At 46.4% G+C, this 126,568-nt stretch overlaps 2 protein-coding genes across 4 annotated transcripts in view; both read right to left on the reverse strand.

Moving 5' to 3' along the window:
* LOC119972828 (cytosolic non-specific dipeptidase-like) overlaps window positions 1–20,109 on the reverse strand; it is a 23,504-nt gene extending 3,395 nt beyond the window's left edge. The window contains exons 1-10 of the mRNA XM_038810309.1: window positions 19,878–20,109; window positions 18,021–18,128; window positions 15,894–16,037; window positions 12,961–13,123; window positions 11,789–11,877; window positions 10,161–10,358; window positions 8,677–8,761; window positions 5,579–5,739; window positions 3,859–4,023; window positions 1,541–1,682 (exon numbers count right to left, since the gene is read on the reverse strand). Of these exons, the coding sequence (XP_038666237.1) occupies window positions 1,541–1,682; window positions 3,859–4,023; window positions 5,579–5,739; window positions 8,677–8,761; window positions 10,161–10,358; window positions 11,789–11,877; window positions 12,961–13,123; window positions 15,894–16,037; window positions 18,021–18,128; window positions 19,878–19,880 (1,258 nt within the window). The 5' untranslated portion in view covers window positions 19,881–20,109. The remainder of the gene's footprint in view (window positions 1–1,540; window positions 1,683–3,858; window positions 4,024–5,578; window positions 5,740–8,676; window positions 8,762–10,160; window positions 10,359–11,788; window positions 11,878–12,960; window positions 13,124–15,893; window positions 16,038–18,020; window positions 18,129–19,877) is intronic.
* A 7,793-nt stretch (window positions 20,110–27,902) lies between these two features.
* On the reverse strand, window positions 27,903–97,614 carry fam91a1 (family with sequence similarity 91 member A1). 3 transcript variants are annotated; one of them, XM_038810306.1, is made up of 25 exons: window positions 97,391–97,614; window positions 77,777–77,861; window positions 76,273–76,424; window positions 73,446–73,503; window positions 70,359–70,426; window positions 69,902–70,015; window positions 66,775–66,865; window positions 64,463–64,525; window positions 62,044–62,150; window positions 60,289–60,327; window positions 58,846–58,958; window positions 51,389–51,397; window positions 50,507–50,622; window positions 49,326–49,438; window positions 48,088–48,174; window positions 46,199–46,322; window positions 43,329–43,477; window positions 40,148–40,282; window positions 39,915–40,028; window positions 39,022–39,094; window positions 38,718–38,870; window positions 36,316–36,423; window positions 34,038–34,161; window positions 30,158–30,227; window positions 27,903–28,476 (listed from the first exon to the last, which is right to left on the reverse strand). In XM_038810306.1, exons 1-25 carry the CDS (start codon window positions 97,460–97,462, stop codon window positions 28,297–28,299), a joined length of 2,517 nt encoding a protein of 838 aa, XP_038666234.1. In that variant the 5' UTR covers window positions 97,463–97,614; the 3' UTR covers window positions 27,903–28,296. The 3 variants fall into 3 exon arrangements, with proteins under 3 accessions (XP_038666234.1, XP_038666235.1, XP_038666236.1); XM_038810307.1 differs by lacking the exon at window positions 51,389–51,397; XM_038810308.1 differs by lacking the exon at window positions 36,316–36,423.
* Window positions 97,615–126,568: the final 28,954 nt, after the last annotated feature.

Below are 126,568 nucleotides of genomic sequence, written 5' to 3' on the forward strand. Positions count from 1 at the left end.
ACTATTTCAAAGAAGAGCAGAGAAACTTCTGAGGCCAATATTTATCCCTCAAGCAACCTCCGCTCATTATCACATTGCAGTGATTGTGCCCAAATCATTTGCTGTATTCCCTACATTACAACAGCAACTACATTTCATGGGCAATATTGAGTTTAAGATGGCACACCTACCTTCGCCAGTCAATATATCCGTTGGGATTGGCATAGCTCCATGCGCTATGAGATTGGCCGTATCAGCAATCTTGTAAATAGGGTCCTTGCCATTTGCTCACCTTGCAACTTTTTTTTAAATTGAGAGTACCCAATTCATTTTTTCCAATTAAGGGGCAATTTAGCGTGGCCAATCCACCTACCCTGCACATCTTTGGGTTGTGGGGGCGAAACCCACGCAAACACGGGGAGAATGTGCAAACTCCACACAGCAGTGACTTAGAGCCGGGATCGAACCTGGGACCTCAGCGCCGCAAGGCGGCAGTGCTAACCACTGCGCCACCGTGCTGCCCCTCACTTTGCAACTTGACACAGGAACAGAGCCCATCGAAGTTACCCTGCAGGGCAACGATCATAACATTGTCCGCTATGTCTCGCACAAACTCCCATGTGGGCCAAAGGCCACCACTTTCGGACCTGCAAAGTTCCCGGCGTACCTCAAATTACCCCGGAAAGGTAGAATATCTCTAACAATTGAACACCAGGTTGAGGAAGCTGCTGGTGGTGCTGCTATGCAGTGACGACGTGAGTGGTATTTTCCATTAGATGCTGCCGTCAGTCCAAAGAGACCACGTTATTGAGCAAAGCTGTGTATAAATGTCAGTGTCGGTGTTCTTAGCTCTCACATCCCAATGACTGGCTGATCGAATCAAAGAGCATGTTCCTTCTGTTGTTCACATTAGGCAGCGTACAGACTGTACTCAACCAGCCTGCACTTGCAAAACACAAAATACCCACTGTTGGGTGTGATTCCACAATTGGACAGCACTTGCTGAACAAGTCTGAGTGTGTTAATAGCTACACTGACAACCAATTTAAGATATTCAGTTGAGCTTGTAACATGGTTCATTTATGCTTACTGGAAATGACATACATCGATACACAGGAACCTATTTTCTGCAAGCAAAAGGAATATGATCAAGCCTTGCTTTTTTTTCTGAATTATCCGAGAGCTTGAGGAGCCTATAATTCCATGACAATACCTCAACGAATCAGAGTCAATGTGTCGACCAATCAGCAATTGTTTCTCCTGTTGGATAAATTGCTGTGATCGTGAGAAATTTGGTATTCCTGCGTCTGTCCCGACCGGTGCAAGATGGAAAATTTCAGCATCATGTCCCTCTTTTCAGCTGTATTCAAGTTCAGTAATACCAAATGAATGTTTCCCTGATCTTCCTTGAAATAGTGGGCGTGGGATCTTTTACTTCCACTGGCGAGAGGGGGAGGGAGGCTCAGTCTATCTGCTCTCAGGTGCTGCTCGAGGAAGCAGCAACAAATCCGTGTAAGTTCTAGCCTCTTGCGACCCGCAGTGAACCATTGCATTCACTAACCCTTGCTGATGGCTCTTCGCCCAGCATCGTATTGCTTGTCAGTGGCATGAGCAACCCAGGCTTTCGATCCAGATTCCAAGGCCACTTGCATTTGGTTAGGACTTCCCCGTGCTGCAAACACTTCATTGAGATATGTCATCACCTATAAGGAACACCTGAATAAATTAGCATAATAAAGACAATAATCTATCCCAATACATTATCTCATTTACAATCGGGGTAGCCAGTTTCACAGATCAATAAAGTTAGTGACACAGGTAAGTAAGGACACAGAGATAATAATGCAAACCAAGCACCAGGGGATTCATTATCGGGGGAACGGAATTGAAACGTGGAGAAATTATGTTAAACTTGCATCAAACTTTAGTTCGACCACACTTGGGGTTTTTTTTTCTCTTGGGGAAAAAGGTCAAGAAGGATCTAATGGAAGATTTAAGATTATCAAGAAGTTAGGGTAGAGAAGATATTTCCACTAATGGGGGAGCCCAATGCTCGGGGGTTGCAGGGCATAATTACAATGCAGTCATTAATAAATGCAATAGGGAATTCAGGAAAAACCCCTATCGTCAGAGGGGGTTAAGATGTGGAACTCGGTACCGTGAGGCAAGATGCATTTAAAGGGGAGCTCGGTAAATATCTCAGGGAGAAAGGAATAGAAGGATGTTTTGATGGGGTGGGAGGAAAGTCATGTGGAGCATGGGCCAGTTGCGCAAGTGGCGTATTTTTCCTACTTTCATGCTGCACATTTTCTGTAATTGCATGATATCTGAGCTCAAAGGTTACAAGGACCTCTACAATCCAGCTAGATTTCTTGCTGTTGCTTTTCGCTGTCCCAAATCACAGGTCTGGCAAGGGGTGGTGGGGGGGGGGGGGGGGGGGGTCATTAGAATATTCCAAGCAACCAGCCATTCCTCTTGAGGTGTTGGAGGAAAGAGCTGCAACCTGTCGCCCCAGAACGGAGGAAGGATTCCCAAAACCTGAACTACGCTCAATAAAATTGGGCATTCACATTTCCAATACAGCCCCAGTCTCAACGAACAAACCGGCAACTTTGCTGAGCTGGTCAATCCAGCTGGGGTCAACTATCTGGGGATGAGGGCAGAATTGGCAAGGTATGCTGAGGGAAGGGAATAGGCCCACACTCAATATTCTTCTCAAATGTACTGAGGGAATCACTGTGACCAATGCTGTGAGGTCTTCTTGTTAGGGCCGATATACATGCAGGAGAATTGTGGGTTGAAAATATTTAATGCTTTGATTTGTGCCTTTGGTGCAGTGTTCAACTGTTTGGTCTTTGATTATGAGGCTGTTTACTATTGATGTTCACTGTGCTTGATTGGTTAAACCTGGGCGAGGACTCAGAAAAAAGTAAATAAAGCTGTCGAAAGAGCTCGAAACTCAAGTTGAAGCATAGAGTAGACATTTTAAAGCAGGGGTGGGCAAACTTTTCCGTGCAAGGGCCACATTCAGAAATTCACAATTCACAAAGGGCCGCATAGTATATTAAGTAAAATAATTACTTCACCCGGTTATGATTCTGGGCGCCTCATATAGAACATAGAACAGTACAGCACAAAACAGGCCCTTCGGCCCTCGACGTTGTGCCGAGTAATGATCACCCTACTCAAGTCAACGTATCCACCCTATACCAGTAAGTAACCCAACAGCCCCCCCCCCATTAACCTTAAAAAAAAATTTAAAAAAAAAAAAAAAATTTAAAAAAAAAATTTTTTTTTTTTTTTTTTTTTTAATGACTTGGTGGGCCGCAGAAATACCTTTGGCGGGCCGCATGCGGCCCGCGGGCCGTAGTTTGCCCACCCCTGTTTTAAAGCAAGGTGCAAAACCCCAGAGAAACTAGTGTCAAAACTAGAAGTAGCTAGAAACTACTAGTGTAGAAACTAGAGAAACTAGGGTGGACAGTGAGAGCCTTTTTACTCGGATGGTGATGTCTAGCATGAGGGGACATAGCTTTAAATTGAGGGGAGATAGATATAGGACAGATGTCAGAGGTAGGTTCTTTACTCAGAGAGTAGTAAGTGCGTGGAATGCCCTGCCTGCAACAGTAGTGGACTCGCCAACACTAAGGGCATTCAAATGGTCATTGGATAGACACATGGATGATAAGGGAATAGTGTAGATGGGCTTTAGAGGGGTTTCACAGGTCGGCAACATCGAGGGCTGAAGGGCCTGTACTGCGCTGCAATATTCTATGTTCTATCTCTGCATTGATCCACGCTATAAACTTTTTCCACCAATCCAGCGTATCTCAGCTCAGTCTCCCTCTTAAAACAGCGTTCCCCTGCTACTGAGATGCTTACCTGATTGCTCAGCTTATCAGGATCCATGTTGGGAACTAAACGTATGGAGAATTTCCCCTTCACTTTGGCTGGAATGACAGTTTTAGCTCCAGGTCCTGAGAAGGCTCCTTCGATTCCATGAATAGACAGTGATGGAAATCTCCACCGGTGAAGGAAAACATCCTCCTACATAACGACACGGAGACACAGTCATTCAAAACATTAGCGTTGAAATCTAAGGAAGCACGTTCTTTGGATCCAATGGCACAGTTTACTCATGTAACAACTGCAGTCGTTTTTATAGTGCCTTTAGCACAGTGACACATTCCAAGGCGCTTCACAGGAGCAATTATCAGGTAGAATTTGACTCCGAGCCAGGTAGGAACATGTTAAGAGAGGAGAAGGTAGCATTTTGAGAAAGAGAGGGGGGTCAGAGAGAAGGACAAGTTTAGGGAAGCAATTCCAGAGCTTAGGACCCAAGAAGATGAAGGCACAGCTGCCAATGGTGGAGCGATTAAAATTGGGAATGCTCAAGATGCAGAAATCGGTGAGCGCAGAAATCTCAAGGATTTAAAAAAATTAATTTATGAGATGTGGGTGTCGCTGGTTAGGCCAGCATTTATTGCCCATCCCTTTTTTAAAAAAATTTAGATTACCCAATTATTTTTTCCAATTAAGGGGCAATTTAGCGTGGCCAATCCACCTACTCTGCACATTTTTGGGTTGTGGGGGCGAAACCCACGCAGACACGGGGAGAATGTGCAAACTCCACACAGACAGTGACCCAGAGCCGGGATCGAACCTGGGACCTCAGCGCTGTGAGGCGGTTGTGCTAACCACTAGGCCACCGTGCTGCCCTTATTGCCCATCCCTAGTTGCCCTTCAGAAGGTGGTGGTGAGCCGCCTTCTTGAACCGCTGCAGACTCTGTGGTAGGTACACTCAGAGTGATGTTAGGGAGGGTGTTTCAGGATCTTGACCCAGTGACAGTGAAGGAGCGGCGATCTATTTCCAAGTCAGGATGGTGGGTGACTTGCAGGGGAACTTGCGGGTAGTGGGGTTCCCATGTATCTGCTGCCCTTGTCGTTGTAGATGGTAGTGATCACGGGTTTGGAAGGTGCTGTCTAAGGAACCTTGGCGAGTTCCTACAGTGTCTCCTGTAGACGGTACACACGGCTACCACTGTGCGTCGATGGTGGTGGGATTGAATGTTTGTGGAAGGGGCAAGTGTAGCAATCAAGTGGGGCTGCTTTGTCCTGGATGGTGCTGAGTTTCTTGAGCAGACTCCCACAAACAACAATGCGCTCATAGCCGGATAATGTGTTCCAGTGTCTTGGTTCAGGATTAGCATTGGCCAGGACAATGGAAAGAACTCCCCTGATCATCTTCGAAATAGCGCCATGGGATCCTTTACATCTGCCTCAGACAGCGGACAGACCCTTTGTTTAACACCTCATCAAAAAGACACTTCCAGCAGTACAACGCTCCCTCAGTACTGACACCTGGAGTGTTAGCCTAGGTTATTTTGATTTAAGTGCCAGGAGTGGAGACACTTTGACCCAGCAGCGAATGACTGCTATCCATTGAAACATAGGTGGCCAAATTGGAAAAAGTGACACAGTTACCCAAAAGTAACTTCCCATGGAATGATGAGCATTGGAACCCAGTAAATAGTCATGTAATTCAAATCTCTTGTCAAAGCTTTATTGAAGTTAACAGTTGCCATTTTTAACATTACTATACCTTGGTTTTATGAAGGAGTTCTGTCGTACCAATGGTATGTTTGAAGGCTTCAAGATTAAATTCAATTGCTTCGTACAAAACGCGTTCCTCGTTTGTTAGAGGCACGACATCCGAATCAATGCCAGGAATCAGGATATGACCAGTTGAATTCACGAGACTGTCTGAAATTGGATTATTGAATTAGAATTATAATAGTTAACAGTGCGGAAAGACTCTGTTCAGCTCATCAAGACTGTGAAGAATCTTATTTTCCGCTATCTAAAAATAACCCCACTGCCCTGCTCTCTACCCACAAGCTCAGTGTCCTACAAATAGTGTGGGGATTGAAGGATAAGGGGATAAATGGAAAGTACAGTTGATGTTGAAGATCAGCCATGATCTTATTGGATGGCGCAGAAGATACAGGGGGCTGTATGGTTTCCTATTTCTCAAATATATCTTCTGCAAATATTTATACAATTTTCCTTTAAAAGACACAAATTCTTTCGTGACCGATCTCTGAGAATGAATTGACAACTTGTCGGCAACTCGTTGATCAGAAGAAATATTCAAGTACTTTATCGTTTAAAATATCGTTGTGGAAATAGGTCCAATGTCTCAGGTCTCTCCCGTCGGTGCTTTTCTATCTCTTGTGTCTCCCAGGTGAATTGAGGTTAAGCCACTCTCCGTGGTAAGGAGATCTTGTGGCGCAGTGTGTAGCGTTCCTGGATCTGAGCCAGAATCTCTGAGTTTGAGTCCCGCCCCAGGACTTGATGGCCTAGGAAGGTGCGTCCATGACGCGGCCAAACGGGTTGGGTGTCAACCAGCAAAATCCTTCCAAACACGGGAATGGCCGGCAGGCGGGAAGAATGGGAGAGGCTCCTGGTCAGCCATGTTTGATGCGATGTGGCACCCATCAAGCCTCCCATGACAGGCTAGCCATTGGTTCCATACCGCTATGGGAACAGGTGAAAGTCTGTCTCAAGCACCGCTCGGTATGGGAAGAGAAACAACAGCAACTTCCAATGGTTTCCACGTGCTTCCTGCTTTACAGCTTCCAAAGCTACAGCGAGAACTCCAACAGTGAGCAGAACAATATCTTGGAGTCATTCATTATTATCTCTTGTAGGTTTACATCTCTATTTTTAAACCCTAAAATGTAATTTTTTTAAATGTCCACCTGTACACCGACGTTCAGGGAATTACACATCTGATACTTTCACTCCCCTGCACCTCCAAACGCTGGCGTGGTGTAAATCCCAATTTCCCAAATTGTATCTCTCTCCTGACTAAATTGCATCTCCCACCTGCTTTCCCACCTTCCTAATCCGTCCATGATGTATTTTATTCACTTCTTACCCTGAAACTCAACACATCAACATTTTGCCAGATATTTGTTATTTTTATTATTCATTCATGGATGTGGGCGTCGCTGGCTGGGTCAGCATTTATTACCCATCCCTAATTGTCCTTGAGAAGGTGGTGGTGAGCCGCCTTCTTGACCCACTGCAGTGTAGGAACACCCACAGTTACTTAGCATGCGGGATTCACGAAGATACAGCGAAGAGGTGCAATTTTCCTTCTATCAACATGCAAGAACACACATCAAAATTAAGAGTGTAAAATTAATAAACTAACAACGTTGCCAGTTCTAGCAATGTGGAACCAGAGAATGGCAAAGCAAAGATGGAGGCCATCCAGCCCATTGTGCCTATCTTTGGTAGACCTAACCAAATCATCCCATTCCCCCCCCCCCCCCCCCCCCCGGCCCAACTCTGACATGGACAGCTAACAGGTCAGCAGGAGCCAGAGGCCATTATTTTCCACCTTCTTCGCCAGAGCACAATGGGGTAGGTCTGGTGGCAGAGTGGCCGGCAACCCTATCTCTGAGCCTAAAGCTCCAGGTTCAAGTCTCACTTCAGGACTTGATGCTCACAGAGGGTGTGTTCATAAACGTGGTCAAATGGGTTAATCATCAGCCTGTAAATCCTTTCAATACGACTGATGGTAGGTGGTGAGAGTGAGAGAGTTTCCTGGTTATACTACAGGAGGCAATGGTAAACCACTGCAGTACTTTGCTGAGGATAATCATGGACCAATCCAATGGAGGACCATGGATAGATCCACGGAAGTATCAAAGTTTCAGAGGACACCATTCATTCAGTCCTGACCAGAGACCCAGAGTAATGCTCTGGGGACCCAGGTTCAAATCCCGCCACTGCCGGTGGTAAAATTTGAATTGATTAAAAATCTGGAATTAAAATTCTGATGAAACCATTGTTGTAAAAATCCATCTGGTTCACTAATGTCCTTTAGGGAAGGAAATCTCCCATCCTTACCTGGTCTGGCCTACATGTGACTCCAGACCCACAGCAATGTGATTGACTCTTAACTGCCCCCTCAAGGGCAATTAGGGATGGGTAATAATTGCTGGCACAGCCTACAGCGCCCATGTCCCATGAACGAATAAAAAATTGTTTCTCCCTTCCACTCTATGAATTATTTTAATGATTTGTATCGTTCTTTGTTCTTTAGGTTTTTGGCCACGGTTGTTATCAGGCTTGGAGGGCCGAAGGGCCTGTTCCTGTGCTGTATTGTTCTTTGACTGTAAACACTTCAGTTACATTACCCAATTAGGGGATACAATGGTACAGTGGTAATGTGACTGGACTAGGAATCCAGAGGCCCAGGTTAACGCTCTCAAGCCAAGCCTGTGCAACCTGCTCTCACAATCTAACTCTTTCAGGCAAGTGTTGTTCTGATTAATTTGCGCTGGGCTCCGTCAAAGGTCGATATAAATGTCCTGAGGCGCAGCGCTCAGGACTGTTCCGTATAACCTTTCCAGACCGTTAGCAAATCTTGAATACACCTTTGCATTTCAGTGGCTCTGAGTTAAAGGGCAATAGATTGCTGTGCTTTCAACTCTTCTGTCCGGTAAAAGGGGCTGGGTGGGATTTTTCGGCCGTGCCTGCCGCAGGAATTGTCACGGACGAGACCAGGGCCATTTAATGGTCCATTGACCTTGGGCAGGAGTTTCTGGTCTCAGGGCTTAACAATCCCACCTTCTGTCTCGGAAAGTAATGCACCTCCACTTTCATCATGTGTTAATTGATTCCTACCTAGGAGAGCTATCAGGTCAGTCATTGCCTCGTGTACTGTTCCCCCATATAGACCGGAGTGTAAATCCTGATTTGCACATTGTACCTGGGGGAGGAAAATGCACAGATTACGAATCCACAACAGAAACAGCATCTATCGCCAAGGGAACATAGAATTATGCAGGGTCTTTAGCACAGAAACAGGCCATTCAGCCCAACCAGATCATGCTAGCATTTATGCTGCACTCAAACCTTCTGCCATCTTTCTTTATCTCACGCCATCAGCATAACCCACAATTCCCTTCTCCCTCGTGTGCTTAACCAGCCTCTCCTAAATGCATCTATACTATTTTCCTCAACCTCTCCCTGCGGTAGCGAGTTCCACCTTCTCGCCTTTCTTTAGATAAGGAAGTTTCTTCTGAATTCCCTATTGGATTTCTTGGTGACTGTCCTGTATTGTTGGTCTCTGGTTTTGTCGTTCTCCACAAGTGGGAACATTGTGTCTACCCTATCAAAACCTTTCACAACTTAAAGACTTCTACGAGATCTCAGCCTTCTCTCTTCAAAAGAAGAGGGGCAGGCTGTCTACCCTCTCCTGATGGCTATAACCTCAACATACAACAATAACTTGGAGAGATGAAGGCCGAGAGAGAGAGGACAATTTAGCGAAACGATGACAGGTGCACAGTGGAGCAGATGGAGTAGAGATGAGGAGCATGCTGGTGGTGGGAAGGTTAAGGGAGGGATATGTGGTGTACTTTGCGTGGTTTAATACTCAGGATGGACTTTTAGTGTATACAAAGACCACAAAAAGCTAAGTCAAATAAACAAATCTAATATTTATTACACTATTTATTATACAATTTGTTCACTATTCCTAAAGCAAGCAATATTATAACTAAACCTACAATCTACACTATACTAACACTTGTCTCATGCCCATTATCTTAAATTGTTTTCTGCTCTGCTCCTCATCACTCTGACCTTCTCTACACTCTCCCAGAAGCTTGAGAGCCATTCCTATTTATACATCTGCTCCCCAGCACAATCTGGTGATCGATTATGATATTACATTAACCCTTTATGTGCTAGACATTCTACATAATCTCACAGGATAGAGGACAGGGAGGAGACGATGGAGATGGGGAAGGGTGAGGTTGGCAAGGGATTTGAAGGCAAGGAAGAGAATCGAGAAGTTGATTCACTGGGACAGCACGTTAGTGCAGTTTGGCATGGACAGCAGGGATAGAGATGTGGGTTCTAGTGTGTGTGAGGTCATTTGATGCATCATTCTGGATGTCTTGTAGGTTGTGGATAATGGATGCAGAGTACCTCTATACATCAAATGAGAATGTTTTCTTTTATTTTCGCAAACCTAGTTCCCCTGATTTCAGTAACTGCTTAAAAACCCTTTAGTTAACCTCAATCTCTTGTTGTTCAATTTGTTATTTGCCATCAAAAACATCGTCTTCCAGTTGGTTGAGATAATTCATTTCTCTTCATACCTCCACAATGAAATAGCACAGTCCCCGTGTTCCGTAGGTCAGAACTGGCTTCTTGTGCAGCCAGGCACTGTCTGATATTACAATGTAGTCAATGGTGGAAAGAAAAGTCTCATTTTTCGCTTTTAAGAGTTCATCCAGTCCCTTAGATCCAGATTCCTCCATACCTTCAAAAATAAACTTTAAATTCACTGGCAGCTCCTGAAATGAAAGCAGGATGGAATGACTGAATCGTGAGAACTCCACGGCATCCCAGCAATTTTATGCCAATGGCTCAAGTTCGGTTCCAACAACTTTCAAGAAGACTGATATTGGCCAGGACAAAGTAGCCCTCTGGATTGCCGCCCCGTCTACCACCCTAAACATTCACTCTCTCCACCATGGACACACAGCGGCGGCCGTGTGTACCATCTACACGATGCACTGCAGAGACCCGCCAAGGCTCCTTCAACAGCCCCTTCCAAACCTGCGAGCTCTACCACCTCGAAGGAAAAACTTAGCAAATGCATGGGAACGCCATCACCTGCAAGTTCTCCTCCAAGCCACCCACCTTCCTGATTTGGAAATATATCGCTATTGCTTCACTACGCCGGGTCAAAATCCTGGAATCCCCTCCCTATTGGTACTGTGGGTGTACCTACACCACATGGACTGCAGCGGTTCAAGAAGGCAGCTCCCCACCACCTCTCGAGGGCAATTAGAAAGGGGCAATAAATGCTGGCCTGACCAGCGAGACATTCACATCCTGCAAAAGAATAAAAAAATGCCCTTTGCATCATCCCCTTCCAGTCAGGTGCAGCACCTTGGACAGTTCTCCTGGAGTTTTGCTGGCTGTGATATTGGGAAAAGGTCGATATCGACCTTTCACACTTGGCGATTTGGCCAAAAAACGATGAACGCCCCCCTCCAAGGTGTGCATGCAGATGTCACTTTTGTCAATCTGACAATCTTTTTTTAATAAATTTAGAGTACCCAATTATTTACCCAATTTAGCGTGGCCAATCCACCTTCCCTGCACATCTTTGGGTTGTGGGGGCGAAACCCACACAGACACGGGGAGAATGTGCAAACTCCACACGGACAGTGACCCAGGGCCGGGATCGAACCCGGGTCCTCGGCACCGTGAGGCAGCAGGGCTAACCCACTGCGCCGCCGTGCCGCCCCTTGTCAATCTGACAATGTAAACTCGGTTTAAACTCATTTCAGACGAGCAGTCAAGAGTCAACCACTTTGCTGTGGGTCTGGAGTCACATGTAGGCCAGACCGGGTAAGGACGGCAGATTTCCTTCCCTAAAGGACATTAGTGAACCAGATGGGTTTTTGCGACAATCGCGATAGTTGTCATGGTTACCGTTCCTGAGACTTATTAACTGAATTTAAATTCCACCAGCTGCTATGTTGGGATTAGAACCTCTGTTCTCCCAGAGCATTTGCCTGGACCTCTGGATTACTAGTCCAGTGACAATGCCACTACAAGATTCTTTTTGAAACTTCCATCTCTGACCAAGCTTATGACTATCTATTCTAGTAGCCCCCTTGCAATTCTAGGTATAAAATATTTTCCGCTGGTGCTCCTTACGTCATTAAAAGGTGCTATATAAATGCAATATGTTGTTGTAAGTGGTACCCACTTGTTTCAGTGCTTGAAATGCTTCAATGGCGTGGAGCCAGGCTAAGACAGGTCCTTTGTCGTCTGAGGATCCACGTCCGTAAAGATTACCTTCAAGAGATTCGGAGAGGAGTGCCGTTACTAAAGGCAGGAAAATTACTTCCACGTGGTGACACAATAGCTGCCCCACCAGCAGAACATAATCAAAATAAACCAGCAACGTACATTTGTAAAGCACCTTTCACACAGCAAACGGTCACTAGCTCCTTCACAGGACTGTTATCAAACAAAGTCTGACACCGAACCTCACAACGTGACAGAACGAATCACTGAAGCACAGCGGGAGAGCCATTCGGCCCATCCTGTCTCTCCTGGCTCAGTGGTAAAGCTATCCGCTTAAGCCCAAATGGTTGAAGGAGATATTAGGACGGGTGACCAAAAGCTTGGTCAAAGAGGTAGGTTTTAAGAAGTGCCTGAAAGGAAAAAAGAGAGGGAGTGAGGTGGGAGAGGTTTAGGAAGGGAGGGAGGGAGGGAGGGGTCAGTTAGCTCAGTTGGCTGGACGGCTGGTTCGTGATGCGGAGCGATGCAAACAGCGCAGGTTCAATTCCCGTCCCGGCTGAGGTTATTCATGAAGACCCCGCCTTCTCAACCTTGTTCTTCGCCCGAGGTGTGGTGACCCTCAGGTTAAACCACCAGTCAGCTCGGAAACAGGAGAGCAGCCTATGGTCCTCGGGACTTTCATTCATTTAGAGAGGGAGTTCAAGAGTTTCAGAAAGAGACAGCTGAAGACGTGGTCGCCAATGATGGAGCAAAGAGGACAGAATTTAGCAGAGCGTAGAGATCTAAGGGGGATGCAGATTTGGAGGAGATTACAGATAAGGAGAGGCAAGGCTATGGAGTGAATTGTAAACAAGGTTGAGAATGAGACCTGAAGTTAAAGATAGCATTACCGAAGGGAGATTCTTGTATTTAAGGGACACAAAGTGTGTATAAGGTGGTTTTACACCATGTGTTTGAGTTATTGTTACAGGAATAAAGGGTCTCAATATAGTGGTAATGCAGTCTAGAACAGCAAGAAGATAATGAAATAGACATTGAAAATTCCTCTTGAAGAAAATGAAAATAATCACGGTGGCCCAACAGCCAATGGGAGTTGAGGTAATATAAAAGTTATTACCCAGTCACAATACTGACCATCCTTTTCTGTTAGCAGGTATGGGTCTGTAGACCATCCATCCTCGAATCTTGCAGGTTGAACATCAACATGTCCATAAATGCCGACCGTTGTTTTATTTGGATCTTTTCCCAATTTGCCCAACACCACTGGAGGTAATGGAATTATTTGTCCGCTGGGGAGCTACAGAGAGCAGGGGCAGATCACATAAGGCAAAGCAGTAAACATACATTAGGGTGCAGAAGGAGGCCATTCAGTCCATTAAATCCACACCCGGCCCTCTGCAGAAGAATCCAATCAGTTCCATTCCCCCACTCTATCCCCTTAGTCCTGCAAGTTTAAATCCCCAAGGTCCCATCCAAATTCCTTTTGAAATCATTGATCATCCTTGTTTCCATGATGTGGAGATGCCGGTGTTGGACTGGGGGTGAGCACAGTAAGAAGTCTTACAACACCAGGTTGAAGTCCAACAGGTTTGTTTCAAACAATAGCTTTCGGAGCGCCGCTCCTTCCTCAGGACAACTGCTCCTTCTTCACCTGAGGAAGGAGCAGCGCTCCGAAAGCTAGTGTTTGAAACAACATGTTGGACTTTAACCTGGTGTTGTAAGACTTCTTACTATCCTTGTTTCCAGCACCCTTCTAGGCACCTAATACCAGGTCATTCCCACTCACTGAGTAATAAAGTTCTTCTTCACCCCCCCCCCCCACCCCCCCCACCCCCCCTACCCCCCCCCCACCCCCCACCCCCCCCCCCCCCCTACCCCCCCCCACCCCCCAACACCGTCCATCTCGTGCCCCAAACCTCAAATCTGTGACCCCAGTCCTTGTGCCCATTAGCTAATGGGAACTGATTTTCCTTATCTGATCAAAACCTGTTATAATTTTGAATATCTCTATTAAATTATCTAACCAAATATTAATCGGTAACTCTATTGAAGGAGCAGAGGCTTGTCAAAGTCAAGTTTAAAATGCTGAACAAAATAATGTTTTGCCTTTCAGTGACCATCCGAGGACTGAAATATTATACCTTACGTACCAAACCGCAATAAAGATTCAATTATTAATTACTTTCCAAATCTACTCTCAAAGGGCTAAGGCTTGATGTTCTGTCAGCAAATTATGCAGAATCTACAGAATAAGTACAGGCCATTCAGCCCAACTGGTCCATGCTGGTGTTAATGCTCCACTTCCTCCCCCTTTATCTCACTCCATCAGCAGAATCTTCACTGCTTTCTCCTGCAGGCTCATTTTGAGCTTCTACGTCAGTGCGTCTAATTACATAGATTACATAGAATTTACAGTGCAGAAGGAGGCCATTCGGCCCATCGAGCCTGCACCGGCTCCTGGAAAGAGCACCCTACCCAAGGTTAACACGTCAACCCTATCCCCATAACCCAGTAACCCCACCCAACCCTAAGGGCAATTTTGGACACTAAGGGCAATTTATCATGGCCAATCCACCTAACCTGCACATCTTTGGACTGTGGGAGGAAACCGGAGCACCCGGAGGAAACCCACGCAGACAAGGGGAGAACGTGCAAACTCCGCACAGTGACCCAAGCCGGAATCGAACCTGGGACCCTGGAGCTGTGAAGCGATTGTGCTATCCACAATGCTACCGTGCTGCCCTTTTCCTTCCACCACCCCCTGTGGCACATTAGCATGTTACGCTGGGCAATCAGGATGATTCCTGGTCATGAGTTGCTGATCTCAGTACTAGGAGGAAATGCCAACAAAAAAGCCAACACAAGGAGAGGGTGAACCACGTGAGGGACATCCCTGGTCAGTCACCCACATCCCTTAGTAATACTTTTGGGAACCAGTAGCACGGTAGCATTGTGGATAGCACAACTGCTTCACAGCTCCAGGGTCCCAGGTTCGATTCCAGCTTGGGTCACTGTCTGTGCGGAGTCTGCACATCCTCCCCGTGTGTGCGTGGGTTTCCTCCGGGTGCTCCGGTTTCCTCCCACAGTCCAAAGATGTGCAGGTTAGGCGGATTGGCCATGATAAATTGCCCTTAGTGTCCAAAATTGCCCTTAGTGTTGGGTGGGGTTACTGGGTTATGGGGATGGGGTGGAGGTGTTGACCTTGGGTAGGGTGCTCTTTCCAAGAGCCAGTGCAGACTCGATGGGCCGAATGGCCCCCTTCTGCACTGTAAATTCTATGAGTAGCGGGGACCTTGAAGGAGATTACGAGTTTGAAAGGTAGAATTTTCAGTGAAGAATTTTTGATCTATTTCCACGATGTAGGCACTGACGGTAAGGCCAGTGGTTATTGTCCATCCTTAAGTACCCCGATGTAACAATTTGATATGACTGAAAGCCTTGTCCAGAGTGTATTGCTCAACCCTAATTGCCCTTGAACTGAGTGGCTTGCTAGACTATTTCAGAGGGACTGTTAAGTCAACCATGTTGCTGTGGGTCTGGAGTCACATGTAGGGCAGACCGGGTAAGGACGGCAGATTTCCTTCCCTAAAGGGCATTCGTGAACCAGATGGGTTTTTAAGGCAATGATTTCATGGTTCCTGTTACTGAGACTAATTACAGGTTTATTCATTGACTTTAAATTCTACTTTCCAATGTGGGATTTGAACCCATGTCCCCAGAGCATTAGCTGTCCAATGACACTGCCACTACACCACCATCTCTCCACCTCACAGTTGAGTGTCAACCACCTTATGACAAACTTGATCATTTTTCCAGCTTTACAATTTCTAAATTCTCAAATTCCAGTGTGGGGTTTGAACTCACTAGGATTATTACTCCAGGTCTCTGTATGAGTCCAGCAACATATCGACTACACCACCATAACCATGACTGGGACCAGGGAGATTCAAGTCAAAGTGATGGTTGCACATGGCTACAACTTTGGGGTGTATCTAAACTGATGGGAAATCATTTTCTTGCATTGTGTATAATGCGCAAAGGATCCATCAGGTTGGGTTATGCTGTACCTCCTCAACGCCCATAGCTGCTAGTTCGACGGTTCCTCCGAGGCGTTTGATTGTCTCGCCCACAACTTGCATCATTTGAATCACGTCACCTCTCTTAGTCGGATTAGCGGATTCACTCTGGATTGCTATCCATTCTTTCAGATGCTGTGAATTGAAATTGGTGCACAATTATGTTCTTAGCACAACCAGATCTCTACAAATGTATCCCCGACGAGAGGCGGAATGAGCAGTTAATCACCACACCCTTGAACATAGATATTCCCTGGATTGTGCTACGTTCCCAGCTAAGGGTCTTGTGGACATAGAATGTTAACTTGGCTTGGGGTGAGCGGAGGGGGAATATTCCCAACAACATAGTACAAAGAATTAACAGGGAACAGGCGGCTTTTTTGGCTTGACACAGATTCATAAAATGCTTGGCCCGTATAGCAAAGAGGGAGGCCATTCAGCCTATCACCCCTGTGCCAAGCCTTTCCCTGTAAACCTGCAATTATTTTTCCATCACTGGTATAAATAAATAGGCACAACTGTGGGTATTCAGTTCCACAAGCCTTCTCTGCCATTAATTAAATCATATTTTAAAAATTTAGTGTACCCAATTAATTTTTTTCCAATTAAGGGACAATTTAATGTGGCCAATCCATCTAGCCTGCACATCTTTGGGTTGTGGGGGCGAAACCCACGCAGACACGGGGAGAATGTGCAAACTCCACACGGACAGTGACCCAGAGCTGGGATCGAACCTGGGACCTAAGCGCCGTGAGGCTGCAGGGCTAACCCACTGCGCCACCGTGCTGCCCCCATTAATTAAATCATGACTGACCATTACCTCAGCACCCACTTTACCTGCCTTAACTTCATATCCCTTGATGCCCCTTTTCAATACGAAATGACCAATTTCAGTCTTTAAAGATGAAGCTCCCCCCGTCATTCTTGATTTCCCCCATCGGAGAGAAACAGTATTTCTGTATCTATCCTTTAATATTTTAAACACCTCAATCAGAGCACTCCAGTCTTCTCTGCTCGAGGGAATACAGCCTGGTCTATGCAAGCTTCCCTCATAATATTGCTCTTTTAGCCCAGCGATTTGTGAAGAATCTGTGCTGCATGCACTCTGAAGTCTGAGATGCTGTGCCCAGGACTGAAGGCAGTCACTCCACATGGAATCTTAGCAAGGCTGCACTCCAGAAACCTGAGGACTGCTGACCAGGGAGTGCTGCACTGACTATCTGATGAGACGTTAAGCCTTAGGTAGAAGTTAAAGGTCCCGTGGCACTGTTTTGAAGAGGGGTTCTACCCGGTGTCCTGGCCAATATTTATCCCTCAACCAAAATCACTGGAACACATTATCTGGCCATTAACACGTTGCTGTAGGCGGGCGCTTGCTGTGCGTAATCTGGCTGCCACAGTTCCTGAGTTATGACACTGACTCCACTTCAGAAAAGTACTTAATTTGGCTGGAAAACAACCCGGATTTCCTGAGGTCATGAAATGAACTATGTAAATGCACCGTTTGGAATTGAACCAAAATTCTAACCCAGGCACCAGAGAATTGGTACCTATTTTGCAGAATTTCTCCCATTCGAACTGTTCCAGCCAAGCGCCCCTTGTTCCTGTCCCTGACTCCAACAGGAATTCTCCCAGCCAGAAGACAGTTCAGTCCATTGCATATTTCCAAGTGTGGGCAGAGTTCACCATGCACCTAGTGAATGTTTAACATTGAAGTCACTCTGCAGTAATTGCAATATGCTCGGACCCTTGGAGAGGAGGTTATCCAAATAACACTTTATATCGCTGGGCTAAATTCAACCTAGAGTAATCCCAGCCCCCAGCTAACTCATTTCCCCCCAAAAAATAAATAAATAAGGACTCCCACAAACCTTCTGAAATGCCTATGCCCTCTAAGAACTGAGCTAAGGAGAATGTGTGAAACCTTTTTAATCAACGTGGCCATCAATTTTACTCATTGTGAGCCTCCTGCGAAAATTCCCCAGTGATAATTTGCTGGGGGAGGGGGGGGGGGGGGGGGGGGGGGGGGGGACCTTGCCAAGTACCAAGCAGTGAAAGAGCAGTAACATAACCTCTACTATGTTAACTCTGACAGCTGTTTGTGCGGGTGAACCTTACCTGGACATAGTCATCCTGATGTTCATCAATATACTGGAACACCTGGTCCAGGGGAGATGAGGCTTGCATCGCAAAATGCAAAAGCAAACTGAAAATGGCGAATGTAAGCTGTAAAGAAGGTTGCACTGAAGAATTAGGATGCTTGGGTGAGAATGCAATGACTACTGAACACAGCACTTTCCTTGCCTTCATTGCCAGGATTACTAGCAACTTCAAAGCGATGAACAAAATAAAGGAGAAGGGTGAAATATCCTCAGAGATAAGTGTTTAACAACACAAAGCTTTAAGGAAGATAGGTTCTTGGTTAAGAAGGGGATCAGGGATTATGGGGAGAAGGCAGGGGAAAGGGGATGAGAAAAATATCAGCCATGATTGAATGGCGATGGGCAGCATAGTGGCACAGTTGGTTAGCACTGCTGCCTCACGGTGCCGAAGTCCCAGGTTCGATCCCGACCCTGGGTCACTGTCCGTGTGGAGTTTGCACATTCTCCCCGTGTTTGCGTGGGTTTCGCCCCCACAACCGAAAGAAGTGCAGGGAGGTAGACTGGTAATCCAAATTTTTAAAATACGATTGAATGGCGGAGAAGACTCGATGGGCCGAGTGATCTAATTCTGCTCCTATGTCTTATGGTATTCAGTAACATGAGTGACAGCATTTAATAAGGCGAAACTAGATAAATAGGTAAGGGAGAAAGGAATAGAAGGGTGATCAGGTGAAATGAAGCAAGTGGAGGGAGGCTCATGGGGAGCATAAATATCACAAGAAACAGAAAGTGCTGGATTAACACAGCAGGTCGGACAGCATCTGAGACACAGAGTTAATGTTTCGAGTTGGGGTGACTCTTCTTCAGAATCTGGAGAGCAGCCACAGGGACTCGAAACGTTGGGTGGGATTTCCTGGCCCGCCAAAGCTTTTTTAAAAATAAATTTAGAGTGTCCAATTCTTTTCTTCCAATTAAGGGGCAATTTAGCGTGGTCAATCCACCTACCCTGCACATCTTTGGGTTGTGGGGGTGAAACCCACGCAAACACTGGGAGACTGTGCAAACTCCACACGGACAGTGACCCGGGGCTGGGATCGAACCTGGGTCCTCGGCGCCGTGAGGCAGCAGTGCTAACTATTGCGCCGCCGTGCCCCGTTGGTCAGTGCAGACACAATGGCCTGAATGGCCTCCTTCTGCACTGTAAATTCTATGATTCTATGAATGTTTCATTTTCATTGCTTTTCTAATCATCTTAAAACTCCTTGCCCAGAGTGGAGCTACTTGGAAAGCAAAGGTTTACACTGCCAAAACAACCCAAGCCAACAATTGTCCATTTTCTTTGGCTTATTTTTCACTGTCAACAGAACTTAATCGAAGAGAAAATCTTAACTAACAGCTGGAAGAGATTATGAAATGCCTCATTGAATTCTGTCACTCGTGTTACTAAAGCTCTGCGTTGTGAAACACTTATTTGGGTGGATATTTGTTCGTCTAATAATTATGCTTCCGTTGACACTCCCGTGGAGAAAACCCCCCACAATTGCATCAAAATAAAAACATCTCTTTATTCCTATTTTTAATGCAATGCAAAACTTGATGCAACCGGACAGTGAAGACAAATTTTCTTGCATTCGAAATGCAACCGGTTAAAAGTTATCCCGGTGATCGTGTTTCCAAAAATCTGCCGGAAAGATGTAAAACATTGGTCAGAACAATTGACACAGTTATTCCGGCCACTTTGCAGACTTCCCAGACATTAACAGCCAAGAACGTATCATGGAAACTGAATGCAACTGAAAAGTGAGTTAGTTCTGCTAATGTTGGCTGATATTAAAAAATAAGGTGCTAAGTGGAACACTGGCAACAGACTTACCATGATCAGAGGCTAAATTATTAGCAGAGTCAAATCGAACTTAAATATCACTCTCCGCCTTTAACAAAATCTGCCTCATTTGGAATCCTCTGTTGTTCTATTCCTTCCAACACTTGGAGCCAGTGAGCACGGTCCTTACTGTGTAATAAGCGTTCAACCCTTTGCTGCAAATTGGTTTCAACTTCCTTTTCCTTGAGGAAAGCTTATGCTAAACAGTTAGGACATTGTCAAGTTAAATAAACAGAAGGGGGCTTTGTGTAAAAAAAATGCATTTCAAGTGGCCAAGACTAAAACAGCGTTTTGATTGCAAAGCGAGAAAGAGGGCAGTCATTCATGTTGTCTTCATTTTTATTGAGCACGAGTGCTGGAGTTTTTTTTTATTGCTTTCATGACATTTACTGCATCCCATGCTGGTCAAGCGGTTTGCCAAATTAATTTTGTTCATGAACTCTCCTGCTCCTTTATCGAGCCAGAATAATTTCACTGTTTCACAAAGCGGGATGTTACATGTCATTTCCAGTTGGTGTCACCAGAGCCACGTAGAAAAATAGTTTTCAAGGCGCACAACAGGTCTTGGGAAAACGCATTTCAAGTGGCTAAGAGGAGAGTTTTGCAGAACACAGCGTTTTAATTGCAGAGAGAAAGAGGAAAGATTTAAAACACAGTGGTGTGACTGCAAATCGTCGAACTGCCTTTGCACTGGCAATTTGACACCAAAATTATATAATAATTATCTTTATTGTCACAAGTAGGCTTACATTAACACTGCAAAGATGTTACTGTGAAAAGCCCCGAGACGCCACATTCCGGCGCCTGTTCGGGTACACTGAGGGAGAATTCAGGATGTCCAATTCACCTAACAGCACGGGGGCGATTCTCTGCACTCACGACGGTGCGGAGAATAGCGGGGATCGTAAATTTTTATGGCCACGCTGGTCTGACGCCCTCCCGCAAATTTTTTTTTTAAAATTAAAATTTTTTTAAAAAAATTAAGGTTAATGGGGGGGGGGGGGGCTGTTGGGTTACTGGTATAGGGTGGATACGTTGACTTGAGTAGGATGATCATTGCTCGGCACAACGTGTTTCATGTGAAGTTTCTACTTTAAAATATTAATTAATAAAAATTAATTGCTTTTTTTTCTTTAAACTGAGTTACTTTGTTTTTCAAATAAATGTGTTTCATGTAAAGTTTCTACTTTAAAATATTAATTAATAAAAATGAATTGCTTTTTTTTAAAAAACCTTTTATTTTGGCTATTTTAAATATTAATTATTTTACTTAATATACTATGCGGCCCTTTAAAATTGTGAATTTCTGAATGTGGCCCTTGCACAGAAAAGTTTGCCCACCCCTGGACTATACACTCTGTCTATGCCCCTCATAATTTTGTAGACCTCTATCAGGTCGCCCCTTAACCTCCTTTGTTCCAGTGAGAACAAACTGAGTTTATTCAACCTCTGCTCATAGCAACCTCTCGACACAGACAGTGACCCAAGCCGGGAATTGAACCTGGCACCCTGGAGCTGTGAAGCAACAGTGCGAACCACTGTGCTAACGTGCCCACTATTCAACAATATGTTCGAATGTTATTTCCCTGTGCTTGCTGACCTACATCACCCTAGATTTTAAAATCTTCATCCTTGCTTTCAAATCCCTCCTATCTAAGTAATCGTCTCCATCCCAACAGCCCTCCGAGAACTCTGCACTCCTCCAACACTCTTGTACATGCCTGATTTTAATTGTTTAAGACATCCCTCCCTCGGGTTCCCCACCTCTCTCGCGTGCTTTAAGAAAGCTCAAGATCTACATTCTTGACCAATCATTTCCCCATCTACCCTAATATCAGTTTAGGTAAATCGGTGTCTGCTTTGTCTTTGTTATGCTCCTGTGACGAACTTTGGGACTTTTTTAATGTTAAAGGCCCCGCCTAAATACAAGTGCGGTTGTTCTCAATTTGCTTTTCCCAACTCTGCATGGGATCCGGTGTTACTGGAGCGTTTGTCGCACTGTGGAACGATTTGCCCATTCTGTTTTAATCAGGCCACTCTTCCCCCTTCTCAGGGTACTTTGCCTGGGATACTCCCCACTACATAGGGGTGCACAAACAGCCACTTCCAGCAAGTTAGGTACTCGTGTAAGGAATCTGGGAGACCTATCTTACATTCAGCTCTCCTGGGCTCTCTTTCCTTTCAAACTGCAACACTTCGCTGTGCAGCTGATCATGGAGACAATTATTTAATTCTTTTTGCTACTCCATTTCCTATTTCACGGTTTTCCTTACAATATATTAAATCTTTAATAGCTCCTGACAGGAAGGGGAGTAGGATTGCAAAAAGTACGTCCAAGTTTTGCTGAAAACATGTCTAAGTGTCGCATCTTTTCTGAATGAAATAAAGCATGGGGGAAAATAATTTCCCGGTCAAGAATGTAGATCTTGAGCTTTCTTAAAGCACGCGAGAGAGGTGGGGAACCCAAGGGAGGGATGTCTTAAACAATTAAAATCAGGCATGTACAAGAGTGTTGGAGGAGTGCAGAGTTCTCAGAGGGCTGTTGGGATGGAGACGATTACTTAGATAGGGTGAGGCCAAGAAGGGATTTGAAAGCAAGGATGAAGGTTAGGTGGATTGGCCATGATAAATTGCCCTTAGTGTCCAAAATTGCCCTTATTTGGGTGGGGTTACTGGGTTATGGGATAGGGTGGAGGTGTTGACCTTGGGTAGGGTGCTCTTTCCAAGAGCCGGTGCAGACTCGATGGGCTGAATGGCCTCCTTCTGCACTGTAAATTCTGTGAATGAAAGATAGTTGATGGACCCTTCAAATACACTCTGGTTATTTCTAGAAGCTGTAGTAATGTGACTGCCTGTTTTACATGGGCATTATTGCCAATAAGTGGTAACTTCCTCTGAGGTCTTTGTATAACCCCCTAACCCTGTTCTGCCCTCTTGTGCATCCCCAATTCTCATGGCTCCACTAATTCAGCTATACCCTCAGCTGTTTAGATCCCAAGCTCTGAAATTCTCAGCCTAAACCTATCCAACCAACATTTTGGCCACCTGTCTAATCTCTCCTTTTGTGACTTGTTGGCGAATGCTCCTGCAAAGCACGATTGGATGTTAAAAGGTGCGACAGCAAATCACGTTTTTGTTGTCAGCAACAAGGCATACAAGGACATCTTCAGACCATTACAATGCATGTGGGCCACAGTAGGGTCAGCACTTCCAACTGTCTGCCAGAAAGTAGCTGAGTTTTGAAATAGACAAAGATCTGGTGAAATGGATTCCTGCCCCAGTTCCCATTCCACGAAACCCAAATAACAACCGTTTCAACTCAACACAAAAGTTATCATCGTTGTTCATTTCTGGATTGATGGATTTCAAACCAGCAGGATTTCAAATGGATTTCTCCGAACGCAGCTTTCCTCATTCCTGACTTAATCTTGTAAAGTGGTCAACACAGGTGATTATTGTAAACACTGATGTGCTCACTTGAACCGAAAACTCCCAACAAAAATGATGAAACTTTAAATTTTCTGGAATTCGTAAATTGCCAGGGGAGGACACATAAACTAGAGTTGGATTCCCTAGCAGCTTAGAAGGTCAAGGGATGATTCGACTGAAGTTTGAGATATCAAGAGGGTAGATAGAGAGAAGTAACTTCTGCTCGTGGGAAGTCTAGAGGGGGCGCAGCGCAAAAGTTAGAACCAGCCTATCGGGTGAAATTAGGAAACACTTATTCATCCAAAGGACAATAGGGGTTTAGAACTCTTCTGCAAAAGGCAATTAATGCCAGCTGTTTTGTTAGTTTTAACTCTGAGATAGATAGATATTTGTTACGCAATGATGTTAACGTACATGGACAAAAGGGATGGTAAAAGGAGTTCGGTCACAGATCAACAATGATTTCATTCATTGGTGGAACAGACTGGAAGGTCCAAGTATCCTCTTCCCAATCCTATGAACGGCCAGAAGATAGTTGGGGTCAAAATTCTTTATCCTTCCACAGGGCTCTCACTGTAGCTTTGCAAAGAGCCCACACGAATGCTCGCAAACTCCACAGAACACCCGAATACACCGGGTCCCAACCTCACATTTGGAAATTCTGAATGCCTCTGACAAGGCTATTGATAAAAAGGGGGCTTGGGTATCAGGATCTGGACGACCCCCCTCGGCTAGTACTTCCCAATGTGTTGATTCTCAGACACAACCTAGCTTAGCATTGCTGAAGTGCAGTCTGATGCAGCTGTACTTTGCCATCAACCAGCAGGAAATTAGGATTGCTCTGAGAGAACGACAGAAAAGTAACTCCAATATATGCAAGGAGAAACCAATGCATTTCCCCTTCTATTTATATCAGCAAAGATTATAGATTAAAGTTAATTAGTTTGGAATATGCAAACTCGCAACATTAGAAACAATGCATGCGACTCATTCCTGGTTAATAAGGGTTCTTTATGAAGAAACATGAGCAGGTTGGGCGTATACCCATTGGAGTTCAGAAGAATGAGGGGTGATCTTACTGAAACATACAAGATGTTGAAAGGACTTGACAGGGTGGAGTTTCCACTTGTGGGAGAGACTAGAACTACATAACCCAGTTTAAGAATAAGGGGTCTCTCTTTTAAGGCTGAGACCAGGTTTCGCTCAGAGGAATTCTCTTCCCCAGAGGAGTGGAATCAAGGGTTATTTTGGGGGGGGGGGGGGGGGGGGGGGGGCAGACAGTAAAGTAGGGACCACAATCAAATCGGCCAATATTTCATTGAACGGCAGCGCAGGTTCAAAGGACTCCTAAGTCTTGTGTTTCCCTGTCTCAACACCTTCTTCATATCAAGGTACAAGTTAAGTGGATTAAAATAGGGCAACAGTGAAAACATAGGTGGAATACTGTGAACGACAAAACCATACTTTCAAAATAATAATCACTTATTGTCACAAGTAGGCGTCAATGAAGTGACTGAAAAGCCCGTAGTCGCCACATTCCGGCGCCTGTTCGGAGAAGCTGGCCCGGGAATTGAACCCACGCTGCTGGCCTTGTTCTGCATTACAAGCCAGTGGGCTAAACCAGTCCCTAAAGTAACCTAGCCACTGTAATAATGTTTAAGCAGAGAATGCGACAGATCAGTGTAGTTCTGTGGACCTGTACAACCCACGTGAATAAAAGTGGAAATGCTGAAAATCTTGTTAACATTTATTGGCGATATTCTTCCAAGATAATATGTATAATAAATGTCCAACATGAATCAACAGTCTCACCATTGAAAAAAGGTGCCCATATTTCAGAGGTCAAATTTCACCGACTAAACATCTTTTTCTTTTGCAAAAGATGAACATCTGTAGGGGGAGTACGTAGTGTAAGAAAAAGACAAATGGTCATCGCCTAACATCAAGGTGCATTAAAGGTATGCATGAACTTATACACTTGATGCCTATATATATATATATTTATACATATTCGTGGTTCATAAATCTTTTTGTGAAGATAATAACACACATCCATTGCCTCGGGGCTGAAGGGCACCACAGAAAATGAGACGAGAATACTCCTGAAATTTCGCTAGCATATGGGTCACAAAAGACAAGTGCACAGAGTACATGGTAATTTTACAGATTCACTGCCAACCAGCATCACCTGTGCAACATCGCTGCTCCTCGGCAGACCACCAAAAGGCACCGCCGCTGCAACTATCCACAATCTGGGATGTGGATCGCTATAACCGAGTTGGTGAGGGCAATACAGAGCGAACGAGCCAATGACACTTGGATAATGAACCTTCCAATTGCACGCGTCAAGATACCTTAATGCTTTCATAGAAATTAAATTGACTTTTTAAGTAACAGCTCAAACTGTGCACAAAGAGCAGCTTTGCAATGGATTTGAAAAGAAAACGATCTGTTGTTTGCAAGAGTCTTTATTGGTCACTTCACTGCCCAAAACCATTTCCTCAATTAAAAAAAAATGAGCACAACTTAAAAATAGAAACTGTTAAATTCAGAATCCCTCCAAATCAACTTGAGCAGTAGGATCCTGAAAAAAAGGTATGAAATAATCAATGCAACTGTTATTGAAGCCAGAGTTACAGCATGTTGAGTTAAAAACTATTTATACTGTTATGCAAAAATAGACCCTTACACTCGACAGAATTTCTATTATTAAAAAAGGTACATTTAACTTAATTGAGACCTTTCTCCAGATATCTTCACACAATTTTACATGGGCCTGAATACAGTGAAACTGATATGTTGCACAAACATACTTGATATCAGAGTACAGCATGTTATCTTTCAGAAATTGCAAATCATGGGCAGGCATCAATGAATGAAACTAGATAGTGTGGCCGTGGGGTGACTGGCGTACCAGCTTAAGTCAACTAAAACAGCACAAAAAACATAGTTATCCCCCTTCAACTGCGCTTTTATAACAGTATTAAATAGACAATATTTGCAGCACATTAAATACCAGCCAACGCTGTAACATTCAGAACCGTGAAGATCTTACTCCAAAACTGTGCTCGTGCAATAACATTCACAAGTTTAAAGTGGTGCCCGAAATGTACTTCAACATTATCCTTCAGTCGTGTGCACCAATGTTAACCGACGGTGGACTCGTTTTCAATTTGATTCTGGATTTTTAAAAATAAATTTAGAGTTCCCAATTCCTTTTTTTCCAATTAACACGGCCAATTAACATTTAACACGGCCAATCCACCTACCCTGCATATATTTTAGGGTTGTGGGGTCGAGACCCACGCAGACATGGGGAGAATGTGCGAACTCCACACGGACAGTGACCCGGGATCGAACCCGGGTCCTCGGCGCCGCGAGGCAGCAGTGCTAACCACTACGCCTCCGTGCCACCCTGGTTTCATTTTGGATTTGAGATACGTTTTTTGCTCCCTACCAGCTACCACTCAGCAGCTCAAAGGGTGAACAGTTAGAAAATCTACCAGCTCAGCCAATTGTTTAAAGGGTTCTGATAACGGTCAACATCTATGCCTGACCACCGGCCACCAGTTGCTAACTGGACCACTAAACTTTGATTCCAACCATCCCTTAGGCACCAAGGTAGGCAGAAAACTGGCCAAAGTTGTTGCACGAGACCATTCCAGGTTGTTGCAGTGGATGTTAAAGCTCATCATCCCACTGTATTTATACGTGTTTGAGGGGATTGGGGGGTGGGGGTGAGGTGACTCAAGTAATTGTGCCAATCGTATTTAAAATAAAAAGCTGAATTTGTTTAGTTTCCAATCTGTGGAGGTTAAGGGGAAATCACCAAGAAATTCTTCAAACCGAAACAAGCAACCAGTCTGTTTACAGTTACCCAAGAGATCATCTCCTTCAGCAGTTTTCACAAGAAAATTAAATCACACAAGAGTCCTTAGTTTTTTTTATTAAAACATTATTAAGGTGCTATATAACCACATCAATATGTATCAGTATGTAAAACATGTCTGTCCTGCAGGAACTAGGAATGAGAGAAAAGGGCCAGAGAGAGAGAAAAGGGCCAGAGAGAGAGAGGGCCAGAGAGAGTGAGAGAGAGAGAGAGAGAAAGGGCCAGAGAGAGACAGAGTGAGATAGAGAAAGGGTCAGAGAGAGAGAGAGAAAGGACCAGAGAGAGAGAGAGAAAGGACTTGAGAGAGACAGAGAGAGGGCCAGAGAGAGAGAGAGAAAGGGCCAGAGAGAGAGAAAGAGAGAGAGAAAGGACTTGAGAGAGACAGAGAGAGGGCCAGAGAGAGAGACAGAGAGAGAGAAAGGGCCAGAGAGCGAAAGGGCCAGAGTGAGAGAGAGAGAGAGAGAGAGAGAGAGAGAGAGAGAGAGAAAAGGCCTGAGAGAGTGTGTGAGAGAGAGAGAGAGAGAGAGAGAGAAAGGGCCAGAGAGAGAGAGAGAGAGAGAAAGGACCAGAGAGAGAGAGAGAGAAAGGGCCAGAGAGAGAGAGAAAGGGCCAGAAAGAGTGAGAGAGGGCCAGAAAGAGAGAGTGAGAGAGGGCCAGAGAGAGAGAAAGGGCCAGAGAGAGAGAGAAAGAGAGAGAGAGAGAGAGAGAAAGGGCCAGAGAGAGAAAGAAAGGGCCAGAGAGAGAGAGAAAGGGGCAGAGAGAGAGAGAGAGAGAAAGGGCCAGAAAAAGAGAGAGAGAGAAAGGGCCAGAGAGAGAGAAACAGGCAAGAGGGAAAGCTGAGTGCGAGGAAGCCAAATGAGAGAGAAAGACAGGGGGAGAAAAGAAGGTGAAGGGTGACTTGGTGGGGTGATAAGGGTGAGAGAGGAGAGAAAAGGAAAGAGAATGGCAAGTGGTGACAGAGGGGTAGAGAAAGGCTTGGGGAGGGAGGGAGAAATAGAGAAAGGCAAAAGGGGAGAAAGAAAAATGGCAAGGAGAAAGAGAGACATTCTGACTTGCGTGAGATGAGCAGTATTTTAACAAGACAAATGGGGTTTAATTAGTTTGGTCCTTGTGCAATCGAGCGATACGTAGAGATAAGGGAGATCGTCCAATCCATTCAGACAGAACACCATCTTTGAAGATCAGATTCTTGGCTGGAAGTGGAACTCCTACATCAACGGACGGTGATTGAGTAAATAAAGTTGTAATACTGCTATCCGAGTCGCCAGTTTCCTGAACACAAATCACACAAGAGAACGTCAGTTATGAGACGCAAGCTCGGTTAAAATAACCTTTTCCAGAATTATAGTCAGTGTTTCCTCATCTATCTCCTCTGACTTTTGGAATACCAACACTTATTTGAAGGAGTTGGTTTCTGCCTGGTTGGCACCAACATTTGTCGTAATGCACACCCAGAACACGAACACACAACCAATAACCTCTACTTGTATAGTGACTTTGATACAATGAAATGCTGCAAGGAGCATTATAAAACAACCTGGAGCTCTTTTCTCTAGAAAAGAAGGCTAAGGAATGACCTGAAAGGGACCTTTAAAAATCACAATGGCATTCAAGAGGGAAGACATAGAGAAGGGATTTTACCTTGTAGGGGAGACCAAAATTAATAGGTATAAATGTAAGATAAATCCGATAAGAGAATTCAGGAAAAACTTCTTTATCAAGAAAGTGGTGAGAATATGGAACTTGTTATCGCAAGGAATGGTTAAAGCAAATAACATATGGGTGACACAGTAGCACAGTGGGTAGCACTGCTGCTTCACAGTGCCAGGGTCCCTGCTTGGGTCACTGCCTGTGCAGAGTCTGCACATTCTCCCCATGTCTGCGTGGAGTCTGCATGTTCTCCCCGTGTCTGCGTGGGTTTCCTCCGGGTGCACCAGTATCCTCCCACAAGTCCTGAAAGACGTGCTGTTAGGTGAATTGGACATTCTGAATTCTCCCTCTGTGTACCCGAACAGGCGCCGGAATGTGGCGACTCGGGGATTTTCACAGTAACTTCATTGCAGTGTTAATGTAAGCCTACTTGTGACAATAAAGGTTATTATTATTATATTTGCATTTAAGGTTAAGTTGGCTAAGTAAGAGGGTAAAGGAATTTTAAAAAATGAATAAATTTAGAGTACCCAATTCTTTTTTTCATTAAGGGGCAATTTAGCGTGGCCAATCCACCTGCCCTGCACATCTTTGGGTTGTGGGGGTGAGACCCGGGCAGACACAGGGAGAATGCAAACTCTACACGGACAGTGACCCGGGGCCAGGATCGAACCCTGGTCCTCAGCACCGTGAGGCAGCAGCGCTAACCCACTGCGCCATCGTGCCACCCCACGAGGGATAAAGGAATAGAGGGATATGCTGATAGGGTGAGAGATGAAGTAGGTTGGGAGGAGGCTCATGAGCAGCATAAACACCAGCATGGACCAGTTGACCCGAATGGCCTGGTGCTCTGCTGATAATACTTTGTCCTACTTTTGTATGATGGATTTTGTAGATAGTGAGCTTAGGGGTGTTCAGGCTGAACAATGGAACTCGGGTACCTGGTGTCACGCTCTCAGACCAGCCCATCACAATTAGGTGTAGAATAAAGCTCCCTATACTCTACCTCAGCAGGTCCCAGCCCCAATGTTCGGCACTTTCCCACAACCATCCTTTGACATCACCGGTTTAGAACCAGTTCCGGCTTCTTTTGCACCAATAAAGGAAATTAGGAGCTGAATTCTGACGGCCAAACTTAAGTGAGTCAAGATTGTTGAAGCCAAGAGGGTAACATTTTATCCTGAATTTGAACCCCGAATGGGTGGTGCCTCATCCCTCTCATTCTTATCCCAATTATACGATTATTTTTTAAAAACATGAATTTCATCTGCACACAACATTGAACATTTTGGACAATTTATACCTGGAATGACTGTACAAAGCTGAGGACTTGCAGAGATAGTTTCCTACTGGAATGCAAAAGTTTCTGAAGGCTGGAGAGAGAACAGTACACAGTGGATTAGCTGCCACACATTCATCACCCAATTGCACAGGAAGATCAACATGGAAGAAAATTAAATAGCGCAATGCGGTGTTTACAGTGACAAAGTGGAAAATGGAACCATACGGGTTTGAGCCAAGAAAATTCAGAGCATTTAGATGTTTTAACCTTTTTGCGGGTTGGATCATGTTGAATGTTCAGGACAGGTTTCTGCCAATGTGTGGGCTAAGCAATATGTAAATAGTTAATTACTAAAAGTACTGCAAATAGTTAATTACTAAAAATATCGCAAATAGTTAACTTGTACAGGCCCAAACAGTTGGCATCTCCTATGATTTTCTTTCCCTTTTCAATAGCTTTAGCTGCTCTCAATTGGAGCCGAGTGTTTTATTCCTGATCACCTCATCCACATTCTCGTTTTCCTTACCAGCTGCACCCCTCCACCCGCACCAACCTTTCCTCAGGGCTAAAACGGCAAGTGGATACAAAGTAATTGATGTTGAAAACCGATGAAGTACGAGAATAGTATCATTCCAGATCTACAGGAGTCTGGCTGGCTTGTGATTCTAGGGCGGAAGGGTTTTGTGTAAAAACGCTGAAACGGGGCCCTCCGACAACACCTTGCATTTAACTTTAGGTTAAAAGCAATGAGCGCAATATTGGAGCTGTTCTCAAAGTCAATGCAGATAGGAGAATCCAGTCCCCAGGGTTCCAGCTCCATCCATGTATCTTTCGAACATGGGAGGACAGAATTTATCCATTTGGTCAGATTGCTTGGAAAGATGGTCAGTCAATTGATTTTTTTATATTATCTTCTGTGCCGCATTGTGAGCAAGAGTTTAAAAATGGCAGCAAAGTACACAACCAATGGATCATTGTTCAAAAAATCTGATGACGATCTGCACAGGGCTAAATCGCTGGCTTTGAAAGCAGACCAAGGCAGGCCAGCAGCGCGGGTTCAATTTGCGTAACAGCCTCCTCGAACAGATGCCGGAATGTGGCAACTAGGGGCTTTTCACAGTAACTTCATTTGAAGCCTAATTGTGACAATAAACGATTTTCATTTCATTTCACAGTTACGAATGCACAATGATCCCCATGTTGATCCCGAAGGCTTTTTTCAGAAGGGTGAATAAGTCGATTCTGGGGTTTGTGTGGGCTAGGAAGGCCCCGAGAGTAAGGAGGGTATTTTTGGAGGGTATTTTTGGAGCGAAGATTTTTGAGCGCTGCCCAACCTGTGTGGATATTATTGGGCGGCGAACGTGGCGATGATTCACAGGTGGGTGACGGAAGGTGAGGGTGACGCTTGGAAGAGACTGGAGGTAGCGTCCTGTGCGGGTACGAGTCTGGAGGCCTTGGTGACGGCCCCACTTCCACTCCCCCGGCAAAGTACTCCACGAGTCCGGTGGTGGTTGCGTCTCTCAAAATCTGGGGACAGTGGAGGCGGCATAGGGGGGAAGTGAAGGCCTCAGTTTGGGCCCCGATACGGGGCAATCACCGTTTTGCGCCAGGGAGAACTGGTGGGGGATTTGGGAGTTGGCACAGGGCAGGCATCAGACAGTTTGGGGACCTCTTCGTGGATGGGAAGTTCGCGACTCTGGAGGAGCTGGTGGGGAAGTGGAACCTCTCCCCTGGGAACGCTTTTAGGTATATGCAGGTCAGGGACTTTGTTAAGAGGCAGGTGGAGGAGTTTCCGCGGTAGCCGCCAAAGGGGGTGCAGGACAGGGTGCTTTCGGGGACGTGGGTCGGGGAAGGGAAGATCTCGGCTATTTACCAACTGATGCAGGAGGAGGAGGAGGCCTCAGTAGATGAGCTCAAAGCGAAATGGGAGGAAGAGCTAGGGGAAGAGATTGAGGATGGGACGTGGTCGGACGCCCTGGAAAGGGTGAATTCTTCCTCCTCTTGCGCACGGCTCAGCCTAATTCAGCTGAAGGTGCTGCACAGGGCTCACATGACGGGGGCAAGGATGAGCTGGTTTTTTGGAGGGGAAGACAGGTGTGGGAGGTGTTCGGGTGGCCTGGCAAACCACACCCATATGTTTTGGGCATGTCCGGCTCTGGAGGGGTTTTGGAAGGGGGTGGCGGGGATTTTGTCGGAAGTGGTTGGGTCTAGGGTCAGGCCGGGCTGGGGGCTCGCGATCTTTAGGGTAGCTTCGGAGCCGGGAGTGCAGGAGGCGAGAGAGGCCGGCATTCTGGCCTTTGCGTCTCTAGTAGCCCGGCGCAGGATTCTGTTACAGTGGAGGGATACGCGACCCCCGAGTTCGGAGACCTGGGTCAACGACATGGCTGGGTTCATCAAGTTGGAGAGGATGACATTTGCCCTGAGGGGGTCGGTACAGGGGTTCTTTCGGCGGTGGCAGCCCTTTCTCGATTTCCTGGCAAAGGGGCAAAGAGTGGTCGGTCTCTGCAGCAATCGGGGGATGGGTTTGGTGATGGTCTGGGGGGGGGGGGGTTTGCGGCAGTGGGTTTGTTATGTTATTTTCTTCTTTCTTGTATTGCTATTTGTTATTATTTATTTTGGGGGGGGGGAAGAGTTCTTTTCTTGTTTTGGTGTGGAAACACGCCTTGTTTGTTTTAAATTGCAGGGAGAAAATTTGTTATTGTTATTAAAAAATTTGAATAAAAATTATTTTAAAATTTAAAAAAAAGAATGCACAATGTTATTCAACATGACGGCGCTACTCTTACTTGCTGCAAGTACTGCTTGTGAAAACAAATGTATGGACATGACCAACTTAAAGTGGCCAAGTGCACGTGTGGTGGACAAGATGCCCATTGTGTGTATTTTAAAGAACAGTCCCGGTGATACGGGAAGTTACATAGAGAGACCTGGGATTGTTCTCCTTGGAAAGGTTAAGGGGAGTTTTAAGAGAGCTGGTCTGAATTGTGTCATTTTGATTGGGTAAAGGGGGAGAAGCTGTTTCCATCAGCAGGCGTCTCCGTAACCAGAGGACACAGATGTGAAATAATTGGCAAAAATCAGGGGAGAGAGACAGAATTAATCTGCAGGGAGAGACAGGGAATAATCAAGAACAGTCAGCATGGTTTTGTTAAAGGATCATGTCTAATCAACTAGACTGAATTTTTCGAGAGGTGACCATGTGTGTAGATGAGGGAAATGCAGTTGATGTGATCTACTTGGACTTCAACAAGGCTTTTGTTAAGGTCTGATAGCAAAGGTAAGAACCCATGGGATGCAAGGAAACTTGGCAAATTGGATCCAGAATTGGCGGAGTGGCAGGAATCAAAGTGCGATGGTGGAGGGGTGTTTTTCTGACTGAAAGCCCCCGTCCAGTGGGGTCCCGCAGGGATCAGTGTTTGGGGCCTTTCTATTTGTTGATGTGGCCCTTGCGGTGGGTCGAAGGGCCTGTTCTGTGCTGTAAATCACGATGACTCGATAATGCCTCATCCGAAAGTCGCCCCTCTGACAGCTCAGCCTTCCGGTGTCAATTTTGATTTTAGTGCTAAGTCCTCGGACAGTAATTGAACCCACAACGTTCCAACACAGAGGCCAGAGTGCCACCAAGTGAGGCACAGACGACCAGGGTGGTAGAAACAGATTCAATAGTAACTTTCAAAAGAGAATTGGATCTTAAAAAATTGCGGGGCGGGGGGGGGGGGGGGGGGGGGAGAGAAAAGAGTGAAACTAATGGGTAGTAGGTCTTTCGGAAAGCCATCAAGGGCATGATGGGCCAAATGGCAAATGGCTTCCTTCTGTGTTGCACGATTTGACGATATAGCAGCTAGAGTTGTGTCCTTGCAAAGGAAAGATACACATCACGCAAAGCTGGAGACACATTTACCTTTGCTTCCCACACAATTGATGCGTAGCGATTTTCTGACAGACGCTCCTGTTTAGATCGGAAACGAAGAGGGGGATCCCGAAGCACAGCTCCAGAGGAATCCAGTCCTGTTCTGTTGTGGAGGCTGGAAAATTAAAACATTGCAGAAGACAACACCCCAAAACTTTTCTGCTGCCCCTTTCCCTCATTCTGCGGCGGCCTTGCCCAAATAGGCCAACTTGATGCACAGAAGTCCTGACTCGAGGTGGCAAGGGCTGTTTTGACCCGAGGGGCGTCGCTGTTGACTCATATACAACGACAACAACATGCATCTATACACCCCACCCCCCATGCGACATCTTTAAACATCCCTTGGAGCTTTGCAGCAGTGAATTGGGCGGCATGGCGGCTAGCACAGCTGCTTCACAGCACCAGGGACCCTGGTTCAATTCCGACCTTAGGTGTCTGCCTGTGTGGAGTTTGCACATTCTTCCTGTGTTTGCGTTGAGTCTCTGGTTTCCTCCCACAGTCCAAAGATGTGCAGGTTAGGTGGATTGGCCATGCTAAATTGCCCCAAGGTGGTGTTAAGGGGATTGGGTGGATGACTAGATCTGGCTGGGTTGCTCTTTCAGAGGGTCGGTGCAGACTCGAGCCGAATGGCCTCCTTCTGTACGGTAGGGATTCTATGATTCCATGATTCGCGTACAAATTTAACACACAGTAACTTAAGATATTAAGAGAGGTGGGCCAAAAGGAGGCATGTTTATAAGGGCATCTACAAATTGGAAGAGTTGGAGACAGGGAGAGATTTAAGGGAATTTTAGAGCATCGTGCCGATGTAGCGTATGTCAGTGGTGGAGCAATTACAATGGGAAGAGCTCAAGAGGCCAGAATTGGAGAAGCACAGAGGTCTCAATGGGTTGGAGGAGGTTACAGAGATATTAAAGCAGACATTAGTGTCATGTGAAAGTACCTTTAAGAAATGGGTGTTTATAAATGGGTGTGTATATAAATATCTGTAGTGAGAGTACCTTTAAGAAATGGGTGTTTACTACTGCAGTGATGTCAGAGTGTGGGTGGAGCTGGGCTGTCTGTCAGCTTTTTACTTTCGTTTTTGAGCAGGCTGCAGGGTGTGTTTTAGTTTCGTTTTCAGTGTTGGAGCTGAAGCCAGACCAAGCGGGTGTACTGCTGTTCTCTCTGCCATCAAAATACTATCTCTTGATCATTTGGTGAATTCAGAATTATAAATGTCTTCAGTAGTAACTTTAACCTGATGTGCTTCTGATAAAGGTTTTGTTTTTAAGTCGTATAGATGGTAAAAAGGAAAGCTTAAAGGTTTAACCTTATTGTTGTAGTCTTTGCGAGTTGTATTGGAATTAATGGTTGCTAAGATGTTCACTGTATATTTTAAAAAGGTTAACTGGAGTTCATAGAATAAACACTGTTTTGCTTTAAAAAATACTTTTCCATTTCTGCTGTACCACACCTGTAGAGTGGGCCGTGTGCTCCCCATACCACAATCTATTAAAAGTTGTGGGTCAGGTGAACTCCATGATACACTTTGGGGTTCTCTAAACCCTGGCCCAAAACATTAGTCACTTGCTAGGAATTAGAGGAGGCCAATTCAATCTTCCCCGCTCTAGCCGAAGAGTCTGGTCTAGTGGTGGAGATCTTCTCGCTCAGCAGAGACCAGGGATCAGATGTGGGACATTTTGAAACATGCACCTCAAGATGATCACAGGATGCATGTACCACGGGGCAACAGGAATCCTAAATTAATTTATAATTCTTACAAGGCCCGCATTTATTGCCCATCCTTGGTTACCCTTGAGAAGATGGCAGTGAACTGCCTCCTTGAACTGCTGTAGCCTTTGTGGTGAAGGTGCTCCCACTGGTGCTGCAAGGTGGGGAGATCCAGTATCTTGGCCCAGTAAGGGTGAAACATACATGTCCAAGTCAGAATTCAGAGGGAAATTTGGAGGCGTTGGTGTTCCTGTGCACAGGCTGCCCATGTTCTTCTTCCAGGTGACAGAGTTCACAGGTTTGGCAGGTGCTGTATCCTAATTATTTACACAGAGCTAACAATACAACAATTGTCTATTGCTGAGAAAAAAATGAGACATGCTTTGTTGAAACTTTTTGCCTTGGACACATCAGGACAGATGCAAGAACAGTGCACGAGATTGTAGCTCCCTTTGAAATTTGGCATTCTTGTGTCTGTCCTGGAGGGCAAACCCAAAAAGCTTTGACAGCTCTCTCTTTTTTTTTAAAGCAATGCAACTACAATAATTGTATTTACCTTCAGCAATTCTTTTGGGTACAGCATCAGCCATGGGCTCATCTGTTACCAACTCAAAGGATTCTGTACTGCCTTGAGCATCAGATCCAGGTGGGGATTCAAATTCCTCTGCAAAATATTTCAAATCACAACATATGTTTTGACAGGAACATTATTTAAGGCGGTTTCTACTTGATTTAGCATCTGAACGGAAACAGCATCGTTAAGCAAATATTCTTTCGTAAGACAGGAACGTACGGAGTGGGTGGGTGGGCCCAAAGTGCGATCAAGGCAAATTAGTACTGTTTAAACATTTAAAAAATCTATAGGGCAGCACGGTGGCCTAGTGGTTAGCACAACCGCCTCACGGCGCTGAGGTCCCAGGTTCGATCCCGGCTCTGGGTCACTGTCCGTGTGGAGTTTGCACATTCTCCCCGTGTCTGCGTGGGTTTCGCCCCCACAACCCAAAAATGTGCAGAGTAGGTGGATTGGCCACGCTAAATTGCCCCTTAATAGAAAAAATAATTGGGTAATCTAAATTTATTAAAAAAAAAAAAAAAAATCTATAACACCTTGCACAACCTCTCAGGAGATCCCAGAGTCCTTTACAGTCAAGCACTTTCAGTGTGGAAGTAGGAAACATAGCAGCTAGTTTGTACACAGCAAATTATACAGCAAGCTCCCACAAACAGCAAATGATAATGACCAAAGAACCTGTTTTGGTGACTTTGGTTGTGGAAGGAGAATTTCCCATTCCCTTCTTTGAAATTGTCGCCATGGGGTCTTTTACTACCGCCCAAGGCGGCAGACAAGGATTCATTTTAATGTTTCATCTGAAAGATGGCACCTCTTGACTGTGCCTTCAGCAGAGTATTTTTTATTCTTGCATGAATGTAGGCTATGCTGGCAAGTCCAGCATTTGCTGCCCATCCCTAATTGCTTTTCAACATTTTCCCCAGTGTTCAGGGCAATATTTATCCCTCAATCAACAAGTAAATACAGGTTCTCTCTTTATTATCTCATTGCTGTTTGTGGGAGCCTACTGGGTACAGTCTGACTGGCACATTTCCAGCATTACAAGGTTGACCACACTTTGGAAGTACTTCAGCAATTAGAGAGTGCTACGAGATATCCTGGGGTTACCAAAGACCGCAAAGAAAGCAAGTTTTTCTTTAATGGGGAGCTATCCAGATGCAGATATGATTAAGTGAAGGAAGGGAGGTGGCTCATGTGGTGTTCAAACACAGATATAGTCCAACTGGGCGGAATGGCTGGTTTCTTTTTTTTATTATATATTTACGGGATGTGGGCGTCGCTGGTTAGGCCAGCATTTATTGCCCATCCCTAGTTGCCCGTCAGAAGGTGGTGGGGAGTTGCCTTCTTGAACTGCAGCAGTCCTGGAGGTGTAGTTACACCCACTGTGCTGTTAGAGAGGGAGTTCCAGGATTTTGACTCAGCGACAGTGAAGGAACGGCGTTATATTTCCTAGTCGAGGTGCTAAGTGACTTCGAGGGGAACTTGCAGCTGGTGCGGTTCCCAGGTATCTGCTGCTCTCGTCTTTCTAGGTGGTAGTGGTCGAGGGTTTGGAGGGTGCTGCCTAAGGAAATTTGGAGAGTTCCTTCAGTGCATCTTGTAGATGGTACACATGGCTGCCACTGTTCGTTGAAGGTGGAGGGATTGAATGTTTGTGGAAGGGGGAGTAATCAAGTGGGCTGCTTTGTCCTGGATGGTTTTGAGCACACAAAACCCAACCAGGCAAGTGGAGGGTATTCCATTGGACTCCTGATTTGTGCCTTGTAGAGGATGGACAGGCTTTGGGGGGGAAGAGAGAAGAGAGAGATTCCTGGCCTTTGGCCAGCTCTGGTAGCCACAGTATTTATGTGGCAAGTCCAGTTCAGTTTCTGACCAATGGCAACCCCCAGGATGTTGTTTGTGGGGGATTCAGCGATGATAATGCCATTGAATATCAAGGGGAGATGGTTAGATCCTCTCTTGTAGGAGATGGTCATTGCCTGGCACTTGTGTGGTGCAAATGTAACTTGCCACTTGTCAGCCCGAGCCTGGATATTGTCCAAGATGAGGCAGCTGATGAAGGTTGGCCTATGGCACTACCCTGAGGAGCTCCTGCAATGGTGTCCTGGGGCTGATAATCTTCCTTTGTACCAGGTATGACTCCAAACAGCGGAGAGTTTTCCCATTGACTCCCGTTTAGCTGTTTGAACCAAGGCTGCAATGAGGTCAGGAGCTGAGTGACTCTGTAAATTCCATGTAACGTGGCATTGATTTCCACATTCACACCAAAACAATTTATTAATGTGCTATTTCCCAACATCATCATTTCAATATCATTAAAATATCTCAGTGCATTCTCTACCAAGAACAAATTTGTATACAAGTTCATTTCAAATGTAGTTTTCACGTACCTTTCTCATCCAAGTCTTCACTGGGATGCCTTCCACTGGTGCGGTGAACACGAGGGTTCAGCATATTGACAAACCCACAGAAATGGTCCAGATCCACTTTCGTCCTCAATGCTTTCAAAGCTGGGTGAGCACACAGGTTACTCCTGGAGAATTCTGCAGTAAAATCAACATCAAAGAATTATTTGGCTAAAGTGCATCTTGATCTGAAGAAAAAAAAGTCGACCAGAGATATTGCAAGTATTTTTCCAGCAATGCATGCATACTTTAATCAGGATTGATAATGGAAGTAACCAGAAATGCTCACCTCCTTTCATCTCGGCTTCATCAAAGGGAAATGGAACATAAGCAGTTTCTCCATCACCGTGGATACCGTAACCCTATAAACAATCACTTATTAGTCCGGTTCATTGAAAGTACACAGTATTGGTAGCAGAGCAATGGGAGATCAACTGTGACATTATCGCCGTGTGGCGCACATTGATTAGCACAGCTGCCTCACAGCGCTAGGTTCAGGTTCAATTCTGGCCTTGGGTGACTGTGTGGAGTTTGACATTCTCCCCGTGTCTGCGGGGGTTTCCTCCGGGTGCTCCGGTTTCCTCCCACTGTCCAAAGATGTGAGGGTAAGGTGGATTAGCCATGCTTAATTGACCCTTAGTGTTCAAAGGTTAGGTGGGGTTACGGGGATAGGGCAGGGGAGCGGGTTCTTTCGGAGGGTCGACGCAGGCCCGATGGGTCGAATGGCCTTCTTTTGCACTGTCAAGATTGCATGATATTACGGAGGCGTTGAATCGTCAAAGTTACTGCAGCGGCTTGGGACGCTAATCATGCAATCTTTTGGAAAGAATAGCACCACAAAAGTACATCAAGGAATTTCTGAAATCTGCTTGCTAACTTTCTTATATCTCAATATCAAGATACAAAATTTTTATCCAACATTCTCAAGCCTTCTGAAGACACCTGCTGACGTCTATTCACAGGATTGACAGGAACCCTTTGGAAATCTCTCCCTTATCAAGTAACATACTTGCTGCAAGTGCACAACAGCATTGTTAGATTATTGGCAGCACTCTCATTAACGGAACACCCAAAAAAATTACCCTGCACCTTTCCCTGGGTCAGGTCACAAGCTTTCTAACTTTGCAGGTGGCCAGCAGACAAAATGTTTGGTCAACAGAAGATGGATTCCAATGTTTTCACCTGTATTAATACGGCTGAATGTGTCAGTGCATCATTCAGCATGCTGAGCACGTTTGAAGTGGGAACAACACCAGGATCATGTCCCCAAGAGGTTATAAGCAACCGGTCATAGCCCTGAGGAAATAAGAGGAAAAATAACAGAATTTTTAATCAACGTTCCTCATGCAGCACAGTTCTTTGAGCAAACTCCGCATATTTAAACAGGAAAGTAAGGTTTTTTTTAAACAAAATACCTGAAAAATGTCTGGAAGTTTTCTGAGCCTCGATCCTTTTGAAAGTAGCAATGACGGCGGTCCTTCTCCAGTAATATGATAGATATAAAGCTTAAACCAGATTGAACTAACCTCTGGGATGGCCGGTCCTATGTGCTAATTGTATTGAACAAAAAAAATGTTATTGATATATTAAATGGACAACGTATACTAAATTATTTGGTCATCTCATAGAAAATATAAATCGCATGTGAATCATTAACATATTTTTCCTTTCAGATGCTGAATTGCATAATCTGTATTTTGAGCAATATTTCATGTTACAGTCTTTAGTTTTAAGCTCAAGGCACCGAGCTGTGTGTTTAAAATATCAACAGAGACCATCATATTCATTTAATCTCCAGAAAGTTATGATAAATTAGACAGGCCCATTAACACACAGCTGAATAAAACCAAATGTTAATCGAATTAGTCATGAATTCCTTGTAAAGACGTTGGCATTGATAGGTGTTTAAAAACAGCAATAAAAGGCCTTCAAAAATAAGATAGCATGTTCAGAATGACCCCTCAGTGGATAAGGTGAATAATTCAGTGGTTCCAGAGTCTGTGGCTTCCATCCGTTGACCCCACAAGATTATCTGCCGCATCGCAGCCTGCGCGCTACATGCAATAATAATGGTAGCACTCCACTCCTCGACATGTTTATACTTTGAGTCAAAAAAAATTACTTTTACACTGGAGACACATCTGAAGATGTTTTTAAGCTGCAGCAGAGGATTAAATCTGGGTTTTACAATGGACAAATTAATATTTCAGATGGTTTTATATCCTTTTGGCAACTTATTCACTGACTTTCGTTGACAGAACCATGTTATTTATGAATATTATCTGCAAAATACTTTAAAAGGCACCTCAAATAATATTTGCATTGATTAACACTTGGGAAAGGGGAGGGCAGGGGGAGGGACGACGGCGGGGGGGGAGACGGTTGGGGGGGGCGAGAGAGAGAGAGAGGGCGAGGGGAAGAGGGCAGGCGGAAGAGGGCAGGCGGAAGAGGGCAGGCGGAAGAGGGCAGGAGGAAGAGGGCAGGAGGAAGAGGGCAGGAGGAAGAGGGCAGGCGGAAGAGGGCAGGCGGAAGAGGGCAGGCGGAAGAGGGCAGGCGGAAGAGGGCAGGCGGAAGAGGGCAGGCGGAAGAGGGCAGGCGGAAGAGGGCAGGCGGAAGAGGGCAGGCGGAAGAGGGCAGGCGGAAGAGGGCAGGCGGAAGAGGGCAGGCGGAAGAGGGCAGGCGGAAGAGGGCAGGCGGAAGAGGGCAGGCGGAAGAGGGCAGGCGGAAGAGGGCAGGCGGAAGAGGGCAGGCGGAAGAGGGCAGGCGGAAGAGGGCAGGCGGAAGAGGGCAGGCGGAAGAGGGCAGGCGGAAGAGGGCAGGCAGAAGAGGGCAGGCAGAAGAGGGCAGGCAGAAGAGGGCAGGCAGAAGAGGGCAGGCAGAAGAGGGCAGGCAGAAGAGGGCAGGCAGAAGGGGCAGGGGGGTGAAGACAAGTGGGAGTTTGCTGTCTACTCAATTATTTAAATACTGTTGGCAGTGAGGAAAGAAATAATTGAAAGTAGTGTTTGCAAAATATCTCCCACATACTGTCGCTCACAGACAGCTTTGAAGGTAATTAAGTGGCTTTCTTGAGGCTCGGAAGATCTTTTGAATTTCCAAGAGTTTAGAAAAATCCAAATTAATTCCCAACATTGAGTAAATGTTTATCACGCACATTCGGAAAGTGTAAGAATGGTTCAGTTGCCCTTGATCGATAGAGAAATAGAGACTGCAAGCCTATCGTAGCTGATAGTTCTTGGCACAGTGTGACATCAGATAGAGAATGCAAGGTATATGTAAGGTTAGCTGGCGAGATTACTGCTGATGACCATTCACATTGTGGCAATGACACATTCTATTAGGAATCAGTGTGGTTTTACTGCAATCGGCAGTGTGCCTCACAATGGTACACAGGGCAGTTTGCCTGCTGGTTAGCAATTGGTGGCAGCGTAGTCAAAATTAGCATGAATTCAGAGTTTTGCTATACATTTAAATATAGTGAATGTAAAGAAATTAAAATGACTCATCCTTAAAAGCACGTCTTAAACAAGCGAAGCAAACTAAATCGTCCAGTTTCACTTACTCAACTGTTCGTTTCTGGTCTTCCGTTTATTATTATTTTTAAAAATAAATTTAAAGTACCCAATTCATTTTTTCCAATTAAGGAGCAATTTAGCGTGGCCAATCCATCTGCCGTGCACATCTTTGGGTTGTGGGGGTGAAACCCATGCAAACACGGGGAGAATGTGCAAACTCCACACGGACAGTGACCCAGGGCCGGGATCGAACCTGGGACCTCGGCGTTGTGAGGCAGCAGGGCTAATCCACTGCTGCCACCGTGCTGCCCTCTTCCGTTTATTATTAATGTTTTATTGCAGCTGATCATCTAAACTTCAGAAGCTCTCACAGAGCAGTCAAGAACGATGCAGAGAGAGAACAGTGGATAGAGGGAGATTTGTTGATTCAGCTTTGCTGCAATGATTGGTTTGCCTTGCGGGATGTAATTATAATCATATTCTACTGGGATGCAACAGGAGAAAGCAAAACTGTTAACAATAGTGGCATTTTGTGCATCGCGCATCTGTAGTCGGTATATGAGGGCACCAGGTGATGCACGATGAAGCCATCTCTCTCTCACACACACAAAGTTTGGTGTGTCTTTTCCCAACAGATGTTTGGAATTGATACTTATCTCCACAATCAATAGGTTCACAGTTGGCTGCAGCTCCCACATGGAGCGGTCATAGATGGTTATGCTACTATTCAGTTATTAGACCGACAGCAGAAATAGCTTATTGACAGATCCTAAACCACACAGCATAGGAGGCCATTCGGCCTGACATGCCTGTGCCAGCTCTTTGAATTTGTTATCCAATTAGTCCCACTGCAGTTATCTCCTGCAGAAGTTAATTATTGAAGTATACATTTGAATGCGACTTTTCAATCTCCTCCTTCCACTTTTTCAGCTGCACAATAGGGAATGATGAAGAACAGGAGAGGGTTAGCCAGCCCATCCTTCCCATAGCTTGCTCTCCTGGAAGAGCTATCCAATCAGCAGCAAGTTCTGGGAGATCCAGAAGAAGAAAAAAAAAAGAGGTTGTACCGGAAGATCATCCTTACCTGTGGCTTGCAGCTGCTTATTGGCCGGATTTCGTTGCTAAGTGGTGCCATGGAGACCAACAGAGTATAATTCTTGTTCAGGACCCTGCTGCAGGTTGCAGGGTCCAACCCCAACAAGCTCTCGCAGCGCAACAGATCTAATGGAAATCCTGAAACAGAACAAATCTCATCAGAAAGTAAAATCTCGTTAACCAAGTCACTCTTGGGGGGGGGGGGGGGGGGGGGAGAAGAGACGTGAAACATTCTCTATTGGTGCCAGAAAAGATCATTTGCAAAGCATCTAATTTTTGGTTGTCACTTTAATTTAAATAGAACTTTCCAGAATGCTGAGCATTTAGCTTATACTTATAAGGCTATTCCAGCAAAGTTTAACAGGAAGAATTAAACCATTAAAATTAGACTGTTTAAATGCGTTGTTACTTTTTTAGACTATGTTCTTCAATCAATTGTCACTTTTTATTATAATGATTTCTTGTTCACTGTATAAAACGGATTAGTCACGTTTCTACCAGCAGAGAAAGATCCATTTCTTCTGGGACTTCATAGTAACTAATCAAGTGTCATGAATCTGCCGGGAGACAGCAGTAGGCAGTACTCAAAGGGCCTCAGTTGGTATGCATCTCTCCCAGAAATGAGGTTACAACGGCAGTAGATAATAACAAGTGTGAATAGTTTATGGAGGAGAAACAGATTAGAGACGATTGGGAAGGTCCATGAGATTATATATGTGTTAACGTAGACTCAAGGAAGTTGATGGGGCCAGACAGCTGAATGTACAGGAGGCATAATCAAAGAATAACAAAGGTATAATTGTCCAGACCCTGAAAAGGGTGGGAGGCAGTTACCATCTAGCAGTCTCAGAAAGCGGACAAGCCAGTTTCCAGCCACCAAGCCTGAAGGCCAAGTTTACAGCAAACAAACTTCTAAGTCGTGGAGCCAAGGCAGTGCAGAAAACCTTCATAACAGCAGTGTTAAAATATCTTCACTGAGGGCAGCACGGTGGCGCAGTGGGTTAGCCCCGCTGCCTCGGTGCCGAGTTTCAGGTTCGATTCTGGCTCTGGGTCACTGTGCGTGTGGAGTTTGCACATTCTCCCAGTGTTTGCATGGGTTTCACCCCCACAACCCAAAGATGTGGAGGGTAGGTGGATTGGCGACGCTAAATTGCCCCTTAATTGGAAAAAATGAATTGGGTACTCTAAATTTATTTTTAAAAATATATCTTCGTTGGATCAGGAATAGACGGTTCCCAGACTTGAGCATCATCCCTGTATTACGTGGTAACTATAGCTGGTTATTCTATGTTGATTGGGGAAGTCTTACAGAGTTCAGGTATCATAGATGGGCGGTACAATGGTTAGCACTGCTACCTACAGCGGTGAGGACCCGGGTTCAATCCCGGCCCCAGGTCACTGTTTGTGTGGAGTTTGCACATTCTTCCCGTTTCTGAGTGGGTCTCACCCCCACAACCCAAAGATGTGCAGGGTAGGTGGATTGGCCACGCTAAATTGCCCCTTAATTTGAAAACAATAACTGGGTACTCTAAATTTATTTTTAAAAAGGTATGGTAGATATATTTTGTAACAAGAAGCTGTGTTTAATTTAAACATCTTAAGTGCTTGAGAGTAGAGTCACCGGTTTGTGTGCATTTGTCTTTTCTTTAATAAATAGTCTTTAATAATTGTTACATGACGACTGGGTTGTTTATTCTCACTGGGGTTTCACTCGCCTCTTCACACCAAAACAAAATAAAGCTATACACCCCCTCGAAACTGTGTTCCAAAGTTGGGATACCCTCACAAATAACATCAGTGTGCTTCATTTCATCTCTTAATCCATTAAACCATTAACTAATGTGGAAATAATGCTCAGTCACTTTTAATCCTCCATAAAACTGCCTCTCATTCAAAATACAGCTGCCGGTGTTCCTGTTCTTAAAGCCACTCTCCTCTTCCCCCTTGTCAAGTTGTAATGGCTCAGCTTTTCTGCAATAATCAACTTCGGTATCTTTGTTCTCACCTTCAATGCTACCATATATCTTCACTTCTCCTATCCTACTGGCCACCTTCAACTGCCTTCTCCCACTTGCACCTCGGGTACGCAAATCGGGGAATTAGTGGCATTATGGTAATGTCACTGAACTAGTAACCCAGAGACCCAGGCTAATGTCCTCAGACATGGGTTCAAATCCCACCAAGGGAGCTATTGGAATTTACATACAATTTTTTTTTTTTTTAAATCGGATTTCAAGTTAGTCTCTGGGGTAACCATGAAGTTATTATAAACTGTCATAAAACTGTAAAAGAGAAGGAAATCTGCTATTTACACCTGGTTTGACCTATATGCGACTTCAGACCCACAATATTGAAGTTGAGTTTTAACTACTCTTCTAGGGGTTTTTCACAGTAGCGTTATTGCAGCGTTAATGTAAACCTACTTGTGACAATAAAGATTGTTAAATTAAATTAAATTAAATGGCAACAAATGCTGGCATTGTCAGAGATGCCCTTTTCTCAAATACTCACTCCAAACCCCTTGTCATAGTTCCTCCCTACTTTCAAAAGCCTAGGAGACATTATTCTTCCGTTGTACTCACAACCCTGACCTACACATTCATTCTCCCCCATCCAGTGACCACATTCCCCTCTGTGCAAAGCACTGACATCTTACCAATCTAAGCAGTGCTACTTAAATGCAAGCCATCACTTAACAACCTACAATACTTGCTTGGCACAAATCACGCGATTCCAATTTTAAAGCATGCTACAATGGATTTCAATATTTGCTGATCAACTCCAAATGGTTGTCGTATAATTTGAAAAAAAAGAAAATAGCAGCTTAAACAATTACTTTCAACCAAGTATAAATCCTACCATTGTTTGGTTGTTCATCATCTGCAACCAGCTCCTTGTTATGGCGCAGGAATAGTATAGTGTTTCTCAGAGTAAGTGCGTGATCAAAGTACCTCTGGGCTTCCCCCTCACCAGTGTTTTGAACCTTGAATAGAGAAGAACCTGGTTACTTTGTGATTCTAAACTGCAGCGAAAATTTAAAATTAAATGCTCATACTTATAAATATGGTAACCATATTTCCTGATTCACAGCAGTGGAAAAAGAAGTAGGCCATTCGGCCCCTCAAGCCTACCCTGCCATTTTATAAGATCATGGCTGATCTTAATGTGGCCTCAATTCCACTATCCCGCCTTCCCCCAATAACACTTGACTCCCGTGTCGATTAAAAATCTAACTCAGCCTTGAATATATTCAACGCCCAGACTTCATTGCTCTCCCAAACACCAATGACTTTCCGAGAAAAGAAATTCCTCACCTTCGTCTTAAATCGGAGACCCCTTATTTTGGAACCACGCCCCCCCCCCCAATTCTAGAATTACCCACGAGAGGAGACATCCTTTCCGCATCAATCTGGTCAAGCCACCTCAGAATCTTGGTGTTTCAATAAAATCAAATTCCAATTTTATTACAGGAAATTCCATGATTTGTTTTTGAACTGATGTTTTGGGGGTTGCAAAACATTATTCCTTCCACTTTCCCTTTCAAAAACTGAAAACCAATGGTCATGGTCGTAAAATAAATGTCAACACATCGTGGAAATTCAAGCACAGTTGCTGCCACGTATATACTGCCCACGCAAGTGCTGGGTTATGCAAGGCAATTTCTCGTCACCATGGAAGTCAATTACAAGACGTTATACACGACAGCGATTTCAGGCAATTCAAGCATTGCTGCTTCACAGCGCCAAGGTCCCAGATTCGATTCCTAGCTTGGGTCACTGTCTGTGCGGAGTCCGCACATTCTGCCTGTGAGTGGCTGCGTATGTTTCCTCCGGGTGCTCCGGTTTCCTCCCACAAGTCCTGAAAGACGTGCTTGTTAGGTGAATTGGACATTCTGAACTCTCCCTTAGCGTACCCGAACAGGCGTCGGAATGTGGCGACTTTCACAGTAACTTCATTGCAGTGTTAATGTAAGCCTACTTGTGACAATAAAGATTATTATTATTATAAGCTTCTGCACCTCCTTAAAAGTGCGATTAACTGAACTACTTAATCCATCCTGTTGACCAATGTAAAAGCTCCACTGATTCCTACTACTGGCTGTTCACCCAGGAGCAGTGATGTAGTAGTGCAGCACGAGACTGTGACCAGCTTGTGGGGTGCATGCTACAATGGGTTCAAATATTTTCTGATTAACTTTAGGAAGAATTCCATGGCTGTTCAATCCTTACCCTCTAGAAATGAGAAAGTCACATCAAGGAAATTGAAACCGACAGTGATTTTGTCTCGATGCTTTAACACAGTGAAGTGACCGAGGCACAATTTGAAAACACAAAAGTTTTAATCAGAGCCTGTAGGAGGCCCAGTTAATCCCCACAATAATTAAATCAATTAAATGGTTAACATACAATGAACACAAATTATGTATGAAGCTGCTTCCACCACATTTTCAGGCAGCACATTCCAGATTTTAACTCATGGCATAAGAATGTTGCTGCTCACCCCTCTGGCACTTTTGCCAATTACCTTAAATCAATGTCCTCAGAATAGAATAAAAGGTCCTATGATTATTTTATTCTGTGACCTTTGGTAACAGATTCCACTGCTATGGGAATCGGTTTCACCTTATTTGCTCTATCAAAACTCCTAATGTATTTCTTTATTTGAAATATCCAGTGACCGACAGACTGCTTCAAAGCAAACTGCAGTAACCTCGCCCTAACAACAGTAACCTCACCCTAATGATGTACCTTCTCAAGTTCCACAAGGAAGCTGTCCAGTGACTCATCTGACAGCTTCCCAACTTCAAACATCGTGACAGCATGGCTCTTTAGATTCTGCAGAAAAATAACCATGAAACGTGAACAAAACAAATAGACAAAACAGCGACAAACAATGAACATCGTAAAGTCAAACATTTACAGTAATGCTACATATAGAAACTGGTCCGAAGTTTACTCTGCCTTCCTGATGCTGTATTAAAACTAGTTCACGCTATTTAGCAACTCCAACAGTGAGAGTCTTTTTCCTCGGATGGTGATGACCAACACGAGGGGACATAGCTTTAAATTGAGGGGTGATATAGGACAGATATCAGAGGCAGTTTCTTTACTCAGAGAGTAGTAGGGGTGTGGAACGCCCTGCCTGCAACAGTAGTAGACTCGCCAACTTTAAGGCATTTAAGTGGTCACTGGATAGACATATAGATGAAAATGGAATAGTGTAGGTCAGATAGGCTTCAGATGGTTTCACAGGTCGGCGCAACATCGAGGGCCGAAGGGCCCGTACTGCGCTGTAGTGTTCTATGTTCTATGTTCTATTACTTTTGATGCAAAATTTCACATACCTTTTAAAAAATAAATTTAGAGTACCCAATTCTTTTTTTCCTCCAATTAAGGGGCAATTTAGTGTGGCCAATCCACCTGCACTGCACATCTTTGGGTTGTGGGGGTGAAACCCGTGCAGACAAGGGGAGAAAGTGCGAGTCCCACGCAGGCATGGGGAGAATGTGTAAACTCCACCAGGACAGTGACCCGGCGCCGGGATCAAACCCGGATCCTCAGCGCCGTGAGGCAGCAGTGCTAACCACTGCGCCACCATAATTTCACATACCTAAGCAATAGTAGCACTGTACAACAAATATATCCTTGCTGAACTGTGGTACTTGGTTATTTTATCTTCCCATTTCCTTTGGGTTAAATTACATGGCAATATCTCGAAGAAGAGCAGGCGATATCACCCCCAGTTCCCTGGCCAATATTTATCCCTCAATCATCATCCAGGCTGATGCTCTGCTCATTATCCACATTACTGTTTGTGGGACCGTGTTAACTGACTGCCAGGCTTCCCACTTTACAACAGTGACCACACCTCAAGAAGTACTTGGTTGGCTGTAAAACATTGAGATGTCCTAAAAGGCACCGTTTAAACTGGAAGTCTTTCTTACATACAATGTGCACTGTGAAAGAAAGAGTTTAGAAGCCTTTACCGGTGAAAGGTTCCCCATCATTAGGAATGCTGTGAGGGTTGAATCAAACAGGAAGGCGATTCGCTTAGTGTGTCCACCGGGCATGCTCAGACTGTTCACGCTGGCAGAGTCAGCTAAAAATCAAGACAACAGTGATCCCTTACATCTGAAATAAAAGTTATGAACAAACAAAAAAGCTAGCAAAGTACTTGAATGAATTACTTGCCTGGAAAGGCCACAACCTATGGCGGTTCATTTTTTAAAAACTGAATTCACAAAACATGGGGTGTTGCTGGCAAAGGCAGCAACTATTGTCCATCCCTAATTGCCCGCGAGAAGCTAAGAGGTGAGTAGTTTTTCTGACAACCAAGTGGCTTACTAGGCCACTCCAGAGGGCAGTTAAGTGTCAACCACACTGAAGTGGATCTGGAGTCACCTGGAGACCAATCTGGATAAGAATAGCAGATTTCCCTCCCTAAACAACACGTGTGAATCATGTTATCACGATCCCAAGACAGCTGGTGAAGCATGAAACTGAACATTCATACTTCTCTTGATGATAGACTTATTCATAGAATGCAGCGTAATGTGTGCCTGCTTCGTAACGGCTAACCCAGTGTCCGAGTAGCTCTGAGTGCTAAATTAAACAATGCCCTTCACTCGTGTATCTTAACGTAATTAACAAACCATTAACTAATCAGATATTTTTTGGGACAACCCATGGTTACACAGCCATTACTGATGCTAGCTTTTTTTAAATTCCAGATGTTTAATTACCGGAGTTAAATTATCACAGCAGCCGTGGGGAAATATGAACTCTCGCCTCCAGATCATTAGTCCAGTTAACATAACCACTCTGTGAGTAAAAGCTTGACACGCCCAGAAGATTAGAAATACATCTTAAAGACGAAATCATCTGTAGGATGTGGCTGTCGCTGGATCGGCCAGCATTTATAGCCCATTCCCGATTGTCCTGGAGGAAGTGGCGGTGAGTTACCTTCTTGACCTGCTGCAGTCCATGTGGTGTAGGGAGGATGATGCATTTACAGTTCTTCGCTTTCAATTGCAGAAGTTTTTTTTCAAGATCAAGTCACCACATTAGTGTTTTGACAATAATCAAAGAAATTACCTAATGGTATAAACATTATTCATTACCACACTCTGTAAATTTGAGAAGGCTAACTGCAGAGTCGGGCACTAACCTACATCATCTTGACTAACTGCATCAGTGTCTGTTGTTGATGTTATATCGTGCACAGGACTCCGGTTTTCAGTCCCATCCCACGACAGCAGCATCTTCTGTGGATCCATGGCACACCTGCATCAAGCATCAAAGCACAACTTTGGGTGGTGTTCCCTTTCAACAACGACAAAGTTGCACATTTGAGATTTGTTGTGCCTTGAACTTTAAGGGTCTTTTTAAAAATTTAAGCAAATACATGATAGAAATGATACGGGCCTTTTACAGACGTTTACTGGAGTAACTAATTCTTAGAAATCTTGGCCTTAAATTGATCCTCTTGTTTTTTTTTTTGCATCTCATTTTCACTGACAGTAAGAGCCAAGCACGGGTTGGAAATATCGATTAAAAACATTTATGGGTGCTGCATTTAATGCTCCAAAGGTATGACTGGGATGTGCAACACAAACGCGACATTCTAAAAAAGGATCTGTAGAAAATTTACAGGCAAAACTGTGGAAAGCAGACTAGGAAGGGAACAGGAACAAGACAGCAGGAGCAAAAGAACAGGAAAGTGCTCAGGCAACAGAAAAGAGAGGCTTTTTTAAATGATCAAGGCTGAAAAATGAAGAATCGTTTAAGTACTGAATTGCACTAAACATACCAAAAACACGATGAGCTGAGTTCCAACAGCAATACATTAAACCCATTTCTTTCAGAAATGGGTAAAACATTAGCTGATATAACATTTCATTTTATTTATATATATATATGTAATATCAGACACACACACAGCACTTTGTTAGAACTGGTTAATAGTTTCAGCAGCTTGGAACAATCTCATCAAGATGCAAAATAATGCAAAGTCGGATCTGTGAACAGAACATGCCAAAACAGCACTTACCAGGTTTTCCTTTGTCAAATCCATATTCGTGCAAGCAAAGAAATATCATCAGAATAAACTTCAGGCGTTAAGTAGGGACATATTTTAAAACAATACAGACATATTGTCCCCATGAGGGCAATAAAAAACAACAAGACATTTAACGTGAAATATCCTTCACTCAACAAGTGAAGTGAGTTCTGTCTGCATGACACTGATGGGAGGTGTTGCTGCAGCTTTCATTCCACAAGCTAAGACATTCTTTGGTCTGGTTTGGGATTTTTTTGTGTGGTGCTAGCCATTTTAATTAAGTTTAATTAAGTGCAACATGTGCAATTGAAAGTGCTCTGCAACATGTTAGTAAACTATTTAAATTATATTTAAAACTAACAACGGACTGGGGCTCTTGTTACTCGGATAAAGGCAGCTGAGGAGTGACTGGATGAAGGTCTTTAAAAAGGAAGCCATTCAGCCCTTCGACCTGCTATGCCATTCACTGTGATCATGGCTGATCATCCAATTGCTTGATCTCTCCCTGCCGCCCCCCCCCCCCCCCCCCCCCCCAAGCTCTCCAAAATCCTGTAGAAGTGACTGGGTAGCTCAGATGCAGAGAAGACTATTTCCATTTGAGGGGACCAGCACTAAGGGCCATAAATACAAGACAGTCATTAATGAATCCAATATGAGGGCAGCATGATGCCAAAGTGGTTAGCACTGCTGCCTCACGGCGTCGAGGTCCCAGGGTCGATCCCTGCTCTGGGTCACTGTCAGTGTGGAGTTTGCACATTCTCCCCGTGTCTGCGTGGGTTTCGCCCCCACAACCCAAAAACGTGCAGAGTAGGTGGATTGGCCATGCTAAATTGCCCCTCAATTGTAAAAAATGATTTGGTACTCTAAATCTAAAAATAAATAAATTAAAAATACAATATGGAATTCAGGAATAAAGATTTTCCTGAAAAATGTGTAATTCTCTGCCACAAGTGGCTAAGGGTGATGAATGTCGGAATTTCAGCCATATTGGATAATAGTTATGTGGTGCAGTTCAGGGTCAAGAAGCCCGAGTTAGTATTTGACTGCTGCCGTCATGTTTTTTAAAAAAAACTCTAGTTTGAAAGACAAAACTTTTTAGGAGCCAGGGGTGCAATTGAATTAAGCTTGGGCTAATGAAGTTTTGTTTGGATTTAGGGGATTCTCTGTGGAGTTAATTAGATTTCAGCTTGATAAGATGTTGTTGTCACTGGGTGGAGTGGAGGTATCAGGCATTTTGCAGCAACCAAGTGCAGTGGAGTTTTGGATGAAGCTGTGAACAGAAGTCAAGTAGTTTGCTCTCTGCAATTCAGCTAGATAGGTCTTCAGACATATTAGCAGTCTTTCAAAGCAGTTCAGACTTGTCGGAGTAGAAGATAGGCACATCAGCTTCTGGAGAAATGCAGCCAGAGTTTCTCCATGGCTCTGACAGGATTAAGGTCTTTTCTTTAAAACAGTGTCGAAAGATCTCTCTTTCTCAAAGAGCATCTCTGCGAAGCAGGTGTTTCTGGGTGCTAATGGTATTTTAACAGCGGTTTGAGGTGCAGGGAGAGGGAGAGGCGCAGGGAGAGGGAGAGGCGCAGGGAGAGGGAGAGGCGCAGGGAGAGGGAGGGGGAGAGAGAGGGGCATAGGGAGAGACAGCGAGAGTAACTTGCTAACATTGTTTTTTTTTTAATGAGCCAACATGTTGCTCGGTCTCAAATTTCCAGATTAAAAGAAGTTTTTAGTTTCTCACCCATTTAAAAAAAATATTTTATTGAGGTATTTGAAAATTTTTGTAACAGTAACATAAACAATGACATCAACATGATAAAATAAACATTTCCTCCCACAGCCCAATCTTCACACACATCAATGATACAACAATCCGCCCCCTCCCCCTTGGAATACTGCATCTGCTGACATTTTAATTTTCCACGAGAAAGCCGACGAATGGCTGCCACCACCGGGTGAACCCTAACATTAACCTTCTGAGGGCAAACTTTATTTTCTCGAGACTGAGAAACCCAGCCATGTCACTAACCCAGGTCTCTACACTCGGGAGCTTCAAGCCCCTCTACATTAATAAGATCTGTCTCCGGGCTACCAGGGAGACAATGGTCAGGACGTCAACCTCTTTCGCCTCCTGAACTCCCGGATCTTCCGACACTCCAAAAATCGCCACCTCCGGACTCGGCACCACCCGTGTTTTTAGTACAGTGAACATCGCTTTAGCAAAACCCTGCCAAACCCTCTAAGCTTCGGGCATACCCAAAACAGGTGGACATGATTTACTGGGCTTCCCGCGCACCCCGCACACCTATCCTCAACCCCGAAGAACTTACTCATCCGAGCCGCTGTCAAATGTGCCCGGTGGACAATCTTAAATTGTATCAGGCTAAGCCTGGCGTATGATGAGGTATTAACCCTGCTTAGGGCATCCGCCCGTAGACCCGCCTCTATCTCTCCTCCTAGCTCGTCCTCCCACTTGCCCGTAAGCTCCTCCACCAGGGTTTCCTGCGCCTCCGAAAGCTCCTGGTAAATATTCGATACCTTCCTCTCTTCCAACCAGGTCCTGGAAAGTATTCTATCTTTTATCCCCCGTAGCGGCAGCAGCGGAAAGGCCGGCACCTATTTTCTCAGGAAGTCTCGCACCTGCAAATACCTAAAACCATTCCCTGCTGCCAATTTAAATTCATCCTCTAAAGCTTTCAAGCTGGGAAAGCTCCCGTCTATAAATAGATCCCCCATCCTGCTAATTCCTGCCCTTTGCCAACTCCGGAACCCACCATACAGCCTACCCGGTACAAACCTGTGGTTATTATAAATCGGGGTCCAAATCTATGCTCCCTCCACTCTCTTATATCTCCCCCATTGCCCCCAGATCCTCAGAGCCGCCACCACCACCGGACGTGTGGAGTATCGGGCCGGCGAGAATGGAAGAGGTGCCATTATCAGTGCTCCCAAACTGGTGTCTTTACATGACGCCGCCTCAATCCGGTCCCATGCCGACCCCTCCCCCACTACCCACTTCCTGATCATGGCTATATTAGCCGCCCAGTAGTAATTGCAGACGTTCAGTAGCGTCAACCGACCCTCCCCCCAACTGCGCTCCAGCAACACTTCCTTCACTCGTGGGATTTTACCCGCCCACACAAAGCCCAAAATAATCTTATTCACCCGCTTGAAAAAGGCCTTTGGGATGTAGATGGGGAGGAACTGAAAGACGAACAGAAATCAGGGGAGGACCGTCATTTTCAAGGTCTGTACCCTCCCCATCAGTGATAACGGGAGCATGACCCATCTCTTAAAGTCCCCTTCCAGTTGTTCTACCAACCGGAATAGGTTTAACTTGTGCAGTGCCTCCCATTCCCAGGCCACCTGGATTCCCAGATATCGAAAGTTCTTCCCGACTATTCTAAGCGGCCGCTATCCCAGTCTCTTCTCCTGTCCTCTTGCCTGGATCACAAACATCTCGCTTTTTCCCATGTTCAATTTATACCCTGGAAAATTGCCAAATTCCCCCAAGAATTGCATTACTTCCCTCATCCCCTCCAACGGGTCCGGAATGTACAAGAGCAGGTCATCTGCGTAGAGCGAGACCCGATGCTCCAGAAACCCACCCCTCCCCCCCGAACTAGCCCTTTCCAGGTCCTAGAGGCTCTTAACGCCATGCCCAATGGCTCCATGGCCAGAGCAAACAGTAACGGGGAGAGGGGGCACCCTTGCCTCGTCCCTCGGTGTAGTTTAAAATACCCCAACTTCAGCCGGTTCGTACGCACACTCGCTACTGGTGCCTGATTGAGCAACCGTACCCAGTCAATAAAGCCCTCACCAAACCCAAATCTTCCCAGCGCCTCCTATAGGTAATTCCACTCCACCCGATCAAAAGCCTTCTCCGCATCCATCGCGACTACCACCACCTCCGCTCCTTCTGAGGGCATCATAATAACATTTAAAAGCCTTCGAACATTGGCCTTGAGTTGCCTGCCCTTAACAAATCCCGTCTGGTCTTTCCCCCATCACCCCCGGGACACAGTCCTCTATCCTTGTGGCCAGTACCTTAGCCAGCAGTTTGGCATCCACATTCAGTAGAGAAATCGGCCTGTATGACTCGCATTGCTCCGGATCCTTCTCCCATTTCAGGATCAATGAAATCGAGGCCTGTGACGTTGTTGGGGGGAGGATTCCCTTCTCTCTTGCTTTGTTAAATGTCCTCACCTGCAGTGGGCTCAATATCTGTAAAAACTTCTTATAGAATTCCACCAGGTAGCCGTCAGACCCCGGGGCTTTGCCCGACTGCATGCCCTCCAGCCCCTTGATTATTTCCTTAATCTCAATTGGGGCTCCCAGACCTTCCACCAGGTCCTCCTCCACCCTCTGGAACCTCAACTGATCCAGAAACTGCCTCATCCCCTCCACCCCAGCCGGGGGTTCCGACTCATATAATTTACTATAAAAGTCCTTAAACACCTTGTTCACCCCCGCTGGGTCCAGGACAGTATTACCGTCTCTACTCTTTACTTTACCTATCTCCCTGGCCGCCTCTCTTTTCCTGAGCTGGTGCGCCAACATTCTGCTTGCCTTTTCCCGGTACTCATAAATCGCCCCCCCCTTGCCTTCCTCAACTGTTCCACCGCTTTCCATGTGGTCAACAACCCAAACTCTGCCTGTAACCTCCGCCGCTCCCTCAGTAGCCCCGCGTCAGAGGCCTCCGAGTATCTCCTGTCCACCTGGAGTATCTCCTCCACTAACTTATCCCTCTCAGCCCGTTCCACCTTTTCTCTGTGGGCCCGTATAGAGATTAATTCCCCTCTGACTACTGCCTTCAAAGTTTCCCAGACCATCGCTGCAGAGACCTCCCCCGTATCATGTTTCCAGGTAGTTCTAGATCGACTTGTTAACCTGCCCACAGAGCACCTCGTCTGCTAGCAACCCCACATCCAGTCTCCACAGCGGGTGTTGCCCTCTCTCCACACTAACCCGTAGATCCACCCAGTGTGGGGCATGATCCGACACTGCAATTGCAGAGTACTCAGTATCCACCACCTTCGATATTAGCGCCCTGCTCAGAACAAAAAAGTCGATGTGAGAGTAATCCTTGTCGACATGTGAAAAAAAGGAAAACTCCTTCGTCCTCGGCCGTGCAAACCTCCATGGGTCTACTTCCCTCATCTGTTCCATAAAACCCTTCAATTCCTTTACCGCAGCCGGCCTCCTCCCTGTCCTGGATTTTGACCGGTCCAATTCCGGATCAATGACTGTATTGAAGCCCCCTCCCATGATCAGGTTATGTGACTCTAAGTCTGGGATCTTACCTAACATCCGTCTCATAAATTCCAAGTCGTCGCAATTCGGAGCATATATGTTCACAAGTATCACTCGCACCCCCTCCAGCTTCCCGCTCACCATTATGTACCTACCCCCCTTGTCTGACACGATTCTCCCTGCCTCGAATGCCACTCGTTTACTGATCAAGATCGCTACCCACCAGATCTTTGATTCCAGTCCTGAGTGGAACCTTGTCTGGTCTGTAACCTTTAGGTGTGTCTCTTGTAGCATTGCCACGTCCGCCTTCAGTTCCCTCAAATGTGCGAACACGTGAGCCCTCTTGACCGGCCCCTTCAGTCCTCTCACCTACCATGTGATCAGCCAGGACGGGGGGGGGGGGGGGGGGGGGGGGCTTCCAACTACTCCCCACCCCCCGGCCGACTAGCCATTACCCTTATTAGGCCAGCCTTGAGCTCGCGCCCTCCACTTCCTCGAGTCCCCACTCGGGCAGTCGCCGTTCCCGACCTCCCATTTGTCCCCTAGTAAAAGTTCCTCCCCTGTCAGCAAAGCAGCTCCCCCTAGCAACAACACTAGAAACCCAATCCCCCAAGTCAAGCTCCAGCTTAACACCCACTGTGCTTCCGAGAGTCAGCTGACCCATGCTGACTTGATAGCGCCCGCCCCTGGCACCAAGCAGTCTGTCTCCCTATTGTTCTCTCCTCTCTCCCCCCCACATGAATAAACATTTTAAAAGCATCACATTCCCCAGTAAACAAACATCAGAAAAAACAGTGAAGAAATAGTCACTTTAGAAAAATAGTCACCCAAAAACCAGAACCAAATTCAAAGCCCATCCCCCCTCTAACAAGGTCCCTGCAAGACAAAGCAACCGTTAACCATCCACACAGCCCATTATTTCACATAGAGCTACTTAAATTTTTACAATCCAGCACCACAAATCGCTGCCACAGTACTTCTCCAAGGCTCAAGTGTCTTTTAATTCGCCTCCAGCTTCATTTCTTCAATAAAGGTCCATACTTCGTCTGGCATTTCAAAGTAGAAGTCCAGTTCCTCATGTATGACCCACAGACGGGCTGGGTACAGCATCGCGAACTTCACCCCCTGCCCGATTTGCTCGATTGAACCCAGCTCGCCTCTTGGCCAAATCCGCTCCCAGGTCCTAATAGATGCGCTACTCAGAATTCTCCCACTTGCTGTTCCGTTCTTTCTTGGTCCACCGTAAAACGTGTTCCTTGTCCATGAAACGGTGAAAACGTACCACCATGACCCTCGACGGCCTGTTCGCTCGGGGCTTCTTCGCGATTGCTCTGTGCGCTCTGTCCAATTCCAGAGGCCGAGGGAACGCCTCACCCCCCATCAACTTCTCCAACATGCCAGTCACATGGGCCCTCGCATCCAATCCCTCCCTGCCTTCAGGGAGGCCAACAATTCTGAGATTCTGCCTCCTGGACCTATTTTCCAGGTCCTCCAGCTTCTCCTGCATTCTTTTCTGGCGGTCGTTCATCATCCCCTCCTTGCTTTCCAGCACGGTTATGTACTCCTCGTACCCCAACAACTTTTGTTCCACCTCCTGGATCGCTCTCCCGTGGGTTTCCTGATTCTGAACTACTTGATCAATCGAAGCCTTAATCGGGTCCAGCATGTTCTTCTTCAGCTTGGCGAAGCAATCCTCGAAATACTTCACCAGCTGCTCCGTCGACCTGTGCCATCTCCCCGCAGCCCTTGCTCTCCGCCATGCTGTCCCGTGTTACCAGCTCTACTTGCTCATCTTTTCCTTGTCTCCACCCTGTCCAAGCAAACTCAGTTCTGCATGTATTTGCCCTTGGAGAAAACTCTCCAAGTCACTTACGACCGCATTTCCTAGGAATCCCAACTGCTCAGCAGTTTATAAACGTATTTAAACGACTTTGTCGTCTCACACGGCCACTTGTGGTCCAATTCTCCATACACTGAAGGGGGATTTCTGCTTACTGTCTCACTCTTCACCGATTTTCCCCATAAAATCCGAGAAAAACGGGAGGGAAAAAGGTCCAAAAGTCCGTTACAGGCGGGAGCTATCAAATGTGTGACCTACTCCTCCAGGGCCGCCACTGGAAGTCAGTTTCTCACCCATTAAGCTTAAAAAATTCACAAGCTACAGCTATGACCTATATAGATGGAGTGAGAATGTCTCCACTTACTTTAATCTGTTGACTGATGGAACATTCTTCCATGTTGGGTGAAGTTGCTCTGCATTTATCACTTGTCCTTTTCTGTGCGCAAAGCCCAGTCGACAATACATTGACACTGCATTCTAAAGAGACAAAATGAAGTCCAGAATTATGTCCGCCAGCAATGATGTTGCACAAAATTATTAAATATATCTAAAGGACATATTGGAACCACATGGGTCCCGATTTTGCAGTGAGCGATGAGGTGACGGTGCTCACATCTGATCCCTTTGAAAAATGCCACAAAGATCAAATGAACTCTGCGGCATGGACTTCATCTCTTCCAGCATAAATTTAAATCTGGTGATAGCTACCAGGGGAGGCTCTCTTGATTTCAGCAATGGTGATGTCGTCAAGCAGGGCAACCATACTGAAGAATTCTCACAGACAGTAAGTCAGGAAAGATTGGACCATACCCACAGGATTAAGGAAGAAGTTGAAATGTCATGACGTTTTTATGATCTGGGGAAATTTGAGATCCCACAGCTATGAAATCAGATTTTCAGGGCCAGAGTGGTTGCGCACCAGAAATTATGACTTCATATGCTGTAAGAAACTTGGTTACGTCTCATTCAACAAGATATCACTTTTTCCACGGGTTGTCACAATGAGATAAGAGGTGGAAATCCACATCAATTCAGTGATTTCTACATGATTTCCATCTGGGAAGGTTCCAACCCCACACCCCGTGGGGGGAGCAAGGAATCAGTGACAAGGTTTCCGGCTTTAACTGTGGCATGGCTGCTCGAAGCCCCTGTCACTTTCAGAGAGTAATGACAGAAAACGTCGATAGTTTTAGCAAAATTCTGGGCACAGTGTCATGGATCAAATGTAAGGAATTACCAATGTGGATTTGTCACATTGCAATTACATCCTCCTGCCAGTGACAGCGCTGCAGTCACCCACTGGTGTAATCATAGCCTGACATGTTTTACACAAGCAGTTTCTGGTACAAATGTGGGCTCAGAAATGTTTAATGGTTAAGGTTAACTGGAACTGTTGCCACTGTACGGTTTTTAATTTATTACTGGTATATCTCTGGTCTTGCTTGGAGTGAGTCAGAGTATTCAATGTTTTATCATAGAACAGTTGTTTGAATTATGATGTAGTGGGTAACATCAGGGACATTAACTCAGGGTGGAAAAACAAATATTTCATTTAATTACACGGTATTCTGGAATTTGACTAATTTCTTGGAAATTCAGATTTCACAACGATGTCTGTTGTTCAGTGGAAAACAAGACATAATATAATTATGTTCAACAAACTTTCTGTTTAGTATTTTGAAATCTCCCATGATTTTGCTGGAAAAGTAACGCAACAACATAAAACATCACAAGCCAAAAGTGGGGACAACTTTAAAAAAGGTTTAAGATACAATTACCATATAAATTTGTAAAGCAGCATACATACCTTTACAAGGGACAGATCTATTTCCAGCACATTCGCCAACTGCAAAACATTAAACAAGTCATTACATTCTTCAGAGAGATGCACTTTCTCACAAAAATTAATAAAATATTGGCTCCTGAATTTTTTTGAAAAGCTTGTTCCCACCCACATTGATGGCCATTCATCAACCTTGTAATCACCCATGGCCACTCTGTCCCATGATCTCTCAGATAAGGCCATGACCCACCTTTTCCTTGTCTCCACCCTGTCCAAGCAAACTCAGTTCTGCATGTATTTGCCCTTGGAGAAAACTCTCCCGGTCACTTACGACCGCACTTCCTAGGAATTCCAACTGCACAGCAGTTTATAAATGTATTTAAAAAGCTCCAGTAAATCTCGTCACTTTCCCTGCTCACGAGGAAAAAGTCTCATAGAATCCCGAGAGTGCAGATGGTGGCCATTCAACCCATCGGGTCTGCACCAACTACCCGAAAGAGCACCCCATCCAGACCCACATCCCATCCCCAAAACCCTACCTAAGCTGCACATCGCTGGATACGAAGGGGACATTTTACCAGGCCTGCACATCATTGGACTGTGGGAAGAAACCGGAGCACCCGGAGGAAACCCGCGCAGACATGGGGAGAACATGCAAACACCACACAGACAGTCACCCAAGGCAGGAATTGAACCTGGGACCCTGGCGCTGTGACGCAGCAGTGCTGACCACTACATCACTGTCTCCAAGTCATAACTAGAATTTCCCATCTTTGCCAGTACCAGTGCTAACCTGCACCGTTCACCAACTATGACTCTTAATATTCCTTCGATAAAGCAACACAAAACTACACAAAGTACAACTATAATTTTTGCAAATTTCCCAACACTTTTCTTCCCCCCAAATACATGGCCTGGTTTCAAAACCTGTTCCGAATTTTGCTATTTTATTTTTTCCTTTCGATTGTCACAAGTGTATTTAATTTCTAGTGTGGGACTTAAGGAAAAAGCTGCTTGTAACACAAAACAAACAAGTCAGATGGCGTGAAAATTTCAGGAAAGAAAGAAAAGTTATGCATAAAGGGCCTTTTGCAACCTCTGGACGTCCCAAAGTATTTCGCAGTCAATCCAGCAGGTCTGAAACTTGGTCACAGTTGCAATGTTAAGAAACACAGTAGCCAGGGCAGCACGGTGGCGCAGTGGGTTAGCCCTGCTGCCTCACGGTGCCGAGGTCCCAGGTTCGATCCTGGCTCTGGGTCACTGTCCGTGTGGAGTTTGCACATTCTCCCCGTGTCTGCGTGGGTTTCGCCCCCACCACCCAAAGATGTGCAGGGTAGGTGGATTGAACACGCTAAATTGCCCCTTAATTGGAAAAAAAATGAATTGGGTACTCTAAATTTATTTATTTTTTTAAATAAATTTTTTTTAAAAAGAAACACAGTAGCCAATTTCAATACAGCAAGATCCCACACAAAACAATGAGGTCATGACCAGGTCATGTGTTTATCCTGAAGTAATGTTGGTCATGGGATAAATATTCTCAAGGACACGTTGAAGCACCCACTTGCTCTTCTTTCACATAGGACTGCGGGAGATAAATGTCCACCTGCTGGGGCAGACAAGGTCTCAGTTTAATGTCTCTCCTTTACCCTCGACAGCTCAGCACTCTTTCAGGAATGAAACCTGTCTGCATGTGTGCTTTTTTAAAAACTGCTGCGACTGCTTGCTTGCACTGGTTCAGAGAATACAAAGAACATTTATTTTGTTTGTCCCCCCTACCTCTGCAACATTGGTATGCTCATCGATAGAAACAAAAATCTTGTAGAGAAGCGTTTCAAAGTAATCACCTTGGACCCGGTTCATCACAAAGCCCTCTAAAGGCGGAACTAAACATGAAAGGAAAAAACATTTCAAGTTGAATTTTCCAGCATTTATTTCAAGCTTAAATAGTCACCTGATGGCACAGAACCTGAGTATTGCTTGGGGAGAGGGGGGGGGGGGGGGGGGGGGGGGGGGGGGGGGGCAAAAGAAACATGCTGTTGAAGCTTTCAACCTTGCATTCATCAGGATGCCAAATCTCAAAACAGAGACAATTTATAGGGCATAGTTCCCTGGTGTACTCCAAAGCAACTCCTCAACCAGAGTCAACTTACTAAGCAGACACCACCCTTTTCTCATGCAATACACGCTACTGCTCCTTTTGAAATTTACCATTCTTGCATTTGTACTGATGAGTGCAAGACAAAAAGCATCAACAGCATGTTTTTTTTCCCCAGCAAAGTTTAAATAACTGAAATACTACATTTGCAATTTACAATTACGAAAAGGATCTGATGTTTCCTCACAGGGAAGGGGCTTCCTCAATCACCCCTCTTTATCCACAGTACACAGAGCAACATCACGAGGCTGCCCAGTAAGTAACCAATTATCTGTCACAATTAATTCTTTATCCTTTTTCTCCTGCCATATTGTGTGCCAAGAATATTTACGGAATCTTCCCATAAAGGATGCAACTGTTTCTGCTGCTACCACTCCCTGTGGAAAAACATTCAACAATATTCCAAGTACAGACATTTCTCCGCACTGCGAGAACGTTAAACTGGTAAAGTTCGCTGTCAAGCTTGCAAACTGAATAGAGGCGCGCTTAACAAAGCAATCCACCCAATCTGTATTTATGTGTGGGAGGAGATCGCCCTGTGAGCAGCGAATGCAATATATTACGATGGCCGTACCACCAAGTAAATCACCATTTCAACTGGAAGGAGTGATTGAGGTTCCAGAGGGTGGAAAGGTAGGTGGTGAACAGGCAGGTGTTGAATGTGCAGCACAGCTGGATGGGTGCACCAGTGCCACCAGGAATGAAGGATGAGTGGGGATCTCCTATCAACAGAGCCAGCAGGGTGAGCCACATTCTAGGAATCTATCCATATTTCTCTGACACATTTCCAGAAGCTTTCTGCCGTAAACAGATTGCACTGCCTCCGCTCCCATCTTTTGTCTCTTTACTTGTCGCATTACCACCCCCTTCTTGCCATGCATCAAAACCATTCACTTCTAACATCTCCCAGCTTTTAAGACTCATTGACTGGAAACGCAACCCTGTTTTTCTATCTCTATCTCTCAACACGATGCTGCCTGACCTGCAGAATGTTTTGCAGCATTTCCTGTTTTTAATAAGACAAACAATTAGCAATGTTTGATGCTAATTAGAGGAATAAGTCTCAACCACTACACACCAATCTTCAGCTCCTCTTCAAACAGTGTCATAACCACTTTCACATTTAGACAGGAGCTCAGTTCAACACTGAATCAAATGAGGGACCTGGTGGCCCCACCTCCTCCCGCCCTGCCGAAAATACTGCAACACTTCACTGAATCATCAGCTCGGATTATGGGTTCACAAGTGAGGCCTGAACCAAAAGCTTTCTGACTCAAGAGGTGAGATAGTTACAAATGGACCAAGCTGACACTTTAGATCAAATAAAGACCTTGCTACCAAACTCTTATGGAATTTAAATAATGTATATGCTTAACAAAGTTTTTAAAAAAAAATGTCAAAATAGGGACTCAAGTTGCCGATTGAGAAGATTCCAAAAGTAACGAATGTCATTCCCAGGTTTCTAGCTTAACTGGTATTAAACCATTCACTTCCTACAATGGATTTTTACCAAACAAAGTCATTGGATAACATAAAATGATACAGAACTGAAGGAGACCATTCAGCCTGTGCCAGCTCTTTCTCCAATAGCTCCACCCCCCCCCCCCCACCCCCCCACCCCCGCACTTTTGCCAGCAGCCAAATCCTTTCTTTTCAAGTACTTATCCAATTATTTGCTGAAAAGTTACTCCTGAAACTGCTTCCACCATTCTTTCAGGCAGCGCATCCTAAATCATAACTCACTTATGCATCCATCTTCTGCTCCCCCCACCTAGTCATTTGCCAATTAAATCGATGGCCTCTGGTTATCAACCATTCTGCCAGTGGAAAGATTTTCTCCTTAGTCTCATCAAAACTCTTCAAGATTTCTAACTCTTTCAATATTTCCCTCAACCTGCCCTGCTCCAAAGGAAAACAATCCATGCCTGTACCAGTGCTTAAAATAGGGATTCATTAATTCATACATCCATTTGCATCATAAATTCTGGTAAATTTGGTCACATTAGGATTGTCAAATTGAACTTCAAAGAAACTGCTCACCTGCTATGCAGCTGTCATCTGATATTGGGACATCAAGGTAAATGAAGCCCTTGTTATATAAACCTGCAATGCAAGAGGGAAAGCGGATCAATTAAGTGCAAACAAAAAGTATGAACTCGCCTTCTTGAAAAAATACAAGTTTTGGTAAAACGCACACATTCAGCAACTTTCGAATAAAAAATGGCGAGGATTTTTAACTCCGAGAAACTGAACAGACCTCCACCTTTTGAGCATTGGGTCCATCCTGGTAAGACACACAGTAAAGCACCTTCTACTCTTCCCCAAAAATCTGATTACACCCTACTTTCAGAATAGCAGCCTTTTCTGTACCATTGGGACAACTTTCAATCTCCATTGGTTACCTTCTGACTTTGACAAGCAGGTCAATGTAATATCAATCACTGCTAAAAGAGGGACACTATAGTTCCATGAGCACGCTGTCACACCATGAAGGCAAACACAGAAAAGTTAAATATTAACGGTACAGAAAGAGGCCATTTGGCCCTCGTGCCTATGTTAGAAGTACATGAGTGAGAATGGAACAGAAGGCTATGTGGATGGGGTTAGATGAAGGATGATGGGAAGAGGCTGGTGTGGAACATAAAGGCTATTACAATCTGGTTAAAGCAAATGGCTGGTTTCAGTGCAGGACACACTTTGTAACTTAGTTGGAAACTCCCAAGTTCATTTCTCGTAGGATTCCTGCAGCTAATTGGTAAACAAGACCTTCACCCTTCAACACAGTTAAACAAAACAAATTCCAACGCTGGTAGATACAAGGCAAGGTTTATGCTGGGTGAATAGTTTCCTTGCAATGACAGCTAAATGCAAGAGTCCAGCGTAAGTCACCCCAGAACATAATAGATGCAAATTCATGGCACAAAGCACCCCATCGTTCTGCATTAATTGGTGGTCTTAATCAGAGATCCTACAAAGCGCTATCACATGGGTGGGGAAAACTGTGGGTTAAAGCACATTTCTTAGAAAACAGTCCTCTGTATCGGATCCATATTATGACCCAACCCAAGTCGCATTCAGATTTCTCGGAACAGGGAACTTGACAGGGTGGATAATGAAAGGATGTTTCCCCTAGTAAGGGAACCTAGGTTTACAAATTAGGGGTCTCCTATTTTAGACATAGATGAGGAGAATTTATTTTATCACAGAGGGTCATTAATCTATGAAATTCTCTTCCCCAGAGAACAGCGGAAGTTGGGTCATTGAATACATTCAAGGTTGAGTTATGATAGGTTCTTGATAAACAAGGGAGTCAGTGGTTACGGGGAGAGGGAGACAGGTAAGTGGAATTGAGACCACAGGTGATGTTATCAAGTGGTGGAACAGGCTTGAGGGGCTGATTGGCCTACTCCTGTTCCTATTTGTGTTTCAAGGAGCTGCTGGCTGGCAGGCAGATAACAAAGGAGTGTGGTCATAAAAGGCAGATGATGCTTCAGTTAAGTCTCAGTCTAGACAACTTCCATTACAGAAATTTAAGATTATGAAATGCGCGAGAGGAAGGCCGCTTCAGCTTAATGCCAGAAAACGGTGGCGTTGGCTTACACCCTGCGCAAATCTTACTCTCCCTTGGTGAGCTTGATAGCCAACCAGCAAGGAAGTCATGGTAAACTTGGATTGAAACATAGCTACACCACATTTTGAGAACTGTGCACGATTCTGGTCTCTATGTTCTTAAATAATAAGGATATAGACACTAGAGAAGGTGCAAAAATCAGGAAAGATTAACAGTTTCCACTCCATTTCTCCAGAAAAGAGAAGGCCATGGAGTGACCCGATTGGGGTTTTTAAGATTATGAAAACATTTGATAGGGTAGACATAGAGAAGATGTTTCAACTGGCAGATGAGACCAAAAACTAGGGACCATAAATATAAGGTAGTCACTGATAAATCCACGACTGGAGTTCAGGAGAAACTTCTTTACCCAGAAAGTAGACCACGCTACCACAGGGAGAGGCTGAGGCAAGTGGAATAGATCCATTGAAGGGGAAGCTTGATGCACATGAAGGAGAAAGGTATAGAAGGGTAACCACTGCGCTGCCCCAACCACTGCATTTGAATTACATGAACAAGGACTGCTAAATCTCTATTGACCATAACTGTTGATAGTTATTTTGCCATTTGAAAAGAATACTCCACCTCATCCCTTAAGTTTAGTCGAAAATGGATGACAGCACACTTGCCTGCTTTGAAATCTATTTGTCCCAATCTTACCCAGTTTGCGGATGACTGGGCCATTTAAGGTTCAGGGTCCAGCAAGACAGGTTTTAATGTAATGTCAATCCTAAATACTCACCGAGAACCACGTTGTGTTCCAATATTCCAGCCAGCTGAGGTCCCAAATCAATGATTTTATCAATTGAACTCTTCTCGGGCCCTGAACAAATCTAGGGGCAATAAGACAGCCATTCTCAAAACGATCTCAAACAGAAAATATATTTACAACACTACAAAGGTCAGTTGTAATGTCCTTAGTTGTTAAGTGTCGGCATTGTTGGATTCAGCAATAACCTGCTCACGGATGCTCAGTTTGAGTTCCGCCAGGATCACTCAGCTCCTGACCTCATTACAGCCAAACATGGATGAAAGAGCTGAACTCAAGAGGTGAGGTGAGAGACATCAAGATAGCATTTGACTGAGGGTAGCATCAATGAACTCAAGCAAAACTGAAATCAATGGGAACCGGGGGGGGGAGGGGGGGCAACTCTCCACTGGTTGGAGTCACACCCGGCACAAAGGAAGATGGTTGTGGTGGTTTCAATCATCTCAGATCCAGGACATCACTGCAGGAGTTCCTCAGGGTAGTGTCCTAGACCCAACCATCTTCAGCTGCTTCATCATTGACCTCCCTTCCATCATAAGGACAGAAATGGGGATGTTTGCAGATGACTGCACCACGTTCAGCACTATTCGAGACTCCTCAGATACTGAAGCAGTCCATGTCCAAATGCAGCACGACCTGGACGATATCCAGGCTTGGGCTGACAAGTGCATCACACAAGTGCCAGGCAATGACCATCTCCTACAAGAGAGAATCTAACCATCACCCCTTGACATTCAATGGCATTACCATCGCTGAATGCCGCACTATCAACATCCTGGTGACCACTGACCAGAAACTGAACTGGACTAGCCATATAAATACTGTGGCTACCAGGGCAGGTAAAGACTAGGAATCCTAACGGCGAGTAACTCACCTCCTGGCTCCCCAAAGCTTGTCCACCATCTACAAGGCACAAGTCAGGAGTGTAATGTAATAGTCTCCACTTGCTTGGATGAGTGCAGCAGCAACAACACTCAAGAAGCTCGACGCCATCCAGGACAAAGCAGCCCGCTTGATTGCTACCCTTTCAATAAACATTCAATCCTTTCACCACCGATAAACGGTGGCAGCCGTGTGTATCATCTACAAGATGCACTGCAGGAACTCACCAAAGTTCCTTCGGCAACACCTTCCAAACCCACGGCCACTACGCATCTAGAAGGACAAGAGCAGCAGATATCTGGGAATACCATCACCTGGAGGTCCCCCTCCAAATTCATTCACCATCCTGACTTGGAAACATATCACTGTTCCTTCAATGTCGCTGGGTCAAAATGCTGGAACTCCCTCCCTAACAGCACTGTGGGTGTAACGATTCATGAAGGCAGCTCACCACCACCTTCTGAAGAGCAACTAGGGATGGGCAATAAATGCTGGCCTAACCAGCGATACTCATCATATCCCATAAATGAATTAAAACAAATACCACACCGATATACTTTCAGATGTGGAATTAGGGTCTATCTACAATCTGGTTTGATAGACAGTCATGTACACGTCAATTCAGAACTAACATTGGAGTTCACAGAATCTCTGCAGTGCAAAAGGAGGCCATTCGGCCCATCGGGTCTGCACAGACCCTCTGAAAGAGCACTCCACCCAAGCCCACTTCCCCACCCTATCCCAATAACCCCTTAACCTAATCTACACATCCCTCAATACTAAGGGGAAATTTATCATGGCCAATCCACCTAACCTGCACATCTTTGGACTGTGGCAGGAAACCGGAGTACCCGGAGGAAACCCACGCAGACACAGGGAGGAAGTGCAAACTCCACACAAACAGTGACCAGAGGTCGGAATGGAACCTGGGTCCCTGGAGGTATGATGCAGCAGTGCTAATCACTGTACCAGCGTGCCGCCCGGTTCAAGCAACTGTTCCACTGTTTGGTTAAATCCACCCTCCCCAGCAGGCTATCAATAAGCAGCAGTGGTTGACTTTATTTCTGAGCCGGCCCGGTTCTCAATGGTGCATCATCCCTTATCTCATTGGGCACTTAGAATTATAGAATTTACAGTGCAGGAGGAGGCCATTCGGCCCATCAATTCTGCATCGGCCCTTGAAAAGAGCAGCCAACTTAATCCCCCACCTCCACCCCACCCCGTCACTGTTTTTAACATAAAAATTTACCATTCCTTCAGACAGCAACATAACCTTCAATAGCAATGCCAGTCAATCTCCCGGTCTTTTCACTTTCTTCCAATCTTCCCATTGGGCGCCATACTTTCACTGTGCCCTCTTAAACTTTTATGCTCGCTGATCCTAAATGTTCTTTACTCAGCATCATCTGTCCTTTACCTCCACCTCACAAATTAGGTAGTTTAACGCGATGCTGAGCTTTATTCTACTGTCCCAATTTAGGCAGTCAACGCAGTGCTGAGCTTCGTTCTATTCTCTTTCCCTCCAACCCTTTCTTTAAATTTGAAACTGAAACATCCCATCAACAAGTCTTGACCTTTCTGCTGACTTCAGATTCCGTGATTCACCTGGACCCTAGACCATTACCCCAGCCTCCGAGCCTCTTGATGTTCATTTTTAAGCCAATGAAATTAAAATTGTCAATCGCTCATCTCCTTCGCATACTCCCAATTATCTTCCTCCAAACCTGCACCTTTGCATTCCCTTCGGTCCATTCCTCGCACGTTAGCAAACCCACTGACAAATGGGAGGCTTTCGCTGGATGGGGTAAAAGAGCCTATCGCTCATCACTGCTGAATGACAATTCTCCAACAACGCCGGTCATCGCTACTCCGAGACACTACAACTAAACATTATTCCATCATTTCCCAGATTGTCATTGTCCTCATCACCTCTTGGAAATCTCTCTCCCCCCCCCCCCAATCCTGTCATCAAGCTCCGTCAACCAAACTCAAACAGCCCGTTTCTACCTCTTCCTCTAGAGAGACAAATTAGACAGCCTTGATAAACCAAACGTTTCAGCCTACTTTTGTCTCACCAAACTACGCTTACTCTTTTCCGCACTGCACAAGAATGGCAGTCTGGATTTTCACACTTGGGTCCAATTAACCACAATACGTAGAGCACGAGAACACATCTTATACAATAAATATTACTTTGGTCTGTTCGTTTTAACATTACCTTGATATCATCCTCGGTGATGAAACCAGCCTGCACCACCCACCATGGCTCAATGGTAATTTCCACGGGTTTCACTGGCAGCAGGTCACGAGCTGTTTTCCGTCTGAAAAATTTCTGGCGAAATGGTTATTTTTCACAATTAGTGAATACAGTTTTCTCTGCAATTAAGAAAAGCCAACATAATCCACAAAGTACCCATGTTGGAGTCCCAACATACGTTTGTCAATATCATACACAGAGTTCCATTGGGAGGGAGGGAGGGGGGGAGGGGGGGAGGAAGGGAGGGAGGGAGGGAGAGACAGACAGACATATGGGTGATATTCTGAATCTGGTCACCTTACGCCCATGGATACAAAATACCAAGACAAGGTGCTCAATTTTCCAATACAAAAATCACACCTCGTCAATAAATGAACAACTTCACTTTCCTTCAATTGACAAAACAAATGGGACTCACTTTTGATGATCTACATTGATTCATGAGGTCAATGTACTGGTTCCTTCCAATGCCTAGAAGTCTCAGACCTTTATACATAAAAAAAATAAGATCACACTCAAGAAAAAAGCTTCATTGCTCACATTTAATAGCTATTCCCCAACAGATAAGATGCACGCTCTTCCCTTTAAGCCAGCTCTGATAACTCAAGTTGCTGCAGCTTTATCATTAAAATTGTTAAATAAAATTCACCACATTCTGAAAACCAAACAATGTGCATTTTATAGTGTAGCCACCTGGGGTGGCCACGTCCCGATTGAAAATGGACACTCGCAAGGAGTGCAGGGGAAAACGGACAACACCAGAGAAAACAAGCAGGTGCAAGGTTTCCTGTGTATTAAGGTTTGCAGAACCCAGACAGAACTGAAACCAATAGCCATGAACATGTTAATGAGCTATCTCCAGGGACAAAAAGAAACATTGAAACAATCGAGACCAAGACAGACTCCCCGCGCCAGTGGGAGCTAAAACAAAGGCAGGCCAACGGCCACATAGGGCCCGCCCAACGATCAGGGAACACCTCCGGTATTGGAGAAAATCGATAGGAACGATTGGGACATGGTCCAATTAATTGGGACCAAGTCCGGGGACCGCCCAGAAGGGCGCAAAACCCCATGGGACTATAAGATAGCGTCCCCAAATTCAGTTCGCTCTCTTGGCTCTTGGCTAGCAGCTGCACCAGAACAAGTAAGTCTAAGGTCAACGCACGCTACGAGATAGACGCTCCTAGCTACTATTCCGTACCAGTTTGAAGCCAGCAGTATCAGAACCGGACAACGGCCATTGTTCCTCTGACTGGGTGGGTCACTCGAAGCTAAGTATAGGTTTTAGTAGCAGTTGTACTTTAGTGAGTAGAGTTTATGCATGAGTAATAATTGACTGTGTGTATAATAAATGTGTACTGATTTCAAACTTACTAACTGGTGTATTGAGTCATTGATCAGTACTTGGCTTTAAACCCTGCGGTGGTATCAGAAAGATACCTGGCGACTCTTGAGCAAAGGTAATTAAAACAGAGCAAATTAAGGGAAAGCATAACGAGCAACAATAGTGTCAGCTATGACCCAGTGGGCCTAGTGTTAAGGTTAGGAAACTACATGTAATCTATTAGTGATAGGGTTGAAGTTTAAAAGTTTAAATATTATTTTGTTTTCTTTTGTTTTAATAAAGTTTATTTATAAAGCCCTATTTCTTATATTATCACTCCCGAACGGATCGTTCTTTCTGCACCGTCTTAAAACTTAAAAAAGTTACGCGTCTGGTTCAGTATTTACCCATTGTTGAGAGCTGGCCAGGCATCCATAACACTTGTTACCTTTAAGCACAGTTGAACATCCCAAACCACTTCACAGGAGTTTCAAATCCAAGCTGCATTAGGAGATATTAGGATAGGCGACAAGAGGTTTGTTCGAAAGAGGTAGATGTTATGCAGCGTTTGAAAGGAGGGGGAGAAATTCAGAAAAGTCTCAGGAGGGAACTCCAGAGTTTAGGGCCCAGGCAGTTGAAGACATTATCGCTACTGATGCAGCAATGAGAATTGTGGGATTTGCAAGAGGCCAGAAATAGAAGGGTGCGGAGATCACGGAGGATAATAGGTCTGGGAATGTTTTCATGAAATAAATATGTATTTCAGACAGGACAGTTCTTAAAGAAACCAACATAGACCATGGACATAGAACGATGGACTTCATTCCTTCCATTTCTTTTGCTTTATTCAGCAGGCAAAAACAAAGTTCTGGAAGCTCACTTTTTAAAATCGATAATTTTCTGAGCCGTTCTCTCTCCAAACAAGGCAACAGGTTTATAAACACAAAATGGCATTGCCCAGAGTGGATGTACGGGTCGGAATTCTCCTTCCGTTTGCGCCGGTGGGAATCTCCATCCCGCTGCAGTGAATGGAGCCTTGGCTGATCGGCAAGTTCTCCATTCTCACCGGCAGGGAAATCTCGGATCGGAGAATCCCGGATTCCTGACCTTCATTAGTGTGTGTGTGTAACCTGCTCTTGGGTCCCTGACAATAGTAGTCGCCAGCCTACGTTAGAAACCTTGTCTCCAGATCTTCAACCAGGCTGAAGAACACTGTTTCAAGTTTATTGTCTCCACCCCAGCTCCTCAGCGTAAGACCAAGCACACGACAAAAAAAAAAGAGCAGCAATGCCTCACTAGAAAGAAAGACTGAACTTCTGGAAACACCTTTCGCCACCTCAGCTTTCAAAAGTGCAGAATTAGAATAAAATTTAATGTACGAATCTAGGAGTATCTACTTTAGAACGGTGCGAGCGCTGAGAAAAATGCTGATTAATTATTAATAGATTTGTATATTATTCCACCTTGGTTAATACTGATTTTGAACATTCAACCATTTACTAGAGCCGCAAAAACCTAAAAGTTAATAGACATCCATGTTCCTCCAATCTGGCCTCTTTCTCGACTCTCATCCCCAGCTTGAATCACTCCACCATTGGCAGCAAGTCCTCCAGTTGCAAAGGCCCTAATTCCCTCCCTAAGCCTCTCTTGCCCCCCCCCCCCCCCCCCCCCCCCCCCCCCTCCCCCAAGCCTCTCTGCCTCCCTACCTCTTCCAATTGCTGCTTAAAACCTATGGCTGAAATTTTCCCGGCCGTTCCCACCGGCAGGATCTTCTGTTCCCGCCAACGGCAAACCCCTGCCATGGGTTTCCCGGCAGCGAAGAGCACAAACAACAGGAAATCCCATCAACAGCGGTGGGACTGGAGCATCCTCGCCACCAGCCAATGTCGGGCCTCCTCTGCAAGACACACCGTGGATCGGGGGGGATTCCACCCTGTGTCTACGGCCAATCCTTTGATCAGCCGCTCCATTGTCTTCTTGGGTGGCTCGATGTCAAATCTGGTTTGACACTCCTGTGAAATTGGGATGTTTTACAACATAAAGGTGGTTCTATGATCTATGTATGCAAGTTCAGGTTGTTGTTACTTGGGAGTTCAGTCGGCAGTGCTTCAGAGATTGGGCTGAAGTGCGCTTGGCATGATCAGTTTTATTCAGAGAGCATTAAGCGTATGAAAGACTTACAATCAGCAGCTGTGAAGTTAGGTAACGAATCGTAACTCTTTTCACTGTTCATAATATCCTAAAAAAAAGGGAGAAAAAAGGAAAATGTTTTTTTTTAAATTTGGTTTTGCAAAATAAAATGATAGCTCCATTGGAGTCCAAAACTGAAGAGATATTGCGGCTGTTGAACTTGTAATTCTATCCCTGCACGGGTCTATAAATCCACCCACAGGTTGCAATTAGGCAGCTTGCAGGTACCAACGTAGCTCGGCAACTTCTCAGTTTGCATTCACCAATTTTAACAGCAGCAGCTAGCGTTTGAATGTTCTCCAGCTGGTGCTGCAGAACAGTTACACTCTAATTGTTGCCTTCAGGCTCTGGCTTTTGACTCCTGTTGTCAATCTCCCCGAAGGGCTGAACTGAGAATCGAGTTCCTCCACGTGCAATTTTGTATAAGATGGGTGGAGGCACCAAGCACTTGGAGAAAAATAAACTAACGGGGGACCAATAAAACATGGATTTTAGAAGATTATGCTGATGGGGTGAAGCAAAGAAAGGTAAAAAGGAGGCTCGCGTGGAGCTTAGATACATGGCATGGGCTGTCAGAAATTAGCCATATAATCTATGTAGAATTATACAACATAGAAGGTGGCCATTTTGCCCATTGTACCTGTGCTGGCCCTTTGGCAGAGCTCCCAATTAACCCCAGTTACTACAGTCCTGAGAATCTTCAAGTTAGATGTTACACTGTAATCTTTCATAGTCAGCAGCTTTAGGGTGCTATGATGTAAATGTATTAGCACAGCATGTAATGGTTAAAGACAGGTAACCAAAAGAAAACTATTTTTGCATGACTCAAGATTTCATTTCAGTTGACTTGCTGAAGATGGCCAATGTAAAAGGCTATTTCTGTTTCTTAAGCCACGCACTAACTAAGGGCAAGAAAGCAGCAGGCAATAGATATAGAACAGTACAGCACAGAACAGGCCCTTCGGCCCTCAATGTTGTGCCGAGCCATGATCACCCTACTCAAACCCACGTATCCACCCTATACCTGTAACCCAACAACCCCCCCCCCATTAACCTTACTTTTTTTTAGGACACTACGGGCAATTTAGCATGGCCAATCCACCTAACCCGCACATCTTTGGACTGTGGGAGGAAACCGGAGCACCCGGAGAAAACCCACGCACACAGGGGGAGGACGTGCAGACTCCACACAGACAGTGACCCAGCCGGGAATCGAACCTGGGACCCTGGAGCTGTGAAGCATTTATGCTAACCACCATGCTACCCTGCTGCCCCAAGCTACAAGCAAACCTTAACAAGTACTGCTCTTAATCCGGAATCAGAGTTGAATGACAATTCTCCAACACAATTTTCTTTTGCATGTGGTGAAAAAATCTGGTAGTGCATTAACAAAACTAATCGCTGGCCAATTCCCATGGTTAGAATTAGAGTGATCTGAGGTTGTTTGCACCATGGTGCCTCTAATGCCTCCTTGGTTGGGCTGTCCAATTCGTCCTACCTGGGCCTAGCACTGTTAAAAATCTGGACTACAAGGAATGAAGCAAATAGGACAGAATCACTGACCACAACAGAAACAACTTTGGGCAGTGGATTCATAAAATTAGATAGATAGAACAGTACAGCACAGAATAGGCACTCAATGTTGTGCCGAGCATTGTCCGAAATCAAGCTATCCCACTCCCTGTCATTCTGGTGTGCTCCATGTGCCTATCCAATAACCGCTTGAAAGTTCCTAAAGTGTCCGACTCCACTATCACAGCAGGCAGTCCATTCCACACCCTAACCACTCGCAGATTTGGAAGGTGCCGTCAAAGGAAGCTGGATGAGATGCATCCTGTAGGTGGTACACACTGCAGCCACTGTGCACTGTTGACGGAAGCAGCGAATGTTTAAGGTGGAGGACGGGGCGCCAATCAACCACTACCGCATACTCAAATTATCAAAGACTTTCCTGGGTCAACTTCAGAACAATGCAAGGGAAGCTCCCTGTGAAATGAGTGGAACTGCACATCACAAAATACATTTAATAATCTTCTATTATTGTCACAAGTAGGCTCACATTAACACTGCATTAACACTGCAATGAAGTTACTGTGAAAATTCCCTAAACGTCACACTCCCTGCGACACAGAGGGAGAATTCAGAATGTCCAATTCACATTAACAAGCACCTCTTTTGAAACTTGTGGGAGGAAACCGGAGCACCCGGAGGAAACCCACGCAGACACGGGGAGAGCCGTGCAGATTCCGCACATACAGTGACCCAAGCCAGGAATTCAACTTGGGACCCTGGCGCTGTGAAGCCACAGTGCTAACCACTGTGCTGCGGTGCCGCCCCTTGATTTAATGACCTAAAATGGCAGGACTCCATGAGCAGAAGATTGAATATCGTGGCAGATACTCTTTCCACCTGTCCCCACTTTCTCCAAAAAACCCTTTTTTTTTAAGTTAAGGGAAGAGGATTCAAGGTTATAGCGATATTTCCCATAGACTTTTCCATTTAATAATCAAAGGGTGAACGAGAAGCTTTCTGGCAATGACACTGGACTGCCTTTAAAGGGGTGGGAATCCCAAATGCTGAAGCCACTGGAACTAGTTACCTCTATGGGGGAGTTGGATTTTATAGCAGGAACAGGCAATGTAGGATTTGATGTTCTGTTGCTAGTAATCTGAACTCCAATGAATAGAAGCAATCCTGGCTACAGCTGAAATAACTTCAGTTGCTGTCATCAAATTCCCAGTGGATACAGTTTTACCTCAGGAGAGTGCATAAATTTAAAAAACTTGACAATTTAACGTCCCTGAATGCTGAAACTCACCTCCATAATTCCTATATAATAGGAAAAAGGTGTAACTCGTAGTCCTTTTACCATAATATCAGATAAATGATATGGATACAGCATGAGATGTTCTCTGCTATATTTAAGCAGCTCTTCATAGTACTTGCGTTCATCTTTCTTGATGTATCTCACTGGGGGGAGGAAGGGGGTGAATACAAAGAGAAAACAAACAGTCAGTAGAATCACAACAACAATAACCCGCATTTATATTGCGCCAAGCAAAATGTTCCAAGGCAATGTTTCGCAGGAGCATTTGCAATCACAATTTGACACCGGGCCACTTATTAGGACGGGTGACCAAAATCTTAGTCAAAGAGTTTGGTTTTGAGCAGCATCTTACGGGCGTCGGCTTAGGGAGGAAGTTCTTGTGCTTGGGAAAGGGAGAGAGGGGTGGGGGTGGAGAGCAACTGAAGGCACAGTCACCAATGGGGGAGCTATCAGAATCAGTGATACACAGGACCGGCCAATTGTCTGACCATCTTTCAGACTGGGTAATGCAGCGCAGTTTGGAACAAGCCAATTTAGGGTTCATAAAAGAAATCCCAGACATATAATGGTAATATTCCAATTTAATTTCTGGCAAACGTGTGTTGGTATGGAAAAAAGGGATTAAGGGCCATTTTGTATTCATCCTCAGATATGGGCATTGCTGGCACGGCCAACATGTCCTACTCATCTCCAATTGCCTTTGAGAAGGTGGTGGTGAGCTACTTTCTTGAACCACTGCAGTTCATGCAGTGTAGGTAGACTCACAGTGTGGTTAACAAAAGAAGGATGATAATAGTTCTAGGTGAGAGCGGTGTGGCTTGGAGGAGTACTTGCATGGGCGGCACGGCAGCACAGTGGTTATCACTGTTGCTTCACAGCTCCAGGGTCCCAGGTTCGATTCCCGGCTTGGGTCACTATCTGTGCGGAGTCTACACCTTCTCCCCGTGCTTGCGTGGTTTCCTCTGGCTGCTCCGGTTTCCTCCCAGAGATGTGCAGGTTAGGTAGATTGGCCATGCTAAATTCCACTTACTGTCCAAAAAGGTTAGGTGGGTTTACTGGGTTAGGGGATAAGGTGGAGGTGTGGGCTTAAGTAGGGTGTTCTTTCCAAAGGCCGGTGCAGACTCGATGGGCCGAGTGGCCTCCTTCTGCTCTGTACATTCTATGATTCTATGGTGCTTCCATGCAGCTACTGATGTTATGCTTCTGGGTAGTTTTCAATAGAGCCACTGGCAGGTTGTCGCAGTCCATCTTACAGATGGCACACACTGCAGTCATGGTGCACTGGTGACAGTGGGAGTAAGTAGTTAATCTGGTGGCTGGTTAGAGAAATTTGTTTTTCATTCATACAAGTTGCATACTTCCAATGCACTGGGGAAACTGTGTAGGAGTTTGCACTTAGCCTCACATGACCTGTTGGGACATGATGAACGGAATAAGTACAATTGAAAACGCTGTACACCAGACTTCACTGATACAACATTATAGTTCCATTTACCCAAGTTGCTTCTGTACCGCAGCTGATTGCGGATGCTGTAAAGCAGAACTTGTTTCTCATACTCGCGCTGCGAGTTTCCCAGACCCTGTCAAAAAAAACAAACCAGAAAGCAGATGTCACCTTCCTCATTGATCGTCAGTTTTATCATAAGAATATTGACTCGAGTGAAGAAACATCCTATGGACAGTTACAAAAATAGATCACAATTAAGAGAGTGCATTCTTGCGCTAACAGAAAATGAGATGCCGAGAATATTTGTTTTTCAGTGATATTGATTAAGGAATAAATACCGGCCGGACACCAGGGATAATTTACCTACGCTTTGGCAAAATGACACGAGGAGATCTTTTGTGTCCACCTGAAAGGGCAGCTGGGGCTTCAGCTTAACACCTTGTCTGAAAGGTAGCACCTAAGACAGTACAGCATTCCCCTCAAGGCTGCACTAGGAATATTAGCCGACATTGAGTGCTCTCAAGTCTCTGGAATGGGGCTTGAACCCATAGCTTCCCAACCCAGAGGCAAGAGGGTGATCCACAGCTGACACCTTTTTACATACTCCATGTGACTTTTACGCACGAGTGAGCTCTTCCTCTGGGCACTCTCTGACTCACGTCAGCTCCACCACTGCATGAACCCAGCACTAAAAACACATTTCAGTGTTTGAAATATCAAAACATTTGAAACAAGGGGCGTTTCCCACAATTAAAACTCTGATGATGATTTGGATACTGCATGTCAATACAATTACATTCTCATACGCAGGATTGTGGCTAAAAGTTAATAGTTATATGTAATACTTCGTAGAAACACAGAAAATAGGAGCAGGAGGAGGCTATTCGGCCCTTCGAGCCTGCTCCGTCATTCAAAATCATCATGGCTGATCCTCTATTTCAATACCACACTCCCGCGCTTTCCCCATACCCCTTGATCTAATTATTTTCACAAGTTTTATTTGCAATGGAGACTGATAACACCCGAATTGTCTCCTTCACTAAAACAAAAACAGTGCATTAGATTAATTTGCCCTCGGAGTCAGAATTGGATTAGATTGGATTTCTTTATTGTCATGTGTACCGAGGTACAGTGAAAAGTATTTTTCTGCGAGCAGCTCAACAGATCATTAAGTACATGGAAAAAAAGGGAATAAAAGAAAATACATAATTGAGCAACACAAGATACTACATAAGCACCGACATCGAATGAAGCATATAGGGGTATGGTGTTAATGAGGTAAGTCAATAAGAGGGTCATTTAGGAGTCTGGCAACAGTGGGGAAGAAGCTGTTTTTGAGTCTGTTCATGCGTGTTCTCAGACTTCTGTATCTCTTGCCCGATGGAAGAGGTTGGAAGAGGGATTAAACTGGGTGGGAGGGGGCTTTGATTATGCTGCCTGCTTTCCCCAGGCAGCGGGAGGTGTAGATGGAGTCAATGGATAGGAAGCAGGTCCGTGTGATGGACTGGGCTGTGTTCACGACTCTCTGACGGTTCTTACGGTCCTGGGCCGATCAGTTGCAATACCAGGCTGTGATGCAGCCAGATAGGATGCTTTCTATGGTGCATCTATAAAAGTTGGTACGGGTTAATGTGGACATGCCGAATTTCCTTAGTTTCCTGAGGAAGTATAGGCGCTGCGTGCTTTTTTGGTGGTAGCGTCGACATGGGTGGACCAGGACAGATTTTTGAGATGTGCACCCCTAGGAATTTGAAACTGCTAACCATCTCCACCTCGGCCCCGTTGTTGCTGACAGGGGTGTGTACAGTACTTTGCTTCCTGAAGTCAATGACCAGCTCTTTAGTTTTACTGGCATTGAGGGAGAGATTGTTGTTGCTTCACCATTCCACTAGGTTCTCTAGCTCCCTCCTGTATTCTGAATCGTCGTTATTCGAGATCCGGCCCACTATGGTCGTATCGTCAGCAAACTTGTAGATGGAGTTGGGATCAAATTTTGCCACGCAGTCATGTGTGTACAGGGAGTAGAGTAGGGTTAGGGTTAGGGTCCGCCATTTCGGGGGCCCTGGGTCATGGGCAGGGGCTTCCTGATGCAAGTTGGGCTGAGTCCCATGGTCTGTTCCCTCCTTGGGCGCTCCTGGGGTCGGGTCTTGAAGTAGGCCCGGTCGGGCATCCACGTGGATTTTCTTTTTGGTTGTGGTTTCTAGTCCCACTCCAGGAACTCTTGAGCACAAAAATTCAGGCTAGCACACCCAGTGGCATGGAGGGAGAATGCTGCACTGTCATGGGTGCCGTCTTTCAGCTGCGACATCAAACCAAAGCCCTATCTGCCCTTTCCGGTGGACTTTAAAGATCCGGGACACTATCTTTAGGAGAGTAGGGACGCTCTCCCCAGTGTTCTGTCCAATATTATCCCTCAACCAACATCACGAAAATAACAAATCAAATGAAACTCAGCACAAGATAGATGGACAGTGACTCAGTAAACGTATCGAATAGCAATGAATGAAAAAGCTGTAGACATTACGGGACGAAGTAAGAGCGCGCAGCAGAAAATGCCAAAGCTACAATCAGGTACAATCCAGTCAATCAGTAAATTCATAATGCACCAGCCATACCGATGAATCAATAAACAAAGAGATGGGCCACTGACACAGGTATAAATGTAATTGGCATGAGATTGAGTGGCGAGGAGACCAGAGAAAAAGTAGATAAATTAACAAGGCAGCAGCTAACAGACTGCAGCTAACAGCTAACAGTGGAAGCTTTGGAACGGATGCAGAGGAGATTTACCAGGATGTTGCCTGGTATGGAGGGAAAATCTTATGAGGAAAGGCTGATGGACTTGAGGTTGTTTTCGTTAGAGAGAAGAAGGTTAAGAGGTGACTTAATAGAGGCATACAAAATGATCAGAGGGTTAGATAGGGTGGACAGTGAGAGCCTTCTCCCGCGGATGGGGGTGGCTAGCACGAGGGGACATAGCTTTAAATTGAGGGGTAATAGATATAGGACAGAGGTCAGAGGTGGGTTTTTTACGCAAAGAGTGGTGAGGCCGTGGAATGCCCTACCTGCAACAGTAGTGAACTCGCCAACATTGAGGGCATTTAAAAGTTTATTGGATAAGCATATGGATGATAAGGGCATAGTGTAGGTTAGATGGCCTTTAGTTTTTTTTTTCCATGTCGGTGCAACATCAAGGGCCGAAGGGCCTGTACTGCGCTGTATCGTTCTATGTTCTATGTTCTAGATCCACGGAGCAGAGAGCATTGCAATGTCTCAGCAGATCAATGGAACAAATCGTGTTAATGGTACTGTGGGCACACCAAACTAATGAAGCAGATTGAGACAGGAACAGGGCAGCACGGTAGCATTGTGGATAGCACAATCGCTTCACAGCTCCAGGGTCCCAGGTTCGATTCCGGCTCGGGTCACTGTCTGTGCGGAGTCTACACATCCTCCCCGTGTGTGCATGGGTTTCATCCAGGTGCTCCGGCTTCCTCCCACAGTCCAAAGATGTGCAAGTTAGGTGGATTGGACATGATAAATTGCCCTTAGTGTCCAAAATTGCCCTTAGTGTTGGGTGAGGTTACTGGGTTATGGGGATAGGGTGGAGGTGTTAACCTTGGGTAGGGTGCTCTTTCCAGGAGCCGGTGCAGACTCGATGGGCCGAATGACCTCCTTCTGCTCTGTAAATTCTATGATCAAATCAATAGAACTGTAGAAGTGGATTTCATTTGGAACTTCGCTGATAGGGTTAATATAACAGTTCTGAAAAGCTCTGTGAAAGAGATGTCAACAGGTCAAGGGATGAAATAAAGGGAGTGTGTCTGACCGGCATCTGTAAAAGCAAAGATGTCAGAAGGTTATGGGATGGAATATAGGGAGGGTGGCATTGGTACTAATTAATGTTCTGACCCGTATCTGTAAAAGCAGAGAGGTCAAAAAGGCAAAGAATGGAATGAATGGGAACCGTTACTTTATTGCAGAGATAACATAATTAAGCTCGTTTGACCAGTTGGAACAAATAAACATTGAAATGTTAAAGGAAGGGCCTTGGAATGAGATAAGCCAGATGGCCATGGGATACAAAAACCTTTGTATTAATATTAATAGTGACTTGTGCTAATGATTATGTCAAAAATAACCTCCCGACCTCGAAGAATAATTCCATATATGTACATGTTCTGGATCCTTGCCAAATCATTGGTGTATCTAGGAATTTAAGGGGACCACCTCTAAGCTGTGATTGTATAAAGAGACAGTCCATATTTTGGACTTTGGCACTTCTCGAAGGTGGTTACCCGACTGCTTAGAGATTTGTCCCGGCCGTAAATAAACGAATATTCGTTACTGACGTGTTCGAGTGTTTTACTTCTGGACTGACGATCAGATACGTGAAAGTGCAATTCACATTTGGTGGCCCGTACGGGGATCTCCAGAGGGGTCTGCGCAACTAACCGGCGTAATTGACTGAGCTCGTTCAAAGTAGAGGACGAATTTGGCCCCCAACGTGAGTAAAAATTTCTTTTCCACCTTGGTATTCGCCTACTACTAGTTTGATCGTTGCTCAGCCTTGCCGTTGGTTTGTCGAGAAGCCTCTGCGAGATCCAGGTCAGTCCAGCGAACCCGTTTTAAAGAGGGTAAGTGAGTGAACCCTGTGGTTATCGTCTCTAGGGGCAGCCTGGGACTGCCGCCGTGATTCCAGGCAGCGTTCGCTGGAGTTACGGGCGGGGTTGCCAGGACTGCTGGGGGCAGCCTGAGGAGCCGCCGTGATTCCAGGCAGCGTTCGCTGGAGTTACGGGCGGGGTTCTCAGGATTGCTAGGGGACGGTTAACGGGCTGTGGGCAGCCTGGGACTGCCGCCGTGATTCCAGGCAGCGTTCGCTGGAGTTACGGGCGGGGTTGCCAGGACTGCTAGAGGCAGCCTGAGGAGCCGCTGTGATTCCAGGCAGCGTTCGCTGGAGTTACGGGCGGGGTTCTCAGGATTGCTAGGGGACGGTTAACGGGCTGTGGGCTCCGGACGGGACTGCCGCCGTGATTCCAGGCAGCGTTCTCTGGAAGTTACGGGCGGGGTTCTCGGAGCCTATCCCCCGGTATAACCCATACCTTCACCGAAGAATTTTACCTACTTACCCCTTAATAGCATTGGTGTCCTGGGTCCTGTGTTATTAAGGAAGTGAAGTAAGCTAATAACCACTTAAAATCTGGTCTTCTTGAGTTGTGTTAGCTGTTTAAACTCGGCTGCTTTCCTTGTCTTTCTCCAGCAGGCTGTCTCTCTCTCTCTCTCTCTCTCCTGTTGCTGTGACAGAGTGCTGCTGCTTCTGCTCCCTGGGTTTATATTCTCTTTCGAAGAGTTATTAAGTTTTAACGACTGTATTGTATATGGGCTTGTTTCACTTTGATAGTTTAAAAGTATCTTTGATGTAAACATCTTACTACAACTCGTTATTCATTTCAGGCATATCGTCTCCTCTCAGATTTGATTTAAAAAATGCTTTTGTTTCAATAGTTAACTTTTATTTCTGTGATTTCAAATCGTTTAATTTTCCAATTGTCCCCAGTTCATAACTTTGCCTTTGATTTTGACTTAAATGTTGTTTCTCGTAGCCAGGTCATCTCCAATTTTCTTTTAATTAACTTGATGTTTGTAGAATTTTACCCCTTAAATTGACACTAAATTCGACTGAGCATCTTCCATTCTTTCCAGCTGTTTACTAAGAGAGTTTATTTCAATTAAGGTGTGAAACTTTGCTCTTAGCTGTATGCTAAAATTTAACTTGGTTGTGACTTGAAAGACTTGCCTGTTTTAAACATTCGTCACTTAATGCAATTGAAACTCTCATCCATGCTTTTTCAGATGCTTTCTGAGATAGTTACATTCCATGAAGGTGTGAGCCATTGTTTCTGCTGAAGCCTGTTTGTGAGCAAGAATCTGCATTTTATAACCCTGCTCTTTGCAGCTGCTATTAACCTTTTGTGGGATCTTTCCCTGTACCCTCTTAAACCAGATATTGCCAGACTTTCATGTTTCAAATGACACATTTTTCTGTATTATCAAGAACCCACCGCAAAGAAATTAATTGCCTTGTGGAGGGAATACTGTCAGTCAGTGAAAGATGCATCTATACTGGCTAGCTGGCAGGCAAATGCCTCAAAATTGGGTATTGGCCTCACCAAGGGGGGAATTGTTAAAACAGTAGAGGTCTTACAAAGGGAATGTCAAGAATATAAGAAACGTAAGGATGCTAATCCTACCCTGGCGCCGGTCAGCAATGCGAAGCAAGGTTGGGAGGAGGGGGACGATGGGGATGAGGAACATCTGTTCAATTGCGGGGGACGTCAGAAGCCCCCACAGCCCCCACAGCCCCCAAAGCCCCCACAGCCCCCACAGCCCCCACAGCCCCCACAGCCCCCACAGCCCCCACAGCCACCTCCGCCACCGCCCCTGGAATGTGATCAGTATTATGAGTAACTCAGTATGTTCAGAACTACATTGGTCTCAGAATAAACAGATAAAGAATTTGTGCTGAGCAGTTTCGAAACTGCTGCGTTGAAATTGACACTGCATGGCTCCGCAGGGTCCTAGTGCCCGCAGATCACAAACAGTCACTAGCAGAACCACCTCAAGGAGGCACTCCTCCAGGCCCCTGCCCTTGGTCGACCCTTATATGATCGCCCTTTTCAGCTCTATTGCACAGTCCTTGCCGACTGCGCCACAGCTGTCCTGACCCAACGCCACGGCGACCGCTGTCGCCCGGTTGCATACTACTCCTCTAAACTCGATCCGGTGGCCCTTGGCTATCCTATCTGTACCCAAATTCTTGCAGCTATCTACAACAGCCTGCAATCGGCTGCTAATATTACCCTCCAACAAGATATCACTGTCTATAGTTCCCATTCTGTTACGGCCCTTTTGGGACAGCTACAGACTCAGCATCTCACGATGGCTCGTCAGAATAGATATGAGATTGCTCTCCTTAATAACCCAAAGGTCCAGTTTGCCCACTGCACCACTATCAACCCTGCTAACTTTTTGACGCATCCTCCCACAGACATGCTCGACCCAACTCATGACTGTCTGCAACTGTTGCAGGAAGTCTCCTCGGTTCGAGACAACCTCTCCGATATACCCCTCCCAAGTGCAGATTGTTCCTTTTTCACCGATGGAAGTTCTTCCGTCGGCGAAAGGGGGGATAGACAATCTGGCTATGCAATCATCGATCAAGACGGTGATGGAAAAACAGAGGATTTCTAACCTCCGCTGGTACACCCATCTCACACCAGCAGTTAGTAACCCAGTTATTGCAGGCCCTTATGCTCCCAGACAAGATAGCGGTGATAAAATGCGCAGCGCATACAAAAGGCACAGGACTGGTGGAAACGGGCAACAGGAGAGCGGACGAGAAGGCAAAAGAAATTTCTAAATCTGGCAAACTAATGGTGCCTAGAATGATGAGGCAGACTAAAACCCCCTCGGGAAAGTCCCCCTCTGAAAAACCTATGCCAACCATTGCTGACATAATCCAAATGTAGGAGGACGCTCCTGCAACTGCTGTAAATATGTGGAAAAACTTAGGATGTATATATGATATCGAAAATAAGCTGTGGGTCACCCCGGTAGGACAAACATGTATGACCGATGCATTCGCAGCCTGGGTGACCGAATGTGTACACTTTGCAACTCACTGTGGAGCTCGTGCCACAGGGGACATATTGTTAAAAAGCTGGTGGCACCCACGACTGCAAGAAATGGCCCAACAAATTAGCAGTCGGTGCCTAATCTGTCAACAGCACAACCCCGGTAAGGCCGTCCCCTGTGATCCTGGCACAACCCCCTTACCTGAGGGTCCATTTGAGACCCTGCAAATGGATTACATTGAGTTGGAAAGATGCCAATGCTATAAATATGTGTTAGTCATTGTGGACACTTTTAGCAAATGGATCGAGGCCTACCCGACTACGGATAACAAGGCCTCGACAGTAGTTAAGGTGTTAATGCGAGAAATTGTTCCGCGATTTGGAATTCCAGCCCGGCTGAGCTCTGACAATGGTCCCCACTTCATAGGTCAAATCAATAAGGAATTCTGTGCTCTGCTTGGAATAAAGCAACAGTTTCATTGTGCCTACAGACCACAAGCCGCTGGAGTGGTGGAAAGGGCTAATCAGACTCTAAAGACTAAACTCGCTAAACTACAAGCAGACACTGGGGCCACTTGGCTCAAACTCCTGCCTTTAGCACTCTTCCAGCTACGTGCCACCCCCGCAGGAAAAACTCACCTAAGCCCAGCGGAAATACTATATGGCAGACCCTTTCGAACGCCTTGGGACAGCAGTGTTCCACGGAATGTTCAATTCCATTACATGACTACCGAGATGGCTAATTATATATTAACACTAACTAGAATTTTGAAAGGATTACACTCCCGAGTTCGTGCCACCCAGGAAGAAGTCCCATCCATTACTCATGACGTCTCCATCAACCCTGGGGATTATGTCCTAATTCGAAATTGGACACGTAAAGGTTTGGAACCTCGATGGGAGGGTCCCCTACAGGTTCTACTCACTACCCCCACTGCAGTAAAAGTGGAGGGCCGGAACGCATGGGTACATATGCACCATTGTAAGTTAATTAAGTATCCATGATGTTCTAAACTTTTCCTTTAAGTCCTAGGAACACGAGTACCAGGATGAAGTCCCTCTTCACCGTCACAATACTCGCCACCCTGCTCTCTCTCGCTGCATCCGGAAGAAGGAGATGCCCGTATGGAAGCCGACGTCCACCCCTGTGCCGAGAAGGAACCCCACGATGTGGAACAACGACAGATCTCCGATGGATCACCACCGCTATCAAAACCTGCCCGACCACCGTTCCTCCCGACGACCAGAAGCCCCGATTCCTGATTACGTACATGGTTCTGATCTACGATCGCCGCACATGCCGGTGGAACCACCGGTGCATTGATAAGGACAGGGTACAAATTTTACCATCAAGGACTACTCACCCCTACTCGCCTTCCAGAAGGAAGCGGGCAACGCACCATGTAACGGCGAATTCATTTCTGTTTATGTCCTATGTCTATGCTAAGAAAGTGGGTGTCTCCTCTTGCTGGGTATGTACACAGGTCCCGACCCATGCCCATGGAGGCATTCCCTTGATATCTGTTCCTTTCTCGATCGAACAGACGGCTGAATGGGTTATATTCCAGAACAGGACAGTAACTAGTCACTCTGCCTTACCAACCAGGGCCTCCAGGTCCTCCTCTGTAAACCACAGGGAAGCAGCCCAAGAATGGCTGAGTGCCGGCTACCCTTTGCGGGATTTCTTTGGTTGGCGACAGCCATCTTACTCAGCAGATCGCACACCCCCGTTCTTCAATATCCAGAACCCCCAGACCGGAACGGTCTGCTTACTCCGGGAAGTACGAACTCCTGGAACATATGTGTTAGGAACCAGTTCATGTAAGTACACTTTTGGTCTTACTGACTGGAAAGGCCACGCCATCATCAATAACATTATTAACCACACAGGGGGACCTGTGCTATCATAGGGACCGAATGTTGCACTTACATTCCAGACAGTTCAGAGAATATCACGCGTCTGGTAACCCATATCAGAGATGGAGTACAGCGCTTGCGACTCGCCGGTCAGGCTGACTGGTGGAGCTGGATGTGGTCCAATTCTTGGGCCACTTACCTATTCCATGGGCTCATTATCTTCGTTACCATCTGTTTGTTGCTCTGTATCATAGCTACTGGTGTGAAATGCCTATGCAACCGTTTGGGTGCCACTGCATTACCACAGATGCTTCAGAGATCCGCCCTAGACGAAAAAGAAACACTGGTTCCACCTACCCCTGACCTATATGAGGAAGTGGCATCCTGCCGGAGCCTAGTAGAGGAGGAGTACCTCCGCCTCGCTCTCATTTCCATCTAAAGTATCCTGAGTGTTATGTGATCAAGGAATGATCAAAGGGGGGAATGTAGAAGTGGATTTCATTTGGAACTTCGCTGATAGGGTTAATATAACAGTTCTGAAAAGCTCTGTGAAAGAGATGTCAACAGGTCAAGGGATGAAATAAAGGGAGTGTGTCTGACCGGCATCTGTAAAAGCAAAGATGTCAGAAGGTTATGGGATGGAATATAGGGAGGGTGGCATTGGTACTAATTAATGTTCTGACCCGTATCTGTAAAAGCAGAGAGGTCAAAAAGGCAAAGAATGGAATGAATGGGAACCGTTACTTTATTGCAGAGATAACATAATTAAGCTCGTTTGACCAGTTGGAACAAATAAACATTTAAATGTTAAAGGAAGGGCCTTGGAATGAGATAAGCCAGATGGCCATGGGATACAAAAACCTTTGTATTAATATTAATAGTGACTTGTGCTAATGATTATGTCAAAAATAACCTCCCGACCTCGAAGAATAATTCCATATATGTACATGTTCTGGATCCTTGCCAAATCATTGGTGTATCTAGGAATTTAAGGGGACCACCTCTAAGCTGTGATTGTATAAAGAGACAGTCCATATTTTGGACTTTGGCACTTCTCAAAGGTGGTTACCCGACTGCTTAGAGATTTGTCCCGGCCGTAAATAAACGAATATTCGTTACTGACGTGTTCGAGTGTTTTACTTCTGGACTGACGATCAGATACGTGAAAGTGCAATTCACAGAACAATGGAGAGGTAAATTCAGAAAGCAAGCAAAAATCTATAAATTAGCAAAGCAGTTTGCACAACAGCAGAATTATAAGTTAACAAAGGAGCAGGCACCCGTGAATTAAGAGGGTAACAGGCGCCAGTCAATTCCAGGCCTTGCAAGTGCAACTTTCAGTTTGCGATTTGGAGGGTGCAAGCAGCAAAGGGGGGGTCAAGGTGAGTGATTACATACAATCTGCCAATAGAATGGGCCAGGCAGCTCAAAGTCTGGCACAAGCCACAGTCCAAAACAGGCCAAAAACAAGAGGACATGGAGGGCCAGGTGCCAATTTATTGGATGAAGATTGAGATTTGATTAACATGAAAAGAGGTCAGGTGGAGTAAATGGTCAGATTTCAGTTACTTGATCCACACAGCACCTTCTACAAACAACAAGGCACATTTAGCTAGCAACGTCAATGTGACAAAAAGTCCCAAAACAGATTAGCAAACAAAATTCAACACTGAGCCACACAAGAGATTAAGACATAAGAGTGAAAGGGCAATGAAAGGTTGCAAGTCTTACAGGAGAAAGGGTTACAGAGGCTTCCAGCATTCACACCCAGCATCAAGAGCATGGCGTGACGTACCAAAAATATAATGTAAATCTTTTAGCATTTCTAATGTAAGTATAGCCATTAAAGCGTGACAAAAAAAAGGAGAATGGGAAGTACATTGTGGGGACAGGAAGTGCATGCCATTCACAGATCTTTCAATATCAGACAAGTTACTCAGTAGTGCAAGATTTGAGTATTGCTGAACGTCTGTTGTCCACATTGTCATAACCCTGCACATTATTCCTTTTCAGATAATCCAATTTCCTCTGGAATGCCTTGATTAAATCTGCACCCCCTCCCCCTCCACATACTCTCAGGCAGTGCATTCCAGATACTAACCACGCACTGAGCGAGAAGGTTTCTCGTGTCTCCATTGCTTCTTTTGACAATAACCTTATATCTCCATCCTCTCCTTCTCAATTCTTCCATCAACTCTGTCCAGCTACCTCAAGATTTTGAGTTCTGTCTAATCTCCTCTCAATTTTCTCTTTTCAAAGAGAAATAGACTGGAGAAGCTGGGACTATCTATGTAACAGGGATCCTCATCCCAGAACCATTCTCATGAATTCTTTCCAACTCCCTCTTAATGCCTGATCCGTAACTTCAACCACCCACCTTGGTGCTGTAATCCTCAATATCCTTGACTGACAAAAGTAGGCAAAAGGTCATCCATCTGAAACATTAACTCTGTTTCCCTTTCTATACAGACTGCCAGACCGCTAAACATTTCCAGCATTTTCTGATATTCATTAATTGACCATGATAAGCAGTCCAGCAATTGGCCAGGCCATCTGCTTCTTTTATTTTTCAGTACTCTTAGTCCTGGCTTCTGGATTACGACTCCAGTAACATAACCACTTTATGACTGTACCAATGTAAGTTCCAAAGTATTGTAATCCATTCATAGGATGTGGGAGTCGCTAGTTAGGCCAGCATTTATTGCCCATCCCTAGTTGCTCTTCAGAAGGTGGTGGTGAGCTGCTTTCTTGAACCACTGCAGTTCTTGAGGTTTGATGTGGTGTATATGGATTTCAGTAAAGCGTTTGATAAGGTTCCCCACGGTAGGCTATTGCAGAAAATACAGAGGCATGGGATTCAGGGTGATTTAGCAGTTTGGATCAGAAATTGGCCAGCTGATAGAAGACAAAGAGTGGTGGTTGATGGGAAATGTTCTGACTGGTGTCCAGTTACTAGTGGTGTGCCACAAGGATCTGTTTTGGGGCCGCTGCTGTTTGTCATTTTTATAAATGACCTGGAGGAGGGCGTAGAAGGATGGGTGAGTAAATTTGCAGATGACACTAAAGTCGGTGGAGTTGTGGACAGTGCAGAAGGATGTTACAAGTTACAGAGGGACATAGATAAGCTGCAGAGCTGGGCTGACAGGTGGCAAATGGAGTTTAATGCAGAAAAGTGTGAGGTGATTCATTTTGGAAGGAATAACAGGAAGACAGAGTACTGGGCTAATGGTAAGATTCTTGGTAGCGTGGATGAGCAGAGAGATCTCAGTGTCCATGTCCATAGATCCCTGAAAGTTACCACCCAGGTTGAGAGGGTTGTTAAGAAGGCGTACGGTGTGTTAGCTTTTATTGGTAGAGGAATTGAGTTTCGGAGCCATGAGGTCACGTTGCAGTTGTACAAAACTCTGGTGCGGCCGCATTTGGAGTATTGCGTGCAGTTCTGGTCGCCACATTATAGGAAGGATGTAGAAGCTTTGGAAAGGGTACAGAGGAGATTTACAAGGATGTTGCCTGGTATGGAGGGAAGATCTTATGAGGAAAGGCTGAAGGACTTGAGGCTGTTTTTGTTAGAGAGAAGGAGGTTAAGAGGTGACTTAATTGAGACATACAAGATGATCAGAGGATTAGATAGGGTGGACATTGAGAGCTTTTTTTCCTTGGATGGTGATGTCCAGTACGAAGGGACATAGCTTTAAATTGAGGGGAGATAGATGTAGGACAGATGCCAGAGGTAGATTCTTTACTCAGAGAGTAGTAAGGGCTTGGAATGCCCTGCCTGCAACAGTAGTGGACTCGCCAACACTAAACGCATTCAAATGGTCATTGGATAGACATAAGGACGATAAGGGAATAGTGTAGAGGGACTTTAGAGTGGTTTCACAGGACGGCGCAACATCGAGGGCCGAAGGGCCTGTACTGCGCTGTAATGTTCTATGTGCAGGCACATCCACAGTGCTGCTTGGGAGGAGTTCCAGGATTTTGACCCAGCGACAGTGAAGGAACGGTGAGATATTTCCAAATCAGGATGGCTAGTGGCTTGGTGGGGAATTTCCAGGTCATATGACTGCCGCCCTTCTAGATGGCAGCTGTAATGGGTTTGGAAGGTGCTGTCTAGGGTGCCTTGATGAGTTGCTGCAGCGCATCTTGTCGATAGTACACACTGCTGCCACAGTGCTTTGGTGGTGGGGGTGGTTCATGTTTGCGGATAGACCTGAATGCATAGCTGACACAAAGTACTGCACAAAATTCTGCACAGGTCTATTGCATTCTCATTACTAGTGGTAAAATATCATTCTTCACAAAACTTACCCAACTGAATACAGTCAACCTCGGCTATTGAGCGGTCAATCCCAGCTGCACTTGACCCGGAGTCGTAAGACAGGTGAAATTAGATCCTTGGTTGAACCCAATAAACTATAGTCGCCAGGTTTGTAACTTTACAATGCAAGCAACCTTTTATTTTGTGCCGTATTATAATTAAACAGAGTAAATTTATCTACCACCCCTTTCCAAACTCACCTCTCTGTATAAACACACACACACAGACAAAGGAGAAAGAGTAGTGGAGAGGAAGAGAAAATATTGATAAATATAAAATGATATAGATCACTGAAGCACTGGGATGCCTTCCAGTCAACATCTGTCTGACGTTCATACTTTCGTTTTGGTACTCCTTCCTTCTAAGCTTGATATGGTTTTCTCTGGCAAGTCTGTCTACCTTGTCAGAGAAAACCAAGAGAATGAAAGAATCATCTTTCATTCTCACTCCACAGTATAAATATTTCCCACTTTCTCTATCTGCTAGCTTTGACAAAGAGTCACTGGACTCGAAACGTTAGCTATTTTCTCTCCCGACACATGCTGCCAGATCTGCTGAGATTTTCCAGCGTTTTCTCTTTCCTTTCATATTCCAGCATCCGCAGTAATTTGCTTTTATCCTGGCAAGCAGGCTATTTCAACTTTGAGTCTTCTGCTTAAAGGCACATCCTGATTGTGGGTCAACAGACCAAAAAAAAGAAAAGAAATGGGAACAAAGGAAATAAACAGGAAGGGCTCTTATAATCTCATAGAATCAGATTCCATCTGGTACAGGAGGCCAATTGGCAATCCAGTCAGTCCCATTCCCCCACTATATTTCCACAGCCCAGCATATTTATGTACCTCAAACTGTCTATGTAATTTCCTTATGAAATCTCTGATAGTCTCTGCTTCCACCACCCTTGTGGGCAGCAAGATCCAGGTCATTACCACTCTGCGTAAAAATGTTCAGCCTGAGATTCCTCCTGTATCTCTTGCCCCAAACCTCATATCTGTGCCCCCTACCCCTTGCACCATCAACTAATGGGAACAGCTTTTCTTTGTCTACCTTATCTAAATCTATCATCATCTTCTACACCGCTATCAAATCTCCCCTCAATCTCCTTGGAGCAAAGGAAAAGAATCCCAACTTCTCCAACCTCACCTTGAACCCCGATCCCTGGAGCTATATTTAATTTACAATTTATCCCCTCAATTTTGCAGCGAACAAAAGACAGCATCTCCAAATGACAGCAGTTGCTCTGTGAAGCTCAGTTGCCATCCTATCTAGCACTATTTTCCATTGCTGCATCAGATTTCCATGTTGAATTATTATTTTTTTTAATTTACCGTATCCAATTCTTTTTTCCAATTAAGGGGCAATTAATTAGCGCAGCCAATCCACCTACCCTACACAGCTTTTTGGGTTGTGGGGGTGAGACCCACGCAGACACGGGGAGAATGTGCAAACTCCCGGGGCCGGGATCAAATCCGGGTCCTAGGTGCCGTGAGGCAACAATGCTAACCACTGCGCCGCCATGCCACCCATCCATGTTGAATTAGTCCAACAATACCTACTGCACGCAACACTTCTCATCACTTTGCAAAAGACCTACACCATCAGATCTAGTCATCCGCAGATTAAACTCAGGTAGATCTTGCACCCCGAAGTAAATTTATGCATGGCATAATTTATAATTTTCTTTATAAAAATAAGTGTTCCAATTCCTTTCTCCTACATATATAGTTATTGCTCAATAAAGCAGAACATTATATTGACACTGACACCTTCAAGCAACAAAATTTGACATACAGCAGTACCAGCTTTCGGGTGATGGAGCTGTAGGTGCAGAGAGGCCTATTCTCTAAATATGGGGATACAGCAGTGCAGGGGTGCTGTGGGGCAGTGGGGATGGGAGGGAGAACAACAGCCTCAGGTAACAAAGGTTCGCTGATCTCTTCTGTTGTGAATATCTAGTTCACGGCTCACGCGCTTTAGATTAAAACATTGATTCTTAAAATTAAGAGTTTCAACTGTAGACAAGGGGGTGAATGCATCGTAAACAAGCTGGGAAGTTATTACACTGAAAAGATCAGAATAGAAGAGTTAGGTTTATAAACAGCACGTGTAGAAGCTTAAAACTATGCATGCTCCTAACGGGAACTGAAAAAGGAAATGGGCCCTGCCTGTGCTGAAGAAAAAAAAGTGAACCCAAGGTTTAGAAACCATAACTTCTGGGCAGACCAAGCCTGCTTGAGGCTGTATAGTGACGCTGAGCCATTCTTATCAGTGGCAGCCTGGAACTGGTGTGCGCAGTTGACAGCTCGCAGACATGATAGTCAAAGTAAAAAAGAGTGGCACGGTGGCACAGTGGCGAGCACTGCTGTCTCACAGTGCCAAAGACCCGCATTCAATCCCGGTCTTGAGCAACTGTGTGGAGTTTGCATTTCTCCTCGTGTCTGCGCAGGTTCCCTCCGGGTGCTCCGGTTTCCTCCCAAGTGCTCCGGTTTCCTCCCATGTGCAGGTTAGGTGGGGTTACCAGGATAGGGCAGGGGGAGTGGTCGTGGGTAGAGTGCTCTTTCAGGGGGTTGGAGCAGACTCATGGGCCGAATGGCCTCTTTCAACGCTGTAGGGATTCTATGATTTAAATGAGTTAGATAAACCTGCATTGTAAGCAGAGTTTTAAAAAACTTCCTAATTTACTGTGCAGAAGAGGAGTGAGGATGAATTAATTTGAATGTTGTAAGACACCAAAAGATTGCCGAGTTTGAAACAAAGAATCTACGGTGGTCCTCGCAGAGAAAGCAACCAAGAGGTTAGTTTGGGAATTAAAGAAAAGTAACCAAAACAAGAGAATAATTGAGTCAATAAACACCATACTTCAGAAAATCTAGAAGCGAGGAGAATTAAAAATACTTTTAGCACACTTATGGGTGGTCACTACTGAAGTAAACAAGTTTTAAGATTGACGTCACTCAGAACAGAATTCTTGGGGAAGGAACAATGAGTGTATAACATTTAGAATTATAAAGCATATTAAGTGCTCGCTTGGCAGCAGCAGCCCACCGAAGCCCAGATCCCTCGGCACTGATCCTCCCTTCGTACTGGAGCTTGCAGACAGTGCTGCCCTCCCTCGGCGATGTCAGGCAGTATTGCCGTTCCATAAGATATAGGAGCAGAATTTTGCCATTCGGCCCATCAAGTCTACTCCGCCATCCAATCATGGCTGATATGTTTCTCATCCCCATTCTCCTGCCTTTTCCCCGTAACTCCTGATCCCCATCTTCCTCAAGAATATATCTATTTCTGACTTAAAGAGTTCCACAGATTCCCCACCCACTGGCTGAAGAAAATCCTCCTCATTTCAGTTTTTTTTTTACATAGATTTAAAGTACCCAATTCTTTTTTTTCTAATTAATTGCGGAGCAATTTAGTGTCGCCAATCCATCTACCCTGCGCATCTTTGGGTTGTGGGGTGAGACCCACGCAGACACGGGGAGAATGTGTAATCTCCGCACGGACAGTGACCCGGGGCCGTGATCGAAACTGGTCCTCGACGCCGCGAGGCAGCAGTGCGAACCACTGCACCATCATGCCACCCATCTCCTCATTTCTGTTTTAAAGGATCGTCCCTTCAGTCGGAGGCTGTGCCCTCGAATACTAGTCTCTCCAACTTGTGGAAACATTTCTCCAAATCCACTATATCCAAGCCTCTCAGTAAGATCCCTCTGCATCCTTCTAAACTCCATTGAATACAAACCCAGTGTCCCCAACCGCTCCACATATCACAAGTTCTTCATTCCTGGAACCTGCTTGTGAACTTCCTCATGACGTGTTGCCTCACTACTGACCCTCTGACAGTGCAGTGCTCCCTGAGCACTGAACCTCTAAGCGCAGAGCTCCATCAGTACTGACCTTCTGAGGTGCAAGCTTTTTCAGCACCGACCCTCTGACAGTGCAGCACTCCCTCAGTACTGACCCTCTGACAGTGCGGCACTCCCTCAGTACTGACCCTCTGACAGTGCGGAACTCCCTCAGTACTGACCCTCTGACAGTGCGGCACTCACTCAGTACTGACCCTCTGACAGTGCGGCACTCCCTCAGTACTGACCCTCTGACAGTGCGGCACTCCCTCAGTACTAACCCTCTGACAGTGCAGCACTCCCTCAGCACTGACCCTCTGACAGTGCAGCACTCCCTCAGCACTGACCCTCTGACAGTGCGGCACTCCCTCAGTACCATCCCTCTGACAGTGCGGCACTCCCTCAGTACTGACCCTCTGACAGTGCGGCACTCCCTCAGTACTGACCCCCTGACAGTGTGGCACTCCCTCAGTACTGACCCTCTGACAGTGCAGCACTCCCTCAGTACTGACCCTCTGACAGTGCGGCACTCCCTCAGTACTGACCCTCTGACAGTGCGGCACTCCCTCAGTACTGACCCTCTGACAGTGCGGCACTCCCTCAGTACTGACCCTCTGACAGTGCAGCACTCCGTCAGTACTGACCCTCTGACAGTGCGGCACTCCCTCAGTACTGACCCTCTGACATTGCAGCACTCCCTCAGTACTGACCCTCTGACAGTGCAGCACTCCCTCAGTACTGACCCTCTGACAGTGCAGCACTCCCTCAGGACGGACCCTCTGACAGTGCAGCACTCCCTCAGTACTGACCCTCTGACAGTGCAGCACTCTCTCAGTACCATCCCTCTGACAGTGCAGCACTCCCTCAGTACTGACCGTCTGACAGTGCGGCGCTCCCTCAGTACTGACCCTCTGACAGTGCGTCGCTCCCTCAGTACTGACCCTCTGACAGTGCAGCACTCCCTCAGTACTGACCCTCTGACAGTGCAGCACTCCCTCAGTACTGACCCTCTGACAGTGCAGCACTCCATCAGTACTGACCCTCTGACAGTGCGGCACTCCCTCAGTACTGACCCTCTGACAGTGCAGCACTCCCTCAGTACTGACCCTCTGACAGTGCAGCACTCCCTCAGTACTGACTCTCTGACAGTGCGGCACTCTCTCAGTACCATCCCTCTGACAGTGCAGCACTCCCTCAGTACTGACCGTCTGACAGTGCGGCGCTCCCTCAGTACTGACCCTCTGACAGTGCGTCGCTCCCTCAGTACTGACCCTCTGACAGTGCAGCACTCCCTCAGTACTGACCCTCTGACAGTGCAGCACTCCCTCAGTACTGACCCTCTGACAGTGCAGCACTCCATCAGTACTGACCCTCTGACAGTGCGGCACTCCCTCAGTACTGACCCTCTGACAGTGCAGCACTCCCTCAGTACTGACCCTCTGACAGTGCAGCACTCCCTCAGTACTGACTCTCTGACAGTGCGGCACTCCCTCAGTACTGACCCTCTGACAGTGCGGCACTCCCTCAGTACTGACCCTCTGACAGTGCGGCACTCCCTCAGTACTGACCCTCTGACAGTGCAGCACTCCATCAGTACTGACCCTCTGACAGTGCGGCACTCCCTCAGTACTGACCCTCTGACAGTGCAGCACTCCCTCAGTACTGACCCTCTGACAGTGCAGCACTCCCTCAGTACTGACCCTCTGACAGTGCGGCACTCCCTCAGTACTGACCCTCTGACAGTGCGGCACTCCCTCAGTACTGACCCTCTGACAGTGCAGCACGCCCTCAGTACTGACCCTCTGACAGTGCAGCACTCCATCAGTACTGACCCTCTGACAGTGCGGCACTCCCTCAGCACTGACCCTCTGACAGTGCAGCACTCCATCAGTACTGCATTGGGAGTACCAGCCTGCTTTCAGCGCCCTGTGTTGCGGGGAGAGAGGTGAAGCTGCTGAGTGAGGGGAAGGCCGAGGCTCCGCTCCCCCCCACTCCGGGGCCTCGGGCTCACCTGGCGGACATTCCCGGGCAGTTTGGACCACGGGTAGTTCTGGCGGATGTGGAACTCCACGTCGATGTTCATGGCGAGCTGCAGAGGCCCGGGCGAGGCGGCCGCTGACTGGCTGCTCCGGCTGTGCTGTTAATCCATGGCGGCGGGCGGACAGCCCCAGATCCCGGTCAGGGGCCGGCGCCGGTCTCCGCGGCCCCGGCCTTCCGCTGCGTGCGCGCAACCGACACCCGCGCCTCTGACGTGCCCGCTCCCGACACCCGCGGCTCTGACGTGCCCGCCCCCGACACCCGCGGCTCTGACGTGCCCGCCCCCGACACCCGCGGCTCTGACGTGTTCGCCCTCCCCGCTGATGCGCATGCGCGTACCTTTTAAAGGGACAGCCGGCTTGACTTGCTGGTGGTGCCAATGGGAGAAGTGACTGAGCATTGGGCCAGGCATCAACACAGGGCGGATGGGGGTGTCTCCCGCAGTCCTTCCTCCTCCAATGCTGCTCTCTGGGAGACAGGTGTATGAGACAGTTGAATATCAGATCAGGTTTCTGTGTGTGTGTGTGAGAGAGAGAGAGAGAGGGGAATGTCAGACTAGCTTTGGCTGTGAATGAGAGAGGGGGTGAATATCAGACTGGGTTTGCATGTTAAAGAGGGTGCCCTACCAGACAGGGTCTGTGCATATGGAAAGGTACAGCATGGGTGAGGTACAGAATGTGGAAACTGCCACATTGTCACCATCAAACATTCCCTGTGCAGTTACCCTCACTGTCAGGAGGGTATTGATGTCACTGGGGACCAAGTAGGAAACCTTACACCAGGTTCAGTCCAACAGGTTTGTTTGGAATCACTAGCTTTCGGAGTGCAGGAGTTTTGGACTGGGGTGGTGTCAGAATTTAAACAGCAGCATCTTCGAGGATTTTGAATGGCATGGGAGCATCTTGTTGGAGGGTGCTGTGATGATATGCATCTACACAGCAATGTATTTAGTTGTTCATCCAATGCACATAGTTATGGGTACGACCTCTGACCAGCAGATGGGTGAGAGATATATCACGCGACTCGAGACACCGACCAGTTGGTAGTAAGTTGTACAAGAGGTTGGTCGCACTTTGATGCCTTGTCCAATGCACAGTCACTTCTCCCATTGGCACTACAAGAGAATTCACTCAATTCATTTAGTAGCCATCGTCTGTATTATAATTCATTTATTATATTTCCACGTGTTTGTTAATAAATCATCTTTATAGTTAAACAACTATATGTTCTGTGTACATCATTATAATGGTTATATCACAGAACACAACAGGTACTGCTGCATGAAATGTACTCCAATTTAGATCCAAATGTTGCAGAGGAGATTTACCAGAATGGTACTAAAAAATTAGGAGCTTCAGTTAGAATAGAATTGTAGAATGACACAACACAGAAGGAGACCATTCACCCTATAGTGTCTGTGTCAGCTCTATGGAAGGTTCCACTCCCTTCCCTTTTTGTTCTTTGCATCTGGACAGGTATATGAATGGACGGGAACAGAGGGAAGTAGACCTTGGAAAATAGGAGACAGGTTTAGATAAAGGATCTGGATCGGCGCAGGCTGGGAGGGCCGAAGGGCCTGTTCCTGTGCTGTAATTTTCTTTGTTCTTTGTTCTTCCTCGTTACCCGTAGCCCTGTAAGTTTCTCCTTTTCACGGGTCTATCCAATTCCCTTAGCCTTAGAATGTTCCTGCTGAATCTGCGTCTGTCAACAATTCGTCAGCGTACTCCAATCATAGCACTTCACTGTGTAAAAACATTTCTCCCAATCTCCCCTCTGCTTCTTTTGCCAATTACATTAAACAGCGCTCCATTACTTCCCATCCTGCCAGTGGACGCAGTCGTCCCCACCTCCAATCGAGAGACTTGACTTCCTCATAAGTTCTCGTCTGACCCACAGGGCCACAACCTCCACTATGGGTAAAGCAAGGGGGCAGGTCCCAAATCCACCCAAGTCGGGGCGGGGATCAATCAAACCCCGTGTTGCTGGTGATCCACCCCCCCCCCCCCCCCCCCCCCCCCCCAACCAAGGAGTCTTGAGTTGCTGCGGCAACATACATTTTTACAGGCATGTTGTAGTCTGGAGCTGTGAACAGTGATGGTCGGGGCTACAATTTCCTTCGATCATGTGGCTGACCAGGTGTCTCTCCTGCTTTTACTGCTGGCCACTGGTGTGCGTTAGGAAGATTTACAAGTTGTTTGGCCGCCTTATGATTGGATTGGATTGGATTTGTTTATTGTCACGTGTCCCGAGGTACAGTGAAAAGTATTTTTCTGCAAGCAGCTCAATAGATCATTCAGTACATGGGAAGAAAAGGGAATTAAACAAAATTCAAGAAAATACAAGAAAATACATAATAGGGCAACACAAGATATACAATGTAACTACATAAGCATTGGCATCGGATGAAGCATACAGGGTGTAGTGTTAATGAGGTCAGTCCATAAGAGGGTCATTTAGGAGTCTGGTGACAGTGGGGAAGAAGCTGTTTTTGAGTCTGTTTGTGCGTCCTCTCAGACTTCTGTATCTCCTGCCCGATGGAAGAAGTTGGAAAAGTGAGTAAGCCGGGTGGGAGGGATCTTTGATTATGCTGCCCGCTTTCCCCAGGCAGCGGGAGGTGTAGATGGAGTCCATGGATGGGAGGCAGGTTCGTGTGATGGACTGGGCGGTGTTCACGAGTTTGAGAAATCGGACTTTAACCCAGAGGTTGTGGCTCAGAGACACTGCCAACTTCATCACAAGACCTCTAATAGACTAGATTGGATTGGATTTGTTTATTGTCACGTGTACCGAGGTACGGTGAAAAGAGAACCTAGAAGCAGAAGTAGGCCATCCAGCTCTAGACCCTATTGTGCTATTCAGTTTAATCGTGGCTTATCTGTTTTGGAATTGTCAGAAAAATGTTTCTTCATTGACATTTTTTGACACTGAGCTAGGTAAGAGCTGTTACAACAGGGGACCCAAGGCTTAGTGCAAGGAGGCAGATTTTATGGAGCATCTCGAAGGAGGAGAGAGAGGTAGGGAGGAAAATCCAGAAATATAAGGCATTGACGACTGAAGGGACTGCCACCAGGGTGGGTGATGCAAATCAGGGATAATTAAGGGGCCAGATGAGGAGTGCCAGATGAGGACAGCATGTTAGCACAGGGGTTAGCACTGTTGCTTCACAGCGCCAGGGTCCCGGGTTCGATTCCCGCTTGGGTCATTATCTGTGTGGAGTCTGCACATTCTCCCCATGTCCGCGTGGGTTTCCTCCGGGTGCTCCGGTTTCTTCAAACAAGTCCCGAAAGACATGCTTGTTAGGTGAATTGGACATTCTGAATTCTCCCTCTGTGTACCCGAACAGGCGCCGGAGTGTGACGACTCGGGGATTTTTCACAGTAACTTCATTGAAGTGTTAATGGAAGCCTACTTGTGACACAAATAAAGATCATTATTAAAGCTCTCGGAGGGTTGTAGGGTTGGAGGAGATAGAGATAGGGAGGGGTAAGGCCATGGAGGAATTTGAAAACAAGAATAGGAATTTTATTTTGGGCTCTGCAGAATTAGAGAGAATTTGCAGCACAGAAACAGACCATTCAGCCTAACTGGTGACCCTGCCTCCTCGCAATCTGTTGAATCTCACCATACCAACACAAACCTTTATGATCAAATGCAATGTCAGCTAGTGAGAATGTCTGAAACAGTTTATACATCTGTATCAACATATGTGTCATGGGAATCATTAGCTGGTGCAATCGTGAGTTGGTACTGACTGTTCACCATTGATAGCAAAATTAACTTATTATGTAGATAGCAACATTAGTTCGTGTTGGTCAAACATTCTTGGTATCTGTGCCTGTTGATGGAAGTCAATAAGCAGGTTTTACCTCAGTTACACATTTACTAATGTTGCTACCTTTGTGGTTTCAGAACGCAAAAACAAAACCACAAAGTGCAAATACAGCAAACTAGCAAAATATAAACAGGAAGGTAGTCATATACTCTTCCCTTTATTGGAAGTGCTAACCTTGCATTTATATAGCACCTTTCCCAGCACCCAAAACTTTTTGCTGTCAATTAAATACTTTCCAAGCACAGGCACTGTTGTAATGTAGATAGCACAGCAAGTTCCCAAAGTCACCATTTTAGATAATAACCTGCTGACCTGTTTTTGCCAATTAAGGGGTAATTTAGCGTGGCCAATCCACCTACCCTGCACATCTTTTTGGGTTGTGGGGGTGAGACCCACGCAGTCACGGGGAGAATGTGCAAACGCCACAAGGACAGTGACCCAGAGCCGGGTCAAGCCCAGCGCCGTGAGGCAGCAGTGCTAACCACTGTGCCACCGTGCCATCCTCTGTTATACAATGTTGATTGAGGCATGAACGTCAATCAGGACATCAGCGGGAAGTCTCCTGCGTTATTTTATTTGAAATAGTAGGTTTGGTTCTTTCACCCCTACTTGAGCAGGCAGAAGGAGCTTTGTTTTAAATCTCACCTGAACGACGGTACATCCAGCAGTGCAGCACTCCCTCAGTACTGCACTGGGAGTGTCAGCTTAGATTTGTTTTTGCACTCCAGTCCTGGAGTGGAATTTGAACCCACAGCTTTCAGACTTAGCGATCAGAGTTCTACCCATTGAGCCTCAGAGGACATCTCATAGGAGTGCTGTAGTGATAATTAGGAGGTTTATAAATGGACCAAGGGTGATTATTTTTCAGCGATATGGAAGATAACGATTACCTGTTATTTAGCATTCCGCAGTACCGTTTTAACAGCAAATATAGCTGCATCACAATAGGCTGCGAAATACATTCAGTCTGGGAACAGGATCATCAATTTCAGAGAACAAGGAGACCACAGCTAGAAAATACAACACAGCTCCTTTTACACCCCTTCCTCAATTGTCACCCAAATCTCTCTGCCTTGCTACATTTCACTCCTCTTGTAAGTCGCTCCCTAAAACAGACCTCTTTGATTCAAGTTTTTGATTACCTATCCTAATGTTTCTTGATGTGGCTCAGGGTCAAATTTTATTTGATAATGCTCTGAGGTAAAGGTGCTATTTAAATGCAAGTATTTGATCTTGACACAGATACCTGCCACTTGAATTTCTTACTAAAATTGACTATCACTGGTATTTTTACATTCCCTGCAAAAAGTATTTAGTTACATTTTACATTGCCCCTGCTCAGCCATCCTTTTAATTTGAGTCGCTCAATAAAGTTAGAAAATGATTAGACATAGACATAGAACAGTACAGCACAGAACAGGCCCTTCGGCCCTCGATGTTATGCCGAGCCTTGTCCGAAACCAAGATCAAGCTATCCCACTCCCTGTCATTCTGGTGTGCTCCATGTGCCTATCCAATAACCGCTTGAAAGTTCCTAAAGTGTCCGACTCCACCATCATAGCAGGCAGTCCATTCCACACCCTAACCACTCTCTGAGTAAAGAACCTACCTCGGACATCCGTCCTATATCTCCCACCCTGAATCTTATAGTTATGCCCCCTTGTAACAGCTACATCCACCTGAGGAAATAGTCTCTGAACGTCCACTCTATCTATCCCCCTCATCATCTTCTAAACCTCTATTAAGTTGCCTCTCATCCTCTTTCGCTCCAAAGAGAAAAGCCCTAGCTCCCTCAACCTTTCCTCATAAGACCTATACTTTAAACCAGGCAGCATCCTGGTAAATCTCCTTTGCACCCTTTCCAATGCTTCCACATCCTTCCTATAATGAGGTGACCAGAACTGCACACAATACTCCAAATGTGGTCTCACCAGGGTCATGTATAGTTGCAGCATAACCCCGCGGCTCATAAACTCAAGCCCCTGTTAATAAACGCTAACACACTATAAGCCTTTTTCATGGCTCTATCCACTTGAGTGGCAACCTTGGGAAGGGGAACAGATCGAAGACGGGACATGGGCTGATGCCCTGGAGAGGGTAAATTCTTCCTCCTCGTGTGCGCAGATTAGCCTCATTCAATTCAAGGTGCTGCATAGGGCCCACATGACTGGGACGAGGATGAGTAGGTTCTTTGAGGGTGAAGATAGGTGTGTCAGGTGCTCGGGAAGTCCAGCGAACCATGCCCATATGTTCTGGGCATGCCCGGCACTGGAGGAGTTCTGGAAGGGGGTGGCGAGGACGGTGCCGAGGGTGGTGGGATCCAGGGTCAAGCCAGGATGGGGACTCGCAATCTTTGGGGTTAGGGTAGAGCCGGGAGTGCAGGAGGCGAAAGAGGCCGGTGTGCTGGCCTTTGCGTCCCTAGTAGCCCGGCGAAGGATTTTGCTACAGTGGAAGGACGCGAGGCCCCCAAGCGTGGAGACCTGGATCAATGACATGGCGGGCTTCATTAAGCTAGAGAAGGTCAAATTCGCCCTGAGAGGATCGGTGCAAGGGTTCTTTAAGCAGTGGCAACCTTTCCTCGCCTTTCTGGCTCAACGATAGGGTACTGGGGCAGTAGCAGCAGCAACCCGGGGGGGGGGGGGGGGGGGGGGGGGGGGGGGGGGGGGGGCATGATGACTATGTTTGTTTCTTTAATTTAAATTTGATTTATTTAATTTTAATTTATGGTTAAGTTTTCTTGTTGGGGGGTGGGGGGAGTGTGATACATGTGATGTTACGGTTTGGGGGGATTTGTGGGTGTTATGGGGCAGTTTGTTGCATATTATTACTTGTTATATTTTTATATTTTCTGTAAAAAATTCCAATAAAAATTATTTAAAAAAAAAGAACTGTCTATCTGTCCCTCTAACTATCGAGTCCCCAATAACTATTGCTCTCCTGCTCATCCTCCTTCCCTTCTGAGCCACAGGGACGGACTCAGTGCTGGAGATCCGTTCACCGTGGCTTACCACTGGTAGGTCGTCCCCCTCAACAGTATCCAAAACGGTATACTTGTTACTGAGGGGAACGGCCACAGAGGATCCCTGCACTGAATGCTTCCTCCCAGCCCCTCTCACCGTCACCCATCTATCTTGATTCTTCGGAGTAACTACATCCCTGAACCTACTATCTATGACCACCTCTGCCTCCCGAATGATCCGAAGTTCATCCAACTCCAGTTCCCTAACGTGGTTTCTGAGGAGCTGGAGTTGGGTGCACTTCACACAGGTGAAATCAGCAGGGACACTGACAGCGTCCCTCAACTCAAACATTCTGCAGGAGGAACATTGTACTGCCTTCCCTGCCATCCCCTCTAGATAAAAAAAGAAAAAGAAAGAAAGAGCTTACCTGTTATTCACTCTACCCCTTAGGTTAAAGGAGGTGGAAGGGTGGAGGACACTACAAGTGTAGTGTCTAGGGTTTAGGAACTGCCCAACTTAAATACAGGTAAAAATAAATCACTTAACCAGCAACCACTGCGCCCCACACGAGAACAGTAATCAGCTGTTATGGGCCCGCGCAAACAATTTAAATCTTTACTACTTACCCAGCAGTCACTCTGTCCTCACTCCGACTGGATTCAGCTGGAAACTCCAGTTTAAATTTAAACAATTTATTCCCCTTCTCAGCAAGCACTCACTCAGCAACCACTGCGCCCCGCACGATAACACCTCAGGGAAAAGAAAAACTACTTACCAGTCACCAGCCAATCACTTACCTGCAGGCTAGTGACGTCACAGTTCAACTTCTTTCTACTTCTACCTGCCCTCAAGTCTCCCTCTTTATCTTTACTTGGCTGGGATCCTTACAGTAATTGTTTTTCTTTTGATTAGAGAAGGAGGTACAGAGGGAAACACTGAAGAAGTGTTTGGGGTTTAACTGTCACTTGACAACAGCTCCTCCACAAACCACCTTCAAGATGCAGTGACCGCAATGCACTGATGCAAATTTTCCCCGCAACAGCCAATCAGCAGCTGCGCTCTACTGCCCTCTGCTGGATTAAGTGCCATAATTATAGGTTAGAAATTATTGTTTCTTTTTCACTCAGAAAGGATTAACCATGCCTATTGTTTACGAGCTCCCTGTGTAATTAAGCATGTTTATGAACACACAATTTTACTGTTTTGGAACATAGAGGCACGAGACCAAAAAAAAGATAATGTGAGAAAGACCTTGCGTTTATGTCATGCTTTTCACAGCCACTGGCCTCCCGAAAGGGCCTCACAGTCACTAAATTGCGCACAGCAAACTCCCACAAGCAGCAAAAAGATAATGACCAGCTCACCTGTTTTTAATGACGTTGTTCGAGGGCCGGGTGTTGACCCAGTGAGAACCGCCCCCTGCTTTCATGTTGTGCCATAGGATGTTTTAAATCCACTTACGAGGGCAGGTTAATAGGGAGGTCTCACTACAACTGTGCAGGGTTTTGGTGAGACCATACGTGGGGTATTATATACAATTTTGTCGGCCCAACCATCTTAGAACATAGAACATAGAACAGTACAGCACATCTTAGAACATAGAACATAGAACAGCACAGCACAAAACAGGCCCTTCGGCCCTCAATGTTGTGCCGAGCCACCCTACTCAAACCCACGTATCCACCCTATACCCATAACCCAACAACCCCCCCACCCCCTTAACCTTACTTTTTTTTTATTAGGACACTACGGGCAATTTAGCATGGCCAATCCACCTAACCCGCACATCTTTGGACTGTGGGAGGAAACCGGAGCACCCGGAGGAAACCCACGCACACAGGGGGAGGACGTGCAGACTCCACACAGACAGTGACCCAGCCAGGAATCGAACCTGGGACCCTGGAGCTGTGAAGCATTTATGCTAACCACCATGCTACCCTGCTGCCCCTTCAGCTGCTTCATCAATGATCTCTCTTCCATCATAAGGTCAGAAGTGGGGATGATTGCAGATGACTGCACAATGTTCAGCACCATTCACGACTCCTCAGATAACAAAGCAGTCCAGGTCCAAATGCAGCAAGACCTGGACAATATCCAGGCTTGGGGCAAGTTACATTTGCGCCACACAAGTGCCAGGCAATGACCATCTCCAACAAGGGAGGATCTAATCACCACCCCATGACATTCAATGGCATTACCATCACTGAATCCCTCACAATCAACATCTTAGCGGTTACCATTGATCAGAAACTGAACTGGACCCAGCCACATTAATACTGTGGCTACCAGGGCAGGTCAAAGCCTAGAAATCCTACGGCGAGTAACACCTTCTCACTCCCCAAAGCTTGTCCACTATCTACAAGGCACAAGTCAGGAGTGTAATGGAATACTCTAACTTGCCTGGATGAGTGCAGCTCCAACAACACTCAAGAAGCTAAACACCATCCAGGACAAAGCAGCCCCGCTTGATTGCTCCCCCTTCCACAAGCATTCACTCCCTCCACCACCGACGAACAGTAGCAGCCGTGTGTACCGTCTACAAGATGCACTGCAGTGACTCACCAAGGTTCCTTAGGCAGCACCTTCCAAACCCACGACCACTACCATCTAGAAGGACAAGAGCAGCAGATACCTGGGAACCCCACCACCTGGAGGTTCCCCTCCAAATCACTCACCACCCTGACTTGGAAATATAGCGCCGTTCCTTCACTGTTGCTGAATCAACATCCTGGAACTCCCTTCCTAACAGCACAGTGGAAGTACCTACATCTCAAGGACTGCAGCGTTTCAAGAAGACAGCTCACCACCCCCTACTGAAGGGCAACTAGGGATGGGCAATAAAATGCTGGCCTAACCAGCGACACCCACATCCCGTCAATTAATTTTTAAAAAAGTTTTGGTCTCCTTAGTTAAGGAAGGGTATACTTACTTTGGAAGCCCTTCAGAGAAAGCTCACTTGGCTGATTCCTGAGTTGAGAGGTCATGAGGAAAGGTCGAGCAGGTTGTGGGTCTATGAGTTTAATGAAAAGAAGGTGATTTTATTGAAACAGAAGCTGCTGAGGGGTACATGATGAGAGAACATTAGCTTTTGTGAGGTAACCTAGAACCAAAGGGGCAGAGTTTCAAAATAAGGGGTCCCTCCATTTAAGATGGAGAAGAGGAGGAATTTCATCTCCCAGAGGGTTTGGTCTATTGAGTTGCCTTCCACAGAGAACACTGCAGGCTGGGTCATTGAATACATTCAAGGCTGAATTGGACAGACTTTTGATTGACTGGGGAGTCAAAGATTTTGGAGGACAGACAGGAATGTGGAGTTAAGGCCGCAATTACGTCAATCATTGGGTGCGATCGACCGGCCTCATCACGCCCGACTCAGTGACTTTCAAGGCCTTTAAATCTCATGGGGGGCCCCTTGTGAGATTTGCGATGCTCGGAATGCCTCGCTAGATCTAACGAGATCTCGAAAGACGTCACGACCTGGATCCCGCCCAACAAGTTAGGCTCACTTCAATATGTCAGTGCCCGAGGCTCCTGAGGCACGGGAATGAACGCCCACACTGGGAAACTGCGCCATGGCACCATTTAGCACGTCCGCACAAATGTGGATCAGGCATAACGGGGGGGGGGGGGGGGGGGGGGGAGTCTCCCAGGGGGGGGGGGGGTCTCCCAGGCCATCAGAGGCCCTCAGGTGGTCGGGCTCTGGGAAGGGTGGCACCCCGGCACTCCCGTTGTCTCCTGGGCACATTGGCACTGCCACCTGAGCCCCCGGCAGTGCCATGGTGCCTGGGTGCCAGGTTGCCCGTGCCAGGGATCGGGCTTTTGGGGTGCCCTTCCCTTATAAGGTGGGGTGAGGGGGTGCTCTCGAGGACCCCCTAACAGGTAGGTCGGGGCAGTGGAGGGATCTGGAGGCAGTGGTGGAGAGTTTGAGGTGGGTTGAGAGATCGGGGCGACATTTAAAAATGGACCCCCGATCTCTCCCTGCACTGACGAGCTGACGAGGTAAGTGTGGCCTCAGCGGGGGCCTTCCTAACCGAGGTCAATAAAAAAGAGTCCCGTTTGATAGCGGGGTCATTCCCAGCACTGCAGGCATCAGGAAATACCCCGCTAAATGCGCCCAAAACGGCACGCTGTTTGTTCCCCATTAAATCGCATCCATTGTCTTATTTAATGGCGTAGCAGGCTCAAGGGCCTGGCTCCTGTTCCTGCTCCTTTTTCTTATGATCTTTAACATCTCATCACTCTGGCGTTGTTGCATTTCCTCAGCCTCAGCTTGGATTATGTCCTCAAGGGCAGAGTTTTACGCAGCCCCGCTGGTGGGTTTGTAAGTGGGAGGTGAACGTAAAACTTCTCAGAGGGCCTTCCCACCAGGCTCCTGACCCGCCCCGACCTCTCCACAAATTTACGCCGGGGAGAGCCGGGCCTGTCCTGTCCTTGCCCCAATGGAGACCCTGAAGTGGCCGATTAACGACCACTTATGGGCCGTTCCCTGCCCAACCTCTGTTCGCAAACCGATGGGAGTCAGGCGGGAAGCTTGAAAATAGACTGGGTCCAGGTCCGGGGCGGCAAGGGGGTTGAGGGGGAGGGGGGGGGGAGGGCAAGCCTTTCTCTTCCACCCTTGTGCCATCTGGTCAGGGCACCGAAACCCTTGGGTCGGGGTTGGCGGTCATTGACACCCTGAAGTACTGAGCGATTCTCTTGGAGGATGGAGCATGAGAGGCATTAGAAACTGAGTTCAAAACTGAAACTCGGCGCAGAGGAAGCTGGAAAAGCACAAGAGGAATTGTGTCCGTAGATCTTTCCTTCATTTTTAACCTGAGGAGAGCAGGAGCATTCCATTCTGTCAGCTGGGAGTGGAAACTCTGAATTTACCCAGGCCGTTCACAGGCAGGTCCAATAGACCACAGGGAGTATTTAATCTATCATCGAAAGGTTAGAAACTAAACATTCTGGCCATACTGCAAACACCACTCATAAGCAGCACTCGAGAGATCCATTAGTATAAATGTATATAACCTTTTCATTACCTTGACGTGTTGTCACCTTTATTGATAATTAACATATTTGCTTCTTATTATTTACATTTTTTTAAAACCTGTTCCATGAATATAACGTGACATCCCATCAGGAATCTAGGAGAAATTTGTTTACCCAGGGAGTGGTTAAGATGCAGAACCCATTACCAGAGGGAGTAGTCGAGGTAAATGTGTACAAGGTGCAGCTCGATAAATATCTGAGGGAGAAAGGAATAGAATGATGTGTTGACAGAGTGCGACATGTTAATGAGGTTCATGTGGAGCATAAACACAGCCGCAGACCAGTTGGTCCTGTTTTAGATGTTGCAAATGAATGTATTACTTGAATGCGTTACTGTCAAAAGGAGGCGTTGTAATCGCTTGCCAATCTTCTTAATCTAGCGCGCCCCACATTTCTCTGCACTGTCTCCAGGCAGGGAGGAGGAATGCCAATGTTGCATCAGCTCCTACCCAGTGCCAGGGCTGATGTTTAAAGTCCCATATCAAAAGAGCTGGGCCTGGTGAGGCTTATCTTGATGTACAGGAGATGCAGGGGGAACTTCAAAAAAGGAAGAAAATGTGTCGAGTTTAACAAGTTTATGACCGGGTCACTGTCCGTGTGGAGTTTGCACATTCTCCCTGTGTCTGCGTGGGTTTCAGCCCCACGCACGGTAGCATTGTGGATAGCACAATCGCTTCACAGCTCCAGGGTCCCTGGTTCGATTCCGGCTTGGGCCACTGTCTGTGCGGAGTCTGCACATCCTCCCCGTGTGTGCGTGGGTTTCCTCCGGGTGCTCCGGTTTCCTCCCACAGTCCAAAGATGTGCAGGTTAGGTGGATTGGCCATGATAAATTGCCCTTAGTGTCCAAAATTGCCCTTAGTGTTGGGTGGGGTTGCTGGGTTATGGGGATAGGGTGGAGTTGTTGACCTTAGGTAGGGTGCTCTTTCGAAGAGCCGGTGCAGACTCGATGGGCTGAATGGCCTCCTTCTGCACTGTAAATTCTATGATTCTATGTGCAGGCTAGGTGGATTGGCCACACTAAATTGCCCCTTGATTGGAAAAAAATGGGGACTCTAAATTTATTAAAAAAACAAATTTATGAAAGCATATTTTACGATTAATAATTTTACTGTGATTAACTCCCAGCTAATATTAGAACAAATGGGTGCACTAGTTATATGAAGAATCCACAAAAGGGTAGCACGGTGGAGGAGTGGTTAGCACTGCAGCCTCATGGCGTCGGGGACCCGGTTTCAATTCTGGCCCCCACAACACAAAGATGTGCACGAAATCAGAAGTCAGTGAGGGCAGCAGGTGATTTAAGTGGCCAGCTCCCTCCGTGATTTGTGCATGTGGTCCACTCATTCGTCACAACCGGTCCACACAGGACGTCATGTCCCTGGCCCTACACTCATCCCTAGAGCATCTTGACAACAAGGACTCCTACATCAGACTCCTATTTATTGACTACAGATCCGCCTTCAACACCATAATCCCAGCCAAGTTCATACCAAAGCTCCAAAACCTAGGACTTGGCTCCCCACTCTGCAATTGGACCCTCGATTTTCTGACCAACAGACCACAATCAGTAAGAATGAACAACAACACCTCCTCCACAATAGTCCTCAATACCGGGGCCCCGCAAGACTGCGTAGTTAGCCCCCTACTCTACTCCCTGTTCACACACGACTGCGTGGCAAAACTTGGTTCCAACTCCATCTACAAGTTTGCTGACGATACGACCATAGTGGGCCGGATCTCGAATAACAACGAGTCAGAATACAGGAGGGAGATACAGAACCTAGTGGAGTAGTGTAGCGACAACAATCTCTCCCTCAATGCCAGCAAAACTAAAGAGCTGGTCATTGACTTCAGGAAGCAAAGTACTGTACACACCCCTGTCAGCATCAACGGGGCCGAGGTGGAGATGGTTAGCAGTTTCAAATTCCTAGGGGTGCACATCTCCAAAAATCTGTCCTGGTCCACCCACGTCGACGCTACCACCAAGAAAGCACAATAGCGCCTACACTTACTCAGGAAACTAAGGAAATTCATCATGTCCACATTAACTCTTACCAACTTTTACAGATGCACCATAGAAAGGATCTTATCTGGCTGCATCACAGCCTGGTATGGCAACTGCTCGGCCCAGGACCGCAAGAAACGTCAGAGAGTCGTGAACACAGCCCAGTCCATTTCACAAACCCGCCTCCCATCCATTGACTCCATCTACACCTCCCGCTGCCTGGGGAAAGTGGGCAGCATAATCAAAGACCCCTCCCACCCGGCTTACTCACTCTTCCAACTTCTTCCATCGGGCTGGAGATACAAAATTCTGAGAACACGCACGAACAGACTCAAAAAAAAGCTTCTTCCCCACTGTCACCAGACTCCTAAATGACCCTCTTATGGACTGACCTGATTAACACTACACCCTGTATGCTTCATCCAATGCCGGTGTTTATGTAGTTAAATTGTGTATCTTGTGTTGCCCTCTTATGTATTTTATTTTATTTCCTTTTCTTTTCATGTACTTAATGATCTGTTGAGCTGCTCGCAGAAAAATACCTTTCACTGTACCTCGGTACTCGTGTCAATAAACAAAATCCAAATCCAATGTGTGAACAGCAGCCTGATCCGGCACTGCCATCTCAAAGATACAGGGAAATGCCGGGTTCCGGGATGAGACTTGGAAATTTCTGCCTATTCTGGGATTTTCACCATCTTGGGGAACCTATCCTTCATGGTGAAACTCAGTGCTGGAATGTTGGCTTCTATTCCAATTTCATACATCGAGCCACCAAAACCCTCTACCTTGAAAAAAAATATGAGAGTGGCTCCCGGGGCTGGAGTTATGGGAATAGGGTTGGAGAATCTTTGGCTGTTCTCCTTAGAATCAGAGAATCAGAGAATTTACAGTGCAGAAGGAGGCTATTCGGCCCATCGAGTCTACACCGGGCCCAGGGAAAGAGCACCCTACTTAAGCCCACCCCTCCACCCAATCCCCATAGCCCAACCTAACCTTTTTGGTCACTAAGGGCAATTTATCACGGCCAATCCACCTAACCTGCACGTCTTTGGACTGTGGGAGGAAATCAGAGCACCCGGATGGGATCCACACAGACACGGGGAGAACATACACGCTCCACACAGGGATCCAAGCCGGGAATCGAACCTGGGACCCTGGAGCTGTGAAGCAACAGTGCTCACCACTATTTAAAAGGAGATGCTTGAGAGGAGATTAGATCGAAGCGTTCTAAATCGTCAGGGGTCTAGACAGAGTTGATGGGGAGAAATTATTCCCATTGACAGAAGAGTCAGGAAGCAAAGGACACAGATATAAGTGATTGTCAAAAGAACCAACGGCACACGGGCAACAATTTTTTCACACAGCGAGTGGTTAGGATCTGGAATGTGGCGCCTGAGAGTGTGGTGGAGGCAGATTGAATCGCGGCTTTCAAAAGGGAATTTGATAAATATCTCAAGAGGAAATCATCCCAGGACGGCACGGCGGCACAGTGGCTAGCACTGGCCTTGGGCGACTGTGTGGTGTTTGCACTTTCCAACCAGAACCACAAGGGGCCGAAAGGCCTCCTTCTGTGTTGTAACCATTCAATGATTCTATTGTGCTGATGTTTGCTGGAACATTGGGTGGGATTATCCTCCCCCCCTTGCAGCGTGTGCCCCCCCCCCCCCCCCCCCCCCCCCACCCAGCCCGGGATGGGAGGAAAATTCAGCCCATCGACTCAGCAGGCTGGTCCCAACCTATCGATAGATTCACAATAGCCCTTGTTGTGAATTGGGTGCATGAAGTGAATGTTATCCTATCGGTTTGTTTGGGTGTTCGAAGTTGACACTATGAATATTGGTACAAAATGCTTTAAGGTGTAATTACTCCTGAGAGTGTAAAAACATTTAGTTGTACCATATAACTGACAAATGCTTTGCATTGATCTAAAGTTTTTAACTATAAACCACTCACAAACCATGTTATTTTATGATCTCTGTCTGGTCTTTAAGCATAATGGGTTACTAAACCCCAGTCCCGTGCAAAATATTGTCATCGAGCTCTGTACATAGAATGGTAGGATTTCAGAGAGCCAATGTTTGGTATAGTCTTTAATTATTTACTAGCTTATCTCTATGGCATGGGTCACATACAGGAACCGGTTTTATATGGCTCCAGATGAGAAGATACAGTTACCAGGAAAGCCTGGCCGATGGAACTCTTTTCTCCAGAACAGAGAAGGCTGAGGGGTCATCACATCGAGCGCTTTCCACATCAGGAGGAGACCAGAACCATAAATATAAGGGGCACGATTCTCTGGCCTCGTTTGGCTCGAGCGAGAGTGCAACGAGACCGGTGAACAGCGGGAGAGGCCAAAAACGAGAAACGCGCCGGGCGCCAAACGGTTTGCGATACAACCGGCCCGCTCCCGTAGGCGAAATCAGGATCCCGCTGTGGCGTGACGAGAAACTAACTATCACCACTTCGGCCTTGTTTCCAAACAATTAACAGGAGCCACCCCACATCCAACGGCCTCCCGCGATACATCAGCCTCACCAGCAAGTGCTCACGCTGGCGCCAATTAGTGCTCCTTTTTAGAAACGTGAATCTGGCAGAAGGGCTTCTGCGGGGAGCCGAGGAGGCGGGTAGCCATCTTTGCTCACAGGCAAAAGCCGAGGGCGCACTGGGCTTGCTGCCTCGGTGCTCGGAGGGGCAACTGGGAGGGGAGCACTCTCGGCTGGGGTGGGCCGTCATGGGAGGGAAGGTTCGGCGTTGGTGGGGGGGGTTAGGGGATGGCCCATTGGGAGGGGCACTCGCGTGCGGCTCCGTCGTGCCAACCCCTGGATCATGCGTACCTGCTCCAGGGGAATCCCTTGTCTCTGCCTGTCTGCCCCACCGACCACCCATAACCCCCACCGATTGCTGAGGCCGTGCATCTGAAGGCTATTGTTGAATTGGCTATTGTGGTTAAATGAGGGAGTCCAGGTAATTTTATACGCGTGTGTCAGGGATACAGGGTCTGGGGTCGGTTGAGGAGGGCCCGCTGCAGCCGGGTGTGGGGGAGGAGGGCAGGGAGAGGTGGGACGTGGGCATCAATTGGGGAATGGAGGGTCCCAGGGTGGGAGCCACCGCTGTTTGTCAGTCTAACGCCCTCTCCCAATTCCTCACAGATATTGAACGGTATGGACGGTATTTTGGACCCCGCAGAACAGGCAGCGGTGGTGCTGCTGGCAGGGCCGGGCGGCCAGACGCCGGAGACGGCGGCAGCATCTACAGAGGCTCGAGGCGGCGGCCCATGTGCCGGCTCCCCCCCCCCCGCCCCCCCCCCCCCCTCCCCCCACCCTGAGGGCCCGGTCACCCATCAGGCCAGGATGAGACCCAGAGGGGGAGGCCCGCGACAGCCCAGGGTGGGCAAGCGTCGCTGGTCGTTCGAGCAGATGATTGACAGCGCGTGCCGCAGGAGGCTCCGCCTCAACAAGGAGATGTTGCAACACCTGTGCCAAGTCCTCGCAGACTTGGTGCCATATGGAGGAGGAGGACACCCGCTCTCCATGGCCACCAAGGCCACCACAGCCCTGAATTTTTACAACTCAATATCCTTCCAGGGCTCCAGCGGGGACCTGTGGGGAATTGCGCAGGCCACAGCCCACAGGTGAATCCGACAGGCCTGTATGCCCAGGTAGAAAACTGTATCAACTTTGACATGGACCAAGCACAACAAGATGCCGGGCCAGCAGGATTCTCCGTCATCACCGGGATGCCCCAGTCACAGGGGCTGATAGACTGCACGCATGTCGCTTTGTGCTCACCGGGCCGTATGGGAGTGCCTTACATTAACAGGAAGGGGTTCCACTCCATGAACGTCCAGCTCGTGTGTGACCACCACATACAGATCAGGCACGTGGGATAAGGGGTACCTGCTGAGGACCTGATGATGTCAGTATGGAGGCCGGAGACCGATCCGGAGAACTGATACAACAAGGCCCGTGTAGCCACCCTGCCTGCCATTGGGTGGTGTATCGGCCTGCTCAAAATGCAGTTCCGATGCCTCAACTGCTCCGGTGGTGCCCTGCAGTACATCCCCCAGAGGGCCGCCCACTTTATGGTGGTCTGCTGCGCCCTCCACAACCTGGCACAGCAACGGCGTCACGTACTGGAGGTGGGGGATGAGGAACATGTGGCCACCTACGAGGAGGAGGAGGAGGGCGAGGATGATGGGGAGGCGCCAGACCAACAGGGGTTGGAGGATGATCCTGGGAAAGAACCGGGAGACCATTCAGAGGCTCCAGGACAGGCAGCGAGGGTCTGGCAAACCCAGAGGGCTAGGGAGGTCTTCATACTCGCCCACTTCACATTGAACATGGCCTGGTCTATTAACTCACCAACCCCTCACCCCCCTCACCCCCTACCTTCCCCCCCCCCCCCCCCGATCCCCGGCCCTCTCCCCCTCCGCTGGTGCCCTCTCAGTGATTCCCGACATACTACACCTTCCTTGTTCGATGGCTGCATCTAGGTGTGTCCCCAGGATGCACATCAGAGCTGGAGGCAGCCAGCTGCTTACCATGTCCCTTAGTCTTCGATGCCCTTGGTGGGCATCCTCTGGCGACTTTGGGTCTGTTGGGCTCCGGCACACTTACCGGCGGCACATGCACAGCCGTGCCGCCCTGTGCCATGTGCTGACTGCGAGACGTGGCATCGTCAGAGGGGTGGAACTCGAGGGAACTGGTGGCCACCATCCCCGCTCCATGGGACTGGTCCGGGTTGGCACCCAATGCCCCATCCTCCATAGGGCCCTGGGGTTTACCTCAAGATGTAGGGGCAGCTGGTTCAAGCCCCGACTGTCCCTGCATCATCTGGCTCTGCACCATGCTGTCGTCGCCCTTGGCGATGCTCCTTGGTGACCGGACCCCAGTGGATCCTCACCTTTGCGGCGTGCGCCAACCTCCACATTGGTGATCTGTCCTCGGCCATCCCCGTAACCTCCAGGGCCCGCTCCTCGAAGGTGGTGAGGATTGTTATGTCCGGCACCCCTCCGCCAGTCTGGGCCCTCTCCTGGCGATTGTGGGAGAGCTTCTCCTTCAGAGGGCATCGTTAGCCGCATATGCGGTTCACAGTGGTTGTGGAGGGGTTGGTGAAGGAAGGATTTTGGGTGGGTTGAAGTGAGGGTTGGGTGTGATTCTCATGTGGGGGCAGGAAGGTCTCGGGGGGAGGGGTTGGTGTCAACTCACCCATGCTGCCCGGTGTTGGGCGTTGACCTTCTTGCAGCACAGGAGGCCATTCCTCTTGTGTCCTGCTTCCTGAGCTGACAGCCGCTGCCACTTCATCCCTGACTGCCCTGTGGCTTACCCTCTGGGACCTTTGGAGGAACAGGACATCCCTCCTGGCCTCCCCAGGTCCGCCTCTCCAAACATTGGGCCAGGCAACTCGGCACCATGGCTGTGTGCTGATTGGGGTTGGCTGTGTGCAAGTGCTGCTCAACCGGGGGAGCTGGCGGGCGCGGTCCTGGTGAATCAGCTGTAAGCCTACATTTGCAGCATGAAGCCCTTGGGGCCTCATTAAGTGGACCAATTAATATTGAATTGCCTCGCCCGCCTCGCCAGGCTGAGCACGGGGAAGCTCGTGGCAGTTCCCACTCGCTACCACACTTAGAAATCTTACTGGAGAATCGCCTCCCCAAGGTGGTCGGTTACGGTAGAAAATAAATCCAATAGTGAATTCAGGTGAAATTTCTTTAATAATAACAATAATCTTTATTATTATCACAAGTAAGCTTACATTATCAGTGTCTCTGAGGAGCAGTTGAGGTGAAGAGCACTTATACATTTCATAGAATTTATCACAGAATCATAGAATTTACAGTGCAGAAGAAGGCCATTCGGCCCATCGAGTCTGCACCAGCCCTTACAAAGAGCACCCAACTGAAGCTCATGTATCTACCTTATCCCCGTAACCCAGTAGCCCCCACTTAACATATTTTGGACACTAAGGCAATTTAGCATGGCCAATCCACCTAATCCACACATCTTTGGACTGTGAGAGGAAACTGGAGCACCCGGAGGAAACCCACGCAGACACGGGGAGAACGTGCAGACTCCACACAGACAGTGACCCAAGCCGGGAATCGAACCTGGGACCCTGGCACTGTGAAGCAACTGTGCTAACCACTATGCTACCATGCTGCCCACATTTAGGCTCCATAAACACATGAGGGGGAAAGAGATAGAAAGATATGCAGATATGTGAGATAAGGATGGGTGGGAAGGGGTTCATGTGGAGCTTAAACACCAGCACAGACCAGTTGGACCGAATGGCCTGTTTCTGTGCTGTAAACCCTGTGTACAACTCTGAATGATGATCTGCATTATTCCACTCACGAGTCCTCCATGTGTTTGCCTGTTATTTTCACATATTTCCCTCCTGCACCCTCTCCTTGACTGTGGTAAAATGCCTCTTTGCCCTGCCACATCTGGACCACATCCATGTGACATATTTTATCTCCACAGGTGCTGCAGCACTGTCGTTTTCACAGTGCCAGGGTCCCAGGTTCGATTCCCGGCTTGGGTCACTGTCTGTGCGGAGTCTGCACGTACTCCCCGTGTCTGCGTGGGTTTCCTCCGGGTGCTTCGGTTTCCTCCCACAAGTCCCGAAAGACGTGCTGTTAGGTGGGGTTACGGGGATAGGGTGGAAGAGTGGGCTTGGGTAGGGTGCTCTTTCAGAGAGTCGGGGCAGACTCAATGGGCCGAATGGCCTCTGGCTGCACTATAGGGATTCTATGGATCACTAGGTATAACTGTAATCTGTCAGTTCCATTAATGCATATTTTACATACTTATTAGGTAGTCTACAAGCAGGCATACATACATTCATCGAATAAACGAGGCAAGAGCCCTGATAACAAAGATTTAGTAATTATGCCTGATCACAAATTAAAACTAAAGTTAGCACATTCACAGAATACATTGCAGAGTGGTGTATTATAATGAATCATTTTACACTGCTGCCTCACGGTGACGAGGACCCGGATTCGATCCCAGCCCCGAGTCACTGTCCGTCTGGAGTTTGCACATTCTCCCCGTATCTGCATGGGTTTTGCCCCCACAACCCAAAGATGTGCAGGGTAGGTGGATTAGCCACGCTAAATTGCCCCTTAACTGGGGGGAAAAAAAAAGAATTGGGTAATCTAAATTTTAAAAAAATAAATAATTTTATATTCTTAAAGTTTTGAAACTATTTTGAAGAAGAGCCAGACAGTTCCAGCCAGTATCCTGGTCAATATTCATCTCTTGTACAACTTCTACTAATTACCTGATTGTTTATCATGTTGCTGTTTGTGGGAGCTTGCTGTGCACAATTTGGCAGCCACGTTTCCTACGTTACAACAGGGATTGCGCTTCGAAAGGTGCTTGATTGGCTGTAAAGCCATTTGGAGCTTCCTGAGGACGTGGAAGGTGGTCCACAAATGCAAATGTTGCCTTCTTGAGCAACTGAAGGCACTGTGGCATCATACTGGTTTAGCACACTGGGCTAAATCGCTGGCTTTTAAAGCAGTATGGTTCGATTCCCGTACCGGACTCCCCAAACAGGCACCGGAATGTGGCGACTAGGGGCTTTTCACAGTAACTTCACTGAAGCCTACTCGTGACAATAAGCGATTTTCATTTCATTTCATTACGTGGGCGATTAATCATTTGATGTAATTGGGCGCACTTTAAAACCTTCACTGCTTTTGGTACTTGGGCCCCGAGCCTCTTTTGCATCGCAATTGTTGAGTCTGCTTTTGTCAGCAACTATTGATCTGGAAGTTGACTGAATATTTGCAGCGTTAGAAAATGCAGGATTAAGGGCGTGGTGACTGAGGCAGGAGATATCAGCTGCAGCTCCCGCGGAAGGAGACTGCCCAACTGGTTTGTGTCCACTCCTTCAGTTTTGGCCGGTTATCGATTGGAAAGTAACGAACTTGCATTGAGAAAGCACCTATCACACCCACGGGATGTCCCACCTTCGAGAAGCAGCCACTGCTTGTAAAGCCGATTAGGTATTTTTGAAATGTAGCCACTGTTGGAATGTAGGAAACACTGCAATCTGTTTTCATGACGTCAGTGGAGGGGTAACTATCGGCCAGCACACAAAACATGGTCCAAATTCCATCATTTCCTGGCTGCCGGCATAGTGATGTTGGTGCGCGTTTTATGGAACTGGTTCTTTCGCCATTTCTGAAGCTACACCTGGCTGGGAACACCCCAATATTGTAACACCTCTTTCTTTTTTTATTATTGTTTCTCTTAAGGCATTTACATCAAACACAACCAAAACCAAAAAGAGAACAAACAGGGAATCTCATGCCAAATAAATAACCAACACTCCCGCACCCAAGCCTCCCTGCCGGATCCCCCTCCAACTCTGCCTCTCCAAAGTCCCCTCCCCGCCCTCTCTCCCCCCGGCTGACATAACTATCCTGGAAGAAGACGCTAAACGGTTTCTATCTCTGGGTGAGCCCCTCCACCGACCCTCTCAAGGCGAACCTGATTCTCTTTTCCAGCCTACGTAAAATTCCGCGAAGTCGCTCACCCACGCCTCTTTCAATGTGCATGGCCCTCAGAGCCATTGTTCAACTCATCGATTATTCACATCATCATGAGTGAGACACCGATGACTAACTCACCTTGCAGCACTTCTTGCGGAAAGCATTGATTTTTAAAGTAATGCTATTGCTCCAGAACAAAATGTGAGGTCAAATGCGAGTCACCAGAATGTTATATCGACAAGCAGTAGTTTCATTGTCCGTGCAAAGGATTATAATTTCTTAAGTGTACTTTTTCTATCCATTTGTGTTCAAGTAAATTTATACGGTAAGTTTTATGCGTAAACTGGTTGGAATGTGGGACTCACTACCACAGGGTGTGGTTGGGGTGAATAGCAAAGATGCCCCTTGTGCGCGATTCTGTGGGGGCTTGACTTTTACCGAGAGGATGTTCCCCCTTGTCAGAGAATCTAGAATTAGGGAGCACAGTTTCAGATTCAGGGGTGACCTGTTTAAGATGGAGATAAGGAGGAACTTATTTGGAAACTCTGACCCAGAGAGCTGTGTAGGACAGTTAAAAAAGATGAAAAGGTTTGCATATGTAAATGTGGTGAATCACAGTAGCGTAATTCACACTGTATTACACATGTTGTACTATATCTCTGTAAGCTCAGCACACGAGCAGTTGCGCTGCTCTGCCACTAGGGGGAGACGCACTGGGAGTGTACGGGAGTTTGTACTGGGCTCCACCCTTGGCTCCACCCACGGCTCCTCCCCCTAACCGGAAGTATAAAGGTTGATGCTGAGAGCCTGCCTGCCAGTTCATCTGGAGTTCATCTTGTCACAGGCAGGCTCTGTTGTAAGACGATTAAAACCACTATTCACTTCTAACCACGTGTCGCGTGAATTGATGGTCTCATCAGTAAACACATAAGGAGCTGCAGAAAGTAGGCTCCAAAGATGCATGTCCAATGCAGAGGTCTATGGGAGGCAGAAAAGAAGAACTTGCATTTATATAGCACTTCTTGTGATTCCAGAACACCCAAAGTGCTTTACGGCCATCATCATAAGACCATATGACATAGAAGCAGTATGAGGCCATTCGGCCCATTGAGTCTGCTCCTCCATTCAATCATGGCCGATATTTTTCTCATCCCCATTCTCCTGCCTTCTCCCCATAACCCCTGATCCCCTTATTAATCAAGAACCTATCTATCTCTGTCTTAAAGACGCTCAGTGATTTGGCCTCCACAGCCTTCTGCGGCAAAGAGTTCCACAGATTCACCACCCTCTGGCGTGGAGAAATTCCTCCTCATCTCTGTTTTAAAGGATCGTCCCTTTTGTCTGAGATTATTTTACACCCCTCTTCTCCCCTCTGTTTGTCTGTCTTGTATGTGTGTATAGAGGGTGGAGCGTGTTTAAATGGTGGGGGGGGTATGAATTAGATAATACCTAACCCATTGTATTTGCTGCACATTTCGTTATAGTTCTTGTTATATATAAAAAATAATTGTGTGTAAATTTACAAACCTGGTGACTGTAATTGTTGGACAGCCAGAGACAAGGACTCTGGTATTTTTCTAATAATTATTGGTTAATTCAATTGTGTTGTGACTCCAGGTCAAGGGAGGCTGGAACTGACCGCCATCTGGCCCTGGGGAGCGTAAGACATCTCATTTGCAAGTTTGTACCTCTGATAGCGCAGCATTCCCTTGGTACTGCACTGGACAGGTCATCCTCGGTTTTGTGATCAAGGCTTTGATTTTACATGGAGGCATGGCCCTGCCTCCTGGCCAGAAAGTCATAAGACCATAAGAGACAGGAGCAGAGGTAGGCCATTTGGCCCATTGAGTCTGCACTGCCATTCAATGGCATCATGACCGATCTGATAGAATCCTCAACTCCACTTTCCCGCCTTATCCCCATAACCCTTGATACCCTTACTGATTAAAAATCTGTCTGTCTCAGCTTAACGACCCGGCCTCTACAGCTCTCTGTGGTAAAGAATTCCATAGATTCACTGCCCTCAGAGAAGAAATTCCTCCTCATCTCTGTCTGAAATGGGCGACCCCTCACTCTGAGATTATGCCTTCTGGTCCTAGACTCTCCCACAAGAGGAAATATCCTCTCAGCATCGACCCCGTCAAGCCCCCTGAGAATCCTCTTTGTCTCAATCAGGTCGCCTCTCATTCTTCTAAACTCCAATGAGTACAGGCCCAACCTCCTCAACCTCTCCTCACAAGAAAATCCCTCCCTACCCGGGACCAACTGAGTGAACCTTCTCTGGACTGCCTCCAATGCCGGTATGTCTTTCCTCAGATTTAAAAAAAAAATCAATTTAAAGTACTCAATTCTTTTTTTCCCAATTAAGGGCCAATTTAGCGTGGCCAATCCACCTAGCCTGCACATCTTTGGGTTGTGGGGGCGAAACCCACGCAGACACGGGAAGAATGTGCAAACCCCACACGGTGATCCGTGGTGGGATCGAACCCGGGTCCTCGGCGCCGTGAGGCAGCAGTGCTAACCACTGCGCCACCATGCCACCCATCTTTCCTTAGATAAGGGGTCCAAAACTGTTCATAGTATTCAAGGTGTGGTCCTATCAGTGCCTTACATAGTTTTAGCAGGACTTCCCGATTTTTATACTTTGTTCTGTTTGAAATAAAGGCCAACAGTCCATTAGATTTCCCAATTGCCTGCTGAACTTGTTAGTTTTTTGTGATTTATGCACCAGATTAAAGTCATGATTAAAGTGCTGTCTTTTTTACATGCCCTCATTATCCCCTGATTGATTCATCGTCCGACAGTATAGCTACTGTATGGGGGCCTATAAACTACTCCTAACAGTGTCTTCGTCCCCTTGTTATTTCTTACCTCCACCCATATGGATTCTGCAGCTCCTGATCCAAGATCATTTCTTGCTATTGTTCTTATTCCATCTCGTACTAACAAAGCTACCCCACCACGCTTACCTTCCTCCCTGTCCTTACCAAAAGTCACATACCCCTGAATATTTAGTTCCCAGTTTTGATCCCCTTGTAACCACATCTCTGTAATGGCTATGAGGGCATAACCTCAATTTGTGCCGTTAATTCATTTATTTTGTGCTGAACGCTACCACGCATTCACGTAAAGAGCCATTAATATTGTCTTGCTACCACCTTTTCCCTTTTTGAACCTATTGGTTTTTTTAAATGTTTGTATACTGTGTCCCTTCCTGTCACACTCTGGGTATCAATACCTCATTGAATCATAAAACCTACAGTGCAGAAGGAGGCCATTCGGCCCATCGAGTCTGCACTGGCCCTTGGAAAGAGCACCCTACCTACCCAACCCCACACCTATCCCTGTAACTCAGTACCCTCGCCTAACCTTTTTGGACACTAAGGGGCAATTTATCATGGCCAACCCACCTAACCTGCACATCTTTGGATTGTAGCAGGAAACCGGGGCACCCGGAGGAAATTCATGCAGACACAGGAAGAACATGCAGACTCCGCACAGACAGTGACCCAAGCCGGGAATCGAACTTGGGACCCTGGCGCTGCGAAGCCACAATGCTAACCACTGTGCTACCGTGCCATCCTAACTAGCCGCCTTGTAATGCCTACATATCCCCTCTACAGAACCAGCCCTTCTATTTAGTTCAAAACCCTCTCTGCTTCCCTAGTTATGCGGTTTGCAAGATCGCTGGCCCGATTTCAAATGTAGACCGTCCCAACAGCACATCCCCCATTTTCCTCAGTACTGATGCCAGTGTCCCACGAACAGCTTGGTATGGATCCAGCTCTGCCCAAGACCGCAGGAAATTACAAAAGGTTGGGAATGTAGCGCAATCCATCACGCAAACCAGCCTCCCATCAATCGACTCTATCTATAATTCCCGCTGCCTCAGAAAGGCAGCCAGCATAATTAAGGACCCCACGCACCCCGGTCATACTCTCTTCCACCTTCTTCCGTCAGGAAAAAGATACCAAAGTTTGAGGTCACGTACCAACCGACTCAAGAACAGCTTCTTCCCTACTGCCATCAGACTTTTGAATGGACCTACCTCGTATTAAGTTGATCTTTTCTCTACACCTTGCTATAACTGTAACATTATATTCTGCAGTCTCTCCTTCCTTCCCTATGTACGGTATGCATTGTTTGTACAGCATGCAAGAAACAATACTTTTCACTGTATACTAATACATGTGAGAATAATAAATCAAATCAAACGAACACTCACTTTTCCCACACCCAGTCTTTGAGCCACATATTCGTCTCTCTAATTTTATGCACCCTATGCCAATTAGCACATGCCTCAAGTAATAATCCAGAGATTATAATCTTGTAGGTGCTGTTGTTTAATTTAGTGCCGAGCTCCTCAAATTCTCTATGCAGGACCTCTTTCCTCGTTCTTCATAAGTCATTGGTAAACATATGCAAGATGGCACTTTGAATGCGAGTGTTTCAATCACTAGCTTTCGGAGCACAGCTCCTTCCTCAGATGAATGAAGAGGTCTTGCAAGAGGTATTGTCTGGCATCTTTGACTTTGTCTGTGTGTTTGTGGAACCCACCTCTTCATTCACCTGAGGAAGGAGCTGTGCTCCGAAATCTAGTGATTCAAAACAAACCTGTTGGACTTTAACCTGGCGTTGTGAGACTTCTTACTATACTATCCCTGACTATGACTACATTTCTCTTTTCTTCCTACATTTAAATGGTGCCCTGTACCACGGTGCTATGGTCAGTGTGCTCATTCTCCCGACAGTCCCAGCTCTCATCGATATATGGAGCAAGAATCCTGAGCCTATTGGACAAGGGCAGGGGGCTGAGGCTCCTGCAGTACTACCTGTTGGATCCCTCTACCTGCCTCACTTGTAGTCACACCCTCCTGTTCCTGAGGAAGGTAGTTAATCTAAGGGGTGTGACTGCCCCCGGAACGCAGTATCCTGGTAACTCTGCCCCTCCCTGATGTGTCGCAATGTCTGAAACTCGGAATCCAGCTCATTAACTCTGAGCCAAAGTTCCTCGAGCAACCAATAGTTGCTCCTGAAGTGAACCACAATGAGGACCACCAGCTCTCACATGCTGCAGTTACATGTGATATCGGGTCGCCATTTTAAAATTCCGGCCCCCCCCCAACCTCTGGACCCTCCCACCGTGTTCTTCGGAACCCCCCCCCCCCTCCCCTTAAAGCCCCAACTTACCTGCCGGGGGTGCTCGACTCCCCTCTCACCCCACCTCATAACGGCAGGGCAGCCCCTGATCTGATCCCTGGCAGTGCCAACCTGGCACCATACCAAGGTGGCACTGCCAGAGTGACTGGGTGGCACTGCCAATGTGCCCCAGTGCCAAAAGGAGTACCAGGACACCACCCTGCCCAGAACCCGGCCACCCGGTGGTCTCCGATGGCCTGGGAGACCCCCCCCCAGGTGCCGTTATGCCTGGTCCACGTTTGTGTGGCCCAGTACTGAGAAACTCCACGGCGAGGACTCCCAGATGTGGGCCTTCGACCCAGGGTCCTGGGCGACTCCGGCACAGGAATTTTGAAGTGAGGCCCACTGTTCAGTTAAATATGCAAATCTGGATCCTGCCCAGCGAGGACAAGATCCAGATCGCGACATCTCGGGAGATCTCATTAGATCTCTAGAGGAATCCTGAGTGTTGCGAATCTCGTGAGGGGTCTCTCGCGTCATTGAGTCGGTGGGCGATGAAACCGTTCGATCGGGCCCTTCAAATCAGCTTTTCTCTCTTCTTCATTTTTGGGACGTGGACATTGCTGAAGCAACGGGCATTTATTGACCAACCCTTGATGCCCTTGAGATGGCACAGGTGAACCATTTTCTGATGCCAACGAGTGGCTTGCTGGACGTCTTCAGAGTGACAATTAAAAGTCAATAACATTAGAGCGGGATCGGTGTCGCATAAAAGTCAGCGAGGGTTAAGAACAGCAGGGTTCTATCATTCATGATTCAGTTGTGTTTCTCAACCATCCGATAGCTTCTTCATGCATTTGTTTTTTAAACTGAATTGAAACTCACAAGCTTCCCCGGAGAGATTTGAAATCACATTCATAGAATCATGGAATCCCTACAGTGCAGAAGGAGGCCATTCGGCCCGTCGAGTCTGCCGCGACCCTCTGAAAGTGTACCCGGGCCCGATCCTCTGTCCTATCCCTGTAACCCCACCTAGGGGCAATTTAGCATGGCTAATCCACCTAACCTGCACATCATTGGACTGTGGGAGGAAACTGGAGCCACACCCACCCAGACACGGGGAGAACGTGCAGACTCCGCACAGACAGTCGCCTGGGGTCAGAATCGATCCCGGGTCTCTGGAGCTGTGAGGCAGCAGTGCTAACCACTGTGCCGCTCCACATTCCTTGGACTTTTAGTCCAGTTCTCTGATATATCAGTAACTTACCAACATCAATAAAAACAACAGTCAACATTCATAAAGCACCTTTCACATGGCAACCTGTTCCAGGAGAGTTCACAAGCATAATTTATCATCAATGTCAGATAAGGAGGTAATGGGACAGCCTGTGACCATCCACTTGGTCGAAGTAATAGATTTTAAGGAGGGTTTTAAAGGAGGAGATAGGTCGGAAAGGAGGTGAGGCTTAGGGAAGGAACTCCAGAGCTTAGCACCGAAGAGCTGAAGACATGGCCAGCAGTAGTGGAGCGATGGAAATCGGGGAATGTTCAGGAGGCTAGGGTGGAAATCTTGGAGAGGCGTGCGGCCAAAAGATGTTGCAGAGAAAGGGAGCCCAAGGCCATGAAAGGACTCAAAAACAAAGATGAAAATTTTAAAATGGAGAACAGTGTGACAG

Source organism: Scyliorhinus canicula, chromosome 10, assembly GCF_902713615.1.
Source record: "Scyliorhinus canicula chromosome 10, sScyCan1.1, whole genome shotgun sequence".
NCBI lineage: Eukaryota > Metazoa > Chordata > Chondrichthyes > Carcharhiniformes > Scyliorhinidae > Scyliorhinus > Scyliorhinus canicula.

Coding starts and splice junctions, on each gene's coding strand:
- fam91a1 (XM_038810306.1), bottom strand. CDS start 97,462: ATGAACATCGACGTGGAGTTCCACATCCGCCAGAACTACCCGTGGTCC. Junction 76,425..77,776: donor GCGGTACAGAAGCAACTTGG/GTAAATGGAACT, acceptor TCCTCCCCCCAG/TGAGATACATCAAGAAAGAT. Junction 36,424..38,717: donor TGAAGACTTGGATGAGAAAG/GTACGTGAAAAC, acceptor AATATTTTGCAG/AGGAATTTGAATCCCCACCT.